The sequence below is a fragment of the Cervus canadensis genome, chromosome 1 (assembly GCF_019320065.1).
Source record: "Cervus canadensis isolate Bull #8, Minnesota chromosome 1, ASM1932006v1, whole genome shotgun sequence".
Taxonomy (NCBI): Eukaryota; Metazoa; Chordata; class Mammalia; order Artiodactyla; family Cervidae; genus Cervus; species Cervus canadensis.
Window position 1 is genome coordinate 69,438,356 of NC_057386.1, and position 115,352 is coordinate 69,553,707.

Sequence of the window (115,352 nt, forward strand, 5' to 3'; positions counted from 1 at the left end):
GAGAGATTTCCGCAGGGTGACCTTCAACCAGGCAGTTACTGTGTCACTAGAAAGCTAATCTGCCATGAATAGGGGCATATTCTCAGAGTCCACGGGCACTTCAGTAAAATAAAAAAATGAGAACATATAAATACTCATGTCTTCTGATGCAATGATTCCAGACCTGGCAATTTGTCCCAAGGGGAAAAACGATTTATTTTGGCTGCGCCATGTGGCATGTAGGATCTTAGTTCCCTGACCAGAGATTGAAGCTGTGCCCCCTGCAGTGGAAGCAAAGAGTCAAGCTACTGGACTGCCAGGGAAGTCTCAAAATAACTCTTTTAGATACACACACTTAGGGCTATTTGTTGCAGAGGAAAAGAAGGAATCAATCTGATAATAGAAAATATTAAACCAGCAGATATCAGCTCAGCAGACTCATGTGTTCTTGGGCTTTGATGCCACTGACACGATCATGTTTTTGATCTCGGTAGTGGACACTGGCAGGCTGCCTTCACTCCCACTTCCCCAGAGCACTATGATTTCCACCTGGGTGACCATTTTCCCACAAAACAAGGCGTCTCAGTAGAATGCGTGTGCCTGCTTCACACCAGGAAACCCAAAGAGACCTGTGGAGGCTCCTTCTGCTTCTCCCTCCTCTCAGGCCTGCCACGGCCAAAGGCTGGGCCCGTGGCTGCCCTCAGCCAACCGCACGCTCTTTCCCAGGACTTTGACTCTTGAGACTAGTAAAACACAGACTAGCTTTACTGTCTGTCCAGCCAAGAGTGTTGAAAGGGACCTGCTGCCTAGCACGCTACCCAGCTTCTTATTCCCAGGATGGTTCTTCAGTCTTCCTTTAGGACCCCACATACTTTGCTTAAGTTGCCAAAATCAGGGTTGGTGGGTTTTTTTTTTGCAACCCAGGAAGAACAGTAGTTACCTACATTGGCAGTAGAAGACAATGGACCTTCAGGGAAATTGTAGGGCACTTAGAATTGGTTATCTGCCTGAGCTAGAATAGAAAACTGTTTGTTGTTTACTTGCTAAGTTGTGCCCTACTCTTTTTACAGCCCCATGGACTGTAGCCTCCCAGACTTCTCTGTCCATGGGATATTTCCAGCAAGAATACTGGAGTGGGTTGCCATTTCCCCCTCCAGGGGATCTTCCCAACACGGGGATAGAATGCCAGTCTCCCGCATTGCAGGCGAACCCTTTACCGACTGCGCCACCAGGGAAGCCTGGTTATCTACTGGAGGATCTAATTCCTGGCACAAGGCTCCACTGCACTTTCTGGCTCTGCTTTGATAACCACGAAGTCCTCATATTCCAAAATGCGAAGCAATGAGATGACTGGGCCTCCACTAGCCTGAACCTCTGAGAGACTATGAGAAGCAGATATACTCATTGACTTGCATAGATTAGGTAACTAGAGTAAAAAATAGACTCTTGCAGGGTAAGCAACAAGCTTTGGGAGTTGACTGTTACCACAGTATAGCCTGTCCTATTCTAACACAGAAGAATTCCAAGATCTTAGGAAGGGGGAAGAATGTCGCTAATAGGATTGAATAATACATGCAAGAGAAAGCCAATTTTCAAAAAAATTAAAGTTTTCTTTATTTAATGGGTACAGAGATTTGTCTGGGATGATGACAGAATTCTGGAAATAGTGATGATGGTTGAGCAACATTGTGAATGCTCTCAATGCTACTGAGTTGTACACTTAAAAATGGTTTCAGTGGTAAATTTTATGTTACGTATATTTTGCCACAATTTAAAAATAACCACATTTTTTTTTTCTATCAAAATCTTCCAGTAATGCTATGGGTTGGAAAAATAGGCATTCATATATTGTTGGTGTGAAAATAAATAGGTACTTCTTTATGAATGAAATTTTGGTAATAAAAATAAGGAAGCCCTTTGATTCATTTATTCCTCTTCTGGATATTTGACCTCAAATTAAAAAAAAATAACTTACAAAGATTTATATAAAATTATCATGACCCCAGCATAGTTTTTAAAAGCTAAAAATGTGAGACAGTGGATCATGGGGGATTGGTTATATAATTTAAGGTATATTCCTATAATTGCGCACTATGTACCTAGTTAGAATTATAGTACAGAAGAATGTTTAATGAGGAATACTGGAGAACTGCCCCAATATAATATTAAATGAAAAAAATACAAACCTTTGTTCTTGAGCAGTGAGTTCCTAGATATGTTTAGTTTGACAGTATTGATTTTTGTTTTTTGTTTTTTTAAAAAATTATATTTATGTACGTGGTTGTCTAGGGTCTCAGTTGTGGCATGCGAGCTTCCATAGTCACAGCGTGCGAACTCTTAGTTGTGGCATGTGGAGTCTTAGTTTCCCAACAAGGGATCGAACCTGAGTTCCCGCCAATGCATGGTGATTCTTAGCCAGTGGACCATCAGGGAAGTCCCAGTATTTATTCTTAATGAATGTATGCTGACTTTCTGTTCATGAAATTGTTTTCTAAGATTGTTAACCATGGTTGCATGATTACAATTAAAAGTTCTCTAAATATCTCAGGATACAATTTATCTGGGGATAAAAACAAACTCATTAAAATAAATTTTAAGAAGATCTCCTCCTATTTCTCACCTTTCTTGCATTTCGGTTCTGTCCTGCCATAACTCATTTTCCTCTTTCCATCTGAAGGTAATTATTGAGAGAAGAATGGAGAAAAAGAGAGTTTGGTTAGTTCTGCTTCTGTTATCTTTTTCACATTACATCATCTTTCCCCAGAGTCTTCGTGTTTTTGTTCTTGCTATGAACATGACCTTAAAAGGACCCTTTTTGTTTTTCTGCTATTTTTCACATCTCTAAGCTCATTCTGGATCTGCTTTTTCAGATATTCCTAGTTAAGGGTCGTGCTTAAATAACATACTTCTCACTGGTATTTAGATAAATGTACACATCTATCCATTATCTCATATTTTTGGCACAGTAGAGGAATGCGTCTGCAGCCACTTCTGGTTTTTTTAAGATATTGCTCTTTCTTCCCTGTTGGAGTTATTATGTTTTAAAGTGTTAATTTATTTGGCTGTGCCCAGTCTTAGCTGTGGCATGGGAGCTCTAAGTTGTGTCATATGGGGACTGGTTCCCTGACCAGGGATGGAACCCAGGCCCTCTGCACTGGGAGTGCAGAGTCTTAGCCATGGGTCCACCAGGGAAATCCCCCTACTGGAATTATTTAAGACAATCATCTTCAACTTGACTTACAGGAACCCCAAAAGTATGTAAAAATTTCCCAAGAAGTACTGTTGGCAGGGAAAATTTTATTTCCAGATCCCCAATTTCCATTTGGCCTTTTGCCTAAAATTGATCTGTTTGAAAAGCTATCTTACAAGTTCTCCTGCCCACCTCCCCATTCACAATAACCCTTTTCCCAAAGAAGAGGAGAAGGTAGAAAATCATACTGCAAGTTCATTCATCTGCATCCTTGTTCTGAGATGTAAGATTCTCCAGGGTAGCAGGGGACAGTTTCAAATATTTTTTCTGGAGGCCTTCTGTAATGATTAACCCACCGCAGTGCTTTTGTCTTTCCCTGTCTTTTGCACATTTCTGTTAAAAGTAACAGTGGCCTTAGAAACTGTCCCATTGAGATATTCTGAATATGTTGAGGTGAGATGGCAGGAATGATGACAATTTTCCTTTATCAACTTGCCTCTCCCATCTTCAAATATAATTAGGGAATGCATGGTCCTTGAGGGAGAAACACATGAAAGCAAAGCAAATATTCTTAAGAAATACTGAACACTGGGACATCCCTGGCGGTCCAGTGGTTGGGACTCTACTCCACTGCAGGAGGCATGGGTATGATGCCTGGTGGGAGAACTAAGATCTTGTCTGCTACAAGGTGCGGCCAAAAATTAATAACAAAACAAAAAAAGAGAAAGAAATATTGGACACTAAAAATGACTCTCCTTTTTGAACAGAAGCTTTTTTTTTTTCCTTTTGGTCTCTCCTCAATAGTCCACTCTAGAATGTGTTGTCAGCTAGAAAGAATGGAAAGAAAAGCACCTTTGAACAGATTAGTCATGCTGATTCTTTAAAGTATAACTGGAATGTATAATGGCTAAGATTTTTGAGACATGATGAATAAAGCCTGTGCAGAAAAAGTTCACATGATTTATTTCAAAATGTTTGCATTATTAAAAAAAAAAAAAAAGGTAGTTAAAACTTATTTCATTGGTTCATAATAGGAAATAGTTACTGATTTACTGACTCAATCTTTCTGGATCTCAAGATTCCTCTTCTGTAAAATGGGGATAATAATCATACCCCTTCACTGAGGCTTTTTTGGAGATTAAATGAGTCACCCTGTAATCTCTGCAAAACATGTAGGAAAGTGCCTGGTGCAGAAGGGCTGCCATGCTGTCCCACTCCCCTTTGCCAGTCTGCATTTCTTCATCTCTTGGTCTGGACTCACTCCCTTGATCATCTCACCCACTCTCCTGGCTTTTCATATCATCTATGTGCCAATGATTCCCAATATATGTTTTCAGCACCTGCTCACCCTAGAACTCCTGATTCATACTCAACAGCCTACTGGAGCTCTCCACCTGGCTATGTACTTAGACATCTCAAACTCACTCTCTCCAAATGGATTCCTGCTCTTGCCTCTCCCCAAGCCTTTCCCCTGTCACTTGATGTCTACACCATCCTTCCAAGTGTTCAGGCCGCCAGAACATAGGGTTAATCTGCACTGCTTTCTTTCTCTCGTCCTCCACATAGGGTCTGTGTTCCTGCAGAGAGATCCAGAATCTGACCACCACTCACTCCCCCAATGATGCCCCCTCTGCAAGCCACTCTCACCTCTCTCCGGGGTCACTGCCACAGACCCCACCTGGGTTCTGCCTCTGCTTTGGCTCGCTGACAGTCTGTCTTCAACAGGTCAGCCAGGTTGCTCCTTCTAAAAAGAAAACCAGGAATTCCCTGGTGGTCCAGTGGTTAGGTCTCAGCGCTTTCACTGCCAGGGCTGGGGTTCAATCCGGGGTTGGGGAATTAAGATTCTGCAAGCCACATGGAGTGGCCAAAAGGAAAAAAAAAAAATCAGGTTGTATCTTTCCCTTGCTTAAAATTCTTCAGTAGGTCCCCTCCCATACAGAACACAATAACAACTTTTCAAAAACTATATATATATTCCTGCACATACATATTCATTTTTTAAAAAACTGTAAAAATATGCATCAAATTGTTGCCAGTGGTTATCTTAGGGTGGTAATATTACATGTGATTACTTAAAACTATTTGCCTTTAAAAAAAAACAAAACTATTTGCCTTTTGACCCAACAATATTACTCTTAGTAATTTATCTACAGGAAATAATAGGATATGCCCAAAGATATATGTTCAAGAATGCTAGTCACAACAATATTTATGCTAGGTAAAAATTGGAAGTAGTTTAAGTGGTTAACAATAGGAAAGTACAGTTGACCTTGACTAGTTATGGGGTTAGGGTTGCTGACCCTCCTTGCAGTAGAAAATCCGAGTAAAACTTGACCCTCCTCTCACGTGGCTCCTCCACATCCACGGTTCCTCTGTATCCACAGTTCAGTATCCTCAGATTCAGCCAACAGCGGATCAGGTAGTTACTGGTTGAAAAATTCTGCATATAAGTGAACCTGCACCATTCAAATCTGTGTTAGTCAAGGCTCAAGTGTAGCCTAATCAATTACATTATAGCAAATGATGGACTAGATGGCATGGTGGACCTTACTTTTAGATTTTTAGATTTATTTATTATTTATCTGGCTGTGTTAGGTCTCAGGAGAGGCACATGGGGTCTCGGCTGCGTCAAGCGGGCTCTTTCACTGCAGGATCTTTTGCTGTGGCACGCAGGCTCAGTAGTCGAGGGGTGACCTCAGTTAGCTGCTCCACAGCATGTGGGATCTGAACCGACCAGGGATCAAAGCTCCATCGCTTACATTTCAAGGTGGGCTCTTAACCTCAGGATCATCAGGAAATCTCTGACCATAATTTTTTTTAAAAATTAGTAACACACTATTAATGATAAAAGATTATGAACCAACAATACAGTCTGAGATTAACTTTGCAAATTAAAAAATGTATATGAAAAGAGAGAAGAAGACAGTAAGGATATGCACCAAAATATCAAAGGGAGTCATCCATAGGAAACAGACACAGGTGGTGGCTGTGATCTAGAGCTACACAGCCATGGAAGGCCTGCTACTTCCTATTAACAAACCTGCTTCGAATTCACAAACTCAGAGCAAACGTGCAAATTCTAATCAGCACTTCCTGCACATTCTACTGTATCAGCTTAAGCAACCGTCTCTTTTATAGCCTCTAGATGCATTCATACAGTATATCACATAAATAAGAAGATATTTAAATCTGAATTTATGGTAACAAAAATTATTCTTATACTGCATAGTTAGCAAGAAAAAATAAATTAGGAATAAAAGGAATAATGAAAAGGAATTTAGGCCTTTTAAGTCTTGCCAGATTAGAACAGGTTAAGCTTTTTTTTGCAATGACTGATAAGAGTTTCCTAAGCTTCTTATCAGTTTTTAACCTGTTTGAAAAAAGTAGTTACAAGTGCAGGAAATAAGATGCTTGGCAGGCTCGGTGACTAATATCCAGTTTCTAATTTACAGTTTGATTTTTAAACGTTGAGCTTAAAAGTTAGCTCTTAGAATTTTAGGTTTCATGTGTTTCTTGTTACTTATGGAATGAAGTGATCAAAGGAAAAGAAATTCTACATTCATAACTGCATTTCTTTTCTATTCAGCCTCAGAGATCTTCACCCAAGGACACATTGATACAATTCAGAAGTTTAAGAAGTCATCTCTCTTTCTTCTTTACATAACTGAAGCATAGGTACTATTCAAGTTACCAACTCATTTTCATTGAAAAGTAAAACAAACAAGTGAAAAGCAGAATACGAAGTTCCTAAGTAGTAGAAGAAACCACAAGGCGATCAGAAATGACCCGAAAGCCAAGCTTGCAATTTTTTTCATGAATTAAGTAATAAGGTCAACCACAAAAGGTGTCAGGTATGCAATAAAATAGGCTGACTTCAGCACATTCCTTTGTTTTATCACTTGGTTTTGATATTAAGGCAAGGAGACTGCCCTTAAAAACCCACATATTGAATACTGAGAACATGACATTTCACCAGACTTTGTTGCAAAACTAGAATTGTGTGAGAACATTGCCACTTTGTTCTTTTGGAACATGAAGCAGAATTTACCAAACAAAGGTCTGCATGAAAGGCAGGAAGATCTGATTATGTGCTTATGAGCTTAAGGCTTTCTTCTTCTTCTTTTTTATTTTTTTCATCTGGCATTCTTTGAGAACAAACTAAAATTCTCTTGTTTTCTGGAGAGAAAGAGAGAGGTAGAAATTACCTAATGTAAAATGTGAGCTTCTACCAGTATCAGAACAAGGAAATCAACTCCATGCTTGGTTGGAGTGAATGGTGCAGTAGGCTGAGTGCCAGTTTCGTTCATCTGCAGAGGTGTGTTGAGTCTGTATACCACATCTGTGGTTTTTGCTGTTATTTAGTCACTCAGTCATGGCCAACTCTTTGCAACCCCATGGACCCACTAGGGTCCTCTGTCCATGGTATTTCCCAGGCAAGAGTGCTAGAGTGGGTTGCTATTGCCTTCTCCAGGGGATCTTCCCAACCCAGGGATTGAACCCATGTTTGCTGCATTGCTGGTGGATTCTTTAATGCTGAGCCACCAGGGTGTATCTAGCAAATAAAAAAATCAAAATGGTAATGACATCAATAAAAAACCTCTCTAAGAGTGTGAACAAAGAGAAAATCATTTGCTTCTAGATATTTAGTCAAATCTAAGGTGGTATTTCTCTCCCTGAATTTACTATGGTTCTCAGTTTGGAATTATAATGCTTTGGAGGGTGTTACAAGAAAACTATCCTAAAGTCTAAGTTGATTGTTTTCTTCATGACAGTTAATTTTATTTATTTTTAAAATTTAAAGGGTATTTATTTATTTAATCTACCCATGCCAAGTGTTTTGTTCTGACATTTGAACTCTTAGTTGTGGCATGTGGGTTCTAATTCCCTGACCAGGGATTGAACCTAGACACTGGAAGCTCAGACCACCAGGGAAGTCCCAACACTTAATTTTAAAATTAAGCTTTGCACAAAATACAGAATAAATATTTCACTGATTAAAAATGAACAAATTCCAGCTCAAGTATCTCATCCATCGATAATGGCAAAATTAACAGATCTGCACCCTCTGTGTAGGTAGGGGCTACTTCAGTGATATTTACAATCACAGAGGAGTAAAAGGAGCACTTGTTTGCCAATATACAGTCATCAATGCCACACAAAGTGTGAGTTACTTAAAGACTGAGTAACTCTTATTTGGCCCCTAGATACATCCTGAAATTAAAAAGGCTTAATATTATCAAGTCGCTAAGTTGTGTCTAACTCTTTGCCATCCTTTGGACTGCAGCACCCTAGGCTCCTCTGTCTTCCACTACCTCCTGGAATTTGCTCAAATTCATGTTCACTGATGCATGGACATGAATGGATAGAATCAATGATGCTATCTAACCATCTCATCCTCTGCCACTCCCTTCTCCTTTTGCCTTCACTCTTTCCCAGCATCCCCTTTTCCAATAAGTATGCTCTTCGCATCAGGTGCCCAAAGTATTGGAGCTTCACCTTCAGCATCAGTCCTTTCAATGAACACCCAGGACTGATTTCCTTTAGGCTTGACTGGTTTGTGCTCTGTGCAGTCCAAGGGACTCTCAAGAGTCTTCTCCAGCACCACAATTCTAAAGCATCAATTCTTCAGTGCTCAGCCTTCTTTATAATCCAACTCTCACATCTGTACAGGACTACTGGAAAAACCATAGCTTTGACTATATGGACCTTTGTCGGCAAAGTGATGTTTCTACTTTAAATACAATGTCTAGCTTTGTCATAGGTTTCCTTCCAAGGAGCACTATAAGCAGCAGCATTTTTTAGGATTTTAAATAGCTCAGCTGGAATTCCATCACCTTCACTAGCTTTGATCATAGTAAATGATTCCTAATGCCAATTTGACTTCACACCCTAGGATGTCCGGCTCTAGGTAAGTGACCACATCATTGTGGTTATCCAGGTCATTAAGACATTTTTGTACAGTTCTTTGGTGTATTCTTGCCACCTCTTCTTAATCTCTTTTGCTTCTGTTAGGCCCTTGCAGTTTCTGTCCTTTACTGTGCCCATCTTTGCATGAAATGTTCCCTTGATATCTCCAGTTTTCTTGAAGAGATCACTAGTCCTTCTCACTCTATTGTTTTCCTCAATATCTTTGCATTGTTCATTTAAGAAGGCCTTCTTATCTCTCCTTGCCAATCTCTGGAATATTCATTAATGTATTGAAAATAAATTTCTTGCGGGGGGCGCGCTTCACGGGCATGTCAGTGGTTATGGCTCTGCGCTTCCACTGCAAGGGGCATGGGTTCCATTCCTGACTGGGGAATTAAGATCCCGCATGCCACACTGGCAATGGTTTTGACTAAAGTGATATTTCTACTTTTAATACAATGTCTAGGTTTGTCATAGCTTTCCTTCCAAGGAGCAGAGAAAGAGAGAATTTCTTGGACTTTGTCCTTATTACTGAACTTAGTTGCTGAGTAAAAAGCCTAAAACTTAACCTTTTGTGTGAACTTTGCAATTTACAGATTAAACTCAGTCAATCCAGGGCTTCTCCCCCTCTCCATTTTCCTTCTCTTTTCCAGGGATTTACATGTTGTTCTGGCCTCAGAGGCCCCGGTCCAGGATCTGCTGAGCTGGGTGACTCCTGGTCTGGTTGCCAGCTCCCGTGATTTGCTGCCCCACGTCTCCATCCACCTCTGCCAAGTTTGCCCTGAGCACACGGCCCCTCCCGTTCTGCCATCCCTCTCTCAGCCACTCCTGGGTGCTTTGGGGAGCTCAGGAAACTGCTGGATGCTCACTGTCCTGCAGGGTGTGGGGAAATGTCTTAGTCATCCATGGAGGCCTGCTAGAAGCAAGCTAAGAATCCTCTCTACCCTCAAGTCCTTCTGTATTCCTGCAGGGAATTTCTTGTCTGTTCAGTTGACTGAGGAGAGTGGACACAGGGTACAATCTTTTCTTAGGCACCTAAGTATAAGTGTTAGTTGCTTCAGTTGTGCCCCCATGGACTGTAGCCCATCAGGCTCCTCTGTCCATGGGGATTCTTCAGGAAAGAATGCTGGGTTGACATTTCCTTCTCCAGGGGATCTTCCTGACCCAGGGATTGAACCTGGGACTCCTGCCTTGCAGGCAGATTCTTTACCATCTGAGCCACCAGGGAAGCCCCTTAGGCACCTATCAGCATCTAAATTCTAGTCACCTGCCCTCGGATTTTCTTCTTTTTGTTTCCTTTCCATAGCCAACTTCATACTGCCTGTTTGGTTTTATGATGTAAAGGTCCTGGGTCCTCCCAAGTGTTTATTCATTTAGAACTCAAAAAAAAAAAAAAAAGTTTCCTCTTTCAAGAAACCTGCCCTATAAGAAAAGCCTACTATTTCAGCTTTGATGTTGAAATCCTATTCAGAATCTTAGTTGTTCTCTTTGTTCTGGGCTATGCGCACTCATTCTAGAGTGATGACTGCTATTGATGAACTAAAGGGGGAAACGGTAATCAGGGGTGATAGGAGCCCCCTAGTGGGAATCTGGAAATGTGCAGGACATTTTTAGTGGTCACAGAGATTGAGGGATTTGGTGGGTGAGGGTAAGGATGGTAAATATCCTGCAATTGCAGGACAATGCCATGCAAAATACTAATAGTTCCCTGCTGAAAAATGCCAAAAACATTCTTTGGGGACTTTTCCAGTCTCTGGCCCCATCTCTCTTACTATACAGGACTGCTCCAGGGCCCTCTGCTCACCTCTGAGAGCCTGACTCCTTTCCTGCCCACAGTTCATGGGACTAGCTTGAGTCCTCAGGTAGCCTTTGCATCTCTCCGATCTGAGCTGTCTGGGGGAAGGGCAAGATGCTGGATCAGGAGGTACATTTAGCTATTCTACCCTTTAATTTCCTGTTCCTCTTCCACCCATGTAGTGCTTTGAGTTTTTGCCACTGAGCTTGCTTGACCAGTCTCCTACATGTAAAATTTACCTAAGTTCTTCTCTTGCTTCTCATTCCCACTCCTATTATTGCTATGTGCAAGAGAAAATGTGAAACAGCCTATATTTTAGTCTCGTCACTAACCATGATTTTGGGCCAGTCTTTTAACCCCACAGTCAGCTTAGTTTTCTCATTTCTAAAAATGAAAGCATGAGTCTAAATGATCTCTTGCTGCACGTCAGAGATTTTTTCTACAGAAAAAAAAATAGCATTTGTTCTGCGTTTTGGACATACTTTACATTTTTTTCTTGACAAAGGTCTTTTAGTCTCTTTTGTTCATAATTTAGAAGTAAGTGGACTCTTCAGAGGAAATGGCAATAATGAAACTAGATTACCATATCATTTTGTGGCAAGTGTTGGTTAATTATTGAGCTATATATAGTAAAATATATATACATATATTTTGTTATTCTGTTTTTCACAAAGGATCAGTCTCTCATCTTTCCTTGCATACATTCAGGAAATATTTATAATCATCTATTGTGTGTCAGGCATTATTCTAGATACAACAGTGTTGAAAACATAACAGTGAACAAAATAAACTCAATGTTTTCACAGAGCTCACATTCTAGATTATCAGTTCTCAAAGTGTGGGCCCTGAAGAATATCTAAGAGTATCCAAAAGATCAAACATTTTATTAATAATACTAAAGCATTATTTGACTTTTTCAGTTTGTTCACATTTGCACTGATGGTACCAAAAAAATGGTGGGTTAAATTAAGTGCCTTAGCATGAATCAAGGTTGTGGGGCCAATTGCTAGAAGATACTGTATTCTCCCCCACTGCACACTTAAAAGAAAACAAAGAAAAGCCAGTTTCCTTTAAGCAGTCATTTACAGAGCAATACAAATTATTAACTTTTATATACAATGGTTGTCTTGAGGAAGTCACATGTGATTATTTGAATTGTATGCTAAACTAGTCAATTTTTTAAATGAAATCTCATCTTTCCTTGAAAGAATAGCTGGAAGATGAACTATGGTTTTCTAGACTTGAAAACGGGCAGACTTTTTTTTGGAAATGAGCCAAGTAATTCTGATACTTCCAGGAAAATAACTTGCAGTATTTGTTGCCAATGATAAAATTCAAACTTTCAAGCAAAAAATAGAATTTTGAAGAAATCTGTATCTACCACTGTTAGTTTGATAGCTTCCCAAAACACAAAAATTCTGATGAGATTGGTGGCAATATTAGCAAATGTGATTTTTCAATGTTGTGTAATGAAGTGTGCCAACATTTGGAAGATCTACATTGCTCAGAGAGCTATCTTCCAAATGACCAATGCATGATGCTACAAAATCATGCATATGTTAAAGATCCATTAAAGTTGTGAGACAGACATGAAATTTTAATGTAACAGTATGAAAAGAACTTTTCAACATGTTTCAAATGTTCCAGCAACATGGTACTTCACGCCTGGTTTTCTTTCAGAAAATAAATTTAGTAGTTCTCAGCCAAATAAGCAAACATACCCCCAATTCTCAGCTCAGTTCAGTTCAGTTCAGTCGCTCAGTCATGTCTGACTCTTTGCAACCCCATGAATCACAGCACGCCAGGCCTCCCTGTCCATCACAAACTCCCAGAGTTTACTCAAACTCATGTCCATCGAGTCAGTGATGCCATCCAGCCATCAAACTTTGTCATCCAGCCATCCATCCAGCCATCACCCTCTGTCATCCCTTTCTCCTCTTGCCCCCAACCCCTCCCAGCATGAGGGTCTTTTCCAGTGAGTCAACTCTTCGCATGAGGTGGCCAAAGTACTGGAGTTTCAGCTTCAGCATCAGTCCTTCCAGTGAACACCCAGGACTGATCTCCTTTAGGATGGACTGGTTGGATCTCCTTGTAGTCCAAGGAACTTTCAAGAGTCTTCACCAACACCACAGTTCAAGAGCATCAATTCTTCAACACTCAGCTTTCTTCACAGTCCAACTCTCATGTCCATACATGACCACTAGTAAAACCATAGCCTTGACTAAACGGACCTTTGTTGGCAAAGTAATGTCTCTGCTTTTTAATACGCTATCTAGGTTGGTCATAACTTTCCTTCCAAGGAGTAAGCATCTTTTAATTTCATGGCTGCAATCACCATTTGCAGTGATTTTGGAGCCCAGAAAAATAAAGTCTGACACCGCTTCCACTGTTTCCCCATCTATTTCCCATGAAATGATGGGACCAGATGCCATGATCTTAGTTTTCTGAATGTTGAGCTTTAAGCCAACTTTTTCACTCTCCTCTTTCATTTCATCAAGAGGCTTTTCAGTTCCTCTTCACTTTCTGCCATAAGGGTGGTGTCATCTGCATATCTGAGGTTATTGATATTTCTCCCGGCAATCTTGATTCCAGCCTGTGCTTCTTCCAGCCCAACGTTTCTCGTGATGTACTCTGCATATAAGTTAAATAAGCACAGTGACAATATACAGCCTTGATGTACTCCTTTTCCTATTTGGAACCAGTCTGTTGTTCCATGTCCAGTTCTAACTGTTGCTTCCTGACATGCACATAGGTTTCTCAAGAGGTGGGTCAGGTGCTCTGGTATTTCCATCTCTTTCAGAATTTTCCACAGTTTATTGTGATCTGCACAGTCAAAGGCTTTGGCATAGTCAATAAAGCAGAAATGGGCAGGAATCCATTAGAAGAAATGGAGTAGCCATCATAGTCAACAAAAGAGTCTGAAATGCGGTACTTGGACGCAATCTCAAAAATGACAGAATGATCTCTGTTTGTTTCCAAGGCAAACCATTCAATATCATGGTAATCCAAGCCTATGCCCCAACCAGTAATGCTGAAGAAGCTGAAGTTGAACGGTTCTATGAAGACCTACAAGACCTTCTAGAACTAACACCCAAAAAAGACATCCTTTTCATTATAGGGGACTGGAATGCAAAAGTAGGAAGTCAAGAAACACCTGGAGTAACAGGTAAATTTGGCCTTGGAGTACGGAATGAAGCAGGGCAAAGGCTAACAGAGTTTTGCCAAGAGAACACACTGGTCACAGCAAACACCCTCTTCCAACAACACAAGAGAAGACTCTACACATGGACATCACCAGATGGTCAACACCGAAATCAGATTTAATATACTCTTTGCAGCCAAAGATGGAGAAGCTGTATACAGTCAGCAAAAACAAGACTGGGAGCTGACTATGGCTCAGATCATGAACTCCTTATTGCCAAATTCAGACTGAAATTGAAGAAAGTAGGGAAAACCACTAGACCATTCAGGTATGACCTAAATCAAATCCCTTACAACTATACAGTGGAAGTGAGAAATAGATTTAAGGGACTAGATCTGATAGACAGAGTGCCTGATGAACTATGGATGGAGGTTCGTGACATTGTACTAGAGACAGGGATCAAGACCATCCCCATGGAAAAGAAAAGCAAAAAGGCAAAATGGCTGTCTGAGGAGGCCTTACAAATAGCTGTGAAAAGAAGAGACGTGAAAAGTAAAGGAGGAAAGGAAAGATATTCCCATTTGAATGCAGAGTTCCAAAGAATAGCAAGGAGAGATAAGAAAGCCTTTCTCAGTGATCAGTGCAAAGAAATAGAGGAAAACAACAGAATGGGAAAGACTAGAGATCTCTTCAAGAAAATTAGAGATACCAAGGGAACATTTCAGACAAAGATGGGTTTTATAAAGGACAGAAATGGTATGGACCTAACAGAAGCAGAAGATATTAAGAACAGGTGGCAAGAATACACAAAAGAACTGTACAAAAAAGATCTTCACGACCCAGAAAATCACGATGGTGTGATCACTCACCTAGAGCCAGATATCCTGGAATGTGAAGTCAGGTGGGCCTTAGAAAGCATCACTACAAACAAAGCTAGTGGAGGTGATGGAATTCCAGTTGAGCTATTTCAAATTCTGAAAGATGATGCTGTGACAGTGCTGCACTCAATATGCCAGCAAATTTGGAAAACTCAGCAATGGCCACAGAACTGGAAAAGGTCAGTTTTCATTCCAATCCCAAAGAAAGGCAATGCCAAAGAATGCTCAAACTACCACACAATTGCACTCATCTCACACTCTAGTAAAGTAATGCTCAAAATTCTCCAAGCCAGTCTTCAGCAATACATGAACTGTGAACTTCCAGATGTTCAAGCTGGTTTTAGAAAAGGCAGAGGAACCAGAGATCAAATTGCCAACATCCGCTGGATCACTGAAAAAGCAAGAGAGTTCCAGAAAAACATCCCCAATTGTAGTGTTTCATAATTATAAAGTTTTTAGTGAATATGAATACTAAGGTTTGTGCTGTGAGAAGTGAAGTGTTTCCTCTATTTTAAAATGTATTTGGTTAAGTGAAAATTAGTAAGCTTGTGCTCACCTGCATTTTTTTTGGAATGCAGAATATTAAGAAGCAATGTCCTAAGTGACATAGAGACTGGAGAGGAGTAAAGCATCAACTGCAGACTTTCTTCAAATACTTAGAATGTAGTACTGGATGAAGCACAAGCTGGAATCAAGATTGCTGGCAGAAACATCAACAACCTCAAATATTCAGATGATACCACTTTAATGGCAGTAAGTAAAGAGGAACTAAAGAGCCTCTTGGTGAAGGTTGAAAGAGGAGGGTGATAAAGCTGGCTTAAAACTCAACATTCAAAAACTAAGATCATGGCATTCAGTCCCATCACTTCATAGCAAATAGAAGGGGGAAAAGTGGACATGGAGGCAGATTTTATTTTCTTGGACTCCAAAATCACTGTGAATTGTGACTGTAGCCATGAAATTATAAGACATTTGCTCCCTGGGAGGAAAGCTATGACAAATGTAGGCAGTATATTAAAAAGTAGACATCACCTTGCCAACAAAGGTCAAAGCTATGACTTTTCCGGGCTTCCCTGGTGACTCAGATGGTAAAGAATCCACCTGCAGTACAGGAGACCGGGGTCAATCCCTGGGTCAGAAAGATCCACCAAAGAAGGCAATGGCTACCCACTCCAGTATTCTTGCCTGGAGAATGCCATGAACAGACGAGCCTGGTGGGCTACAGTCCATGGGATAGCAAAGAGTCAGACACAACTGAGCAACTAACACTTTCACTTTCATGTGTTTTCCAGTAGTCATGTACAGATGTGAGTGTGGACCATAAAGAAGGGTGAACATTGAAGAATTAGATGCTTTTGAACTGTGGTGCTGGAGAAGACTCTTGACAGTCTCTTGGACTGTAAGGAGATCAAACCAGTCAATCCTAAAGAAAATCAACCCTGAATATTCATTGGAAGGACTGAGGCAAAGTGCCGACTCACTGGAAAAGACCCTGACGTTGATTGAGAGCAGGTGAGAAGGGGGCAACAGAGGGTGAGATGGCTGGACAACATCACCGACTCAATAGGAATGAACCTAAGCAAACTCTGGGAGATAGTGAAGGACAGGGAAGCCTGGCGTGCTGCAGTCCAAGGAGTCAGACAAAGCTTAGTGACCGAACAGCAGCAACTTGTATAACTGTGGTGAGCCAGTGAGAGAGGCCTGGCTGTCTGGAAACAAAAAAATCATTGCTCTTTTTACATTTGTTCACTGAACTTATCAAAAGCATTGAGCAGAAAACACAAACATAGGTGATTCATTCTTCCAGTGTTCCTTCTCAGTGCTCTTTTTATAATACAGATGTGGTCATGTTTGGTGTCTCATTGTCTGACACTGTTTGGACAGTCCAGAATGTTACTCATATGGAGAATTCCTGATGTACATAATATATCCATAGTCCTGGATACATAATATGTATTATATATGTGTAAATTTTATTTTTGAATCTTCTAGAACAAAATAGTCAAAACTTTTCTCGGGATAAATAGTCAAAACATGAAAATTGTATTTTCAAGTATACAAATGGTGTGTTTATAATTGCTGAATTTTTGGAAATACTTTATAGAATACATACTTGTCTTTCTCCTCTCTTTAAGTTTTGAAGTTTTTATCAAAGAGCCTGTCTGCGGGACCTCCTTGGTGGTCCAGTGATGAAGATTCTGTGTTCCCAGTACAGGGGGCTCAGGTTCAATCCTGGTCAGGAAACTAGATCCCACATGTTAGTAACTAAGATCTGGCACAGCCAAATAAGTAAATAAATAAAAACAAACAAATATAAAAAAGCCTGTTTGTGGCTCACATTTGAGATTTTGAAAGCAGTTTTTAATCCTAAGACTTGGTTTCTTGTGTTCCTTCTCAAACTAAGCACCAAAGTGTTAGCTGCTCATCATGGCAACCTACTCCAGTGTTCCTGCCTGGAGAATCCCATGGACAGAGGAGCCTGGCAGGCTAGAGTCTTTAGAGTCGCACAGAGTCGGACATGACGGAAGCCACGCACGTACATGCACATCCAGCTCTTTGTGACCCTGTGGACTGTAGTCCATCAGGGTCCTCTGTCCATGGGATTCTACAGGCAAGAATACCAGACTGGGTTGCCATTCCCTTCTCCAGCGGTTCCCGACCTAGGTATTGAACCGAGGTCTCCTGCATTGCTGGCAGATTCTTAATCATGTGAGCAACCAGGGAAGACTAAAAAGGAAGGCAAAACTAGGCTTTCTACATCAACTATACCAATAAAAAATGTTATGGGGAAGAAAATTTCTTTAGGGCTTTGCTTGGCAGAATTTTCCTTTTCTCCTGCATAGACCTTACTTAACTCTCTTGTGACATTTGTAAGTTTTTTGACACAGCAGAATTATTTGTGTAAGTTCTTGATGAATAAAATAAATGTGTTTATTTGAGATTATTGAGATGATGACTGCTGTTTCTGACAGATATTTATTATAGTAATCCAGATATAACTATTTCTAGTCACCTCAAATTACATAGGATGCTTATTTCTAAAGTGATAATGGTTCTAGCCAGATGATTTTTTTTTTAAAGATCATTGATCTACTTTCAGACTTCATGCTGTAACTAGTCTTTAAGAAACTACTCCTTGTTGAGTACTGTTTCAAAGAAAAATATCTTCAAATATACAAAAATGTTATTAACTTTTCACTTTTATAGCAACATATTTATGTCAGACTGGGTTTTCTTTATAAAACTCTACTAAAGCAACATATTGCATTCATAAAATAGGAAGATATGAGAACGTTTGATTAAGTTAGATATTAATGAGACTTGAAAATGTGAAACAGGGGCTTCCTTGGCAGTCCAGTGGTTAAACTCTGCCCTTCTACTGTAGGGGTGTGGGTTTGATCCTTGGTGGGGGAACTGAGATCTTGCATGCTTCACAGAAGCAAGGCCAAAAGTTAGAGGAAAAAAAAAGTAACACAATGCCACTGTTTTTGCAATTTTTTTGAAAATACAATTATTTTTCATAACAGTATGTTATATATGGTGATATTTAATGAATTTACCATTGTTATCTTAAATGCATTAATAAGTAACAGCATTTAATCCTGTATACATATATGTGTATATATATATGTATATATAACCTGATTTCTTTGGTTTCATCCATTTTACTAAAAATTTTATTGTGGAATATAAATATTACTCTTTACACTTTAAAATATTTACTATTTTTAGGAGCAAAATGGACATTATGGGTTATCAAACAAAGCTGTATACTTTCTTTTTTATTTTTACTTTTTAAAAAATTATTTTTTTCAATTGGCGGATAATTGCTTTACAATATTGTGTTGGTTTCTGCCACATATCAGCATGAAACCGCCATTGGTATATGTCTGTCTCCTCCTCTTGAACCTCCCCCCCACTTTCCACCTCACCCCACCCCTAGAGGTTGTTTTTTTAATCATCTCTACCAGAGGGACAATTGTTATAGCTCTGTTTATATATATTTATATTGTTTTTAATATTTTTCTAAATTATTATTTGTATACCACATTCATACTTGAAGGTAAATTGATAATTCATACATTTGAACATCCAATAAAAATTTCAGATTCATATATACTAATATATTTATTATATGCCATTGGAGAAGGAAATGCCAACCCACTCTAGTGTTCTTGCCTGGGAAATCCATGGACAGAGGAGCCTGGAGGGCAGCAGTCCATGGGGGTCACAAAAGAGTCAGACACGACTCAGGGACTAAACAACAAAAAACAAATATGCCATAGAGAAAGACAAAGACTGACTCTTAAATGATTCTCCTTACTATATTTCCATTTGCTGCAAAGAACAGTCCGGAGTCTCTACTCCTCCATTCTGTCAGTGTCATCAAACATACGGCTTGAAATCAAACATCTTGGACTAAGAAGGAAACTTTTGAAACCAGATTTAGACCTAATTGATTGCTCTGTCTTTTTCTTCTCTTCTTTTACCGAAAAGCTAGATGAAGTATCCCAAGAAGTTGTATCCCGTCCCCTGGTCTTTCTCTCTATTCCTTGGGCAGCACTAAGTGCTCTCATTATTCTTCACTGGGATAAAAACCACTCTAGAATGATCTCACCCTACACCACTAAATCATACAACTAAAACAACTCGAAAGGGGAAAAAAACACTAACATAACATAAAATAATGATCACTTTCTATGTGCAAGCTGCTTTATATATAGCACTGTTAACCTCACAGGAACATACAAGGCGGGATTTATTATATTATCCATTTGTCAGATGAGGAACGTGTTAGTTGCTCGGTCGTGTCCCACTCTTTGAGACTTCGCGGACTACAGCCCACCAGGCTCCTCTGTCCATGAAATTCTCCAGGCAAGAATACTGGAGTGGGTTGCCATTCCCTTCTCAGGGAATCCGGAAACCAAGTTTCAAAATTCTGCTTGAGTTCAGATTACTAATACATGGTAGACCTGGAATTCAAGCCCAGGACTCTGTACCTCAGAGGTAATAAATGTGAACAGGACTAGAAATCAAGTCCCCTGCTCTTTCTGTTACACTGTGTTCTTCACAGGCGACTGACGTTACTGCAAGTAATAATAACAGTTACAATGTCAACAGAGTAAAGAGGCAACCACACAGTGGTTTGCAAATATCCACAAAGTAGCTTACTAAGATCCTATTAGGATTGCATTGACTTTATAGATTAATGTTGAGTCTTTATAGATCAATGTTTGCAAAAGAAATATTTTGCAAATCATATATCAGGTAAGGGATTAATATTCAGAATATATAAAGAACTCCTAAAATTCCTCAAAAAATCCCCCCAAACAATCCGATACAATAATCAGCAAAGAAAAGAAAATCAGCAAAAGACTTGAATACATATTTCTTCAAAGAAGATAAATAAATGGCCAATAAGCACATTTTAAAAAGATCAACAACATTAATCATTAGGGAAATGCAAATTAAAACTAAAATGAGATACCATTTCCCACCCAATAGAACAGTTACTATCAAAAAACTAGAAAATAAAAAGTGTTGGGAAGGATTTGGAGAGATTGAAACTCTTGGGTGCTGTTGGTGACAAAGTAAAGTGGTAGAGCTGCTGTGGAAAACGGTATGGTAGTTCCCCCCAAAATTAAAAATAGAATTACCATATGATCCAGCAATTCCATTTCTGGTTATGTACGCAGAAGAATTGCAAGTAGGGTCTCAAAGGGATGTTTTGTATCCATTTTCATAGCAGCATTATTCAAAACAGCTAAAACATGAAAGAAACCCAAGTGTCCAGTAGTGGATGAATACATTCTATGTGAAATATATATACAATAGAATATTATTCAGCCCTAACAGGGAAGAAAATTCTGACATATCTTACAACATGGATGAATCTGGATGACATTATGCTAAAGACACACACACAAAAATACAAATACTGTATGATTCTACTTCCATGAGGTACTTAGAGCAGTCAAACTCAGAAGCAGAGAGAGAACAGTGGTTGCCAGTAGCTGAGGGGAGAGTGGAACTGGTAGTTATAGAGTTTAAGAAGAAATAGAACTTTCTTTGTTCACCGATGACATGATTGTTTCTACAGAAGATCTGAAATAATTGCAAAAAACATCTTTCTGGGACTAATAAGCAATTGTAGTAAAGCTGCAGGACATAAAGTTAACAGACAGAAGTGTATATGTACCAATAATGAACAAGTGGAATTTAAAATTTATAAAAATAGCACATACATTAGCATTCCTCTAAAATGAAATACTTAGGTATAAATCTAACAAAATATGTGCAACATCTAGTTAAAAAAACTACAAATTTTTGATGAAAGAACTCAAAGACCTAAATACATGGAGAGATAGTCTGTATACCTGGACAGGAAGACTCAACATTGATCTATAGAGTCAATGCAATCCTCATCAGATCTCAGTAAGTTACTTTGTGGGTATCAACAATTGATTATAAATACACACAGAGGCTATCCATGGTGGCCCGGTGGATGAGACTCCTCCTGCCAGTACAGGGGACCTCTGCTGCAGGAAGATTCCGCGTGCTGCAGGGCTGCTAAGACCTGTGGGCAGCACTGCCGCCTGTGTGCCCACAGCCTGTGTTCTGCAACAAGAGAGGCCACCACAGTGAGAAGCCCTGCGCCACAGCTGGAGAGCAGCCCCTGCTCCCCAAAACTAGAGCAAGCCTGCCTGCAGCAACGAAGACCCAGTGCAGCCAAAATAAATAAATGAAATAAAATTAAAAAAACTTAAATAAGTAAATAAATGTACACAGATAAAAGATCCAGAATAGTCAACACAATATTGAAGGAAAAGAAAAAAAATCAGAGGGCTGACACCACCTAAACTTAAAACTTACTATAAACTACAGTAATTAAGATAGTGTGGTGCTGGCAAAAGGAAAGACGTGTAGATTGATGGAAGAGCCGAGAGAGCTCAGAATTATATCCGTATAAATATAATCAACTGATCTTTGAAAAAGAAGCAAAGACAGCACAATGGAGTAAAGATTAACTTTTCCACAGATGGTGTTGAAACAACTGGACATTGATATATAAAAATATGAATCTAGACACAGATATTATATACTTTATGGAGATTAACTAAAGTATACATATCACAGACCTAACAGTAAAACACAAAACTGCAAAACTCCTAGAAGATAACACTGGGAAAAAAATCTGTGTTACCTTAGGTATGGTGAGGACTTTTGAAATATAACACCAAAGGCAAAATCCATGATAAGCTGGCCTTCATTAAAATTAAAAGCTTCTCCTCTGCAAAAGACACTGTAAAGAGAAGGAGACAAGCCATAGAGTGGAAGAAAATATTTGTAAAAGGCAACTCTGTTAAAGGTCTTTGATCCAAAATACATGAAAAACTCTTACAACCCAAAAATACAAAACTTGATTATAAATGGGCCAAAGATATGAATAGATACCTTACTAAAGAAGATATACAGCTACCAAACAATCATATGAAAAGATGCTTAACATCATATTTCATTGGGAACTTGAAAATTAAAATAAGATATCACTATACATCTATTAGAATAGTTAAAATTCAAAATACTGAGAACCACAAAGCTTATTGAGGATATGGAGCAACAAGAACTCTCATATATTGCTTGCATGTGTGCTAAGTCACTTCAATCGTGTCCAACTCTTTGCAACCCCATGAAGCCCATCAGGATCCTCTCTCCATGGGATTATCCTGACAAGAATATTGGAGTGGGTTGCCATTTCCTCCTCCAGGGGATCTTCCTGACCCAGGGGTTGAACCCACGTCTCTTATGTCTCCTGCATTGGCAGATGGGTTCTTTATCACTAGTGCCACCTAGAAAATACCATACATTACTTGCATGAATGAAAAATAGTACAGCCACTCTGGAAACATTTGGTGGCTTCTTAAAAACTAAACATAATTTTACCACAAAATCTAGCAATCATGCTTTTGATATTTAGCCAAAGGAGTTAAAAACTCATGTTAACACAAAACCTGCACATGGATGTTTATATCAACTTTATTCATCACTGCCAAAACTTGGGAGCATCTAATATGCCCTTTAGTTTGGTGAACAAATAAATAAATGGGTACATCTAGAAAGTGGAATATTATTTAGCACTGAAAAGGAGTTATCAAACCAGGATAAGACAGAGAGGAAACTTTATCACATATTACTAAGTGAGAAAAGCTAATCTGAAATGGCTATATCTTATATGATTTCAACTATATAGCCTTCTAGAAAAGGCAAAACTATGGAGACAGTAAAGAGATGAGTGATTGTCTGGGGTTAGAGGGAGGAAAGGTTGGATAGGCAGAGTGCAGAGGAATTTTAGGGCCATTATGTACAATACTGTAATGTTAGATACATGTCATTATACATTAGTCAAAACTCATAGAATGTGCAACACCAGGAATGAATCTTACTGTAAATTATACATTTTGGATGATAATAATTGTATTAATTCTCCATTCCCTAGGATTTGTTGCTGTTGCTACTTATTGTAGTTGCTATTGGTTAGTGACTTTTCTAAACAGACTAATTCTATAGTCTGTTCTTTGCTTTATATGGCCCCCGGAGTCTCCATTATATTATCTTAGTGGTCAGCTAATGATTGGGCAGAGCTTCCTTGAATATATACACACCTTAGAGATATTGCAGCTTTGGTTCCAGATCACTGCAATAAAGCAGATATCTCAAAAGAACTAGTCACAGATTTTTTTATTTACAGTACATATAAAAGTCATGTTTACACTACCCTGTAGTCTATTAATTATGGAATAGCATTATGTCTAAAAAACAAAAATGTACATACCTTAATTAAAAACCTTTATTGCTAAAAAATGCTAACCATCATCTGAGCCTTCAGCAAGTTGTAATATTTTTGCTGGTGGGGGGCCTTACCTCAATGTTGGTGGCTGCTAACCTTTCAGAAAGGTGGTTGCTGAAGGTTGAGGTGGCTGTGGCAAAGTCTTAAAATAGGACAACAATGAAGTTTGCTACATTGATTGACTCTTCCCTTCATGAACAATTTCTCTGTAGCATGTAATGCTGTTTGATAGGACTTTACCCACAGCAGAACCTAAAAAATGAATTGAACTTCTCAAACCCTGCTGTTGCCTTATCAACAAAGTTTATATAGTATTCTAAAGCCTGTTGTTCAACAAACTTCATAGTTTGTTGTTCAAACAACATTTTCACTTGGAGTAGATTCCATCTCAAGAAAACGCTTTCTTTGTACATCCTTAGGAAGCAACTCCTCATTCATTAAAGTTTTATTGTGAGTTTGCAGCGTTTAGTCACACCTTCAGGCTCCACTTCTAATTCTAGTTCTCTCTCTATTTCTACCACATCTGCAGTTACTTCCTCCACTGAAGTCTTGAATCCCTCAGAGTTACCCATGAGGATTGGAATCAACTTCTTTTATCTTCCTGTTAATGTTGGCATTAAGACCTCTTCCCATGAATCACAAATGTTCTTAATGGCATCTAGAACTGTGAATCCTTTCAAAAGTTTTTCAATTTACTTTGCCCAGATCAACCAGAGGAATCAGCATCTACGACAGCTATAGCCTTACAAAATGTATTTCTAAAATAAGACTTAAAAGTAAAAATTACTCCTTGATTCATGGACAGCAGAACAAATATGTTAGTAAGCACAACATTGTTGAAATCAACATTAATCTTCCCTGGTGGCCCAGTGGCTAAGACTTTTTGCTCCTAATGCAGGGAGCCTGGGTTTGATCCCTGGTCAGGGAACTAGATCCCACATGGCACAACTAAAGATTCTAAGTGCCACAACTAAGAACCATCACAGCCAAATAAATAATGGGTGGTTGTGCTCAGTCATGTCCAACTCTTTGCGACCCCATGGACTGTAGCCTGAAAGCTCTTCTGTCCATGGGATTTCCCAGGCAAGTATATTGGGGTGGGTTGCCATTTCCTTCTCTAGGGGACTTTCCCTACCCAGGGATCGTATGTGAGTCTCTTGCATCTCCTGCATTGGCAAGCAGATTCTTTACCACTGCACCACCTGGGAAGCTTGTAAAAATAAATAATAAGAATAAATATAAATAAATTATAAGAATAAATAAATAATTTTAAGAATTTGTTGAAAAAGAAAGAAACTAACATTAATCTCATTGTAAATCCATGGAGAAGGCAATGACAACCCACTCCAGTACTCTTGCCTGGAAAATCCCATGGATGGAGGAGCCTGGTAGGCTGCAGTCCATGAGGTCATGAAGAGTCGGACTGAGCGACTTCACTTTCACTTTTCCCTTTCATGCATTGGATAAGGAAATGGCAACCCACTCCAGTGTTCTTGCCTGGAGAATCCCAGGGATGGGGGAGCCTGGTGGGCTGCCGTTTATGGGGTCGCACAGAGTCAGGCACAACTGAAGTGACTTAGCATCAGCATTGTAAATCCATACCAGAGACTCTTGGATGACCAGGTTCATTGTCAATGAATGGAGTATTTTCAAAGGAAACCCTTTTCTGAGCAGTAGCTCTTAACATTGGGCTTAAAATATTCAGTAAACCATGTTGTAAACAGATAGGCTGTCATCCCAGCTTTGTTGTTCCACTTACAGAGTACAGGCAGAGTAGATTTAACATGATTCTTAAAGGTCCTAGGAGTTTCAGAATAGTAAGTGAGCATTGGCTTCAACTTAAAGTCACCAGCTGCACTGGCCCCAGCAAAAGAGTCAACCTGTCCTTTGAAGTTTTGAAGGCAGACATTGACTTCTCTCTAGATATCATAGTCCTCGATGGCATCTTCCTCCAATATAAGGTTGTTTCATCTACATTGAAAACCTGTTGTTTAGTGTAACCACCTTCATTAATTATCTTAGATCTTGATGACTTGCTATAGCTTCTAGAACAGTCCTTGCTACTTCACCTTGCACTTTTATGTTATAGAGATGGCTTCTTTTTTTAAACCTTATGAACCAACCTCGGCTAGCTTCAAACTTTTCTTCTGCAGCTTCCGTGCCTCTCTCAACCTTCACAGAGCTGAAGAGTTAGGGCTTTGCTCTGCATTAGGCTTTGGCTTAAGGAGATGTTGTGGATGGTTTGATTCACTAAAACTTTCTCCATATCAGTAATAACGCTGTTTTGCTTTCTTATCATTCATGTATTCACTGGAGTAGCACTTTTAATTTCTTTATAAGACCTTTTCCTTTGTATTCACAACTTGGACAACTGGTTCAAGAGGCCTAGCTTTCAGCCTGGCATGATTTCCTCACTAAGTTTAATCATTTCTAATTTTTTAAATTGAGAGACATGTGAGGCTTCCTAGGTGGTGCAGTGGTAAAGAATCTACCTACCAATGTAGGAGCTGCAGAAGACACGGATTCAATTCCTGGGTTGGGAAGATCCCCTGAAGAAGGGAATGGCAACCCACTCCCACTTGCCTGGGAAATCCCATGGTCAGAGAAGCCTGGTGGGCTATAGTCCATGGAGTTGCAAAGAGTCGGACATGACGTAGTGACAAAGCTTCCTTTCACTTGAAAACTTAGATGCCATCGTAGGGTTATTAACTGTCCTAATTTAAAAACTTTTGTGTCTCAGGGAACAGCGAGGCCCTAGGAAAGGGAGAAAGATAGGGAACTGCAGGCTGATGGAACAGTCAAAACACACATAGCATTTATTGATTATGTTCTCTGTCTTATATGGGCATGGTTCGTGGAGCCCCAAAACAATTAAAATAGTAACATCAAAGATCACTGGTCACAGCTCACTGTAAGAAGCATAATAATAATAAGACAGTTTGAAAAATGGTGAGACTACTAAACTGTGACATCAGGGTGCCTTGTGCTCAGTCATGCCCGACTCTTTGTGATCCCATGTACTGTTATCTGTCAGGCTCCTCTGTCCATGGGATTTCTCAGACAAGAATACTGGAGTGGGTTGCCATTCCCTTCTCCAGGGGATCTTCCTGACACACAGAGACATGAAATGAGCAAATGCTATTGGAAAAATGGTGCTGGTAGACTTGCTTGATGGAGGGTTGCCACAAACCTTTGATTTGTAAAGAATGCAATGTCTGCAAAGTGCAATAAAGTGAAACATAATAAGGTATACCTGTACCTGCAACCAGAAAATCTTCCAGTCTTTGCAGAGGACCCATATGTGTTTACTGTGGCCTACTTTCAACACTAGCCTTAGATCTGTAAAGTCAGTAGGAGGTGAGAGTTTCAGAGGTTTTTTTTGGGGGGGTCTTCCTGAGCATTCATACAACCTTATGCATGCATTTGACCTTTGACCTTCTCAAGACTTTGTCAAAGCTTTGCAAGTCCTTACAGGACACTCATTTTCCTCACAAGCTTTTTGTTTGGTTTGCTGTTTGCCCCAGTTACGAATGATCACCTTGGCAGCAGCAACCTAAGACAGTAGACTATAAGGATTTTCAACAAATAATGCTGGGAAGGAGCTTTAGTACTAGGCTAGTTGCTGTTCTCGTTTAGTCACTAAGTTGTGTCTGACTCTTTTGCAACCCCATGGACTGTACCCCACCAGGCTCCTCTGTCTGTGGGATTTCCCAGGCAAGAATACTAGTGTGGGTTGCCATTTTCTTTTCCAAGGGATCTTTCTGACCCAGGGATCGAACCTGTGTCTACTGCATTGGCAGGTGGATTCTTTACCACTGAGCCACCAGGGAAGTTGGAGTTAGGCAAAATAGATATATGCCTTTGAGTCACCACTCTAGGGAGCCACCAGGCAGATCAGAACAAATAACTAATAACAATTCTTTACTCATTCTGGTACCAGAAATGCAGGCTGTTATTTTTCCAGCTACTGCTGATATAAGGAGTGGGAGATGGGACTGGAATCCCATTAGTACGTACTAAGAACCAGCTATTTTCCTTGAAAAAACATTTTTGCCAGGTTGTTGCAGGCCTTTGGCTAATTTCCAGAGTTCAAAGAAAGTTGATTCTGACAGTCTTTTGTCTAGTTTTCGTTGCTTTTATGGAGGGGTGGAATTTGGAGTTCCTCACTTCACTATTTTAACTGATGTCACCTCAGCCCATTTTAAACCTTGATAATAGCTAATCTAGAGACAAAAAGCACTGTAGGAAACTAATAATTAAAAAAAAATCTTTGTTGTGATAGGACAGACTAGAGAGTTCAATTTTGTGGCCAGGACTCAATTGTTGATGGAACCTCTATCTTTGACATCTTGAGGAATCTTAGTTTATGGCAGCTGTGCAGATTCTCTTTCTAAGCTGTGCCAGAAAGAGTTTGTACAAGTGTTCAAGGCAAAGCCAGTCCCTAAGAAGGTTTAGTCCAATATGACCCTCAACTTTTCAGATTCTTAAACTCGAAAGCATTAAGTCCAATTCTCAGAAATGATTCACACTAACCAAACTCATCATAAACTAATTTATAAATAATAATATCAATACATTATTTCATAATGTGAATTATTACTGGCAAAACAATCAGTATCTGATCATTTTGGAGTCACTGTTTCCCAGTGTTTTTGTACCTTTGGAAGACAGCAAGCTGAAAAATTGCTTGGCAAGCAGGGTAGGTAGAGTAATGTTGTTGTTGTTGTTTAGTTGCTAAGTTGTGTCTGACTCTTTTCAACCCCATGGACTGAGGCACGCCAGGCTTCCCTGTCCTTCGCCATCTCCTGGAGTTTGCTCAAATTCTCATCCATTGAGTTGGTGATGGTACCCAACTATCTCATTCTCTACTGCCCCTTCTTTCACCTTCAATCTTTCCCAGAACGGGGTCTTTTCCAAAGTGTTGGCTCCACATCAGGTGAGCAAAGTATTGGAACTTCAGCTTCAGTTTCAGCATTAGTCCTTCCAATGGACATTCAGGATTGATTCCCTTTAGGATTGATTGATTTCATTTCTCCGCAGTCCAAGGGGCTCTCAAGCATCTTCTCCAGCACCACAATTCGAAAGCATCAATTCTTTGGCACTCAGCCTTCCCTGGTGGCTCAGACAGTAGAGAATCTGCCTGCAATGCAGGAGACCCGGGGTTGATCCCTATATCAGGAAGATCCCCTGGAGAAGGGAATAGCAGCCCAGTCCCGTATTCTTGCCCAGAGAATTCTATGGACAGAGGAGCCTGGTGGGCTACAGTCCAGGGGTCTGCAAAGAGTTGGACACAACTGAGTGACTACACTTTCACTTTTTTTCAGCTTTCTTTATGGTCCAACTCTCACATCTCACATCACATACATGACTACTGGAAAAATCATAGCTTTGATTATATGCACGTTTGTCAGCAAAGTGATGTTTCTGCTTTTTATTTATAATATGCTATCTAGGTTTGTCTTAGCTTTCCTTTAAGGAGCAAGTGTCTTTTAATTTCATGGCTATAGTCACTGCCCACAGTGATTTTGGAGCCCAAGAAAAATATCTGTGACTGCTTCTACTTTTTCCTCTTCTAATTGCTTAAAGTTATGGGACTGCATGCCATGATCTTAGTTTATTGAATGTTGAGTTTCAAACCAGCATTTTCATTCTCCTCTTTTACCCTCATCAAAAGTCTCTTTAGTTCCTCTTCACTTTCTGGCATTAGAGTGATATCATCTGCATATCTGAGGTTGTTGATATTTCTCCCAGCAATCTTGATTCCAGCTTGTCATTCATTCAGCCTGGCAATTCACATGATGTGCTTTGCATAGAAGTTAAATAAGTAGGGTGACAATATACACCCTTGTCATACTCCTTTCCTATTTTGGAACTAGTTAGTATTTCCATGTCAGGTTCTAATTATTGCTTCTTGACTTGCATACAGATTTCTCAGGAGACAGGTAAGGTGTTCTGGTATTTCTATCTCTTTAGGAATTTTCCAGTTTGCTATGACCCACACAGTCAAAAGCTTTTAGCATAGCCAATGAAACAGAAGTAGATATTTTTCTGGAATTTCCTTGCTTTCTCCATGATCCAGCAAATGTTGGCCATTTAATCTCTTGTTCCTCTGCCTTTTTCTAAACCCAGCTTGCATATCTGGAAGTTGTTGGTTCATGCACTATTGAAGCCTAAAGGATTTTGAGCATAATCTTACTATCATGTGAAGTAAGTGCAACTGCATGGAAGTCTGAACAATCTTTGGCATTGCCCCTCTTTGGAACTGGAATGAAAACTGACCTTTTCCAGTCCTGTGGCCACTGCTGAGTTTTCCAAATTTGTTGACATATTGAATGAAGCACTTTAACAGGATTGTCTTTTAGGATTTTAAATAACTCAGCTGGAATTCCATCACCTCCCCTAACTTTATTCATAGTAATGCTTCCTGAGGCCCATTTGACTTCACACTCCAGAATGTCTGGGTCTAGGTGAGTGACCACGCCATCGTGGTTATTCAGGTCAATAAGACCTCTTTTGTACAGTTCTTCTGTGTATTCTTGCCACCTGTTCTTAGTCTCTTCTTCTGTTAGGTCCTTACCATTTCTGTCCTTTATCCTACCCATCCTTGCATGAAATATTCCCTTGATATCTCCAATTTTCTTGAAGAGATCTCTAGTTATTCCTATTCTATTGTTTTCCTCTATTCCTTTCATCATTTTGTTAAGAAGCCCTTCTTATCTCTCCTTGCTATTCTCTGGAACTTTATTCAGTTGGGTACATCTTTCCCTTTCTCCTTTGTCTTTCACTTCTCTTATTTTCTTAGCTATTTATAAAGGCTCCTCAGACAACCACTTTACCTTCTTGCATTATTTTTGCTTTGGGATGGTTTTGGTCACTGCTTCCTGTACACTGTTATGAACCTCCGTTAATAGTTCTTGAGGCACTCTGTCTACCAAATCTAATCCCTTGAATCTATTTGTCACCTCTACTGTATAATCATATGGGATTTGATTTAGGTCATATCTGAATGGCAACCCATTCCAATATCCTTGCTGGAAAAATCCCATGGACCGAGGAGACTGACAGGTTAGTCCGTGGGGTCACAAAGAGTTGGACATGGTTGAGTGTGCATGTTGTTGTTGCTGAATAGCCTAGTGGTTTCCCCTACTTTATTCAACTTAAGCATGAATTTTACAATAAGGAGCTGATGGTCTGAGAATAATGTAGCTGGGTGTTATTGTAAAATACTTCTTCTAGATAGGGTACCAGGGAAAACATCCATCTCTAACTCTGGGACTCATTTGTAAAATGTCAATTGTGGTCACTGCTTAAAAGTATTGGTGTGAGGATTAAGTGGAATTACACATGTGCATGAATCATGATTTCATTACAAGTGACAGAGACAAATTCAGCTTTAGCTTAGACACAAAGGAAAACTTCATGATTCACAGAATCCAAGGAATGACTGAACGACCAACCCATAATACCTTCCTCTTTGTCCCTGTTCAGCTTTACTCTGTTAGCTCTGTCCCCTGCAACTTAGCCTAGTTTCCTCCATATGACGAGGAACATGGTCACTGATAACTGCCAGGTTTTACAACTTAGAAGTTGGCTACCAGAGAGTCTACTTTTTTCCCGTTTCATTCTTACTTCCTGTTAGAAAATATTTGGGTTATACCCTCAAGCCTGAAGAAATCAACTGTGGCCAAAGGATTGGGAACTTGAAAGAACATGCAATTTTCCCACAGGATCTACGGGGCTTAAGACAATAGGAGGAAGTGAAAGTGAAAGTCGCTCAGTTGTGTCTGACTCTGCGACACGAATTCTCCAGGCCACAATACTGGAATGGGTAGCTTTTCCCTTCTCCAGGGGATCTGCCCAACCCAGGTCTCTTGCATTGCAGGTGGATTCTTTACCAGCTGAGCTACCAGGGAAGCAAGACAATAGAAGAAAAGTGTGGTAAATTGTATTGTTGTCATTTAGTCTCTAAGTTGTGTCCAAGTCTTTTGAAAACCCATGGACCACAGCCCACCAGGCTCCTCTGTCCATGGGATTCTCCAGGCAAGAATACTGGAATGGGTTGCCATGCCCTCCTCCAGGGGATCTTCTCTACTGAGGAACTGAACCTGAGTCTCTTGCATCTCCAGGATTGGCAGGTGGATTCTTTACCACAGAGCCACCTGGGAAACCCAATAACCTGGTGAAAGCTAAACACAGGTCCCAGAAAAAGAGAGGGAAGATGCTGATTGGTGAAACATTAAATTATTTAAAACAGTCCCTACAATACAGAATGCATTCAATACAGACTCCCCTGAGAATCATCAATAAATCCTAACTTTCTGGACTTCCCTGGTGGTCCAGTGGTTAAGAATCCACCTGCTAATGCAGGGGACATGGGTTCAATCCCTGGTCTGGGAAGATCCCACACACCACGGTCAAAAGCCCATGCGCCATGACTCCTGAGCTCAAGCTCTAGAACCTGTGCTCTGCAACAAGAGAAGCCATCACAATGAGAAGCCCTTATACTGCAAGGGAGAGTAGCTTGCATTCATGGAAACGAGATAAAGTCCACATAGCAATAAAGACCCAGTGTGGCCAGGAAAAAAAATTCTAACTTTCCAACTCCCACTTTCAGTGAGTCACAAAAATTTCTCATTACAAAGGTGAATTACAATATACTGAGAAAACATAATTTATTCATATTCCTCAGATTTTATTTATTCTGTATGCTGCTACCCTGATTGGATTTAGGTGAGTCTCTGGTCCTGGCAACTCATTGGAAGTGCAGTCTTAGTCACTGGGCCACCAGGATAGTCCCCATCAGACATTTAATGACTTCATTAATTCTAGCTGTGACTCAGAATGCTGCAGATAAAGAATGAATAAGGCATACTTCCTGAGTCCCAGGAACTCACTTTCTAGTCAAGAGGATAAACACATCACTTCATTTATACAATGGGGCTTCCCTGGTGGCTCAGTGGTAAAGAATCCGGCTGCCAATGCAGGAGACGCAGGAGATTGGGAAGAGCCCCTGGAGAAGGGAATGGCAACCCACTCCAGTATTCTTGCCTGGAAAATCCCATGGACAGAGGAGCCTGGCAGGCTACAGTCCATGGGGTTGCCGAAGAATTGGACACAACTTTGCAACTGAAACCAAAACCAAATGTGCTAAAATGGAGTTATGGGTAGGTGACTATGAGAAATCAGAGAAAGAATACTTTGCCTAAATTAGCAATTTGGAGAAGTGGAGAATTTTGAACTAAGTAAAGACGATATGGAGTGAGCAGAGCATACTGATTGGAACACATTATGTAAAGGGAGGGAGAACAACCGTAGCCAAAATGTGAATAAAGACAGTGAAGCAGGAAATGTTGGAGACTGAGGCTAGAGGGGTTAAATGGGAACCAAATCATGTAGCCTGGGCTTACTTGAGGAGCTTAGACTTAACCTCATAGGGGAGTGGCTTCACACTGGGCTCAACAAAGCCCCTCAGGCTTCACTGAGTGGGGGAGGGCGTGGAAGCCCGTCTGGGCTTCAGAGCTCTGGTTCTGACATCTGCTTCAGTGGGACCAGCTCAGTTAAGCTTTATCCCTCTGCTGCTCCGCTCAGTCTCTCAGTCGTGTCCAACTCTACGCCTCCTCTGTCCAGGCTCTCTGTCCGTGGGACTCTCCAGGCAAGAATACTGGAGCGAATGGCCATTCCCTTCTCCAGGGAATCTTCCCGACCCAGGGGTGGAACTCTTGAGTCTTCTGCATTGGCAGGCAGAGTCTTTACCATTAGCACCACATGGGATGCCTCCTAACCATTATCCCATCATATGCAAAATAGTTCCCTGACCTAAAGGTGTTGGGTGTTGATCAAAATCTTACACGTAAGGGGGTTGGAGAGGGTATCTTTGGCTTGGAAAGCATGAGTCCTGAATAGTTTAAGCCGACTGCTCTGAAGACAGATCACAAGATGAATTACTATTTCCACAGGGCCTGTAATAATCTGGTTCACATCCAGTGAGAACCTTGCACAAGGACTAGGTCACAGGAATCTTCTGTGAGCATTACTTTCCACCAAGGCCAAAATACCTGTGGGTTTGTCACCACAGTTTAAGATCTATCCTTTATATTGCAATAAGAAAAACACTGTATTTGCTTCCTTTCCTTAACTCAATTGTGGGAGAAAACTGAATTAAGCACTTATAGCTCTCAAAACAGATGTCAGTTTATTTGGGAGGCAGTAGGAAGAGGAGGAAAGACTTCTTGTCTCCTTTCCCCTCTCCCCTCTCCCCCACCCCTGTTATAGGTCTCCAGGTCCAAGTAAGACTCAGGTAACTGACAGGTGATACAGCCCCTCTTGGGTGGAAGCCTGGCTCCTCTGAGAACCATGAGTTCCCCTCCAGGGGAAGCTGGAGTAAGTAACTCTTACTGAGGGCTTAACATGACCTGGGTACCATAACCGTGGGCTTCCCTGGTGGCTCAGAGAGGAAAGAATCTGCCTGCGATGGGGAGACTCGCGTTCGACCCCTGAGTTGGGAAGATTCCCCTGGACAAGTGAATGGCTATCCACTCCAGTATTCTTGCCTGGAGAATTCCATGGACAGAGGAGCCTGGTGGGCTACAGTCTGTGGGGTCACAAAGAGTCAGGCCTGACTTAGAGACTGACACTATTATTACTACTATTAACTTATTTAATCATTACAACAAAACTAAGAGATAGGTACCGTGTGATCCTCATTTTATGTACAAGGAAATTCAGGTCTAGAAGTTAAGTAACTTAACTTGTTAAAGATGCCTCAGTGGTAAATGGCAGGGCTAGGGTTCAGATTCAGACAGTAGCCTCTGACAATCACTGAGCTAAAACATCTCCTTACAGAGAGCTCTTTGATGTAAAGGGTGTAAAAAGTCAACATCAGAAAGCCTAGCCTGGGACCTGGAGTTGGCCTTTTTTTGGGGGCTGCTCTGGGCCTTCTTGCAGCATGGGCTTTTCTCTACCTGCAGCGAGTGGAGGCTACTCTCTAGTTGCAGTGCACGGGCTTTTCATTGTGGTGCCTTCTCTCGTTCAGTCACTGGTTGCAGCTCCCGGACTCTAGAAGAAGTGAAGAGAAGTCGCTCAGTCGTGTCAACTCTTTGAGACCCCGTGGACTGTCGCCTCCCAGGCTCTTTGGTCCATGGGATTCTCCAGGCAAGAATACTGGAGTGCGTTGCCATTTCCTTCTTCAAGGGTGCTAGAAAAAGAAGTCGAAACTGCCCTTATCAACTCATTAACTTCCACAGGTCTGAACTCTAATTGGGTCAACTATTTTATTTTGCTCAGGGAGGACACTATAAGTAGACATTCTTGGGGCTTTTAGCTACTAAGGAACCCCAGATCTTTAATGCATTCTCAAATAGCACATTCTAAGTGTGGACTGTACAATTCACACTTGGTACAATCTAGAACAATCTCAGTGTGGAAAGTTACACATTCAACATGACTCTTGCCTTTCCTGTCCTGAGGGAAACCTTTGATTAGGATTTAGAATTATTCTCCACACAACTTATTTGTTTAAAAAGTTTATAACACACAGCTCTAGGTGCTGGGGAGCCAATGAATTTGTGAAATTTGCTTTTTAGATCATTTCAGCTACAGCAATGAAGATGAAAGATGAATTTAAGAGGTGCATGACTGAAGCCTAGGGGATGAGAGGCCATTATATTAGACAAGGGGAAAGATTAAAAGATGAATGCAGGCAGTGGCAGCAAGTAATCAGAGGAGGGGGAAGATTTTTTTTTTTAATTTAGGAAGTCAAGAGGTAAAACTTGGTAATTTCACTGATTATTCTCCATTTGTGCTACAGAAGCATTTTCTACCTTTCTTTGTCCTGCTCTGTGCCCTGGAGGGTGACTGACTCTCTGGACTGTGTCATCTAAGATTCTATGCTGGCTGGCTTTGGATTGGGTTCTGCTAGTAGGAGGCATCACTAAGAGATTGGTAGGTAGGGGGAGAAAAAGGTCAGGGAATTCTCTCCTCTGCGGACGGCCATATTTCCAGTTAGGTGGCCTCTCTTCCATACCTACAACTCTTTCCGGGTTCTGGTAAAGTAGGCCTCTCCTTCTGCTTCTTCAGGACAAAGGATGGTAATAGCTTCCAGGTGTTGCTGGTCTCTGGACACCTCGTGAGGTTTGCTGATTCCCTGAACCTCCCTGACCTCTGTCAACAGTCCTTTGATTAAACTCTCTTTAACTGATTAGCCCTCTGAGTTTTTTCCTGCTGGGACCTGGACTAGTCATGATTGATGGGGAATAGGGAGAGGAGAGCAAAGAGTTGAAGTGACTCCCAGGTTTAGATTCTTTCCTCTAAGTGGATTTTTAGCATTTTTCTGAATGCTTTGTCAGGACATGCTCTATTCAGATTCCTTGGAATCCATCTCTGGCACCAACATTTTGGTTGGTATTTCCAGCAGGAGACTCTGGCAGGTTCTCCAGAGCCAAGCACAGTTGATACATGGATTTCTCTTTCACTGCCTCTGAACTCTGTTGTCATACTAGTATAAGCCCCAGTACACTCAGATTTTCAACTCAGCATTGGTTTTGCTGTTGTTAGTTTTACACCTAACTGAGTTCTAGATTTTGAAATGTACAAGGAACAATTAGAAAGGGTTGCATAAAACAACAGCAATAAGAATCCTAATTACAGTAAAAGCTTTTTTAAAAATGGAAGAAACTGGGAATATTTAGTGAGAATCCATTAATGCAAATGTTAATAGCCAAGCAGTTGTACTATGGCTGTAGTGTTTTGTTGATTCAATTGTAAAATTTTCTCTCCAACAAATAATTCAATATGATGAACATTTTATTTTTCATCATACAACAATCACTTCAACCCCGAAGAATTTAGTTGGCTCTTCACAATTCTTGTTAACCCATAAACAAATTATATTCCCACTCCCCAAACTGCCTTTATGCCTAAACTGCCTACTCTACGTACTTCAAATACACCAGCAACCCTACAGAAGCCTTCCCCAAGGAAGAGGAGAGTGAGATGAACTGGAAGAGTAAGACTGACATCTATACACTGCTCTGTGTACAACAGAGAGCTTGTGGGAAGCTGGCGCACAGCACAAGCTCAGTTCGGTGCCCTGTCTCACAGGTGTGTGATGGGGGTGGTTGGAGGTTCAAGAGGGAGCGGACATATGTGTATATATATAGTTGATTCCCTTCGGTGTATAGCAGAAACTAACACAACGCTGTAAAGCCATTATACTCCAATTAAAAAAGAAAACAACCTGTCCCTTACCCTGCATTCCTGGTATGTACATTAGCCTCTCCAGGGAGCTCTTTAAGAAGACTCATTCCCAGACTCCACCGCAGGCCAATTAAATCAGCATCTTTGGAAATGAGGCCCAGGTGTGGATATTGTTTAAAAGCTGCCAAAATGACCCTAAAATACACAGAGCTGAGAACAAGACTCCAAACCATAGAACATACAAGATCTCGCGAAAAACATAGGGGTCTCCTCAGAAGATATAAACCCAAGATACCTTGTGTCCAGTAAGCTGTTTAATCCCTTGTTAATGAGCTTCCTGTGAGTGTTCTTCCCCCTCTTAACCTTCAACTTTTGCACACTGGGAAGCTGAGAGCCCTTCAGTTGGTTTTGCTTGTTTGGCATATGTGGTTTGTTGACAAGCTGCCTAGAACACGGTGAAAGATAACCACAACTAAACCTGCTTCTGAGTCAGCAGTGGTTTTCCCCATCAGTGAGGTTTTTCTTAGAACCTTAAAAGAGGGTGAAAAAAAAAAGCATATAAATGAAGGAATCAGACTCTTAAGAGTCGTTAAAGATTACAGTTTTGGTTGGAGAGGAGGAATGATGCTTTCAATATTTTCAAAGAAACCTTTGACTAAGGACCAAGAACTAAAATGTACATTGTGCATTTGCTTCGCATCATACTTCAGGGTTCTTTGTGATCAAACATAGTTCTTTCAAACTATGAAAGAACTATGAAACATAGTTCTTTCAGTTCTTTCAAAAGAACTGAAAAGTAATTTCAATAAATATAGTTAGCCTTCAATAAACATATATAGTCTTGAGGAATTCTAAGTCTCATGAATGAGGTAATAAAGGAAGAAAAAATAATACTTAAAATATGTTTTCTATCTCAGTTTCTTGTGGTGAGCAAATGTCCCCTGCTATTTGTGTCAGTTCCATTTTTTTTCAAGTGACTTTCCCTAGTGTCTAAGAGAGTGTTAAAGATAAACCACAAAGAAATGCAAATAACCTGTGATTTCTGTATCTAGAATATTCAGTGTAAGTTAGTGAGACTTAGTAGCTCACAAAGTTATCTGAAGTTTTTCAGAAGGGGCAGGGAGCATCCTTAGCATTTTTTTTTTTTTTTTTAGCAGTAGTCACTGCCCACAGGTTGATGCTATAGGAGATGACAAAACAACTGAAGTTGGCTTCTTTTCTTTTCTGCCCTTTCTCTACTTCCTGTCAAGTTTTCTCTCCATCTCAGCCTATACTGACTTGGTAAGAATATGTCCACTTTGAGTTTCATGCAGTCTAAATGTTTTAAGTAGTTTGGTTATCTTAACAAACCAAACAGATTGAAAAAAACAAAACAAGGCAAAACAAGAGAAAAGAAACCTTGCCCTGTGGAATGGGAAAGCATACCCTGGCATACAAGATCATCTGTAAAATGAAGTACTGCATAATTCAGCAGAAGCAGGGACTCACGAAGGTGACAGAATGATAAAGTGTGAAGTGATTCCCCCCAACCAAAATCTCTGGAGAGAATGATTAGGAAGCCTCCTTCTGCTTTCTGGAGAGAAAGTCCAGCCAATTACATTTGACATTTTTTTTTTTTCTGTGACACTTCCCTTAGTTTTAGCAATCATTTTTAAGCTCCAAGGGCTCTTTTTTCAAATTAATGTTTTGGCTGCGCTGGGACTTTGTTGCTGCAAGTGGGCTTTCTCTAGTTGTGGTGAGTGGGGGTTACTCTCTACTGGTGGTGCAAAGGCTTCTCATCATGGTGGCTTCTCTTGTTGCAGAGCAAGGGCTTTAGAGCATGGTCTCAGCGGTCTACTACAATGGTCTCTTAAAAGATATGAGTTGTATAGACTTCTGATCAAATGCTTAAAGGTGTCAGTGATCTAATTTTTAACAATCCAGCTATGTTTTAAATGAGTCTATATAACAGTAATAATGCATAGCATTAAATGTATATTATATACAAAATGCTGATACATATAGCATCTCATTTGATGGTCCAGTCCATCTTGTGTCCAAAGTAGGAGAAGCAGCTTTGTTAGGTCTTTTTCAAATACTCTTAAGGAAAGGTTCTTGAATGGGCCAGGAAGGACCAAGCTTGGACTAGAATGCACTTTTTTTTTTTCAGTTAAGTAGTCTTTTCATGTTCTACTACATCCTGCTGGGACGAAAGAGCCCTTAGCATTTCAGCTGTGTGAGGTGATGAAGGAAGAAATGTTCACATACTAAGGTATGGGGAAGTCATTCTTGCTTATACGTGATTTAACTTAAACTTTGTGCTAAGCAGAACAGCCTGCTTTGTAGCCTATTTAAACATACATTGTACATTCACTTTAACCATTCAAGAAAACCACTGCCCAGAAGAAAAGTGTCCATTTTAAAGACAGAAGTGCCTCTCTCTTCCTGGAGCGTCAATGGTCAGGTCTGTAGTCAATCGATGATAAGGCTCTCTTCCCCGAGCAGAAGGCTGTACCGACTCACTGTGTATGTGCTGCTCTGTCTCTTTGAAACCTGAAAGAATGTAGCTCTGTCATGTTTGATACTCTTTGTTCTGACAATATATAAAACTGTGCTGAAACCAGGTTTCCATGAAACAGTTCCTCAGAGCTATCCAACAGCCTGTTTGCCAGGCAGTTAATTCTCAGTTTGGTTCCAAAGAAAATCTCTTCTATTCTCACTATAGATCAGTTACTGATGATTCTCCCCATATACTGAAATAAATACAGTTCAGTCTTAAATTTAGTACAGAAAGGAGCAATTGAGATTGAGAGAGAAATAAGGACCTTAAATGGTTGGTAAAGTCTTAAGCTGCAAAACCGAGTGGGGTGATGTAGTTTCCACTAAAATTTTTAAAAATCTAATTGCTTACTTTGAGCCAGACTCTGCCAGGTGCAGAGTTAAAAAATTATTAAAAATAATCCTGTCCTTGAGGAATTTTCTGGCTACCGCAGCAGGCCACAATCTAGTGATCTGGATTTTGAAGAACTGATTAGAATTTACCTGAGTGCTGTAAGGAAGGGTGGTTCAGATAACCAGGTCAAAAGAGAAGGCAAAAAGGCATGTAAATGATGCATTTCTGAGCACTGGAGTCCCCAAAGTCTGTCAGTTTGACATGCAAAATGCTCCCCCTTTTTTGTTCCTTAAGTAAACATTCACTATCTGGGTGTATGAAACTAGGGAAAAGAATGGCTTTTTTCAGCTGTAATTCCTATGCATCACCCCCTCCGTTTAGGAAGGATATGGAAGTTGGACTATAAAGAAAGCTGAGCATGGAAGAATTGACGCTTTTGAACTGTGGTGTTGGAGAAGACTCTTGAGAGATCCTTGGACTACAAGGAGAGCAAACCAGTCAATCCTAAAGGAAATCAGTTCTGAATATTCATTGAAAGGACTGATGCTGAAGCTTAAACTCCAATACTTTGGCCACCTGATGCAGAGAACTGACTCATTGAAGACCCTGATGCTGGGAAAGATTGAAGGCAGAGGGAGAAGGGGACGACAGAGGATGAGATGGTCGGATGGCATCACCTACATGATAGAGATGAGTGAGTAGGCTCCGGGCGTTGGTGATGGACAGGGAGGCCTGGCGTGCTGCAGTCCATGGGGTTGCAAAGAGTCGGACACGCCTGAGCGACGGAACTGAAGTGAACTGACCCCCTCGGATTTAAAAGTTCTGAATTTACCCCTTAGGGTCCACACTTGAATGCAGAAAAATTTTTAAATGTAATAACGTAACCAGTATACAGTAGTGATAACCTCGAAGAGTTGAGATAAATCCTAAGTTCGTCTTCGAGAAAACGGAACAGGAAGTCAGGGACTCGAATTTGAACCGTGCCTGTGTGTGATTTTCCTGGGCAAGTACCATCTCAGGATATCCCTCTCAGTCTGTAAGATGTGCATGATCTGTGAGGATGATTTTTAAAACGTCGGTGAAAGCATTTCCTCGACCCCATTTGGTGTGCTTCTGCTATCTCCGAGTTCTTTCCACTTTCGCCACTTGGAGATCTAGTGATCACGACCCAAAGGGCTTACACATCACCACAACTGCCTGACCATCTCTCCTCATACATATCACCTCCCTCGCGGGCGGGTGCAGCTTCGGCTTGGTTGGGGCGGCCGAGTTTAGGTGTCCCAGCTGAGGTCACAGATTCCTGAAGTCAGGAAAGAGGGAGAAAGCTATTATTGTTTATTGTCAAACGCCCAAACAAGAAAGAAGTCTTTAAGGAAGGTCTCCTAAGCGCACGCGCGGTGGACGCCTTATCGCCTAAATGGGGTGGGGGGGCGCCGACGTGCTCACGTCGGGCGTGCCGACGTTCGCGCAGCGGGCGCCGCCAGCCAATGGGACCCGCCCCCCCGGGAAGGGGCGGGGCTTCTGCCTGGCGAAGGTGGGCGAACTTGTGGTGGCCAGGGAATAGGTTACCTGTGCAGGTTCTGGCGCTCCGGTTAGTTACGTGGAAGTGGTGTCAGCGAGGCTGTTTGCTCCTTCCGTTTACCAGGGCATCTTCCCGTTGGTGATACTGGCGCAGATTTCTGCCGGTGACTCTGTCATGCCGAACTCGCGGCCCAGGCCCCGCCGGGGCGCCGGGAGTGGCGCCGGGGCAGCTGGGCGGGACGAGCTGGTGTCGCGGTCGTTGCAGAGCGCAGAGCATTGCCTGGGTTCCCAGGACTTCGGCACCGCCTATGCCCACTACCTTCTCGTGCTCAGCCTGGCGCCGGAGCTGAAAGACGATGTGAAGGTGAGGAGGGCCCTTCTGCGCAGGTCGAGCCTCTGTTCTCGTATAAGTAAATTAATACTTAGGTAGTTGGAGGAGTGAGTGTGGACTGTAAGTGCCTAGTGGTTGTTATTAATGTTTATTGTTCACCGTTGACTGTTTTATTCGCAACCGCAACCAGCCTGTTAGAAAATATCTTTTGCTGACCCTCGAAATGTACATCCAGAATCGTATTCCTTTTCACCACCTTCTTTTTTACTAGCCTGATTCAAGCCTCAATCATCCCTTGTTGACTTTTGCAGTTCGCTTTGGCTCGAGAAACTAGACTGTCTTCTGCAACACAGCCAACGTGAGCTTTTCATAACAGAAGCTGAATGGTGTCATTCGTCCATTTCAAAACTTGCACTTCATTCAAATTCCAAAGGTTATATTGCACATGAGGCCTTCAGTGATCTTCTGTCACGTCCTGTATCTAATTCTAGCAAGTTCCTGCCCCAGGGCATTTGCACTTGTCTCTCTACTGTTGTGGAAACAACGCTGAATTAAATTTGGAATTAGCCTGAAGTAATCATTTGGTGATGCATTCTTTAAGTTTCAGTTATTAGATTATTTGTGAGAGTTACTCTGTTGAAGTTCTGTACTTTTTTTTTTTTCAGGTTACTTTAGAAGAATTTCAAAAAATGATTTAGCTTAATTTTGCATTCAGTTTTCAACCTGAAGCTACTTTGCTTTATTTCATGGAAGGTTTCTCAACCTCAAGACTGTTGATATTTTGGATAGGATCCCAGAATCCCCGACTTCTTCCCAATAGATGTCAATTTTGTATAGATATTTATAGTTCACAAAAACTTAGTGTAAATTCCAGGACCAGCTAGCCTCAAGGAGGAGAAAGTGTTACCTTGAGATTGAGTTTGCTCTTCTAGGTAGGCAGACATAGAATAATGGATCCATCCAAATGCTTTTCCCTCAGTTCTTTGCTCCTTAGTTTCCTCTTGTAAAACAGGGACGGTGTGTATTAAAAATATATATAAAGTTTGTATTTCAATTCCTGATGTTCAGTAGGGTTAAGTAACTAACTCTATTTCCTGCAAAACAAAGTCCCATATTTCTTTTCAAGGGCCTCTGTGAAAGACCTATTTCTTTAGTCTTATTTCCTTCTACTTCCCATCCTCACACTTCAGCCACGCCAAGCTCCTTACCTATAAATTCCCCAATCCATTTCATGTAATCTGTGTTTTTTTTTTCTCCCACACCCTAGAATCTTCATCCTATCCTTGTCTCTCTAGTGAATTCCATTAAAATTCTGTTTCAGGTTTAACTCTCCTGTAGAAAATATGGGAAGATGATATAAATGTTGTCCGTGATAAAGCTGGAATGACTGCAGGCTGCTCTGTCTACACTGGGTTGCAGCGTGGAGAATGTTGGGAGGGAGATGCGACGGGAGTGAGGGTGACTGTGGGAAGGCAATTGCTGTTGTCTAGCAAGTGGTCACTGGAGAAGGCAATGGCACCCCGCTCCAATCCTCTTGCCTGGAAAATCCCATGGACGGAGGCGCCTGGTGGGCTGCAGTCCATGGGGTTGCTAAGAGTCGGACACGACTGAGTGACTTCCCTTTCACTTTTCACTTTCATGCATTGGAGAAGGAAATGGCAACCCACTCCAGTGTTCTTGCCTGGAGAATCCCAGGGACGGAGGAGCCTGGTGGGCTGCCGTCTATGGGGTCGAACAGAGTCGGACGCAACTGAGCGACTTAGCAGCAGCAGCAGCAAGTGGTCACAAGGCCCACATTGTATTGGGTGCAAAGAGGCATGAAGTATGAGTGAAAGGCCCCCACAACGCGGGGAGAGGTGACAGATTTAACGATAATGAGAGAGAATTTTCTGGGTTTGAAATTAATTGTTATGGAGTTAAGGTAGCATTATAAGGTGACTTCACAGTCTGAGGTTGGGTGGTACCTTAACCTTTGTGAGAAGAATGTTACGAGTTCAGTTTAGAACACTTTGAATTTTTTTCAAAATTGTATGTTGAATTTCTCTCTGTGAGGCCTCTGTCAGGATAGGAACAGGATTGTTGTTCAGTGCTCTTCTCTGCGCACTGGTCAGGAAATGTTTGGGTTGAGCTGAGTCTGAGATTGGGTAAGGGTGCAGTCCCTGGTTGAGATGACTACTAGGGAGCGGTAATTATGGGCCTGAGGTTCAGAAGAGAGGGTCTTGATTTGACATATAGATGTTGCATCCATCAGTGTAGGTGATGCCTTGGGGATGAATGTCAAACTGTCTTAATTTTGCCTTTTACTACCATGTAGGTGATAAAATTTACTCATTTATGCATTTGTTTATTCAGTAAACAGGCCTATTAAAGCCAAATAAGACTTAAGGTAATTTTCAATTGTCATTAAGTTTTATTTTCTGTGGACTCTTCAAGTTGTGTTGAGTATTCTTTCATCATTTATGTTATTGACTAATTTACTGTTCTCTTTTGTGAAGGAAACTTTTCAGTATACGCTCTTCAGATGGGCTGAAGAACTTGATGCTCTCAGTAGAACACAAGACCTACTTGGCTGCTATGAGCAAGCCTTGGAACTGTTTCCTGATGATGAAGTGATTTGCAACAGTATGGGGGAGCATCTCTTCAGGTGTGCGTTGGTTTCAGTATTACAAGTTCAGAATTATTCTGGATCTGTCTGGATTGGATAAATGTGTAGTACAGTAATTTGAGCAGGGAAAGTTTACTACAAAGAATTATTAACTTTAAAGGGATCAGACTAGAGAGTTGGCTAGTGAGAAGTAAAGAGAACTCAGAAGCATGTAGGAGTAGTAGATACAATATATAATAATTTTACATCATATACTGTGTAATAGCTGCTGCCCTTGGGGCCGAGATCAGGTATCCATGAAAGAGTTCCTTTCCCTGGACTGAGATATACAGACCTTGTTGGAGAGGACATAGCCTGATTGCCAGGGTGGCAGAGAAGTCACTGAGGTCCCTTGCTGGGGAACCTTCTTGTAAACCTGTTCTCCAGAACTTCCTGGAAACTTGGCATTTCCTTTCCTAAGAGTGCCATTCACTCTTTGGGTTCTACAATGTTTTGTTTTTTTTTTGCTTATACCATACCCAAAATGAATAGTCTGATTCTGTTTCTCTAAAATTCGTGGGATGCTTAGAGCTGCTTGCAAAGAAGCATGAGTATGGAAGGGTTCTGCCGGCTCAGTTCTCTTCATCATGTGGACCATACGCTGGTGTGGTGCATAAATCACCCATCAGTAACAGAGAGGTATAGGAATAGAAATTGTGAGTGAACATTTAGAAACCTGAATAGCAGTTTGCGTAAATCCAAGCACGTGGTCAGGTATCTCACTTGTTGAGGAGAGCATGGGCCACTCTGATGGCTCTGAAATCTGGTGTGGGAGCTACACAGCAGCTAACCCTGTGCAGTACAAGTGTGCTGGCCTACGGGTGGGTAGCTATTTTACAAAGAGAGGGAGTTTTTAGATGGTTTAAGAAGCAAGGTGGTTTGAGAAGTTTTTTTCCTTCCGTCTTTTGTTATTGATTTGCTCATATATAATTCAGTAGTAATTTTTGGGTGACTCACCTTTGATTTTTTTTCTTCAGACACAATGACTCTCTTTTTGCAGTCATATTCACTTGGTTTCTGTTATTTTTAATTAAAATATATAATTTTTGTAACAAGTACAACAAAATGTATAATTCTAGTAACAAGTGTAAATTGGTCTGGCTGCAAATATGCTAACTCTTGATGACCATTCTGCTCAGTTGAAGGCACAGCAGAGAGACACCTGCTAGCCATAGGCATTAGTATCTTTTACAGTGGAAGTGGTTTTTAGAAACCTGGTGTTCTAGAAAGTTGTTTAAATGGAAGATGACTAGGAGAGCTTCTACTATACAATAGTAAAGTAGTTATTTCATAGTCAGGCCCTTGTTAGTGTCCTGGAATGCATAAATATAATAGGGATTCAGAAAGGAAAGAAGTAAATGAGACTCGCAGTCCTCACTGAAGGCTTCCCAAGGAGATGGCACTTGTGTTGGGTAGGATTTGGGGTGCTGGAGGGGGGTGTTCTCAGGCTAGATGAGTGACATGAACCAAGGCATTAACAGTGTATAGTTGAATGTTTCATTTGTCATTTTTCATTCTAGAATGGGCTTTAGAGATGAAGCAGCTGGGTATTTTCATAAAGCAGTGAAGCTCAACCCTGATTTCAATGATGCAAAGGAGAATTTTTATCGTGTTGCAAACTGGTTGGTGGAACGCTGGCACTTTATCATGCTTAATGACACCAAAAGGAACACGATTTATAACGCAGCAATCCAAAAGGCGGTGTGTTCGGGCTCCAAAAGTGTTTTGGATATTGGAGCAGGAACTGGAATACTTAGGTTTGTTGGAATTGTGTTTTAATTACATATACATGTATACTAATGTAAATTAAAGATTTTATCAAATGTCGAAAATTTTGACAGTGAAATTTAAAAATAGAGATTAATTTATTTCTCATAATCTTGTTAAGATTATTCATGCAGCTATTATTATTGTCATTTTCACTATAACTTTTTCTTTATTAAGAACTTGACATAGCCATCAAGAAACATTTGGAGTTATCATTGAAATTTTGCATAATGCTTTTACAAGTAGGTTTTACATTAACATTCTGGTTGAGTCTAGTTTTTAAAAGCTATTAGCCTTCTGCATGACAGTTGTCTTAGTAAGGTGGATGTTACGATTTATTGTCTGATTTGTTTCTTGGCTAGAATATTAGTTCGTTTTTTCAAATGCAGAGTAAATAATGGTTGTGGTAAAGAATAAAAGGAAAACCCCGTGTTTCATAATTTCACTGAAATTTGAAAAGAAATTTTTTTGATGGAACACTTTTTCCCCCTGTAGCATGTTTGCTAGGAAAGCTGGAGCACATTCTGTCTATGCCTGTGAGTTATCCAAGACCATGTATGAACTTGCCTGTGATGTAGTGGCAGCAAACAAGATGGAAGAAGGGATCAAACTCTTACACATGAAGTCGCTTGACATAAAAATTCCAAAACACATTCCTGAAAGGTATTACGCCATGAACTAATTTTACTGTTTATAATCCACTGTTTTACTTCTTAAGAATTAAGATAGTCACATTTCTAGCTTCTAGTCCAAATAGAAATGCTGAAACCTTTATATTGTGAAGGTACAGATATAGGATAGTTCAGCATAAGATGAATTTTCATAATGTCATATTCTTGACAAAGAAGATTTGAAGATCTTGAGAAAAATATGCAGCAAGGGATTTAATCAATAAACGTCAGCTTTAGCAAGTTACTTTATCTTTGTTCATTCTGGTATTCTGGTCGTGAAAATGGATCATGCCTCCTATGGTACATAGCTATTTAAAAATTGTAAACGTAATGCGTGAGTAGATTAAGCTTGATGGACTTAATCCCATTCGGTAGTAATATTCTTGGCTAAAATGAAAGCTTTGGAAGCATCAGCTGTCAACATATTTTGACTTCCCCTCTTCAAATGCTTTGAATATTATGTCATAAGTCTCAACTTCTTAGTGTTAATTCATTTTGATCCATATCACAAGGGGATGGAATTTTAGAGCTAGAGGGGATTTAAAAATCGTCTGGTCCAACAAACTATCGTTTTTAGATACACTTTTCTCTGTGTAGCACTTGTGTTACTACCTCCCCTGGGCAGTCTCTCTTTTCGTCTTACTTAAATTCAGTTCACATTGAAACAGGGCTTTTTTGTACTCTGTCATCCATGGGACTATGATTTTGAAAAGTCTTCTTCCGTATATGTATAAGAATATTTAAATTTACACGATAGTTATGCTTTTCAATTGTCTCTAGGTTTGTTTTCATGAAAGAAGTCCTGTTAGATTGTTGAGGCAGATATTAAATACATTTTATAGAAATAGTGTCCTCAACTGTCTTAGTCTGATCAGGCTGCCGTTAACAAAATCCCACAGAGTGGCTGGAATTACAGACGTTTATCTTCTCACAGCTCTGGAGGCTGAAAGTCCATGATCATGGGTGCTGGCAGATTTGGTTTCCGGCAGGAGCTCTCTTGCTGGCTTTACAGATGGTCGTCCTGTTGTGTCCTTACATGGCCTTTCCTCTGTGCCCGCGAGGAGAGAGAGATCAGTGCTTTGATCACCTCCACTTTTATTAGGACACAGGTCCCATCAGATTAGGACTTCACTCTTATGACCTCATTGAACCTTAATTAACCTCGTAAAGATCTATCTCCAAATACAGTCACACTGGGAGTTAGCACTTCAGTGTGACTTTTGGTTGGTACCCAATTCAGTACATAGTGTGAGTCAAAGTTACATTACCTTAATCCACTTTTTTCTCACACATAGTTCTATAGAAAGGATGTATTGGCTTTGAATGAAGAGATATGGTTTATAATAATAATAATCTGTTGTTGTCTAGTCACTAAGTCATGTCCAACTCTTTGCAACCCTGTGGACTGTAGCCTGCCAGGGTCCCCTCTCCTTGGGATTTCTTAGGCAAGAATACTGGAATGGGTTGCCATTTCCTTCTCCAGAGGCTCTGCTTGAAAATATCTTTTTCTTGTAACTACAGAAATGAATGATATTGTCAGTGAGTACTAAAGAAGTTCAATGAAGGGAGAAACTTTTTTTGGGTGTGTTTTTGGGTGAGATTTTCTAGAAAGAATAGAGAGAGACCAGAACTCTGCGGGTTAGGCTTTGGTGAAAACTCCAGGTGTGGGTAAAGCACGAGAGGCGACAGGAGGGGGACAGTCAACATATGAGAGGTAAACATGGGTAATGGAAGTGGGGGAAGGGTTTGGAGGGGAGGCTCTCTCCTGCACTGTAGGGGAGTCACTGATGGTAGGAAGTATTTGTATAGAACATTGGGGATGGATGTCCAGTTACTCAGGGTTAAGGAGCGGGACTGGTAAAAGTAACGGATATGAACCAATCCTTAGGGTCTAGGCAATGAAAGAATAACCCAGGAGGCAGCAGGTCAAGTGAAGTTTGTCTGTGACCCCTACTGTCCCCGCCAGGAAGCTGCCAGTGGAGAACAGAGGAGCCTTGGAGCAACATTAGAGTTCCTTAGGATTCAAGGGTAGATGTTAAACATGAAATGTACGAGAAAATTTTATATTTGTGCTGTGTCTATAATATATTCTTCCTTCTCTCAGCTTTGACATCTTTTACATAAATAGCATGATATTTTACTTACATATATCTTTAAAAAATCATTCTATAGAGTGTCCCTAGTTGTAACAGAAACTGTCGATGCAGGTTTATTTGGAGAAGGAATTGTGGAGAGTTTGATTCATGCATGGGAGCATTTACTTTTGCAGCCAAAGGTAAGCAGCATGAAAACACTTAAATTTGATTAAGAATTCATTATTCAGTAGATGGTTCATTGAGCCCCTAGCGTAGTTGCAAAGCAATAGGAGATGCGTCCCACTATTGAGGTACATACTATATAGCTGGCAAGAAATCTGTGTGAACAAAATATGTTTAATAACATAGTGCAGTGTATTCTTGTGTGCCCAAGTGGGGTATACAGGCAGGAGTTCTTAGGAATTGAGGTTATGTGATGAAGGGATTGACTCTGGAATTCTTGAGTGAGGTTGAGAAATGGAAGTATTTTGAGCTGTAAAGCTTCACTGCTCATACTGTATATTTGGCAAATTTACCAAAAGGGAATGTAGTGGGTAACTGGTGTGGTATGATTTTAAGGTACCACTTGGACCTAGGCTGGACAGAACTGACTCTTATAATTGCCAAGTTGTATTTTACATTGAAATCCTCTACTGTGGCCCATAAACTGTAGCTTTCATGTATATATTGATATATGTATTATGAAAGAAAGGATTTTAACATGTAATAAGAATTGACTACTTACAGAAAATTATTTGGATTTAAAATAGCTAATGAAAGGTTGAAAAAAGGGCAGTTTGTTTTTCAAGTAGGTAATGGTGATTTTGGCCTCTTCATTAAAGCCATACCCAAAGATCTTTTCTTGTGTGCAAATTAGAGGCTTCTAGCTCCCACCTCCCTCCCTCCCTTTCTTCTTACTAGTACTTAAAAAAAGAAAAAAATTTATATGTATATTCACACACACACACACATATATATGATATATGTATACTTATACACATACATTCATATATATATATAAATGGAAATAAACTTTTAAAGGAAAAAAAACTTAATCTGCTTATCATTAACTATTGTTTTTCTAAGCTTTCTTATAAATTTTCATAGCTTGCCATCATACACACATATTTTGACAAAAATATGTTGACATCAAAGTAGCAGAATATAATTTTTACTGTTATATTTTTAGACCAAAGGTGAAAATGGTAATTGTGAAAAATATGGGAAAGTTATACCAGCAAGTGCTGTTATATTTGGGATGGCAGTAGAATGTGCAGAGATAAGAAGACATCATAGGTAAGTGATTATTTAAACAGTAAATATTAAAAAATATTTCAGTAATTTTGAGGAGTTGCCTATACTTAAAAGGTTATTTAGTGGACTTTCGGATGAGAATGTATTATCTTCTGACCTTAAAATTCATGATATTTATTCCAGTCTTAATTTTATTTTTGCTTTTTTTTTTTTGTCTTTAAAACTTTCTTCAAAAATAAGACTCTTGGATTAACAATCAGCTTTCAGTTTTCTAGTGGAGAATTTAATTTTGATACAACATAGTATCCTTTTGATGTGTGATAAATTCATGAGAAAAATACTAAGTTCAAACTAATTTTAGAGTGAAATAAAAATTTCCGTGTGAAAATAATTTTATTTCTCCCAGTTTTCTGTTCTTAATAACTGTTGATATTATAATGTTTTATTGGTGCATGGGATGAAATTTCAGGATCTTAGTACCCTCGAGATTCTGAGATTTATGCAGTGTGATACAGGTGAAAATTTTTTTTAGTTATAAAAACTTCTTGGTTCTTTTTTTTGAACATTAATGAATTTTTTATTTTGCTGAAGTGTTGATCCATATTGTTTCAGGACTTTTTAAGGAGGCCCTCCATCTGATAACTCAGTAGTAGTAAATGTAACACATAAATATTTTAGGAAATACTGGTGATTGAAAGAAGAAAATAAAAATCATCCTGAGCGCCTCACTGGTAGATAACTACTGCTCATCTTCATAGTATATTCCTCCTTACACTCCTCAGTGTATGTTACAGGGTGATAAGTAAAGTAGTTAGTGATTGGTCAGGCACAGGCACTAACCAGAAAGTGGCCTTTGCCAGCAGATTGGCTGAATTAGAGTGAGATAGTTGGTTGTCAGCTCTGTGTAAGTAAATGTGTGTGTGTATAAATTTCATTTTGCTTCAGTAAAAATGATCAGTATCAGTAAATCTATTAAAATATCAGTAAATATATTAGCTCTAGTGAGCCTCTTCATGTTAATAGATGTGCTTCATGATTTCTTAAAAGTAGTTTCCTAGTGTTGCAGTTCCCAGAGTTTAGAGGTTTTAGGTTTTAAGAAACTTGGTTTATTAGATATAAAAACTAGAAATAAAAAACAGTAATTTATTGATGCAGAAATAGAAAAAACAGATCAGTGTAACACAATAAAGACTCTAGATACACCTTTGAATTTATAGGGATTTAGTATGTGATACAGATGAGGTATTTCATATGAGTGGAGAAAGGATAAACTGTTCAGTAAATGGAGATGAAGTGCTTCACTTGGGTAAAATTGTTGTTCTTCAGGTGCTCAGTCGTGTCTGACTCTTTGCAACTCCTTGGACTGCAGCACACCAGCCTCCCTGTCCTTCAAATGGTTAAAGTTAGATCTTTACTTTTGATTCCAAAATGAATTAAGTATCTAAGTGTAAAAAATTCATTAAGTGGTGAAGGCTTTCCAAAGCAAAACAGAGGGAGAATCTAGAAGCCATAAAAGATGGACAAATTTAACACATTAAAAGAAAATTGAATATCTGGTGAAAGACAGTATAAAGTTAAAAGGCAGATGACAGCTGAGGTAAAATTTCCAACTTTTAGAATAAAGTTAAGTTGGAGAAGACTCTTGAGAGTCCCTTGGACTGCAAGGAGATCAGCCAGTGCGTCCTAAAGGTGATCAATCCTGAGTGTTCACTGGAAGGAATGATGTTGAAGCTGAAACTCCAGTACTTTGGCCACCTGATGTGAAGAGCTGATTCATTTGAAAAGACCCTGTTGCTGGGAAAGATTGAGGGCAGGAGGAGAAAGGGACGACAGAGGATGAGATGGTTGGATGGCATCACTGACTCAATGGACATGAGTTTGGGTGAACTCCGGGAGTTGGTGATGGACAGGGAGGCCTGGCGTGCTGCAGTCCATGGGGTTGCAAAGAGTCAGACAGGACTGAGCGACTGAACTGAACTGAAACATATTTGCAATTGTCTATTAATGAGAGAAATGGAAATTAATAGGATAACATTTTTAACTGTTTACATTCTGAAACATTAAAAATGATTGATAAGGGGAATTCCCTGGTGGCCCAGTGGTTGGGACGCCACACTTTCACTGCCAAGGCCCCAGGTTTGATCCCTGGTTGGGAAAGTGAGATCCTGCAAGCCACACAGTGGGGCCAACGAAAGAGATAATATCCTACTTTCTCATGTTGTTGTTTAGTTGCTAAATTGTGTCCGACTTTTTGAGACCCCATGAACTGTAGCCCACCAGGTTCCTTGTTCGTGGGATTTCCCAGACAAGAATACTGGAGTGGGTTACCATTCCCTTCTCCAGGGGATCTTCCTGGCCCAGACATTGAACCTGGGTCTCCTGCATTGGCAGATGCATTCTTTACCACTGAGCCACTAGGGAAGCCTATTTTCTCATAGATATGGGGAAAATGTATACCCTTTTGGTGCAACATTTTAGTAGCTCAATTTGGTGATATCTAACAAAACTAAAGGTGTGTATAGTCTTTTATGTAATGTTTCTACTTCTGATAATTTGTCCTAATAAATGTGTACAGGGATGCTTACTATAACACTGTAATTGGAAAAACCAAAAAGCATCTGATGAAGCATTCACCCAGTGCAGTACTTTATTTTTTTTTTCCGGTGCAGTACTTTAAAGGAAACAGTTAAGGTGCATATGTAGAGAGGGAAAGAAGTTAATGACGATTAGTGAAAAAGAAGCCATAATTCTAGGAGCAGTGAGCATACATGGCCCTGAAATCTTGGCTTTTGAATACCATTCCTCACCACGGGGAATTGTAACTCCTTGAAGAAATGGCTGCTTCCCAGACTAGGGCAGAACAGACTGAAGATGACTGTGAAATAACTTGGGTCAGAAATTTAAGGAACTGCTGAAGAAAATGATGTGGGTGATTAAAGGTCACAGGAGCATGTTTGGAAGTGTCTCCCGCTGGCCAAATCTTGGACATTTTAAGCACCAAGATATATAAGGGCAGTTCCATTGAATAAAGTAAGAATCCATAAATCCCTACTTATAACAAATAGATTAATAAATGGAACTAAGATCCTGCAAGCAACATGGTATGACCAAAACAAAATAAAATTGTCCGCATTATGAGAAACAAAAATTGAAGAGATTTAAAGGATAGGACAGCTAAATTGAAACCATGATCCTGTATTGGGAGCAGGGGGGAAATTATACAAGACAGTTTTGATTTATTGATTCAGTTACTAAATACAGAATATAAACTATATTCTAGTATGAAGATGAAATAATACTGCATTTGATGTGTTATGACTAAGAAAATATCCTTTTGTTTATAATAAAGATACACTGAAGTATATCTGTGAAAGGATAAATGGGTATGATGAATGCAATTTTCTCTCAAATGGTTCAGAAGAAAGAGTATATGTGGAGAGAGAGAGAATATGGTACAAATAATGTGGTAGACTATTAAAAACTTGATGATTAAAGGATGTGAGAGTTCTTTAGACCACACTGGAAGCCTTTCTATACATTTGAAATCATTTTCAAAATAAAGAGTTAAGAGCAGAGGAAAATAAGTATAGTGGGTCTGAGCAACATACATACATATGATTACACGGAAAGAAAAAGGTGAGAGGGCACACACATCAAACTTCTCACAGGGAGGAAATGGATGCTATGAAGGTGGACTTTCACTTTTTACTACATTGTTTGAAGTTTTGACAGTAAGTTTATGTTCATGTACTAGGTAAGAAATTGAAAGGGAACTTGTCACATTCTTTTTGTTTCTGTAACTTGTGATTTCTAATTTAATTATGGTTAAACTCATTAATACTTCCATTTGATAGTCCATCTTTTTAGAATATAAGAAAATAATTTCTAAAAGTAGACTGTATAAAGCCCTGTAAAGACAGACAGGCTAATAAATGAGTGTGTATGAGAGGAGGTTGAAGTGTTTCCTGTTACAAGATGGTGTTTCTAAAATGCTCATCAAGTGTTTTTTCCAGTGTAAATTTTTATTGACATCAAACATTGTTACAGCAAGCACAGAAACCATACATTTATGATGGATTCAAGAAGTTGATACACTATGTACCAGTGCTCAGATCAAGGTCCAGAACCCCACCCCCAACCTACCAGGTCCTTAGGAAGAAACCCCTTCCAGTTACCAGCGCCCCACACCCCCAAGAGTGTCTACTGTCTTGACTTCTGACACCATAGATTATTTTGCCTGTTTTGAATTTCACACAAATGGTATCATACAGTATGAAGTCTCATGCTTGCCTTCCTTATTTCAACATGTCTGTGTTCTTGTGTGTGGTTTGTTGATTTTCATTGCTGCGGAATATGCCTGTCTGATGAATACACCACAATGCATTCCTCCATTTTGCTGTTGATGGATGTTTAGGTCATATCCAGTTTGGGGAGTATTGTGTTTATAGCACAGCTATAAACATTCTTAAACATTCTTTTGGTGGTTGTGTGTATGAATTTCCCTTGGCCATGTTTCTGGAAGTGCAAATGTCAGACACCTTGAGGTTCCCATATTAAGAGTGAATCTAGAATAGTCATGTTCAGCCTGAATAGGAACTATGAAACTCTTCCAAAGTGGTCTTTTTAATTTTATATTCCTACCAGTAGTATACAAGCTTGTATACTTTTCAATACTTGATATGGACTGTTTATTTTCCCCATTCTGGTGGTTGTGTAGCGTGGCTTTAACTTCATTTCCCTCACGACTGACTTTTCATATTGGCTATTTGTTCTTTTGTGAAGTGTCCGAGTCTTTTGCCCATTTTTGGATTTCTTTTATTGTGGGCATTAAGAAATATATTTTGGATATTTGTCCTTTGTTGAGTAGATGTATTACAAATGTCTTTTACTCAGTGGCTTGCCTTTAACATTCTTCCTGGATATCTTTTGATGAGGGGAGTTCTTAATTTTAGCATACACCTATTATTTGTTTTCGTTTATAGTTAGTGATTGTGTATGTTAATGTGTTTAAGAAATCTTTGTCTATGATGTTTTATTGCATTTTTGTGCTTATTTTTGCTGGATTCAATATTAGACAGTGTTACTTGATTCTTTAAAAAAAAAAGAAAAAAAAACAAACCAACTCATCTTTTTCCCTTTCCTCTCTCATTCCCCTTCTCACCAGGGTGGGTGTTAAGGACGTTGCTGGAATCTGTTTGCCAACTAATGTGAAGTTTCAGAGCCCAGCTTATTCTTCTGTAGATGGAGAAGAAACAATTGAACCTTATACAACCGAGAAGATGAGTCGAGTTCCTGGAGGATATTTGGCTTTGACAGAGTGCTTTGAAATTATGACAGTAGATTTCAACAATCTTCAGGTAAAAATAAATATTTAGTTATTGGTTTTAAGCATTAAATTTCATGCATTGTTTAAAATAGTTAATACATAGGACAGTCTTAGGAGTATGCATGGGATTCCACTTACTGTGTGTAGGGAAAATGATTATTTGCTTTACTTTTATTTTTTTTTAAGTTTTATAAACTTTTTATTTTAAAACATTTATTTATTTATTTTTCATTTATTTTTATTAGTTGGAGGCTAATTACTTTACTTTTAAATACAGAGGGAAAAAATCCCAAAGGTTTTGGGACTGTGCAACGTACCTGGTGCTTTCACGTGTATTCTTAGGTGGCTCGCTTATTTATTTCTTTTTGGTTGTACTGGGTCTTTGTTGCTGCGCCTGGACTTTTTCCAGTTGTGACGAGTGAAGGTCACTCTGTTGCAGAGCAGGGGCTTCTCATCGCAGTGTCCTCTCTTGTTGCGGAGCACAGGCCCTAGGACTTGTGGACTTCAGCAGTTGCCGCGTGAGAGCTTAGTTGTCCCACGGCATGTGGGATCTTCCCAGACCAGGGATCAAACCCGTTTCCCCTGCATTGGCAGGTGGATTCTTATCCACTGTAACATCAAGGAAGTCCTGAGGTTGCTCTTAAAACAGCATTGCAATACAGTTATAATTATCCTTGTGCTGTTACGTTAATTCCTCCCCACCCCCCCGATATGAATGCAAGGGCAGGAATTATAACCTAGATCTTCCAGCATTTCTCTTTCATTTCAGATTAACAGTTTTCCTTGACATGAAACATAACTCAGATCTCTAGGTTGTCTGGGTGTTAGGGTGACCAGCCGTCTTGGCTTGCGCAGGACTGAGAGGTTCCTGAGAAACAGTCTTGGGCAAACCAGGAAGCTGGCATCATCCTAATGTATCTGTGTGTGCGTGGGCCTGCACTGAGCAGAGAAAGAGCTCAAGGAGTTTGAGAAAGTTACATCGAGTCCTTCTCTGGTGATCTCTAAGTAAGGCTAAATGTTTAAGTATATTAACCTTAAGTACGTTAAGATTTTGAGATGAAACTTGCCAGGGGACAGAAGACTTTGTGAGTGTCATTTTCACCTAAGATCTTTATAATTTAATAAAAGCTTTCCCCTATTAATTGTTAATAGGTTTTTTTGTTTTGTTTTGAGGTGATTTGGAACTAAATTAATACTTTGGCATTGCTGAGGCTGAGCTTTGCCAGCATTTGTTTTCTGATACAGCAGTATTACAATTTTTTTTGTTCTTTTAAGTCCTCATCCCTGCATGACTACACACCTCCCTTCCTCGGTCCTTACCCCTTCCCCCACCCCTCCTCAGTCTCCAGACACAAACCCAGGTTAACATCTGTGCTTCAAAGTGAGTGAAAGTCACTCACTCATGTCTGACTCTTTGTGGCCCCATGGACTATACGGTCCATGAAATTCTCTACTGGAGTGGATAGCCGTTCCCTTTTTCAGGGGATCTTCCCAACCCAGGGATCGAACCCAGGTCTCCCGCATTGCAGGCAGATTCTTTATCAGCTGAGCCACAGGGGAAGCCCAAGAATACTGGAGTGGGTAGCCTATCCCTTCTCCGGTGGAACTTCCCAACCCAGGAATTGACTTCTCCCCAACTGGCATCTCCTGCATTGCAGGTGGATTCTTTACTAAGTGATAATCCATAAATTGTTAAGTTCCAATGATCTGAGTTCTATTGATTTACTAGAGTGGCTCACAAAATCAGGGAAGCATGTTACTTATTAGGCTCTTAAGCATTACTTATTACCCTTTTTACTTATTAGGCTTATTAGACAGGGATGTAACTTGGGGACAGTCACATGAGGAGATGCTTAGGGATAGGGGTGAGCGAAGGCGAACAGGGCTTCCGTGCCGTCTCCAAGAGCATCCTGCTCCCCAAATCTCCACGTGTTCACCAACATTGTTCCAATATTTTAATGTTTCTTCTCCGCAACAGCCCCCCAAAAAACACATTAAGTCCTTAAATTTGAAAGTAATATCTGCCTGTTTAACATTTTCAAGTAATACATTAAAAAGGAAGAAGAAAAAGTATGTATCTTCCTTTTTAAAATCTGGGTCCTTCTTTCCCCAGGTCACCAGCTTGAAATATATCTTTTCAGACTTGCTTTTCTAATCTGCACACACACACACACACACACATACGAATGCACACACACATTTTTTAGAACAGAATAATCCCTCTTGCTTCACCACTTGCTGCCTTCATTCAACAGTATGTCGTGGACTTTTTCTACATCAGTAGTATGTATCTGCCTCATTGTAATGACTCGCGGTATTCCCTACCATATACTGTATATCACATCTTCCCATTCAGTATGCTTAGATGGTTATAGGTGTGCTGTGATTTTGGTCCCCTAAGGGTTCTGGGTGGGGCTGAGAACTTATAGAAATGAGAAGTGATATGATACTGGGGCATGCATGTATTAAATGTCTAAAATTCTCTTATTCCTTTTACCTTTTTATCAGGAATTAAAAAGCCTTGCAACTAACAAACCTGATAAGATTGGTATCCCCGTCACTAAGGCAGGCATACTTGATGCCATTGTGGTTTGGTTTGTACTCCAGCTTGATGACGAGCACAGTTTATCCACAAGTCCTAGTGAGGAAACATGCTGGGAACAGGCTGTCTACCCTGTTCATGATCTTGCAGGTATATCTTGTCTAATTTTTTGTTGTTTTTCTTTAAAAAAAAAAAAAAATGTTGTCTTAATCCTCTAAGCATTTGAGTCAGTGTCAGAAAATTGAATGTGAAGTTTCCAGTCAAGGGAGACTGGTTAAATCTTTCAAAATTTGCTCTTTCTTTGTTTTTTTTTTTTTCTCTCTTTGTTTTTTAAAAGTAGTTTTAAGTGATATGTATGGTTAAGAAGAGAGTCTTAAGTCGACCTGTACACACTGCTACATTTAAACTAGATAACCAACAAGGGTCCACTGTAGTGCACAGGGAACGCTGCCGAACACTCTGTAATAACCTAAATGGGAAAAGAATTTGAAAAAGAATAGATACGTGTATATGTACAACTGTTATACACCTGGAACTAACACAACATTGTTAATCAACTATACTCCAATATTAAAAAAAAAAAAAAGGTTAAAACACAAATATGCTGCATACCATTCAAAAATATGTATCATTAAATCATTTTTTCGGCTCTGATTACTCTTGTTATGAGTAGATGAGAGAAATGCTAGTCCATTTTTTGGGAACACAGTGGAGAAATATTACTTACAGAGCAAAAATTTTTTATTGCTCACAGAATCTGACGGCATCTGTGGAGCCCCAGGCCCTAAAAATATGCACACTCATATAAGTACAAAATCTTGCAGTTTAGAGTTCATGAATTCATGAACTTACCTAGGGAAGTCCTATATTAAAGATACTTTTTATTTACTTACTTTGTAAAAATATATATATATTTTTTATCATGTGGGATCTCTTAGTTGTGGCATTTGGGATCTAGTTCGCTGAACAGAGATCGAACCTGGGCCCCCTGCATTGGGAGCGTGGAGTCTTAGCCACTGGACCACCAGGGAAAGTCCCAAAGATAACTTTTTATAAAGAAAGTTTTTACTAGTAATTTGATGTGGTTCAATATAGTTTACAGCAGTTGTATTACAGAGAAAAATTCTACTGTTTTATAACTGGAAGGTAATATTTACTTCTGTATAGTCTGTCCATCAAGGATCTAATTTGGCAAGCCCGTTAAGTCATGGAATCAGTATAGTATTGTGGCAGAGTATGGTTCTAGACTCAGTCAGATAAATTTGAAATCGGATCTTTGCTAATACTCCTTTGCTGGTCTTGCTGGTTATTTCTTAGAGCTTTTGTTATGTGATTTATAAAAATGGAAGGGTGCTGGGAATTCCCTGGTGGTCCAGGGGTTAGGACTCCCAGCTTCTGTCGTGGGGGCGCCGGTTTCAATCCCTGGCCAGGGAACTAGGATCCTGTAAGCTGTGTTGCGGTTGTGCTAAGAAAGAAAAAGAAAAGTGAGGGGTGACAATGCTGTCTACTTTGCAGGATTGTTGTAGGAGTTATTAGACATATCGAATGTAAAATGCCTACCATAGTGACTAGCACTGAATAAGTAACATTTTAAAATTTTGTTTGTTTATTCTAACTCTCAGTAACTTAGATGGTATTTTTTAAAAAATCCTTAGGGAAAGGATATTTTAAACGTGTAAACACAAGAATAGCAACTTGTATTTTCAACGGGCTCTATGGCTGATAAGAAAATGCAATTATGTTTACACTTTATAAAGTTTTACCACGTGTGAAAGCTCATGGACAATATAGTCTTTTTATTATTGTTACTTTTATTTATTTATTTTTGGTTGCACTGGGTTCTCATTGCTGGTTGTGATGAGAGGGGCTCCTCTTTTTCTGCAATGCGCAGGCTTCTCTTTGAGTGGCTGCTTTTGTGATGGAGCGCAGGCTCTAGACGCACGGGCTTCAGTAGTGGTGGACTTTAGAGCCGGCGGCATGTGGAATCTTCCTGGTTCAGGGATCGGACCTGTGTCCCCTGCATGGGAGGGCAGATTCCTAACCACTGTACTACCAGGGAAGTCCACGATGTAGTTTTTATTGTAGGACTTAGTCCTTCCTTACCTTTTCAGATTTCTAAACATTTAAGAATATCTAAACACTTACAGTTAAGAAATATTACTGATAAGGTGCTATTGAATGCTGCCTTGTTTTTTCAGAAATTTCTCTTAGAGAAAAGAATGTCCCTTTAAGCTAAAGTGAGGTTTGGTATTGATTTCTGAATTTCATCTATCTTTGTTATTGCTGGCTTCGTTAACAAAGAAGATTGGGAGTCTCCTATAGTCCTTCCCCTACCCTCTATTATGGGGGTCATTGATGATACATAGTGATTACAGTAAAAGCACTATAATGCTGTTAGTTAGGGTCGAATAATGAGCTGTTGAATCTATTATGCTGTAAGTTAATTGGCTCTTCAGACATCAATTTTTCCTTATGTAAAGCTGAAGGCATTTCCCTAGTTTTTTTAAAGACAGATTAATTCACTTAATTGTAATTAAGTCCATAAATGTAGTCTTTCCTGTAGTTGTTTAAAACATGGGGGGAGGACCGAGGTGTTTGTGTGATCCTTGGGCTTATAAATACTCATATTCATTGATTACATGTTTTTTTCCCTTTTTTCCTGTTTTACAAAGACTACTGGATAAAGCCTGGGGACCAGGTGATGATGGAAGTGTCTTGTCAAGATTGTTACTTAAGAATCCAGAGTATCAATGTCTTCCATTCAGAACATGAGATGGAGGTCGGGAAAAGTTTTACCAGGAATAAAGACTTGCTGTCTTTTGGAAATGAGGCTGAACTCTGTAGTGCTCTGGCCAACCTTCAGACCAGTAAGCCAGATGTGGAGCAGACGTGTGTATTGGAATCTACAGAAATTGCTTTGCTTAATAACATCCCATACCATGAAGGCTTTAAAATGGCAATGAAGAAAGTGTTGTCTTCATTGACTCCGGAGAAACTGAGTCAGGCCATGGATACTCAGTGTCAGAATAACGAGATGAGCTGTGAAAGTGGACTGAGTAATGTTGACCGGAGCATCCCTGAGCCTTTGTATGTGTTAGATGTGTCTGAGGGCTTCTCTGTTCTGCCTGTGATTGCTGGCACCCTTGGGCAGGTTAAACCTTACAGTTCTGTGGAGAAAGACCAGCATCGTGTCACTCTGGACCTCATATGTGAAGCCAATCACTTTCCTAAAGACACACTTGAGTTTTGGTTGAGACACGTGGAAGATGAGTCTGCTGTGTTGCAAAGGCCAAAATCAGACAAATTGTGGAGTATAATTATATTGGATGTCATTGAGCCATCTGGACTCATTCAGCAGGAAATAATGGAAAAGGCTGCAATATCCAGGTAAAACACAAAAATACAACCTTTGGATTATTTGAGCTCAGACTTCATGTAAACTCTTTTAGTTCCTTAATAGCATAACTGCACGAATGAGTCATGATCATTGTGTGTTCCTCAAGCTTTGCTTTTCAGGACCTGTGACTTTGTGTCTTTCTTTTTCTGTGCATGTTATTATTGAGTTTTTTTTTTTTTTCCCCCTAAAGGAATCCCCCCTGAATTTATAGGTTTTAACTTTTGTGGTATATAAACAGTATAGGAACACTGGTGAGAATGCATACCAAATTGTGGCAGCAGAAGGCAGACTGTCAGGAAAAAAGCATTTGCTTATACGGTTAACTATATTTTAGGTTTCATATGCATTTTCTTTTGTTAACCGCACTTACCTTTTCATATGAGGTAACCAGTAAAAATCACTACCATTTTGTATTGTTTAAAACAAACTTGTACATACCCTAGATTATGGGGATATAGAGGTCTGACATACATACATAGAAATATATACTCATACTCTCTCTCTCTTAAAATTTTAAACAAGTGTACTTTAGATAGATTGTAGAACAAGGAGCTGAAAGGGTGTGAATCTAGTCTCAAATTTGTCCCTGAATTTCTAAAGTAGTAACATTTTCTGTAAGCCATTTAATACCTGTTGTCTTCAGTTATGAAATGAGGGGTCCTGGACTAGATGCCTTTGAAGGCATTTTAGCTCCCCGAATTTGTCACACAAATGAGGTTTGACTTATTTGGCAGAATCACTGTGGAAAGATGTACTGTTTACCTAACGGTTTATTTTTAGTTTTCTTTTTCTGATTTTTTTTTTATTGTGGTAAAATGAACATAACATGAAATTTTTCATCTTAGCTATCTCTAAGTTCAGTGGTATTATTATAAATATTTTATTAATATTGTGCAGTCATTACTTCCATTCTCATAACTCTTTTCATCTTGTAAAACTGAAACTTTATAGCCATTAAACAGTAATTCTTCATCCCACCCTCCCTGCAGCTGCTTACAACCACCATTCTACTCTGCTTCTGAGTTCGACTGCTCTGCATCATGACTGGAATCATGCAGTTTTGTGTGTGTGTGTGAGACTGTTTATGTCACTTAGCATCATGTTCTCCAGGTTCATCCATGTTGTAGTACATGTAAGAATTTCCTTCCTTGTTAAGGTGGAATAATGTTCCTTTGTATTATGTTGTCACATTTTGCTTATCCACTCATTGATGGACTGATAGTTATTTTAGTGGGAAACAACTTATATGCTGCCTACAGTCCCTTTTTGATGTGTCTCTCAGTAGAGGGAGGGGTCCTACCAGTGGCTTGGGTGGGACGGTGTTTTGGGAGAGGTGGGACGGGGACAGTGTGTTGCAGGATGTGTGGCACCTCTGGTGACGGAACGCTAGTAGCAGGCTTCCCTGGTGGTTCAGTGGCCAGGAACCTGCCTGCCAGTGCCGGAGACATGGGTCTAGTCCCTGGTCGGGGACTGCACCACACCTGCTGAGCCTGTGCTCCGGAGCCCGCGAGCTCGTCCTCGGCAACAAGAGACGCCGCTGCAGTGAGATGCTGCTGCAGTGAGAAGCCCGTTTGCTGCAACTGGAGAGCAGCCCCCGAGCTCTGCAGCTGGAGAGAAGCCTGTGCTGAAGACCCAGCACAGCCAAGAATAAATACATTAATTAAAAAAAAAAAATGCTCATAACCCTTTGACCAGCCTGTTAGCCAGGGTTCCCCTTCTCCCCTCGGGACGCCTCCTGAGTAACGGGAGAGAACCAGTGCTCCGTCCCTTCAGCCTGATAAGCTTGTGCACAGGCTCCTTGCCAGCTCCTCTGGAGGTGGACACGGCTTCCCTTGGTCCTGGGGCCAGTGGTGTGCAGACTCTCACCCAGGCCTTTCATTATCATCTTTAGTTACTGACAGCAGAGAGGCCTCACGACCAGTCAAAGAGGATGAAGTTCAGGGTTGGGAGGCGAGAGTGTTTTTAGGATAAGGATAAAAGGCATCTGTCACATCACTGAATACCAGCCCTCCCAAAGAAAGGTCAAGGAAAAAACAAGCCATTTCACAAACTATTAAGTTCCTTTGTTGTTACTGTTTTAAAATGTTTATTCTTAATTTTTTTTTCAGTCCCAGTAGATTAAAATACAGGAGACAGTTTAAAAGCTTGGTGGACTTTTTTTGTTTTTTAATTTAAACCTGTTTTAAAACACTTTTGTGTTGGATCACAAGGAAACAGTGAAGAGTTTCTTCAGAATTTTTGCCATTTATGGTTAGACTTTTGAGTTGGAACAATTTTTATTTTTTTCCTTGAAGGCACAGATGGTTCAGAAATATTATTGGCTTTGCAGAGGATTCCACTGAGGAGTCTGGCAGCTGCCTTGGTGTGACAACAAAACACTCAGTGTCAGGAAAGCCAAGCAGAGCTTCAGGGAGTTACTGTTTTATCTACACATAAGTAAGACATTCCAGTTAGTAGTGGTAACACTGGGTCAAGGAGGATTTGTACAGGATTTTAGATTAAAATAGTGTGAACGTGGCCTTTTAAAATAATCTGCATACTTGCTTTCGTGACGTGTTTATCTCTGGCATGGCTTTTAGTACATGATCCAACCTTTCTGATTTTTTAGGTATCCCCTGATGTACTTTTTACTTTGTTTAGCCTGATTTTCTGGTTACTCCCTAAGTGATTTAACTGTATTACCCTCCCTCCTGTTCTGTCTCCTATAGATTTTATGGCTAGAAGGCTGGCTGTTACTAACCTGTGTGCTTTTTGTTTACCGATTTCATAGAACAGTACCCTCTTGTGGCTATATAGGGGTGGAGGGAATTAGTCAAGCATCATGCAGGGCTGTGGCTTAGTATCTCATGTAAGACTTTGTGATCTTAAGAAAAATTAGATCTGGTTTCATTTAAATGGATTACAATTAGCAGATAACTTCAGTTCAGAAAATTTAGTACCTTGAGTTGTCAGGATTAAACTTGATCCATTTGAGGGAAATGGGTAAGTTTTCTCAATTCTTTAGGGAGATATTAAAATTGTATATGATTTGGTAAAGGCATGGATTGGAATTTTTTTAAGAGCTGTGTGATTTTGTTGAGGTATGTGACTTTACTAATTGTGTGGAGATTCAGTTTCTACTAGACTTTACCCAAAATGCTAAGAGTTGGTAGGACAGGAATAATGAAAATGAGTAAAGCATTGGGGTCAGTGGGGTCCACTTTTAGGCTAATTTATGTAAGAACTTACCACAACTTAAATGACCATGTACTTCGTGCAGACAGATCTTCCTGACTTCTGATGAAGACTTGTCTCAGTCAGTCTGAGGCCATGACACTCAGGATTCATCTCTTTCTTTGCTGTTTCTTTGCTCATGAAATGACCTGGTTATGATTTGGCTCCCTGTCAGCTAGTCTTTAGGGCAGGCTGTTAATGAGAGCAGCCTGTTTAACTTTTGTCAACTTCTGTCAGGTTTTTACTTTGAAAAATGTCAAACTTAAGAAAAATTGCAAGAAAAGGTACAGCACACACAAGACTGTTTTCTCTGCTGAACCATGATGGTTGTTGGCCTCCTGACCTTCCCCCTTCACTTTAACAGCTCAGCATGTGTCTCCTTAGAACAGGGGCTTTCCCCTACATATCGCAGTAAGATGATCACACTCAGGAAGCTTAACAGTGATCAAGTACTATTATTTTACAGATAGTCTGTGTTAAAATTTCCCCTGCTTATCCCAGTAATACTCTTCGTTGCTTTTTTTCCTCCCCAGTTGAGTTCTAATCAAGCGGTCTGTATTACATTTAGTTGCCATGTCTTTTGACTGTTCTTCAGTTGATATTCTGGTTTTAGATCATTTTAAATGGTTGAGATAATCAGTTTAGTAAAAACAGAATTAATATTAAAATAATTTGAAACTAAGCCGAAGTGCCAAAGTGGTTTTGAGGAATGTGATGCTTTATAGTTTGTCAAGATTTTAATGATCTTTTCAGGAAAACTGCATAGCATACAATTTTAGAAATGTATAGGAACTAATTTTTTAGGTATGCACAAATTTATGTATTGGTCAAAAACTTTGTCCTGTATTTTTATAAATAGATCCTTACTGACTAGAAATATTTAATAGTAAAAGCTTACTATGAAAGGTCTATATGATAGTATGAAGTCCAGCTGTCTGTAGTAGCAGCCTGTCTAGAAGTTCAAGTGGAAACCGATTTGGAATGTTCAGTAAGGATGAGGGATTTAACGTTTGATTTCAAATGTGGCAAATGATTAAAGTACCTTAATGTATCTTCCACGCCTCTTTCATTGGATGGCAGCAGTGACCCTGCCCCCCAACCCCGCCCCGCACTGCTCTCACACCTCTCAGAGCTCAGGGGTGTGGAGACAAGACTGTATATGTGGGCGTGGGAACTGCCTTGGCCTGAGCGCCTCATGTTTCAGATGGGAACTTCTCCCATAGGCATAGCTTCCAAGCTCTAGCAATAGGAACATGTGGTTACAAGTTACCCCACACTCCGGGAAGCCCAGAGGTGGTGTACCTTCCCAATGGGCGTTTATAGTGTATAGTTTTCCTAGTTCAGGTGCATGTACCCATTAAGAAACATTTAAAAACTTTTTTTTTTTTTTTAAATCATAAGCAGTGTTGTTGATAACTCAGCTGACATTCCACCTTTGTAGAATTTCCAGGGAAACAAAAGTGAATCCAAGATAATTGTAGGAAGAGAAGGTGTTTTGTTAGCCCTTTATTCATACACTTGACTTCAGAGTATTTGGATTTTTAATCACTTTTTTCTTTCAGTGTTTAACTTTTTATTCTGAAATAATTTCAAGCTTACAGAGAAGTTAGAGAATAGTACAAAAAACCACACATGAACCTTACATCCAGGTTCACAGATTGTTACTGTATGGCCACATACGCTTTATTATCTCTGAACACTTAAAAGTTTCAGATACCATATTCCTGTACCCCTAAATACTTCAGTGTGTATTTTGTAAGAAAAAGGACATTTTATATAATCATCACACACTTATCAAAAGGAGGAAATCTATATGGACATAGTACTGATATCTAAGGGAAACAAAGTCTTACTTGGATATTTCACCACTTGTGGCAGTAATGCCCTTCATAGGTCCAGAATTCAATCCAGGGTCACACATTGCATTTAGTTTTAGTCTCGTTTATTCTGCAACAGTTCCTCAGCCTTTCGTGACATTCACAGTTTCGAAAAGTGGAGGCCTTTTATTTTGTAGAATGTTCCTCATGTTTCTTACTAGAGTCAGAGTATTCATTTGAGAGAGGAATACCACAGAAGTTTGGTCACATTAGGAGGCATATATGTTGCTTTATCCTAGATCTGTGGATCTGAATTTAGATGAGTTGGTTTACGTTGTATCCATCAGGTTTTTCCACTCAACTTGCTCTTTTCCCTTTGTAATAAGTCATTTATGGGGGTGAAACTTTGAGACTCTTAAATATCCTTGTCCTAATTAAACTTTCAGCCTCTAGTTTTAATAGCCACTGATGACTCTTCCCGAACCTGAAAACTTGCACTCATCCAGCTCACTGGTTACTTTTCAGGGGGTCTACCAGTCTGCCATGGTGAACTACCAGCCAGGTACCAGTCTAAAGACCATTACACCGTATACTGTCTTAGATCCCCAGTGATTTGGTTACTGATGTTTATAAAATGTAGGGAATCGAGATGCCTTTTAAAGCACTTGTCCTCCTCCAGGTGTTTGCTCCAGTCTGGAGGCAGGATCTTTCCCCAGCACGTGCTGATGCTTGGGTTGCTCGTGGAGTCGCAGACGCTGATGGAGGAGAGTGCTGTCCAGGGGGCGGAGCGAACTCTTGGCTTCAACATAGCGCCCTTCATTAACCAGTTTCAGGTAAGTGTTTAGGAAAGAAGTTCAGCCGGGTGGCCGTCACCCACAGTCTACCCTCTGTCTCTGTAGGTCTGTAGTCACTGTTTAACCGGATTGCTCTGGTACTCAGTTTTCTAGAGCCAAGGAACTTACTAGTGGTAAAAATCAAACCTTACGGTTAGTATAGCCAAGAATTCTGTTCCTGACAGAAGTCTATGACTCTTGTTCTGAACCACTGTTGTAAATGAAAAATAGGGTACCAGGTTTAGTCTTATGAAAAATTATGATCCTTGTCTAAAAAAGCAGCCACCAGGAGACCTCTGTTCTCAACATGAGCTCTTAATCACACTTGAGACTTGAGGCTGGCAGGGGAAGGCGGGAGCAGCTCATGTCTGGGCATTCAGACCTCAGGGAGCAAGAGTGAGTGTAGGAGCTCAAGGAAAAGGGGTTACTTACTGTTTGGAAAACAAGGATATAGTGCTGGCAAAAGTACCAGCAGCAAAGTAGAATTCGTCAGTTGTAATTGTGGAATAGATGGAATGTCTAGGGAAGAGGTGGAATCTGCTGAGTAAGCCGGAACAGCATTTTGGGAAGTGGGGTGTTGAGTACTAAATTAAAGGAGTGATATCTAAAGCCTATAGGTGGTAGTAAGCTCTTGAATATGCATTGTTAGATCTTCCATGAACAGTATTTGCTCAACAAATATAAATTTTTTGAGGAAATGATTTTTTCAGAGCAGGCTAAAGTTTTGGAGTTTATTTAATCTCAGTTTTTTGGAGTTTAATAAAGAAAATGTACTTACCAGAAGACCTAAGTTTGTAGTCCAAAAATACCACCTTCTACTGTCTTTCTAGCTTCTCTTTGATCCTGACATCAACAGTTCTTTGATTCCATCAGAATCTACAATATTTTAATCCTGCCATCTTTTCACCTTTTCACCCCACCTCATATCCTCCTTTCTTTAACAGCTTATATTCCATGGTCGATACAGTTTCATGCTGCCATGTTTCTGCTGGCCTGGGGGCAGTCCCACCTCGGTTAAACCCAACTTTCTGCCTTCTCTACACTGGTACCCCTGCAGCTGAACATGTTGACGGTGGCCTTACTTCAACGTATGCCCAGTCATCCCAAGAGGCTCCATAAGCTCGCTGGGCGATTCTATGTTTCCTAGTCCGCTCGCTCATTTCCTGAGCTGTTGTCTCGTCCCCTCCTCCGTGGTGTGCTCGGTCACTCAGGCTTTTCCCACTCTTTGCGACCCCAGGGACTATAGCCCATCAGACTCCTCTGTCCATGGGACTTTCCCGGCAAGAGTTCTGGTGTGGGTTGCCATTCCCTCCTCTAGGGGATCTTGACTTGGGGATAGAACCCAGGTCTCCTGCATTATGGGCAGATTCTTTACTGTCTGAGCTACTAAGGAAGTGATTTTTTTTTTTTAATCATAATTTGCAAAGTTGAGAACCACTGTCTTCCAGATAATAAACAGTTTTCAAAATGAAATCTATTAATTGTTCAGTGGAATTTGGCATATTTTCTTAAATAATACAATAATTAATGCTGTGCTATTTGCTTATTAGTTCATCTTCACACATAAGCACATCCTTGTTTAACAATTTTGGGAGCTGTTTAATCTGCTTTTATCTGAGTAGTTGAAATCATAGAAAATTATTTAACAAACCTAAAACTTGGTTTGTTCATTCTTCCTGTAAAACTGGAGTCGTGGAAGTCTTTTTTTGCTTTAAGGTTGATGTGGCAATTAAATGAGGTAGTTGATATAAAAAGCACCATATCACTGAGCTAAGTACAAAGCAAGAAACTTGGGTCACAAAAAGGACTGAATTAAAAGCAAAACTTTTCTACTTTCTTTAGGTACCTATTCGTGTATTTTTGGACCTATCCTCATTGCCTTGTATACCTTTAAGCAAACCAGTGGAGCTCTTAAGACTAGACTTAATGACGCCATATTTGAACACCTCTAACAGAGAAGTAAAGGTAAAATGATCATTCTTGTCATATTCAGAACTATCTTAGATTATGTAATACTTTACATACTTAAAATAGCTTTAGCCACTTTCTTTGAATTTAAATGTTACTTTCTAAACAGTATCCAGACCTGAGTTTGGGTAAATATCAGTGACTAGAATAGGTTGGTAATTAATTTGAATTGGGTTATTAAATGTATTTCTTTATAAAATTTGGATCTAAAACTGACTAAAAAGACAAAGACTTATCCAAGTCTACTCCATCTGATGGGATTCTTGCAATCTCTTAATGTTCATAGGTACGCATTTGTAAATCTGGACAAGTGACTGCCATTCCATTTTGGTATCATATGTACCTTGATGATGAGATTATGTTAGATACTTCGAGTGAAGCCTCTCACTGGAAACAGGCTGCAGTTGTTTTAGACAATCCCATCCAAGTGGAAACGGGAGACGAACTTGTACTCAACATCCAGCACCACAAAAGCAACGTCAGCATCACCATAAAGCAATGAAGAGCAGTTTTCTAATGAAAAAATGTGGAAGTAGAGCAGCGGGTTTCCAGTTCTTCTAGTCTGAATTAGTAGTGGGATTGTAATCATAAAATGGAGGTGTATTTAAGTCCTTGAAATGGTCAAATATTTTTTAAAAATTGACATTAATAAAGTGTATTTAAAAGGCCCTAACTAAAGAGTAGCGTTATTACAAAAATCTTGCTGCAGACTTCCTTTCTGGCAAAGGCTGTCATTAATTTTTCAAATTAGGAACTTTTTATTGCTTGGTTTTACTTACTATAATTAAATTTTGCCAAACTTGTTAGTCTGTACTCTAAAGCTGTAAAGATAAGGAATTTTGAGTCTCCTATTCATTTTTTAGACATTCTGGCTATTTTCCTTAAATCTGAACTTTCGGTGAGGGTACCTCAAAAAGTTGGTTTCCACTGAAGATTGAGGATGTTTATGTCTACCTGTAAATTCTAAGCTTGCTTCTTGTAAATGTTCAAATACTTCTGAACCACCTTCTCAGTTTTGTGTTTTGGGAATGCAAATCTGAGTAAGACTTTTAAGCTACAGACTAAATGTAATTTAAGAGTAAAAGGACAAAAAAAAAATCTTAGGAAGCAGCATTTTTCCTGGTCTACCTTAAGCAAAGAAAAATTTTAAAGCTGATGAATTCAGAAAGAGTTAAACCTAAACCACTATTTTTCAAAGTTCTGATGTGAATACACAGTAAGAAAAAAAAAAAATTAGTCCAGATTTCACAGACCTGAAATAGAGAGATTAATAAAGATTATCATACATTGTATATACTGTGTGCTCTGTAGGTAAGCCACGCAGAAAATAAGATGTACCTTCTCTCCACACTGTCTGTTCTCCTTGCCTTTAGTAGTATACTGCCCAACTTTACTTTCAGTAGAAATGTTTCGTTTATAATAGACAATAAAAACTTTGTGCCTAATTACTGTGTACCTGTGTGTGTGTGTGTGTGCACTTAAATATATAAAGCACAGATTTTGAGAAATAAATACTTACCCTTGCTATTTGCAACACACTACCTGGCACTTTCTATATTTATTTTCAGTGTAAAATGTTAGGCGCAATGGGTTGTGATTAAGAATTAGAGGAACTCTATCTAACCTAAGTAGTAAATTTCTCCCAGAGAGTATCTGCAAGTCTTGTGACTGGGGTCTGATAAACAGGACTACTCAGCCCAGATTTATGTTTGCTGACACCTTTAGTAGCCCTAAAGAAGAGCAAACTCTGTTTCTATCACAAGTTTCTTATTCTTCCACTCTTTCGTCCAGTTCATTCTTTTCATCTCCAGGTCCTAGATAACCTATTAGTCTGTTCACCTTGGTGCAGATAATGATTTTTTAGACAGTAGTTGTTTTAAGATTAATAGATTAGGTCCTAGACGCTTCTCCTAGTAGGAATGTAAGACACAGGCATCTCTCACTGTTAGGTATATGATTTTCAACCCTTTAATTTGGGGGGCTTAAGTTTTTCTGCTGTGCCTCTAATCACAAGAGATATAAAAGGTTGCAGAAAATAAATGATAAATTCTCATTTATTGAAAGACATTCATTTGAGAAATAGAGAAATAATTGTTAGGTAAGCATATATGGCACATGATTATGATTGAGGTCCACTAATTCGCAGTTCTGAATTATACTTTCTGCTAGTTCCAGAGCATTATATTCATGCAGCAGTGGTAGGAAGCACTGATTTTTTAAAATGTCCTCCTCTTGATAGAGTACTGTAATGTCAGGAATGGTTAGTAGTCATTGTCTATCATTTGAGTATGTGATACTCTGTAGTGTTAAGAAGTCAAGTCTAAGTCTAGAATATTTAGACTGATTATTTGTGATATACAAAACCTAGTTGTATAGATCAGGTGGCTGTACCTGGTTTTTGCCGTTGTGTTGAAATCCTGCATCATTAATGGCTTGTCCTAAGCACAGAGTCCTGAGCAGCGGGACACCAGGTGATGAAGTAACACGGTGGTAGCGCAGTCTGCTCCTGCACACTGCTCAGGAGGCCGCGGGCTTCTCTGACGGCTCTTTCCTCTCCCCTGCAGTATCGTTGCCTATGTCATCAGATACATTAGCTGTAGTCGGTGTAGTCTGGGGGGTCACAGTGTGTCCAAACCCTTGATAGTGACCCACGGGTGAGGGTGGCACTGAAGAGGCAACGGAAATTGCATCTTGTGATGATGATGATAACAAGCTTGTATGTTCATTTTGATCTTGATCCTCAGGAAAAAACTTTTTCCTAGGATGTCCCATGACTGTCCTTCCTTTAAAGTAAAATAAAATTTTCTGAGTTAGCCAAAAGTTAGGTTATTTTTAAATCCACTATAATGTTGCCATGCTAAATGTTAAGCTCCTTTCCCCCCCTCCAAATCTGGAGAGCCTTATTGTGGTACTGTTTTACACAAAGTCTTTTCAAAAACCTCTTCTACAGACTGGGCAGGAGAACCACAATAGCCTATTAGAATGAATAAAATGGCTGGTACTTACCAACATGCCTTACTTGTTCAGAAATATCATCCCTAATATCTGAAACGTCCCACATAGCAAGAAAGGAATCAAAGCATGAGCCCTCTTCCGCTTCTTGGACATACGGTTTATATGAGAAAGTGTAGTGATGAGCGATAGCAGCAAGGAACATCTCAATACAGATAATAAAGTCCTACAACAACAACATCAACATCATCATCAGCCACATTGGATTTTAAATCTAGTTTTGCAGGCAAAAAGCACTGTGTCTCTTTTCAAAAATACTTGAGTATCAACAGCTGTTTTTTCCCTCACAAGACTGTACTCATATTTTCATTTTCCAAAATAATGATTTTTGACCTCTTCACAAAAACACAAAATGCCAGAAGTTTAACTCAATTTTGTACTACTTCAATCAAGTATTTCTTGGCCAAGTACAATGTATTCTCTTCTACTAGCCGAGGACTCAGACAAATGCAGAACAGACAAATTGAGTAGGAATAACGAAATCTAGGTTCTGTTACTAATTTGTAGAAGAACCAGGAAGTATGGCCAATTTTTGTGGGGATCCCCGTTCCCTCACGTGTAGAGTGAGGGTAACAGTAGCCCCAGAGCCTGCACATGTGTCTGCTGTCAGCTTCAGGAGGTAACATGTAACAATGCTTAACAAACAGTGAAGTGCTGCTGGGAGTCAGCACTGCTTACCTGGAGTCCTGTGGCCACCGCTTCTACCGTCTGCCATTCCCATGTATGCTTTTCAGAAATAACGCCAACTTTTACCAACAAAGCAATAACTACTGCTTGCCTATATGTTAGGAAAAGGTAAACGCCAAATCTATATCAAGCACAAAACCAGCAGTTGTTTAAAAAATATGCCATTTAAAAAGTGAAACCCCAGCACAACCTGTGGACCATGACCACCCTGCCTTTACAGTGTATTCCCGAAGACACTGTATAACTGTATTAGACACGTTTGCTTTACACACTGACTCGTCTAGTACAGTTTCATCATATGAATTTTGATTATATATTCTTAGAACTTCGGTACTTGGTTTACAGTCTTTTTTTGTTTTGAAAGTTTGCACAAGTCATTACATTTTAAGTTGGTCCTATACACAGACCATGCCTAACACCTTATACGACAGGAATTTAAAATGAAATAAAGGACAGATACTTAAATGTTAATTTATGCACATATTAACTGGTTATTTAGATTATTTTAAAGAACATTTTGGAACCAGTCTTATTTTTCTTTTTTTTTGGAACCAGTCTTGTTAAACAGCTAAAATGAGATAAGGTTTCATGTATCTATATGCAAGAATATTCACTTCTGTATTACTTGTAATGGTAAAAAAAAATAAATAAATTAGGAACAACCCAAATGTCAATAAGAAACTGATTAAAAAGTTGTATCCATACATTAGAATACTGTGTGTGGCAAAAGCAAAAAACCCAATAACAACAAAATTATATTCTCACTGTATTTACAAAGAACTATAACTACAGGATACTAAATACATTATACAGTATACATTGAGTTCTACAGGTTTTTATAGTATGACGTTCTTTCTGTGGTTTTATAAACGATGTGGGCCACAATGTCATTCATTTTGGGTGGTGTAATTGCAAAGATTTTTCTTTCCCCCCTCTTTGTATTATTTGTATATTGTTATACTTGGTATATTTGTTTCCAGGACCCTATCACCCAACCCCCTTTACTAAACTGGGACCATGTATAGTTTTGTCATCTGTTTTAAAATTTTTACTAATGAACATTTTCTCACATTATTAAGTATTCTGTATCATGTGTATCTTTCAAACTGTACTATATGAAAAAACCATGACTTATTTTAGTGATTCCCTTAGTGTTGACATTTAGTGTCTCAAAGTATTTTCTTCTTATAAATGTTATGTGACCATCTGATTATTTCTGAAAAACCAAGGACGGCTAAAAGAATGAACTTTTTAAAAGGTAAGTAGATATTTTAATTCCTTTTCCAAATTAAGACTTAACAAATTCTAAGTTTTACTGCCCTTTAGGAAATGGCAACATTTAAGAGAAAGCAACACTTACCAAAAAGAAACAAAAACCACCAGCTTAACACAAAGAAATTTGCCAACAGGTTGGATTGGACTCAGTTCTTCCTTCAGCACTTTATAAAACAGCAAGAGACAATACATGGCAAACTAGAAACAATTAAACGTATTCAATAAGAATAAATAAATATGGTATTAGAAATATCAAAATCACAGACCAGGCCTGGTACAGAGTAATTTTTCAGGCAAAATTTTCTAGGCTTTATTATGCTCCTTTTAGATTAACAAGAAGCTTTTAAATAGTTTACTATGGATGAAAATATACAATATGAAAATTTTCAGAAGAGATGTGTAACATCATCTCTGAAAATGATTTTAATTGTTCATTTACAGGGCCCACAAAAAACACAGTAAGAAGTGACTACCGTGAATGGAAGAAAAGGCTCTCATTTAACCAAAATAAAAACATCTGTCTGCTTATTAACAGCTTTTACATACAAGTTACCATTCATTTTATAAGGGCTCAGCTTACTACCAACTGTACATATATTATTTGTAAGTGAACACGTTAAATAAGTACTATTTCAATAAAACTATGCCCATGAAATCAGAAAGTAAGGAATCAGGGAGACCGTTTTTCTTGAGGGCAGTATGTTAATCCTGCTGAATTTACTTTTTAAAGGTAAGTGCTCAAGATATTATTTTAAAAAATCAGTTGTAATTAGCATTGCACAGCAATAAACATTTTCCTAAAAGTTTATTTTCCCCACTATAAAATGCTCATTTAAAATATTTTAGAATATGAAAGCAGTAAAGTATAAAGTTGTCCATAGTCCCATCATCCAACCATTCTTTTCTACACATAAGATGGTTTTTAACAGGTATCATAAATATAAAATTTTGTTGCCTTATGTTTTTCCACTTAAAGTACCTCTTTCCATATATTTGATTAAGTAACTGCCTTTGGACTATTTCCAGGCTTTTGTAAGCAATAGGCCTTTTCTATACAAACATATTAAAAGCAAAAGTACTTCTGGCCATTTCTTGAGGAGGCATTCCCAAAAATGGAATTATTGGTTCCAGAAAATAAAAACGTGGAAAAGCTCTGAATACACAAGCATTTAATTTTTATTATAAATCTCTAATAACTCACATGCATGCCACTGTACCTAAACTATTATTTTGGAGAAAGCATTAAAGATTTTTAACACACCTCAATCAGAATGGCCATCATCAAAAAAACTACAAACAATATATGCTGGAGAAACGGGAATCCTACTGCATTGTTGGCGGGAAGGTAAATTGATACAGCCACTATGGAGAACAGTATAGAGAATGCTTAACAAACCAGGAATAAAACCACCACACGACCCAGCAAACCCCAGTCCTGAGCATACCCTGAGAAAACCACAATTCAAAGACACATGTATCCCAATGCTCACTGCAGCACTACTGACAACAGCCAGGACATGGAAGCGACTTAGATGTCCATTGACAGATAAATGGATAAAGATGTGGTACATATATACAATGGAATATAACTCAACCATAAAGAGGAAAGAATTTAAGTCAGTTGTAGTGAGCTGAATGAACCCAGAGTCGGTTATACAGAGTGAAACGAGTATATAGAGAAAAACAAGTATCGTGTGTTAATGCATATACATGGAATCTAGAAAACGTACTGATGAACCTATTCGTAGGGAAGGGATGGAGACTCAGATGTAGAGAACTGGCTTGTGGACATGGCGGGAGAAGGAGCGGGTAGGACGCACTGAGAAAGCAGCACTGACACATACACATAATCATGTGTGAAATAATCAGCAAGTGGGAAGCTTCTCATAACCCAAGCAGCACAGTGCGGTGTCCTGTGATGGCCCAGAGGGGTGGGACAGGAGGGGGAGGCAGGCTCTAGAGGGGGGAAGATGAGTATATGTACACATAAAACTTACAGCTGATTTGTGTTGTTGTATGGCAGAAACCAACACAACATTGTAAAGCAATTATCCTCCAATTAAAAGAATCTCAATATTTACATTAAAAGATTTTCAATAAAGTGCACATTAAGTTGAAAGGATTCATTTCATTTCAGTTTCTATAACATTTTTAAAAAACTTGGCATTCTCAATTTTCAATTACAAATATATGAGAGAATTTTACTCTCCCACTTTTATTAAAACCCTATACTGTCATATACCAGTAAGACATTTTTTTAATGAATATACCTCGGATTTTTACTTTAAGGAGAGGCATTATGCTTTTACTAATGACATATCCATGTAACTATGCAATGAATACCAGAACCAATGAAAAAATACAATCAACAATTCCGTGCAGTTTGGGGAGAATGGATACATGCAGATGTGTGGCTGAGTTCCTTCACTGCTCACCTGAACCTATCACAAGAGTGTTAACTGACTATACCCCAATACAAAGTGTTTTTGGTGTTTAAAAAAAAAACACTGTGCCCCTGAGCCACATTACATAAACAATTCAATGTATAAGTCACAAGATAATTAACAAAGATATTATATCTTTACGTATGTATAAAGATTTAAAGTTTCAAATTCTTCCTATAAATCAAGTTCAATATTAAAGTTACAATTAAGCTTTATTCCAGAAGAAACTTTCCCTAAAAAATTTTAGTTATAGATCTAAATTAAGTATAGTTAAGATGAATATTTACTTACCAACTGAGACATATTGTTTATGATAACCAAGTAAGTCCAAGCATTTGAAAAGCTAAAGTTCCCTTCATCATATATACCAAGTAACTCACAGACTCTAAAAAAAAAAAATGGTAAAAATGAGACTTAATGAATAATTAAGTCAAAAATATATTTTAAAATACAACATTGACATTAATAGTTAATTAATTGATTAATCTGGCTGTACCACATGGCATGCAGGATCTTAGTTTCCTGACCAGGGATTGAACCCATGCCCTTTGCCGTAGGAGTGCAGTCTTAACCACTGGCCCGCTTAGGGAAGCCCCAATACTTAAATTTAGAAGTAAGATTATTTCAAAGTTTCTGTAGATAATCACTTGATTTTGGCCACAGAGGTGGTTCAAAAATTAAAAACATTTTTCTAGAAATGTTACCATATGATTATCTCTCCAATTTGAAATAAATCCAAAAGACAAAAACACTGAATTAGAAAGGGTAATTATTAGATTAAAAAAAATGATGCTGCCTAATTTTAAAAACAAGTAATGCACATTTATAACTAAACTATAATTTTTCCCCCCAAATTGTCTTGCAGGCAACTTTTATGATAACCCAGATCTAAGTATTTACTTGTATAAATAAAGCAGCCTTAAAAAAAGGTAAATTAATCTTAATTCCAAGGCAAATGCTGCTGAAGAACTGGTAGCACAAAAGCATAATAAAGAGCTGGATGCTTCTTTCACCTTTCTTCCCATTCTTGTGAACAGACAGCATGCTAGCATGATAAGCAGATAAGACACACAATCTATTTGATGTTCTTAAATTTTTAGGGAATAGTTTTACCAGGCAGCTTAATGATGCCCCATTTTACCTCAAATGCTAAGACTTGACAGAATTTTTAAAAAGGAAAAATATGTTTTCTTCTTTAAAATACAGTACTCATTTAGAAAATAAAGCCATGTAATGAATCTCAAGTGGCATACTTCAACTTCATGTACTAGATGTTTCTGTAAAGCTGTGTGAATATTAACACTTGAAAAAGATTATTTTGAAAACGCTTTCTAGAAATCTCTAGAGGGAATATTATTTAGAAGAATTCTATGTGACTCCTTGCCTATAAACGGTCACCTCATTTATTCTAACATAGCAGGGTTTATACATACTGTTTTTATAAAAGACGAGACGTGTTATAAACAAGTAACAAGTTTTACATGCTTTCTACTCAGGCGTTTCACTTAGGTAAGAGCATGAGAATTAAAAAAAACAAAATAATGTAAGTTCTGTGTACTTACAAAGCAATGATGGTGGTGAATGGTCTGACGACTGTATATTGTAATACACCCAGTTTGCATCTAAACAGCAATACTCTGTCAAAGAAAAAGAATTTAGTATTTGAATTACTAATTTTATACTATCAGGTTTTCTCCAAAGCCCCCAAATTAAAATCATTTTGACAAATGATGCCATATTTATATTTAATTTTTAAAAATTATTTTTATTTACAATGTTGTGTTAGTTTCAATTGTACAGCAAAGTGATTCAGTTATACATATACATACATCTACTCCTTTTTAGAATAATTCTTTTAATTTAGTCATTCTAAACGGCTACTGGGGAAGAATGTGGGTGGAAGCAAACACATTATTTAAATACTGTTTTTTAAATTATGTAACAACGACATCTGAAAGATTTTCCTTTCTATGTCTAATTTCAAATTCCTGAGTAGTGCAGCACAGAACAGGAACAAAAAGAATGGATGTGGGTCCCTGTGTGTTTCTGGAAGAAAAACCAAGTACCAAATAAATTACATGTAGGCTTGCATGTATGAAAGTGTACTGAGAAAATGATATTTACATTTAGGATTCAGTTTCCTTTCAAGCTTGGCCTTTGTATATACATCATTCCAGACAGTATCACTGACTAGATACTCTGAAAGAACAAAACAAAGATCCTGTATAAAACAGTTTTTAATCACTGAGCTCACTTAACATAGGGGAAAATTCACAAACAAAAACAAAACAAAAAAGTCCCCAAACAGCTACTACCAAACAAAGCAAAAAAAAGGCCTCTACCTGAGAGCCTTGTGGAACTTTCTTAAAAAGACCAAGATGCTCTGAGGGCAAATGTTTATTTAAGACTCTTTTATCAGTTCTATGTATTACAAATCCCCTAGTTTAAGAATTACATCTGAACTGAGAAGAACGAGTCTGACACACAGATCTTGAGGCCCTGGGTTACCAGGACTGAAGGAAAAACATGGGGTTCTACATGCTGAGCGCCTTCTCTGTGCCGAGGGAGTCCGCTCCCACTGACAACTGAGTGCCCCTGTGGAGGTGTGTCCGGGAGCTGCACCTGGGGGTGTAGCAAGAACCTTTGATGGAAATGTCTGGACCACACATGCTGTGCTCCCTACAAAGCTAAACTAAGCAGGAGTTGAGTTAAACCTGCAGTGCTCTGCGAACTGATTGTCAAATCAAACTTGAGACCCCCAGGATGACTAAGCAAACGTATTAGTCAATCTGATACCTTTGAAAGCTGTGGAGAATTAAGGGACTGGAAGGTGTACCTGAAGAAATGGGCCAGAGTGCAAAAATGCCGACACAAAGAACAGAACAGAACCAGAGGGTCTAAATATATTCAAAGTTAGGGAGGAGCAGAGGAAGAGCGAACTCAGAAGAGATTATGGCTGAGAACTTTTCCGAACCGATCAAACACGCAAATCTACAGACTGAGGCGCACTGTAAATTAAACAGGACTAAGACCAAAAAAACCCTAGATACTTTGTAGTGAAACCTCAAAATATCAAAGACAGGGTCTTAAAAATGCAGCTGAAGACAGCACCTACTAATATAATGGAAGGTCACCTACTAATATAATTGAATGACAGCTAGATGGAAAGTAGAGGCTTAACAGTGACAACTGATGCCAGGATAGGGTGGAATAAAATCTCCACAATGTTTGTAGACAATTTTTGTCAACAAAGAATTATATCCAGCAAAACAATCTTTCAAGAATGAAGGCAAAATAAAGACACTTTTGGATAAGTGTATCTGAGAAAATTTGCCACTGCTATGCTGACACTGCAAGAAATTTTAAGAACCATACATCAGAAAGAAGGAAATGATCCAGATAGAAGATCTGAGATGCAAGAAGGAGTAATGAACAAACTGTGACACTGTAGTTAAATCTATAAAAGCATTACAAAAACATTCTATACAAATTGATATCTTTTTTTTAAGATTAAAGACTAGAAAGTATAACTTCCAAACTAGTAATGAGGGCAAAAAAAAAAAAAAAAAGGGAATAAGAAAAACATCAACAAACACAGGTAAACAACTACCAGGCGCATCTGGAGCAGTGCCTGTAACCCAACGCTGACAGAGCTGCAGTGAGACACATGTATTCCATAATGGTAAGACAGCCACCTTCAAATTACAAATACTCAATATAAAGTTTTAACATTAGATAAGCTATGAAAAAGCTTTGGTTTTTAAGGATATATATATATATATATATATATATCATCCCAGGTGGTGTTAGTGGGAAAGAATCCACCTGTCAATGCAGGAGACATAAGATTGAATTTCAATCCCTGGGTGGGGAAGGTCCCCTGGAGGAGAGCATGGCAACCCACTCCAGGTTTCTTGCCTGGAGAATCCCATGGACAGAGGAGCCTGGTGGGCTATAGTCCACAGGGTCACAAAGAGCTGGACACAACTGAAGTGACTTAGCATGCACACACATGCATATATACATATAAACAATTGGAAATAAGGAATCACGGATCTGTAATATATTTATTTTTGTTAAATGTGGGTGGTATAAAATAGACTTGTCTATTATATTTTACTACATACGTATCCCACATGTTTGAAAAACTTCAAAATTATTTGTAAAAATCTTTATTAAATAATTAGAAGGATCATCTCAAACTTCTAATGTACATTTTCAAAGTATTTAATGAAAATCTGTACTTTTAAAAAGAGGCTAAATGCAACCCAGATTCCTGGGGTGCATTCTGGAACAGAAAAAGGACATTAGTGGAAAAACATGAAGAGATCTGAATAGTCTGCAATTAATAGTATTAATGGAGAAGGCAATGGCACCCCACTCCAGTACTCTTGCCTGGAAAATCCCATGGGTGGAGGAGCCTGGTAAGCTGAAGGCCATGGGGTTGCTAAGAGTCAGACAGGATTGAGCGACTTCACTTTCACTTTTCACTCTCATGCATTGGAGAAGGAAATGGCAACCCACTCCAGTATTCTTGCCTGGAGAATCCCAGGGATGGGGGAACCTGGTGGGCTGCCGTCTATGGGGTTGCACAGAGTCGGACACGACTGAAGCAACTTAGCAGCAGCAGCAATAGTATTATACCATTGTTACTTCTTCCTTTTGATGAATGTACCAGGATTACATAAGATGTTAATATTAGGGGAAGCTGGATGAAGAGTAACAGACAATCTCTCTTTTGTCTTTGCAACTTTACTGTAAATTTAAAATTATTCCAAATTAAGTTTATTTTGAAAATGTAATCATTTAAAAAAAGGAAATTAGAAAAGTGAGATATAAATAAAAAATGGCAAAATTATAAATGAATACATAGATAATCACAAAAATATATCTTGTACAAGTGATGGATTGTCAGATTAGAATTTAAAAAATCACTAAATTAAAAAAAAAAGTTCAGTTCAGTCGTTCAGTCACGTCTGACTCCTTGCAACACCATTGACTGCAGCACGCCAGGCCTCCCTGTCCATCACCAACTCCCAGAGCTTGCTCAAACTCATGTCCATGGAGTAGGTGATGCCATACAACCATCTCATCATCTGTCATCCTCTCCTCCTCCTGCCTTCAATCTTTCCCACCATTAGGGTCTTTAACAATGAGTCAGTTCTTTGCATCAGGTGGCCAAAGTACTGGAGTTTCAGCTCAGCATCAGTCCTTCCAATGAACACCCAGGACTGATCTCCTTTAGGATGGGCTGTTGGATCTCCTTGCAGTCCAAGGGACTCTCAAGAGTCTTCTCCAACATCACAGTTCAAAAGCTTCAGTTCTTCGGCACTCAGCTTTCTTTATAGTCCAACTCTCACATTCATATGTGACTACTGGAAAAACCATAGCTTTGACTAGATGGACTTTTGTCAGCAAAGTAATGTCTCTGCTTTTTAATATGCTGTCTAGGTTGATCATAGCTTTTATTCCAAGGAGCAAGTGTCTTTTAATTTCATGGCTGAGGTCACCATCTGCAGTGATATTAGAGCCCCAAAAAATAAAGTCTGTCACTGTTTCCATTGTTTCCCCATATATTTGCCATGAAGTGATGGGACTGGATGCCATGATCTTAGTTTTCTGAATGCTGAGTTTTAAGTCAACTTTTTCACTCTCCTCTTTCACTTTCAACAAGAGGCTGTTTAGTTCTTCTTCGCTTTCTGCCATAAGGGTGGTGTCATCTGCATATCTGAGGTTATTGATATTTTTCCTGGCAATCTTGATTCCGGCTTGTGCTTCTTCCAGCCCAGCATTTCTCATGATGTACTCTGCATATAAGTTAAGCAGGGTGACAATATGCAGCCTTGAAGTACTCCTTTCCCTATTTGGAACCAGTCTGTTGTTCCATGTCCAGGTCTAACTGCTGCTTCTTCACCTGCATTGAGATTTCTCAGGAGGCAGATAAGGTGGTCTGGCATTCCCATCTCTTGAAGAATTTTCCACAGTTTGTTGTGATCCACACAAGTCAAAGGCTCTGGCCTAGTCAATAAAGCAGAAATAGATGTTTTTCTGGAACTCTTGCTTTTTTGATGATCCAACAGATGTTGGCAATTTGATCTCTGGTTCCTCTGCCTTAAATAGCTCAACTGGAATTCCATCACCTCCACTAGCTTTGTTCATAATGATGCTTCCTAAGGCCCACTTGACTTCGCATTCCAGGATGTCTGGCTCTAGGTGAGTGATCACACCATCGTGGTTATCTGGGTCATGAAGATCTTTTTTATATAGTTCTTCTGTGTATTCTTGCCACCTCTTCATCATATCTTCTGCTTCCGTTAGGTCCATACCATTTCTGTCCTTTATTGTACCCGTCTTTGCATGAAATGTTCCGTTAGTATCTCTAGTTTTCTTGAAGAGATCTCTAGTCTTTTCCATTCTATTGTTTTCCTTTATTTCTTTGCATTGATCGCTAAGGAAGGCAGAGACCAAGTTCTCTCCTTGGAACTCTGCATTCAAATGGGTATATCTATCCTTTTCTCCTTTGCCTATTGCATCTCTACTTTTCTCAGCTATTTGTAAGGCCTCGTCAGACAACCATTTTGCCTTTTTGCATTTGTTTTTCTTGGGGATGGTCTTGATCACTGCCTCCTGGACAAAGTCACGAACCTCCATCCATAGTTCTTCAGGCACTCTATCAGATCTAATCCCTTGAATCTATTTGTACTTCCACTGTATAACTGTAAGGGAGATGATTTAGGTCATACCTGAACAGTCTAGTGGCTTTCCCTACTTTCTTCAATTTAAGTCTGAATTTTGCAATAAGGAGTTCATGGTCTGAGCCACAAATAGAACCTTGTGTGCAGCAGAACCCGGGAGAAAGGAGCAGTGGCCCCACAAGAGACTGACCCAGACTTGCCTGTGAGTGTCCAGGAGTCTCTGGCGGGCATGGGTCGGTGGTGGCCTGCTGCAGGCACCAAATGCAGCAGTTTGGCAGTTCGTGCATGGGACCTTTTGAAGGAGGTGCCATCATCTTAATTACCTCCACCACAATTTGGTCTCAGGTTCAACAGGGAGGGAAGGGAACACAGCCCCACCCATCAACAGAAAATTGGATTAAAGATTTACTGAGCATGGCCCCACCCATCAGAACAAGACCCAGTTTCCCTCACAGTCAGTCTCTACCATCAGGAAGCTTCCATAAGCCTCTTATATTTTCCTTCAGAGGGCAGACAGAATGAAAACACAATCACAGAAAACTAATCAAACTGATCACTCAGTGGTGTCTGACTTTTTGCGACCCTCTGGACTGTAGCCCACCAGGCTCCTCTGTCCATGGGATTCTCCAGGCAAGAATACTGGAGTGGGTTGCCATTTCCTTCTCCAGGGGATCTTCCCGACCCAGGGATCGAACCTGGGTCTCCCACATCACAGGCAGATGCTTTACCCTCTGAGCCACCAGGGAAGCCCAACATGGACCACAGCCTTGTCTAACTCAATGAAACTATGAGTCATTCCATGTAGGACCACCCCAAAAAAAAGTAATACACCTAAAACCACTCAAAGTTGTACAACTAACTTTCTCTATCTTTTCCTGAAAATAAAAGGCAGAGAAAGTTAAGCCAGGCAAATACTAAACAAAGGAAAGATAGGATATCTGTTAATATCAAAATAACTTTAAGACCAAAAAAAAAAAAAAGGTCCAGAACAGATAACTTGCATGCATACTCAGTCATGTCCAACTCTTTGCAACCCCATGGACTGTAGCCTGCCAGGCTCCTCTGTCCATGGGATTCTCCAGGCAAGAGTACTGGAGTGGGTTGCCATTTCCTCCTCCAGGGGACCCTTCCAACCCAGGGACTGAACCCACATCTCCTGTGTCTCCTGCATTGCAGGTGGAGTCTTTACCACTGAGCCACTGTGCAAGCCCTCCTGAACAGAAACAGCATCTAAATATAAAGCAAAAACTGACAAACTATCGGTGACAGAGTTTCAACGTCTCTTTCACTAACTGACAGAACAAGTAGGTAAAATCAACACAAATGCAGACAAACTGAATAATACAAGACTGACCTCATGTGCATAAATGTAACAGAGCCACTCATTAGTACAACACATACATTCTCTTCAAGCATACAGAGACCCATCACAAAAACTGGTCATGTACTAGTGGGCATGAAATAAATCTTAACCACGTTTGAAGACTGTCTCATAGTACATTCTCTGACTACAATGCAAATATATAAAATGAAAAAAAATTTAAAAATCTTTATATTTGGAAATTTTAAAATATACTTCAAAATAACTTGTGTATAGAAGAAATCCAAATGGAAATTTAAAAACCTTACTGGATGAAAGAAATGTTAAATATGAAAACCAATTCATGGGGCAATGAGATTTTAAATAGACTTCTTGTGGTTGTCATTTCATGTATGGTCTATGTTGTTCAGTCGTCCAGTCGTGCACCACTCTTTGTGACCCCATGGACTGCAGCACGCCAGGCCTCTCTGTCCCTCAGCAACTCCCAAAGTTTGCCCAAGTTCATGTCCATTACACTGGTGATGCCATCCAGCCATCTCATCCTCTGACTCCCTCTTCTCCTTCTGCCCTCAATCTTTCCCAGCATCAGGATCTTTTCCAATGAGTCAGCTGTTTGCATCAGATGACCAAAATACTGGAGCTTCAGCTTCTGCATCAGTCCTTCTAACGAGTATTCAGGGTTGATTTCTTTTAAGATTGATGGATCTCCTTGTTGTCCAAAGGAATTTCAGGAGTCTTCTCCAGCACCACAGTTCGAAGGCATGAACTCTTTGGCATTCTGCCTTTTTTACAGGCTAGCTCTCACAACTGTACATGACCACTGGGAAGACCATAGCCAAGACTATAAGGACCTTGGTCAGCAGAGTAATGTCTCTGCTTTTCAACACACTGTATAGGTCTGTTAGCGTTTTCCTGCCAAGAAGCAATCATCTTCTGATTGCATGGCTGCAGTCACCACCTGCAGTGATTTCATAGCCAAGAAGAGGAAACCTGTCACTACTTCGACCTTTTCCCCTTCTATTTGCCATGAAGTGATGGGACCGGACGCCATGATCTTCGTTATTTTAATTTTAAGCCGGCTCTTTCACTCTCTTCCCTCAACCTCATCAAGAGGCTCTTTGGTTCCTTTTTGCTTTCAGCTTTTACAGTGGTATCATCCGCGTATCTGAGGTTGTTGATCTTGCTCCTACCTATCTTGATGCCAGTTTGTAACTCATCCAACCCAGCATTTCTCATGATGTGCTCAGCATACAGGTTAAACAAACAGGGTGACAGCAGACAACCCTCTCGTACTCCCCTCTCAATCTTGAAACTATCAGTTGTTCCATACAGGGTCCTAACTGTCGCTTCTTGACCTACATACAGGTTTCTCAGGAGACAGGTAAGATGTTCTGTTATTCCCACCTCTTTTAAAGGTTTTCCACAGTTTATTATGATCCACACAGTCAAAGGCTTTAGCACAGTTGATGAAACAGAGGTAGATGTTTTTCTGAAATTCCCTAGCTTTCTTTATGATCCAGTGAAGGCTGGCAATTTGACCTCTGGTCCCTCTTCCTTTTCTAAGCCCAGCTTGGACACCTGGAAGTTCTTGGTCTGCATAATTCCTAGCCCACAAGATTTGAAGCACAACCTTACTAACATGGGCTGCTGCTGCTTAGTCGCTTCAGTCATGTCTGACTCTGTGCAACCCTAGAGACTACAGCCTGCCAGGCTCCTCTGTCCATGGGATTCTCTAGGCAAGAGTACTACAGTGGGTTGCCATGCCCTCCTCCAGGAGATCTTCCCTACCCAGGGATCAAACCCAGGTCTCCTGCACTGGAGGCAGATTCTTTACTGCTGAGCCACCAGGGAAGCCCCGACTACCATGGGAAATGAGTGAAGCTGTCTGATGTTTAGAACATTCTTGAGTACTACCCTTCCTAGGAATTTTGGGATGAGGATTGACCTTTTCTACTCCTGTGACCACTGCTGGGTCTTCCAGAGTTGCTGACACATTGAATGCAACACCTTGATGGCATAATCCTTTAGGGGTTTGAATAGTTCTATCGGAATTCCACAGCATCCATTTGCTTTATTAAAAGCAGTGCTTCCTAAAGCACACTTGATCTCACTCTCCAGAATGTCTGGCTCTGGGTGACTGACCACACCATCTTATTAATCCAGTACATTAAGATTTTTTTGTACAGTTCTTAAGTGTATTCCTTCCAGTTCTTCTTGATCTCTTCAGTACCTACTAGGTCTCTACCATTTTTGTCCTTTATTGTGCTCAACTTTGGGCAAAATGTTCCCTTGATATTTCCAGTTTTTCTGAAGAGATCTCTAGTCCTTCCCCTTCTGTTGTTTTCTTCTAGTTTTATGCATTATTCATTGAAGAAGGCCTTCTTGTCTCTCTATACTGTTCTTTGGCACTCTGTATTTAGTTGGATGTACCTTTCCCTTTCTCCCTTGCTTTTCGCTTTTCTCTTTAGCAATTTGTAAGGCATCCTCAAATAAGCCCTTTGCCTTCTTGCTTGTCTTTTTCTTTGGGATGGTTTTGTTTGCTGCCTCCTGCACAATATTACAGACCTCCGACCATAGTTCTTCAGGCACACTGTTTACTAGATCTAATCTCTTGAATCTATTCATAACCTATACTACATAGTCATAGGGGATTTAAGTCGTACCTGGTTGGCCTAGTGGTTTTCCCCACTTTCTTTAGTTTAAGTCTGAATTTTGCTATGAGAAGCTGATGATCTGAACTACAGTCAGCTCCAGGTCTTGTTTTTGTTGACTGTATACAGCTTCTCCATCTCTGGCTACAAAGAATGTCATCAATTTGATTGTGGTATTGACCATTTGGTGATGTCTTTGTGTAAATTGCTCTTGTGCTGTTGAAAAAGAGTGTTTGCTATGACCAGTACATTCTCTTGGCAGAATTCAGTTAGCCTTTGCCCTGCTTCATTTTGCTCTCCAAGGCCAAACTTGCCTGTTACTCCAGGTATCTCTTGACTTCCTACTTTTGCATTCCAATCCCCAATGATAAGTAGAACACCTATTTTTGGTGTGAGTTCTAGGAGGTCTTCTAGGTCTTCATAGAAGAAAACTCATTGTGCTCACTGCATATGTCACATAAATCATAGTCTAAAAAGCAGATGCAGTTTTACATCTAAAGACTGGAAACTTGCATCTTAAATTCAGTATAATGCTTAAAACCAAAGCATCATACTGAATTATCCTCAACTGCAACAGGCTGATTAATGATCAGACATATAACACCAGTTATCCAACAGAAGGAGACTGGTATCCTAAACTGTATTTATATACAAGCGAATAAGAAGTTTTATATTACTAAAACCATATCCCCAAACTGCATGGCTTTGGTCGTTTAAAGTCTTCAAGGAAAGAAAACCTGGTTTATAGTTGTGTAGTTAGGAACAAATAAATTGCACAAGCACAGAAAAGGGAAATTTTGGTCTATAGCATCACTTGAAAAAGGTTCTGGGTTTTAGCTGACCACCTACTAACTGGGATGAGCCAGCCTGAAGAGGCAGCTAGGACCACATCTCAGGTTCTGTATTAACAGAGGAGTCCTGATCAAAACCAAGCTGCCATTGCCACCTCCACCATCGTCATCATATTTACTAGACCACTGCAATCTCTTGCATTTATGCCCACTTCCAGTTCAGTACACAAAGAATACAGTAATCTCTGAAAATGAAATGTGGATATCAGCCCTCTGCTTAACATCCTATAATGGCTTCTCACTTGATAATCTCTCTCCTGGACCAAACTTTAGACAGGGTTCCTCTTAGCCTTCTTTTCAACTAGGCATCAGCTAGGCCCTGTTCTTGGCCTGGGAAATCAGTCTGAGCAAAAAATCCTGCTAAGACACCTATTACCACCGCCCCTCCATCATTTCACCCTATGCCCCAATATCTGATTACCCTTGATATTGAATCCAGCTCCTCATCCCTCACTCTTGATGTCTTCTTGGTCTGCCTTAAGTAACATTCTTTTTAGGGCAGTTTAGAGAGAATCCCCCTACCCTGATGTCTCCTCTTGGTAATTTTCCATCCAGTGACCACCCCAATCTCTTTGGCTATAAATCCCTGTTTGTTCTGACTGTATTTGGGAGTTGAGTACAATATCCTTCCACCCCCAACCGTTATTCTCACTATCCTCCTTCATAGGCTCTTGTTGTTTTTCCCTCACAGTGCTTCCTGAAGTGACTAACTATATATTTGTGTCTTCATTTAATTTCTAACCAAGCTGTAAGTTCCATGAGTTCTACATCTGTTATATGTATTATGATATATCTATATACTAGCACATACTAGGTGTTCAATACATATTTGTCAAACAAATACCTTAGGAGTTTATTATTTCAAATAGCCAGGTGGCTTCCTGTCATTGCAAGGGTGTTAAGGAGACACTTACATTTGGTGCTGATGCTGTCAAAGTGGTTCTGTATTGCATGGAAGGCAATGTAGCTAACCCTAGGGCGTATATCTACACTGATTCCTCCAAGTCATTCCACCCACCTTGGCTTGCAAATTTCACCTACATACCCATCTATCTGCAATCAAGTCTTATTGATTCTCCATTGGATTCTCTTATTATCTTTCCTTTCTATTTCAATTCCACACCCCTCTTTTTCAGCTTATCTCACAAATGAACTATTCTAATAACGTAATTTATTTCCCCCTCTGGACTCCTCTCCTCCTAATGAGTCTTGTATAGTATTTTAAAATTAATCTTCCTAAAATGCCAGTCTTCAAATGTTTCCTGCTGAAAAACATCCAGTGGTTCATTCATAGAGTGAATGAAATCTTAGGTTCAACTTAACTTTGCAGGCTTTATTTCCTTTCCGTCCTACATGAATGAATAATAAGGTCAACTAACTTACCTACAACTAGAATAAACACTGCTATTTGTTGCTCTTATTTCATGTCCAATGCCGTTTCCCCACCTAGACTATCTTCTCCTTGAGTCTTAGACCCGATTTTGCCATTAACTTGCTGTGTGATTCGAGGAAGTTAATCTCTGCAGGCTCTGGTTTCCAATCGTAAAAGAATGTTGATTAAATGATTTCTAAGGTTTTTCCCCCCTACAACTTTGTCAGTTTTCTATTTAGGGTAAATAATGTAAAAGAAACTAACTCGTATGTGTGGATTATAAAAACGTGTTTTTTAAGTCTTCAAACTTGACTATGAACTACATGAGGGTAGGGACTCTGTCTTATACTTTTTGTCCTGCATATAGAACATTACATACTGCAGAGAAATGACACTTACATCTGTTTAAGTAAAACCAAACTTAAAGAATTAAAACCAAACATACTTACTCTCCCATAGTCCATGGTGGACAGCAACACAAAGGAGGGAAATGTTTCTGCTGATCTTTGGCTTCAATGATTAATACCAAATTTGGATAGCGGTTAGTTAGATAATTGGTAAGGAATCCCATGAAGTTGTAAATGACATAAGCTTCATAACATTCTCTGCAGGTATCCACATATATTGCAATGCTGGGATATTTCAAAGCTATCCACTATGAAGAAGCATAGATGTTAAAAACAGTTCTCACTACAATAAAAGGAATTACCACTGCAATTCATGGCACTTGCAATAGGCCTATTTTAAAACCTGAGTTGTCTTGTCACATACTTATATCAAACTTGCTAAATTTTAATGTTATGAGGGCTACCATGCAATCTGTGAAATGAATTTTTAAAGCAATAAACGTCTTGCATATTGGTAAACAAAAACATTTGTGTTGGGGGGTGAACAATGAATATGAAGAGAAAAGTTACATTATGTACTTGAGTTCTTCAATATTAATATAATCCGAAACTTCTTGACATGACCATAGAAAATGATGTTAAAGACATTTTCTTTATATTTAATCAAATTAAAGCAGTTATTTGTAACAATTACATATACTCAGATCCACTGGGGAAGATTTCTATTTTGGTCTAAATAAATATTGTAATAAATAAAGAGGATGACAAGGTAATTTTAAGTATTACAATCTTTAGAGGACTAAGAACAACTCATTTGAAATTTTAAAACATCTGCCATATCTATGGTTATGCTTTATCTTCTTTATTAACATTAAAAACACTTATTAACCTGACTCCTTACTGCCAAATAACATTATTTTTATTACATTAATTATAGTTAGTATCATAAAACAAGTTTCTAGTTAATGAGTTAAAATGAAGCATACTTACACTATCCAAACTGTATATGGGTACCATCCAAAGAATCCTATTTAGAAAGCAAAAAACATAAATTTAAAACATTTTACATGATAAAAATTTCTTTACATTTTACATAACATTTACATTTTATGAGATAAGCCAACACAACACTAGTAGAATCAACATATAAGGACTTACCTTATTATGGGTTTCTGTAGTTCAGGTTGTGTATAATGCACTAAATGTTGTAGTATCACCCAAAGCGAGATAGGTATAGTCAACAGCAAAAAGATTCCAGCAATAAACCAAGCCTTGGTGTGTATCCCAACCTTAAGAAGCAAAGAACATAATGGTATAATTCTCTGATTAAAACTAAACAGGTAAATATGATTTTTGTATTTTAAAATTTTATTTATTACTGAGGCTCAGTATTTTCCAAATAACTAGTGGCTATTTTTATTTCTTCTTCAATAACAGCCTATTTGTGCTTTTATGGAAGGAGGGGGTGGATTTTTCCTCATATGGTCTTTAGTTACAGCGCTGCATACATTAAGAATATTAATCCCATGTCATTTCCCTCAGATTGTTATTGGCCTTTTATATTTGATTTTTGTGATTAAGGATGTACAGCAATTTTAGAATTTTCTATAAGTCAAATCTAAAAATCTTCTGGTTTATTCCTCTGTTTTTATGTTGGGATAAAATTTACCAAAGTTTTCTGCAAATTTTACTGTTACACAAAATATGAATAGAACACTTACTGAGTACTGTTTGCCTGATAACTTTGCTAAGTTCTTTACATGCATCATGTCTTTTAATCCTCCCATTGGCTAATAAGCACCGCCAGTGTTCAAGGGACCTGTCCAGAGGACCCATGCTGATACAGATTGCCCTGTCAGAGTACGCAGGGCTTTGCAGGTGGCTCAGTGGTGAAGAATCTGCCTGCCAATACGGGAGATGCAGGACATGCAGATTTGATGCCTGGATAGGGAGAACCCCCTGGAGGAGGAAATGGCAACCTACTCCAGTATTCTTGCTTGGAAAATTCCAAGGACAGAGGAGCCTGGCAGGCAACAGTCCATAGGGTCGCAGAGTTGGACATGACACACGCATGTCTCTTATACACAATATTATCAACTCAGGACAAGACATTTTCAAAAGATCTGATTTCTTTTTAAGGTCAATATCTGATCAATATTTTTCCTTTAAAAGCTCAGTTTCTAAAAATATAATTTGAACTGCTTCATCCTAAGGCACAGCTAAAGTAATTCACTCATTTTCTGGTTAAAAAAAAAATTTATTTGAACCTCTGTTCCATCTGAGGAGCCCTCTGGAATAAATTTTATTCCTTGTACTCCTGAAAGTGAATCCTTTTAATTAAAAAAAAAAAAAGCAAATGTTAGCTTTTTAAAGCAAAAAAGCTGGGAATTTATTTTTAGTATTTGAGGAGTTTGAGCAGTTAATGGAAATAGAACTGAAGTCCACAACTTCTATCTTCTGCTGTTTTGAACAAGATTTTTTTTTCATCAAGAGTCAAAGATTACAGAAGTAGAAAACAAAAGTATAGAGAACAAATGTATTTTTATAACAATGAATTTCTACATTCAACTGTATGGAAAACTTCAAAAGCAGATTAAAAAGTCTTGCTGAATGCTGGAAATTAATAAAGCAGTAAGTCAAAAGTGAATATGCAGAGGTGAAGATTCTAAAAAGAATGTCTGAGCAATAATTTTCCAGAGATTTCTGCTTGACTCAATTTCATTTAAAATTCAGTACTGGGCTTCCCTGGTGGCTCAGTGGTAAAGAATCCGCCTGCCAATGCAGGACACTCATGTTCGATCCCTGAGTCAAGAAGACACCCTGGAGAAGGAAATGGCAACTCACTCCAGTATTCTTGCCTGGGAAATCCCATGGACAGAGGAGACTGGAGAGCTGCAGTCCATGGGGTCACAAAAGAGCTGGATATGACTTAGCAATTAAACAACAACTCATTTTAATGATGGCAATAATAGTAACTTACCCTAGATCTTCTTCATTATAAGGTGATCATTAAGAACAGTATTGCCAAGTACTTTTAATGCCTACATTTGTTTTTATGACTGCTTTAGTGCTAAAAGGTAGAACTTGGTGGTAGACTTGAGAGAAAACGGATGTGCTCATGACTAAAGCCAAGCATCCTCAGTATGCTGTAACGAAGTTCTTTTTCAAATGATCATAAAACAAGTGACTGGAGAATGGACTCATTTCAGTATAGTGATTCCAAATTTTAGAAATCTTGCATAGGAGAGTTAGTACTAGTTTTACATTGCAAGTGGTGATTCCACTTTAGAAAAGCATCATTCGTCCACATTAATGCTACTAATTTGAATCACTGGTCTTATAACTGTTTTGGTTTTTGAGCTATTTAAAAAGCTGTATGTATAAGAAATTGAACCTATCGTATGTGTGTACATGTTTATGTAACGTTATAATAAAATATAATAAAATTATATAATATGTTCTACTAAAGTAATATAAAATAAGATCTTACTCTAGGTATCTGCACAAATTATTAATATGATTACTACATTTATTTTAATTTACATTTCTCTCTAAATAAATTACTCACACTTGAGACACACTGACAGAAGGATGCGATTAATATTAAATTTATCAGCCACTTTTGGGCTCAGAAAAAAGGAGACAAGTAGTGTAGATTTTTTTCCTAAGGTAATTTGAAGAAAGCAGAGAGGAAAGAAAAAACCATTACAGACCAGCATCCAGAACTGAGTCAGCTGTCCCTCAGCCAACGGCCTTCAGAGCAGAGAGCAGAGAGAAGCAGGAGGGCTTTCTGAGCTCACTTCTCCTGAGGGAGAAGCAGGAAGCACGTTCAGAGAGTGGCCTCTTGGGACACAGGACTAGCAGGGCAGTGCGGCATCAGGGGTGCAGGTCACTTACGTGACCTCTATATATGTAAACACACGCTCAGCCCAGTAAGAGTGAGACAGATGGTGGCACAGATGGTCGCCTGGCCGCTCCAGTCCTGAGTATATTCCTCATGGGCCTGGGATGGGCTAGCCGAACCTCCAGTTTGCTTCCTCAGTTCCCACGGACTTCTAACAGCGTGAGCATTGTGACTGTGGTGTTTAAAAGATTAAGTATTTTTTTTCATACAATACCGGCTCTAAACATGTCAACTACTTTTTCCAGTGCTTCATCAGATGCATATAACTTTGCTTTACATTACAGTTGTGAACCTAATCCCAGTGAAAATGTGATCCAAAAATGCTATCACACTGGTGCCCCACTATAACAATAACAACAGCAAATAAATAGCAATAACAACAGTGCTATTTTAAAAACAAAAGAGTTGTAATTAGGGGCTTACTGAGCACCTACTATGTGCTGGGGACAGCGCTAAGCATTTTAAAGACATAAACTCATCCAGTAAATAATGCGTATGATTGATTACTAAGTACTTAGCACAGTGTCACTTTAGCCACTTCCAAGTCTCAGTTTCCACATCTGTAAAATGGGGATAATTCCTGTTTCAGGACTTTAAAGCATAAAGAAAATTACACCTTATCTTAGGGACATGCTGTAGTAGTGTCTCTAACATCTTAACAAAACACAATGGTGGGGAGGCCCTCACTTAATCCACACTCCTTTCTATCTACTGTGCCATTCATTCTCCTGAGTTTAAAAAAAATACTCAAAACAAACAAAATGAACAAAAACCTGTCTTCATATACTGATACCACTTCTTCACTCCACATTTACTTTTAGCTTTTGCCCGGATGCCTCTGGGGTTTCCCTCATAGCTCAGTCGGTAAAGAATCTGCCTGCAATGGGAACGGTCAGGCAGATCCCCTAAGGAGGTGGCAACCCACTCCAGTATTCTTGCCTGGAGCAGCCCCATGGACACAGGAGCCTGGCAGGCTGCAGCCCGTGGGGTCGCAGAGAGTCAGACACGACTGAAACAACTTAGCACACGCATATCTGACGAGCCCGTGTGAATGTCTCTCACAGACCTTGAGCTATGCGTCCTAAGCAGAACTCAAGTGCTCCCAAACCTGAATCCATCGAGTTTCCATCTTGGGACCTGGCATCACCATGTACCTTGTTGTTCAAGACTGAAACCTCAGAGTGGTTCTTGACGTCCCCCTTTCTCTCACTGCCTCTCTTCCTCAATCATACCCCCTGTCAAGCTCTGTTTCTTCAATTTCCATGATGCTTAAAATTCACTTTTCCATCTCTATTTCTGCTATCCGGATTTGGGCCATAAGTCATCATAGCCTGTACACCCTCTGAACCACCTTGAAGAGCTTTCTAACTTCTTTCCACTTCCACTTAATTTTCCACGGGCTGGTAGAGTTGTTTTTGGAGGATGTGTACCAATGCTGCCCTGCGCTTCACTTGTCAGATTTGTTTCATTTCCTCACCGCATTTTACATCAGTTACTCATCTGTTTTTGTTGGTTGTGCTGGTCTCCATCGCTGAGTGCCATGAGAGCAGGTGCCACGTTTCTCTCTCTAACCATACGGAATACAATATCACTGGGACTCAAACAATCATATGTTAAGTATCAGACATTTGGGCAAAAGGAGAAAACAAGTAAAATATAAATCATGTTCTATGCTGGTGAATCCTAAGAAATATAAAGAAGAGAAGAGGATATGAAGAGTTGAGGAAAAGAAGCTTGTAATTTTTAAACAGGGGAGCTGGGTGACACCGAAGGAAAAACCTGAAGGACACAAACAATGAAAATAGCATCTCGGGAAAGGCATATTATGACGTGCAAAGGCCCTAAGGAGGGAGCGTGCCCTACATGTTTGAGCAAAGCCAGTGTGGAGGAGGTTCAGGAACTAAGGAGAGAAAGTCAGAGTGAGACAGGGAGGGGTGGGTTCAGATCATGCTGGGGCTTGATGCCACAGTCAGGGATATACTGGCTTTTAATCCGGGACTAGCAGTGACTGGAAAACTTTATGAGGACACGCATAACGTGACTTATGTTTTCACTAGATACTTTGGCTAGTGTGTTCAGAATAGTCCAGGCAATACATGATGAGAATTTGGCTCAGGGTGTTAGCAGAAGGGATGGCAGATTAAAACATTCATTCAAAGCTGGTACAGAAAAAGCAGAGCTGACATCAATGATGAAATAAAAATTTACATTTTAAAGCTAAACAAGAAAAATTTTCACACAGAACTTTGTCTCTGACTTTTGGCGTCCTCCCGCCCCTCTGGGGTACATTGCGCATCTGCACTGTGTTAGCCAGACCTCGCCAATGGCAGAAGTACTTGCTCAAACAGAATGATCACTTTCTCTCTTTAGAAGACAGCATTCCTCTCTCAATTCTGAGAGGGGTCATGATGACCCACCACTTGACCTGTAAGTGCAGACGTCTCTGGTGAGCTTTTCTCTAGTTGTTCAGTCGCCGAGTTGTCTGACTCTTCGCGACCCCATGGACTGCAGCACACCAGGCCTCCCTGTCCCTCACCATCTCCTGAAGTTTGCCCAAGTTCATGTCCACTGCTAAGCGTTATGTGCAATGCCAACGTTATCACTCCCCTTAAAGATGGTGACTGGAGCTGAAGAGTGGTCAGACCTGGGGAGATGCTGGGCTGTAACAAACTTCAAACTTAAATACTTACTTATAACCTTAGTAATGTTACTAACTAAATTACTTGCATTCATGCCTGTTTATGGTTATTGGTTCTGGCACTACCAAATGTGTGTCTGAATTTCCAATAAAACTAATGATTAGGCCACTTGAAATGATTGACCCAATACATAGTTACATAAGATCCATGACTGTAACAGTGTAACTTTTTCTTCCTGGGAACAAGCAACAAGAGGGAACCATTTCCTGGACAGTAACATAAGACAGAGGCCCATCGGCTTTTGGTCACTGCTGACAGGGCTTAGTTCAGTAATAGTACATTGAATGGCGTAACTTGAGAATCCTTTTTTGACCTGAGAACAAGCATTCCCAGTCCCATGGGACAAATTGGTCACAAAATGCCTCCCAAACTTTGGTTTAAATTAAGAATGAAAGTGAAAGGACTGTAAAATAACAAATACTGCCCACCCAGTTCTTTGAGAATCAAGTCACTAGCCACTGTGGGTGCTGACTTACAATACACCCTGGAAGGAATCCAGGGTGTTGGGGGCGGGGGGCGGTGCAGACTCTGGGAAAATTAGCAAAACTGGCCTTCAGACAGTCAGATATTTTCAGGAGAAATTTTTTTATGAACCTGGATTCATGCATCTTTCCATACTTAGTGAAAGTGAAAGTGAAGTTGCTCAGTCCTGTCTGACTCTTTGCAACCCCATGGATTGTAGCCTATCAGGCTCCTCTGTCCATGGGATTTCCCAGGCAAGAGTACCGGAGTGGGTTGCCATTTCCTTCTCCAGGGGATCTTCCCGACCCAGCAATTGAACCAGGGTCTCCCGCATTGTAGGCAGAGGCTTTTACCGTCTGAGCCACCTTAGAAACTCACTAAATTCAAGCCTGTTGCTTGTGACTAGTGATCTTCTACCTAGTACTTGACTGCATCTGCCTCCTTAGCCAGAATCACATATATACAGGCTTCCCCTGTATCTCTTCAGAACAGGGCTCAGAGCTCTCTGAGAGGTTGTCTCCCAGGCTATAATTCTGTTTGTCTTGAATAAAATTTTCCATTTCTTTAGATTGACTACTATTTGTCACTGACACCAACAACTAAGAGAAATCTTAAATTAGATTATGATACATATAATTAATCTTTAAAATAGCTCCTATATTTCAGAGTCTAGAGAAATACTTAAAAGTAAGAAATCTCTAGTCGTATTAAGATGTCTATACATGAAGTTTGGTAGACAAATTATGGAAATAATCTAAATTTCTAACGAATGAGAAATACTTAATGTAGTGTAATAGTCTACTAACATTAAAAAAAAACTATATGGGCTATGCTAGTATGGGAAAGTGAACAAAAAAATTGAGTGAACATACGGAAAACAAACATATATTAATGCAATTTAATTATATAAAAATATTTCCACACAAAAGGCCCCAAATTGCCATGGTCTTGTCATAACTCTTGTGAAACAGCTGTTTCTAAGTAAAAGTAGTCCCTTGGGTTTTACTGACTTCAAACTTAAAAGTTCATTTCAACTTTTTTTTACAAAGTGCTTAGTTAAGTATTTACCTTGGTGTCTTCCAGCTTATAGTACTTTACTGATGTCATAATAAGAATATGACATCAAAAAACATACAAGGCATTTTTCCCTGAAAACTTTGTTGGCTAAGAGTTCAATTTTAAAGTAAAAACAAAGAACAAAGTCGAACCAACTCAACCCTTTAATTAAGGAAGCTAGTTAAATGCTAATAATATTCTACACCTGGTCCTTAAGGTAGATCTAACTAAGTTCAGTACTTGAACAGAACAGATTTCAGGAATAAAGTTATCTTACTTTAAGGAAATGGATGACTGCCTGCAAAACAGTGATCTCCGAAGCTGCTATATTTTATTTTCTCAGTTCTACCTCCACCAGTAGCATGCTCTGAAAAGCCGTCAACAACCACAAGCCAGACATCGGTTCTGCTAGGTTCATTACATGACATGTTTTTCAGGATATTAAAGCCTGGAGCATCCGGGTAAAAACAGGCTACCTCAGATGGACAGGAGGGTAGAAGAGAGGGTTGCGGCTGATGATGCGGGACCCTCTTACCTCCAGTTTCTGTAATTCCCACACGCAGAGGGGAACCGCAACCACTATGGACAACAGGTAGAGAACCACCGCTAAAGGTCGAATCCACTGTCTCCAGTTCCTCCAGGTACAAGTGCAAGGCATGTTTCCGCATAAATCAGCTCCACGTAGGAAGGAAAAAAAGCTCGAAGTAGATGGTAACGCGGAGCCCTGTTCTTGGGCTGTTTTTTCGTCTCGCATATTACGGAAAAAGAGCCGACGAGCGACTCTACCAGCAGCCTGAACCGCCTCCTCGGGCCACGCCGTGCTTACTGTTGCTGCTGCTGCCACAAACGCGGCCGCTCACGGGGCTACCGGGGAGCAGTGAGGGCAACATTCTTTCTTCCCCACAAAGCATCGACCCAGTTCTTCCGCGGTGGAATCCCCGACAGAGCCGCTGCCCTCACCTGGGGATTGCCCAGAGCTCCGCCGGCACCATGGCCTCGAGGGGAGCGGCGCCGAACGGGACCAGCCTGTAAAGACCCTGCACTCAGTTCGTTTCTGCCCCGCAACTGCCGGCCTTCTCGCTCTTTCCTTGGGTGGTGGCGTTCCCTCCCTGCCGCGGCTGCAGGCGTCACTGACGACTCCGCGGACAGATAACAGAAGAGAACGCCAACCCACCAGCCTCAGGATTTCTTCACTTGTTCTTTCGGGACATTCCCCCAAGGCGGAACCCAAGGCCAAACCAGGGCTTCCGTTTCCGCCCTCGCTGTCTGAAGTTGGTGATTCGAGGACTGCGCAAGATAGGCCCGCCCCATCCGGCTCACTTCTCGCTCTCTGATTGGTCGCTTTTCGGGGCGGGGCTTCTGGGCGCGTAGCTACCGGGGTGGAAGAAGCTGAGATGTGGGGAAGTTGTGGAGTTGCTCCCGGCTGGCTCAGTGGCCCAGGAAGGTTCTGCAAGCTGTACAAGTCTTTTGAGAACATTTGAGGAACTCCTACTACACTGTTCTGCTGACTGTATTCCAGCTTTAAGAAAGGCTGTGTAAGAAGCCATTACCTTAGAGCTGAACCTTTCTCTGACCCAAAGATCTGCGATTCTCCCTGGGAGTGGATAGGGGAGTCCACTGGAATAAGCGAAAGTGGGAAACGTCCGCCTAGTTTTGTGTCAATTGCTAAAATCTAGGGGTGGAGCCACTTAGCTATTTAGGGATCCTCTGAAAGAACATTCTAGGGATAGCTTAATTTTAGAAGCAGTACTGAATATCTTTTCCGCATTTGGAACTTGGTAAAAACTGGCATATATTTAAGTTTCAAAATGTTTACATTACTACTGACAAAGAAGTTTTACGTGCTTAAAGCTTTGAGGCAAACAATGGTGGGATCTTAAAGCCTTTCTAAAGGAATAGTGAAGTGAAAGTGAAATCGCTAAGTCGTGTTTGGCTCTTTGCGACCCCCGTGGACTATAGCCTACCAGGCTCCTCCGTCCATGAGATTCTCCAGGCAAGAATACTGGAGTGAGCAAACAAATTATCTACTTCTTAATTGATACACAAATATGTCTTGTATCTGTTATTTTCTGAGGGTCAGGCACTGTTTTAAGTGCTTTTCTTACATTATATCAGTTGATCTGTACAAAATTCCTAAAAGGTAGGCTGTTTTCCATGTCACAGATAAGAAAACAGATTCAAGTATTTAAGGATAAAGTTTGAGGAACTTGTTGAACTAGTTAGTGGTAGAGCCAGGATTCTAACCTTGGTGTCTGACTCGAGCATTGGATCTGTCCATACCTACCGCCTGAGAATTTCTGATAATGACCATCTATGGACAAGAAGTCCTACAGTATTGAATATACCGAGCCTAGGATTCTGACAGAGGCACTGGCAGAATGTCGTCTTCCCTAGTGTCATCTGTCCTAGCTAGAGCCTGCAGCTTGATAGCATCTCCTTTTTACAACCTGGCCTCTTTTTTTTTTTCTTTTTTAAAATAATTTTATTTATTTATGATTTGGCTGCACTGGGTCTTAGTTGTGGCACATGGGATCTAGTTCCCTGACCAGGGATTGAACCCTGGCCCCCTTCATTGGGAGCTTGGAGTCTTAGCCACTGGACCACCAGGGAAGTCCCCCTGGCCTCTTTTAATACTGCTTTTTTTAAGGGGAAATGGGCCTTTTGTTTGTTCTTCCTAAGCTAACCTATAAAATTGATATCATTATTTTAAAATTTTCTGATCATTAATTAATACATGCTCCATTGTTAAATTTTGGAAAATAGAAAAATAAAGTAACATTTACTCTACAACCAAGTATAATCACTACTTACTTTTTTGGTACACCGTATGGTTGCCTTGGATACATAGATTGCCCCTGTGCCTTTCAGCTACAGTCATTGGCATCCATAATAATCTTCCCCATTCCTTCTCTTGGACAAATCTTTTTCACATAATTTGTGGAACGTTCCTTGATTCCCCCTTGCTCCCCATATGCTTATAGCACTTGTTGTGTGTTATAATCATTTCCTTATTTGTCTTTTAGATTGAATTTCTAGGAGCAAGCTGAAGTTCTAGAACTATTAGAATAAAGCAAGAATGGAACAGAATAGAAAGCCCAGAGATAAATCCACAAACCTATGGACACCTTATCTTCAACAAAGGAGGCAAGGATATACAATGGAAAAAAGACAACCTCTTTAACAAGTGGTGCTGGGAAAACTGGTCAACCGCTTGTAAAAGAATGAAACTAGAACACCTTTTAATACCATACACAAAAATAAACTCAAAATGGATTAAAGATCTAAATGTAAGGCCAGAAACTATAAAACTCCTAGAGGAGAACATAGGCAAAACACTCTCCGACATAAATCACAGCAAGATCCTCTATGACCCACCTCCCAGAATATTGGAAATAAAAGCAAAAATAAACAAATGGGACCTAATGAAACTTAAAAGCTTTTGCACAACAAAGGAAACTATAAGCAAGGTGAAAAGACAGCCTTCAGAATGGGAGAAAGTAATAGCAAATGAAGAAACAGACAAAGGATTATTCTCAAAAATATACAAGCAACTCTTGCAGCTCAATTCCAGAAAAACAAATGACCCAATCAAAAAATGGGCCAAAGATCTAAACAGACATTTCTCCAAAGAAGACATACAGATGGCTAACACAAACACATGAAAAGATGCTCAACATCACACATTATCAGAGAAATGCAAGTCAAAACCACAATGAGGTACCATTACATGCCAGTCAGAATGGCTGCTTTCCAAAAGTCTACAAGCAATAAATGGTGGAGAGGGTGTGGAGAAAAGGGAACCCTCTTACACTGTTGGTGGGAATGCAAACTAGTACAGCCACTATGGAGAACAGTGTGGAGGTTCCTTAAAAACCTGGAAATAGAACTGCCATATGACCCAGCAATCCCACTCCTGGGCATACATACTGAGGAAACCAGATCTGAAAGAGACATGTGCACCCCAATGTTCACTGCGGCACTGTTTATAATAGCCAGGACATGGAAGCAACCTAGATGCCTATCAGCAGACGAATGGATAAGGAAGCTGTGGTACATATACACTATGGAATATTACTCAGCCATTAAAAAGAATTCATTTGAGTCAGTTCTAATGAGATGGATGAAACTGGAGCCCATTAGACAGAGTGAGGTAAGCCAGAAAGATAAAGACCAATACAGTATACTAATGCATAAATATGGAATTTAAAAAGATGGTAATGATAACCCTATATGCAAAACAGAAAAAGAGACACAGATGTACAGAACAGACTTTTAGACTCTGTGGGAGAAGGCGAGGATGGGATGTTCTGAGAGAACAGCACTGAAACAAGTATACTATCAAGGGTGAAACAGATCACCAGACCAGGTTGGATGCATGAGACAAGTGCTCAGGGCTGGTGCACTGGGAAGACCCAGAGGGATGGGATGGGGGAGGGAGGCGGGAGGAGGGATCGGGATGGGGAACACATGTAAATCCATGGCTGATTCATGTCAATGTATGGCAAAAACCACTACAATATTGTAAAGTAATTAGCCTCCAACTAATAAAAATAAATGAAAAAAAAAAAAAAGAATAAAGCAAGGAAGGGAAGGGACTGGAATGTCAACTATACAGGTGGTTTCCCACCCCAGTATGTGAACTTCATCCACAGTGAAGTTTCTGCAGGTCAGCAGAGAAATGAGGAAAAAAAAATTATGTAGTTTTTTATTTAGTCTAGTCTATTCTTTCTAAATGATTATGCTTTATTTTGAAATTGTTCTATTTTCCTTTCATGTGAGGATAATAAAAGAATAGTTGCTTTCTAAATATTTTTACTTTGGAAAATAAGAAAGTAACTTTATTTGCTCCATTTAGTTTACTTTTGAAATTATTCTTGGCCCATGAAATCCTAAAGCCTAGTAATCACTGAGACAGGGAACGGCCTCTGATTTCAGCAGCCATAGTGTTGGCCTTATCCTCATCTCCTTGCTTTACTTGCTATGTTTAGTTGCTCAGTCATGTCCGACTCTTTGCAACCCCATGGCCTGCCAGGTTCCTCTGTCAGTGGGATTTTCCAGGCAAGAATCCTGGAGTGGGTTGGCATTTTCTTCTCCTGACTTGCTATAGGTATTCTCTGTATTCTTTCTGAATATGAGTTAGCCTAAGTTTGAGCGTGGATCTGAACTTGATCGTGTTTGAAAAGTAAATGGTTATGACTAGCAGGTGGTTCTAGGGTCAAAAGCAAACTGTTAGTCATTCTTGATGCAATGTACATAGAGAAAATGAATTTCTGCTGATGTTACTGTGTCCTTTGAAAATCAGTAGGTGAAAGGTTGCCATCCATGGAGGGTATGTTTGGATTAGTCTGACTTAAAATAATAGGTTAGCAAAATTTGCTTTGAGGGATTCTGAGAGGTGCACATTGTTAAGCCCTTGGCCTGTATCCTCCCATTTCTCTATGCAAATATGTCTGTGATGGTTTTAAAATGTGGCTGCAATTTCTTTACTTGTCCCATACAGATAGAGACTCTGAATCCCCTCCCTTAAATATAGGTGGGGCATGGCTGATTGGACCACTAGAGTATAGTGAAAGGTGATCATAGTTACCATGTGACTTCAGAGGCTAGGCCACTCTACCTTGTCTGTTGGAATACTTGCTTTCTGAACTCTCAGCCATCATGTAAGAAGTCTGCCAGAGGCTGATGTGCTGTGAAGAGCCAAATATACATCAGAAGCTCCCTTGAAGATATGCTGAGTGACAGTGACAGCTGAGCCCAGCCCTCCAGGTAGCCAGCCCAAGTGCCTACCATGTGAGAGGAGAAGCTGATTCTGGCTCCCAGAACTGGAGTCACCCATCAGCATTTTGAGTCTTTCAAGCTGAGGTGCTAAACTTGTGGACCAGAGGAAACCATTCCAGCTCTGCCTTACCCTGATTCCTGGCCTGAAGAATCCATGAGCTCAAGAGAACTAGGAGAAAGGCACAGACTGGGAGGAAAATTTGGAAAAGGCACATCTGTTAAAGGACTGTGATCCAAAAATGTACAAAGAGCTCTTAAAATGCAGCAGTAAGGAAACAAAAGCTTAATTAAAACATGGGCCAACTTTCTTTGCAGAACTCACCCAAGAAGATATCCAGATGTCAAATAATACCAGATGTCAAAGATACCAGATATAGTGGAAAGATGCTCCACATCATATGTAATCTGAGAAATGCAAGTTAGAACAACAACATACCACCACATCCCTATTAAAATGGCCAGAATCTGGAACTGACAACACCAAATGCTAGTGAGGATTTCACCAGTGTGTGAACTCTCACGCACTGCTAGTGGGAGTGAGAAATGGTACAGGTACTTTGGAAGACAGTTTGGTGGTTTCTCACAGAATGAAATACACTCTTAGTATACAATCCACCAATCACACTCCTTATTGGTTATCCAAAGATAGTTGAAACCTTATGTCCACACACACAAAAAACCACCTGCACATGGATGTTTATAGCACCTTTGTTCATAATTGTCCAAATTTGGAAGCAACCAAGATGTCTTTTGGTAGATAAACAGGTTAAGAAACAGTGATGCATTCAGACAATGGAGTATTATTCAGCACTAAAAAGAACTGAGCTATCAAGCAATCAAAAGACATGGAGGAATCTTAAATTCGTATTACCAAGTGAAAGAAGCCAATCTGAAAAGCCTACATACAATATGATTCCAAGTGTATGACATTCTGGAAAAGACAAAACTATGGAAACAATAAAAAGATGAATAATTGTCAGATGGGATCAGTAATTGCCAGATGAATAGGCAGAACCCAGCGGGTTTTTAGGGCAGTGAAAATATTCTATATGATATGATAATGATGAATATATGTCATTATAATTTTGTCCTAACCCAGAATGTACAAAAACCAAGAGTGAACCCTAAGGTAAACTGTGGACTCTAGATGGTTAACTATGGTCTTTGGGTGATTATGATGGATCAGTTTAGATTCATCCTTGATGAAAAATGTACCATTCAGGTGAATCATGCTGATGATGGGGGGAGGCCATGCATGTGTGGGAGTGGAGGGGATGTGGGAATTCTCTCTGTACATTTCTTTCCATTTTATTGTAAACCCAAAACTGCTCTAAAAAAATGAAGTTAAAAAAAGTCCATGAGTAAAATGAAATGGTTTTCCCTCACTGAGTTTAGGGTTCTTTGTTGGATTTGTTCCAGTGAATCGATAACTGAAACAGTATCTTTTGTCAATGTATGTATATACCCTCTACCTAGTCTGAAACTGATTATTGATTTTTTTTTTTTTTTGCTTTGAGCTGACTTGAAGACTGGAGAAATTGCCTCAGGCTTTTCTCCTTTAGGAATATGTTGCCTTCAAAGTCTGATATTGTGCCAACCAATCAAAGAATTAAGTGAGTTTTAGGTTTAAATGTTGCAAGAATGCAGGGGGGAGCTCAGGGCAAATCTCCAGCAGTATGCTTAATTTTGTAATGTGTCACTGCACTCCCCGCCCCTGCCCCGGCCAGATGGAAGGAAAATGGTTTACTATGCACCAGGTGAGTGGGGAAGAAGGTAAAAGTGGTATAGGCTGTAATACCAGACTTTGAAATCTGAACTTTGAAACTGGGTATTTTCACCCCTCGTTTCAGCTTTACCCACCACATCTTTCAGGCTACGTTTTATGCTTTGTTGCAGACACCATGATTAATTCATCTCTACCTCTCCTGTATCTCCCTACTTCTCCAACAGGTAAAGCTGTGGATACTTGTGTGTATCACCCTGTCTTTACATCCTGTCTTTACATACATTCTACCTCATCTTAAAGAGACTCCAGTATTTTTTGATCCATAAATACTGTAGTTGTGTTTATAAATTTTGGTAACTGCAATAAGTATATTAAATATGACATTGTAATATGTTCACGTTGAAATAAAAATGAATTATAATTTTAAAAATTATTTTATGTCATTTTGTTCATTCCATTTAGTGGTTTCATTTCATTCAGTGACTTAAAGCAAACTATAGAATGCAACCCAGTTGTGGTCACTAGTCTGCTTCTGTATGACTCTGACCTAGAACAGTTTTTATATATTTTTTTAAATTGTGGTAAAAAACACATAACATAAAGTTTACCATTTTGACTCTTTTTAAGAGGTTACAATTCAGTGGTGATAAGCTCATTCACACTGCTGTGCCACTGTCACCACTGCCCGCCTCTGGGCCTTTTTCATCGTGCAGCTGAAGTTCTGTGCTCATTAAACACTAAGTCTCCATTCCGCTTTGCCCCAGACCCTGTTCTACTAACAGTGACCACTTTTCTACTTTCTGCCTCTTTTTGAATTTGACTCCTCTAGGTATTGATACTGTATAGAAGTGGAGGCATGGAATATTTGTCCTTTGGTGTCTGACTTACTTTAGTTAGCATAATGTTCTCAGGGTTTATCTGTGTTGTAGCACCTATCAGGATTTCCATCTTTTTTAAGGCTAAATGATAATCCATTCCCCAATGTTCATAGAAGCATTATTCACAACAAGCAGAAAGTGGAAACCAATGTTCACAGGGACATTATTCAAAATCGGCAAAAAATGGAAAGAACCCAACTGTCCGTCAGCAGATGAATGGATAAAGTGTGGTTTATACATACAATGGAATATTGGTTTTGTTCTCAAAGAGTTGGACACGGCTGAGCAGCTGGGCACAAGCAGTATTGCACTGTAGGTATAAACCACATTTTGTATATCCATTCGTTTGTCAATGGACAATGAGGTTCTTTCCATTTTTTGCCCATTTTGAATAATGCTGCTGTGAACACTGGTGTGTGTACCTGGAGAAGGAGGTATGGATATGATCCTTCTCTGCTGCTTTTGACCTTGATCAGAGAATCCTCCTTCTGATCCACTAACAGTACCCAATACTGCTATATACATTGGTGTACAGGGGAAATGGGGGATTGTTAGTTCAACGGGGACAGAATTTCAGTTTTGCAAGATGTAAAGTGATCTGGAGATTGGCTGAATGATGTGACTATACTCACTTCTTTTTGGCTTTTACATTTTTAAAGTTGTAAAAAAAAAAATTTAGAAATATTTACTATCTGGCCTTTTATAGTACTAGTCTTCCAACTCCTAATTTAGAATAAATTTCAAAAAGTTTATAATGGGCTGTTATGAAGTTGCTGAATGAATCTCAACATAAAGTTCCACCATTTCTTCATGAGGAGTGTATTTAAATTTCAGCAGACTTTCTCACACTTAATACTTAGGGAACTCTATAGTAGTTCTGTCCCCAAATCAACATTGAAAAATAATGTTTTTTTTTGTTGTTGTTATTATTAGGATTTGTTTTTGTGTTTAAGTAAATCCAGGACACAAATTTTTTTTTTTTTTTTGCCACACTATATGGCTTGTGAGATCTTAAGCCACAAGATCTCACAAGTGGTTGTGGCTGTGAGTTCCCCACCCAGGGATAGAATCTGGGCCCCTGCAGTGAAAGTGGAAATCCTAACCCTGGACTTCCAGGAAGTCCTTTTCTTTAGAGTCAGGCCACGTGAAAGAAAAGGCCCCACCATGTGTAATTATGTAGAAACTAGCCCTGACCCTAAGCCTGAGACTGCATGGTGGATACTTCCGTGATTCTGCTCTGAGCAGGCTCTCAATGTCCTTTAAACCTCAGTTTGTCCCTAAATCTTCTTGTTTCATTGCACCCTTCAGTTCAATTCAGTTCAGTCGCTCAGTCGTGTCTGACTCTTTGAGACCCCATGAACCGCAGCACGCCAGGCCTCTCTGTTCATCACCAACTCCCGGAGTCCACCCAAACCCATGTCCACTGAGTCAGTGTTGCCATCCAACCATCTCATCCTCTGTTGTCCCCTTCTCCTCCTGCCCTCAATCTTTCCCAACATCAGGGTCTTCTCAAATGAGTCAGTTCTTCGCATCAGGTGGCCAAAGTATTGGAGTTTCAGCTTCAACATTGGTCCTTCCAATGCACACCCAGGACTGATCTTCTTTAGGATGGACTGGTTGGATCTCCTTGCAGTCCAAGGGACTCTCAAGAGTCTTCTCCAATACCACAGTTCAAAAGCATCAATTCTTTAGTGCTCAGCTTTCTTTATAGTCCCACTCTCACATCCGTACATGACCACTGGAAAAACCATAGCCTTGACTAGACAGACCTTTGCTGACAAAATAATGTCTCTGCTTTTTAATATGCTGTCTAGGTTGGTCATAACTTTCCTTCCCTTAGAACTTAGTAATTTTTTCATGGTACTCTTGCTGCTGCTGCTAAGTCACTTCAGTCGTGTCCGACTCTGTGCGACCCCATAGACGGCAGCCCACCAGGCTCCCCTGTCCCTGGGATTCTCCAGGCAAGAACACTGGAGTGGGTTGCCATTTCCTTTTCCAGTGCATGAAAGGAAAAGTGAAAGTGAAGTTGCTCAGTTGTGTCTGACTCTTAGCGACTCCATGGACTGCAGCCTACCAGGCTCCTCCATCCATGGGCTTTTCCAGGAGAGAGTACTGGAGTGGGGTGCCATTGCCTTCTCCACATGGTGTTTTTAGGCCAGTGAAATTTCTAATAGCTCCATTTATTAAGGAATTAAAGTTCAAACAACCTAATTGTAGACATTCATATAGTGTCTGACCAGATGTCTCTCAAAAATTTAAACTCTCCCATCACTCTCCCAACTTTTTATTTTTAAATTTGTTGTTGTTGTTTGTTTTGCTTTATGGTCACCCAGCATTTGCGATCTAAGTTCCCAGATCAGGGATCAAATCTGTGCTCCTGCTTAGCAGGTGTGGAGTCTTAACCACCAGACTGCCAGGGAAGTCCCTAATTTTCGTATTCTTGATTTAGGTTTATTCTATCAGTACATTAACTTTTATATTGGCTTTTCTTTATAAAGGCTCTTTATTTAAACTACTGAAATATTTAAATAGCACATTTGCTGTCTTCTTCAAAAGCATGTTACTGGAATTACTGGATTAGTGACTGTCAGGATCTCCGATTACCTCACAAGAAAGGTGATGAAGTATCTTAAGCCACCTGATAATCCTTAGTGTGGTATATGTTGTTGTTTGTTACTCAAGTGAAGAGGACGCTGTAAATGATGCAAATGACTTGCTTGGTAAATAATATATTACCTTGTCTATAAATTATTACTCATGAGATGAACTTTCCAGTAGCTCTATGTGATGGGGAAGTTTTCTTTTTTAATTGATTTTTTATTTTCAGACTGGTTTAAGTGACATTTGAATATCAAGTCACAGGCTAAAAGCAATGTAAAACGTTTTAATAATTTTGAGATTCACAGCTAGATAATTTAGGACGTTTGGGAGGAGAAAAGGTGTGTTTGGTTAGGAAGGAGATTCTGTGCATTATCTGTTGAGGAAAGAAACATTTTTTATGGAGACAGATTCCTTTTGGATTTAAGCAAAAATCCCCGTATCATTTAGTATACTTTAGATGCTCGACTGTGGTGATCCCCACAGAAAGAAGGCTTTCTTCATGAGGTAAGGAGAATTCATGGGAGGATTTTGCCCTAGGGTGGGAGAAGTTTCCTTTTTCACAGGTGAGCCAAGCTCTCTGTGGAGCTTTAGTTTTACCTCTTACTTTTTTCATGTATTTCAGGCTATATTGGTTGCCCTGTGTAAACTCATGAGTACAAGTTCTACATGATTTTATGTGGGTTGAATATAGGGATGGGGTGAGAACTGATTCCTCTCCTGCCCTGTAGAGTGATTCTCTGTGCATATATATTAGTTACTCAGTCATGTCCGACTCTTTGTGACCCCAGACTTCTCTGTCCTTGGAGTTCTCCAGGCATGGGTAGTCATTCCCTTCTCCAGAGGATCTTCCCAACCCAGGAATTGAGCCTGGGTGTCCCATGTTGCAGGCCAATTCTTTACCATCTGAGCCACCAGGGAAGCCCTTATTCTGTGCATGCATAGCTCTGAGTGATCTTCACCAGGCTAGGGCCTATGTAATTGGTGCTCCTATTGATATGTTTGTATCATCTTTACTTTGTGGATGTCAAACTAGACCTTTTTTCTTTTATTCCTAGAGTGTAAACCTTATGATATGCACTTTTCAATTTTCTCACTTGAAGAGGAGAGGAAAACAGGGGAGCAGTGTCTGTTTTCTCCCTTCTTCCTTGACACTCTTCCTAGGATCCTTGCTAAGTCAGGATATAAGAATCAGGCAAGTGTCCCAGAACTAAGCTTTTCAGTTTTCCTTATTCTCAGGAACCCTGGGTCTGTGGTCAGTGCCCCCGGGAAGGAAGACTTAGTACAAAAATACCTTGCCTGGCATATTTTCTGTTGCTGCCATAACAAATGATCACAAAATTAGTGACTGATGTAGAAACACATGGCTTCAGGATGCTGGGTCATCGGGTTAGGAGTCCTTGGATTGTTAATAACTGTGAAGGGGCTGAGATTTGTACCCCAGCAAGTGAACAGGTCTGCCTGCTACAGTTTCATAGATGCTGACAAAACCTGAGACATCTGGACCAGAGACAAAGGACCTTCTATGAACAGCACAGCAGGCAGTAGGAGCTTCATGTTTCACTGGTTCCTCTTGCCTCCCAAGTCACCCAGAGGTATGCTGCACTGGAAGGAGTTTGCAGCTGAGGAACTCGGAGCTTAGTAAACCCCCATCTTTCATAATGACCTGAAAGTAAACCTGTCAACCTTTGCCCTGGAGAGAGACATTGTCTTTATCCTCCTAGTCGGGAAACAAATGTGTTCTTTTCGCTAGAAGAGAATGCTATCTCTATTTTTCAAGGCTGTTTCAAAGTAGAAGTGTTAATTGCTCAGTCATGTCTGACTCTTTGCAACCCCATGGACTTACAGGAGACTGTAGCCCGCCAGTCTCCTCTGTCAATGAGATTCTCCAGGCAAGAAGACTGGAGTGGGTTGTCATTCCCTTCTCCAGGGGATCATCCCATCCCAGAGGCCAAACCTGGGTCTCCAGCATTGCAAATAGATTCTTTACCATTTGAGCTACCAGGGAAGAAAAAAAAAGTGTGTGTGTGTGTGTGTGTATATATATATATATATATATATATATATATATATAGATTTCACCAGGACCCGAAATATGGTGAAATATCCTTGGACAGGGATAAGCCAGAGGAAACTCTGGTGGAGGTTCAAAGTATTCCTAATGTACAAGCCTGTTTGCTATATGAATTTCCTTGGAAAGATATTCCAGAACAAAAGCATACAGAAATGCCATGGAGAATTGTCCCCCAATAAAGATTAAACTGGATGACCAGATGATTCGTATCACCAAAATTACACATTTGGTGAATGGAAGCCTGGCTTGAGTAGACCTGATGGAATTACTTGCTTTCCTTCCCCAAGGCAGTTTTTAGACCTAGAACCATTTTAATAAAAGTGAGGCCATATACCCCTGAGGAAGGTCTGAGATAACATTGAAGATACATTCCATGAATCTTGTCTCAGATTTATCAATGGAAGTATACACATGGTGGAGGGAAACAGCCACACCTTTTATTATTTTCAAACAATTGTTTTGAATTAACACTAGTTGGCAAATAATTCTAAATAATGATTACAGTTGTGCAATTCAGTCATGGTTGGTCAAACTAGGTGATTTGAAGAGTGTTCAATGGAGGGACTTAAAAAAATAATTTTATTGGAGTATAGTTGATTTTTATGGACTTCCCTGGTGGTTCAGATGGTTAAGTGTCTGCCTATAATGTGGGAGACCTGGGTTTGATCCCTGGGTTGGGAAGATCCTCTGAGAAGGAAATGGCAACCCACTTGAGTACTCTTGCCTGGAAAATCCCATGGACGGAGGAGCGTGTTAAGTTATAGTCCACGGGAGTGCAAAGAGCTGGACATGACTGAGTGACTTCATTTTCACTTTATAGCTGATTTACAATGTTGTGTTAGTTTCAAGTGTACAGCAAAGTGAACCAGTTACACACATTATATATTCACTCTTTTTTAGATTCTTTTCCCATGTAAGCCATTAGAGAGTACTGAGTTCCTTGTGCTATACAGTGGGTCCATATTAGTTATCTGTTACATATATAGCATGTGTATATGACAGTCCCAATCTCCTGTTGTATCCCTCCCCTTCTCTTATACTTTGGTAACCAGAAGTTTGCTTTCTACTTTTGTTACTCCATTCCTGTTTTGTAGGTAAGGTCATTCGAGCCTGTTTTTTAGATTCCACATCTAAGTGATATCATGTGATACTTGTCTTTCTCTGTCCCACTTGTCTTCACTCAGTGTGACAATCAGTAGGTCCATGTTGCTGCATGTGGCATTATTTCATTCTTTTTTATAGCCCTAGTGTGTGCTCAGTCATGTCTGACTCTGCAGCCCCATGGACTGTAGCCCATCAGGCTCCTCTGTCTATGGGATTTTCCAGGCAAGAATACTGGAGTGGGTTGCCGTTTCCTCCTCCAGGGGATCTTCCTGACCCAGGGATCAAACCCAGGTCTCCCATATTGGAGGTGGATTCTTTACCAGCTGAGACACCAGAGAAGCTCAAGAATACTAGAGTGGGTAGCCTATCCCTTCTCCAGCGGATCTTCCTGACCCAGGAATCAAACCAGGGTCTCCTGTATTGCAGGCAGATTCTTTACCAACTGAGCTATCAGGGAAGCCCTTCTTCTTTATAGCGGAGTATTATTCCATTGTATACATGTTCCACATCTTTTTTATCCATTCCCACTCCAGGGACTATTTACAAAGATTTGTTCAAGGAGCATAGAAACCACTTAAGATGGTGCAGTAATAGCAAAGCGGAGGATGCAGTTATGGGAACACGAAGGTGCGGAGGCTGTGCGGAAGGAATGGGTCATCTAAAAAGAGCTATGAGATGTGTATGATATATGTGTAGCATATGTATAAGATACATATGTATATCTAACTGAACGACTCTGCTGTACATCTGAAACTAACACAACATTGTAAATCAACTGTAAATCACTTAAAAAAAAGATTGACCAAAAAAGATATGACAGTAATGATGTGAATCAGCTGTGGCTCTCATAATATCACTTAGGAGTACAAAATAATTCAATTACTTTGAAAAACTAGTTGTTCCTTCTAACATTACTTAGAGTGTTTTACTTCCTTATAAAACTATAACCCAGCAAGTATTAAGATTTTATGTAAGAACAAAGAAGACATTCACAAAGAAACACAAACATATGTTGGCAGATAGATAAATGATTGTGATATACTAGGAATACTAGGTAAAATAAAAAAAAGAGCAAATTACGAATCCAACTTAAATGAATCTCAAAAATGCTGTCCTAGTGAGACTGGAAGAGGGCAGTGCACAACCTTTAAAAGAATGACATAGCCCCAGGACAAGACAGAAACTGATTAGAACCAATTAGGTCCAAGATGGTGAACTCAACTTCTGCTTGACCTTGAGCCTCAGTATACACTCACTGTAACACACCCCAGGTGCCATGATGGTTCTTGTTGTTGTTCAGTTGCTACGTCATATGGAACTCTTGGCAACCCTGTGGACTGCTTCACGCCAGGCTCCTCTGTCCTCTTCTATCTCCTGGAGTCTGCTTAAATTTGTGTCCTAATTTAGTCAGTGATTCTGTCTAACCATCTCATCCTCTCCCACCCGCTTCTCCTTTTGCCTTCAGTCTTTCCCAGCATCAGAGTCTTTTCTGATGAGTCAGCTCTTCACATCAGGGAGCCAGAGTACTGGAGCTTCAGCATCAGTTGTTCCAATGAGTATTCAGGGTTGATTTCCTTTAGTATTGACTGGTTTGGTCTTCTTACAGTCTAAGGGACTCTCAAGAGTCTTCTGTAACACTACAATTTGAAAGCATCAATTCTTCAGTGCTCAGCTTTCTTTATGGACCAACTCTCACATCTGTATATGACTACTGGAAAAACCATAGCTTTGACTATACGGACGATGATCACAAAGGGTCATAAAGTGATCCCATGGTAGGTGGCCCAGTTCCTGGAAATCCCCACTCCATCCCCCCAATAGCTAGAATACTCTTCCCACTCATTAGCCTAAGTAATTACCCATGTCCATAAAATCCGACAACTGCATACCCTCTTTCCTTCCAAGATGGCTCACACTCTGTCTATGGAGTGTGTTTCCTTCCTGAATTAACCTTCTTTCTCTTTGCTATGGCTTGCTGTTGAATTCTTCCCTGTGTGAAGCCAAAAACCCATACTTGGGGGCTGTCCCAGGGACTTGGACATTACCTGGGATCTGACCATTGTCTTGCATCTCACTCTTTTTCCTACAACATCAGAAGGAGGTTAACATCTGAATGATAAGAGTTATGGCTGTCCCAAACCTGCTCCTCCATAAAAGTGATAAACACACTGGCCAACACCTGCCAAAATTACCTTTTCAGAATTCTGGATATTAACTAAAGGCTTGCAACAATCCTAGGAGTGTTTATTCAAGTAAACATGTCAGAATCTTGCTAAGAATTAAAAAAAAGAAAAAGAGTTATGACTGTCTGTGGAGGGATGGTCCCTCCAAGGGGAGCAGAAACCATTAGTGCTGGACCCCACCCTCCTGCCTTCCTTGATGTCACATTCATGTCCCTTATTGACCCAACCCAACTGAGAACCAGAGGACAAAGGAGCCTGTTGATGTAGTCCAAGCACATGAGCCTCCCAGGGCACAGAATGCAGCAAAGAAGGTTAGAGGATGGATTTGGAGTGACACAGCCAACCCAGTGTAACATAATCTGGGGTCTCCAACTTCCGGGATCTAAAGCCTGATGATCTGAGGTGGAGCTGATGTAATAATAACAGAAAGAGAGTGCACAATAAGGGTAATACCCTCAAATCATCCTGAAACCATCGCCTCTCTTCCCTGGTCCACTTAAAAGTTGTCTTCCACGATATCAGTCACTGGTGCCAAAAATGCTGGGGACTGCAGCACAGAAGGCATGTGAAATAATAGCTTAAAATATCCTGACTCCCCAACGCTTCCATTACTTGACTAATTTTTATTATGAGAGGGAATGAACTGGAAATCAGATGTTTGGGACATAAGTCTGCCTACCTTTCTTTGATAGTAAACAGTGTTGTTTATTTTTATTCTGCTCCTACATAAGTGCATCATTTACATCATTTTATGTGCTAGTGTCCTTCCGAAATGGGCTGATACCTCACTAGCATCACTCCTTTTTTACCTGCAGAGAGTGATTTGTTATAATTTTTGAATATGCCCTCAATTTTGTGTGACCACTGAATTGGCATGCTGCAGATTTGACCCAATTATTTCAGCCATCTTCACGCTTGATTCTCATCACTACAGGTTGAATGAACTGTGTGGCCATCTATATTGATAACGAAGGGACTTGCATGCAAATGATAGGATCAGCGGTGCCGTAGCCTGGTCGTGCTGCAGTCTTCTCAAGAATCAGTTTTAAAAAATCAGCAGAAGGAAAGATG

At 39.7% G+C, this 115,352-nt stretch overlaps 2 protein-coding genes across 2 annotated transcripts; one reads left to right on the forward strand and one right to left on the reverse strand.

Annotated features, from left to right (window-relative positions):
• The first annotated feature begins 41,288 nt into the window (after window positions 1–41,288).
• On the forward strand, window positions 41,289–70,609 carry PRMT9 (protein arginine methyltransferase 9). Its single transcript, XM_043484912.1, has 12 exons — window positions 41,289–41,690; window positions 44,153–44,301; window positions 45,822–46,058; window positions 46,564–46,731; window positions 48,912–49,014; window positions 50,004–50,110; window positions 55,233–55,425; window positions 57,903–58,086; window positions 60,609–61,323; window positions 67,043–67,196; window positions 69,039–69,161; window positions 69,451–70,609. The coding sequence occupies exons 1-12, from the start codon at window positions 41,502–41,504 to the stop codon at window positions 69,664–69,666; spliced, it is 2,538 nt and encodes an 845-aa protein (XP_043340847.1). The 5' UTR covers window positions 41,289–41,501; the 3' UTR covers window positions 69,667–70,609.
• Window positions 70,610–71,190: 581 nt separating this feature from the next.
• Window positions 71,191–99,182, reverse strand: TMEM184C (transmembrane protein 184C). Its single transcript, XM_043484925.1, has 10 exons — window positions 98,476–99,182; window positions 90,978–91,108; window positions 90,810–90,846; window positions 89,922–90,127; window positions 78,145–78,219; window positions 76,874–76,967; window positions 74,224–74,336; window positions 72,855–72,954; window positions 72,171–72,342; window positions 71,191–71,947 (listed from the first exon to the last, which is right to left on the reverse strand). The coding sequence occupies exons 1-10, from the start codon at window positions 98,692–98,694 to the stop codon at window positions 71,682–71,684; spliced, it is 1,413 nt and encodes a 470-aa protein (XP_043340860.1). The 5' UTR covers window positions 98,695–99,182; the 3' UTR covers window positions 71,191–71,681.
• Window positions 99,183–115,352: the final 16,170 nt, after the last annotated feature.

Bases quoted from the DNA above. Each gene is read 5' to 3' on its own strand.
- PRMT9 (XM_043484912.1), top strand. From the start codon at position 41,502: ATGCCGAACTCGCGGCCCAGGCCCCGCCGGGGCGCCGGGAGTGGCGCC. The intron at 46,059-46,563 runs GTTTGTTGGAAT...TTCCCCCTGTAG, and splicing joins GCAGGAACTGGAATACTTAG to CATGTTTGCTAGGAAAGCTG. The intron at 69,162-69,450 runs GTAAAATGATCA...TAATGTTCATAG, and splicing joins CCTCTAACAGAGAAGTAAAG to GTACGCATTTGTAAATCTGG.
- TMEM184C (XM_043484925.1), bottom strand. From the start codon at position 98,694: ATGCGAGACGAAAAAACAGCCCAAGAACAGGGCTCCGCGTTACCATCT. The intron at 91,109-98,475 runs GTAAGAGGGTCC...TTGCTTCTTAAG, and splicing joins GGGAATTACAGAAACTGGAG to GTTGGGATACACACCAAGGC. The intron at 90,847-90,977 runs GTAAGTCCTTAT...CTTTCTAAATAG, and splicing joins CTACAGAAACCCATAATAAG to GATTCTTTGGATGGTACCCA.